Source organism: Gavia stellata, chromosome 13 (assembly GCF_030936135.1).
Source record: "Gavia stellata isolate bGavSte3 chromosome 13, bGavSte3.hap2, whole genome shotgun sequence".
NCBI lineage: Eukaryota > Metazoa > Chordata > Aves > Gaviiformes > Gaviidae > Gavia > Gavia stellata.
Genome location: NC_082606.1, coordinates 22,699,432 through 22,821,327, shown reverse-complemented (window position 1 = coordinate 22,821,327; position 121,896 = coordinate 22,699,432). Strand labels below are relative to the sequence as shown.

The 121,896-nt window shown below is 44.6% G+C and overlaps 1 protein-coding gene across 4 annotated transcripts; it reads right to left on the bottom strand.

Annotated features, from left to right (window-relative positions):
• Window positions 1–417: 417 nt before the first annotated feature.
• Window positions 418–75,650, bottom strand: SMAD3 (SMAD family member 3). Of its 4 annotated transcripts, none has more exons than XM_059823611.1 (9): window positions 75,445–75,650; window positions 18,212–18,405; window positions 17,191–17,330; window positions 16,419–16,491; window positions 14,904–14,954; window positions 8,115–8,327; window positions 6,620–6,757; window positions 4,090–4,234; window positions 418–626 (listed from the first exon to the last, which is right to left on the bottom strand). In XM_059823611.1, exons 1-9 carry the CDS (start codon window positions 75,648–75,650, stop codon window positions 503–505), a joined length of 1,284 nt encoding a protein of 427 aa, XP_059679594.1. In that variant the 3' UTR covers window positions 418–502. The 4 variants fall into 4 exon arrangements, with proteins under 4 accessions (XP_059679594.1, XP_059679593.1, XP_059679596.1 ...); XM_059823610.1 differs by having other exon boundaries at window positions 16,419–16,493; window positions 17,196–17,330; XM_059823613.1 differs by lacking the exon at window positions 6,620–6,757 and having other exon boundaries at window positions 16,419–16,493; window positions 17,196–17,330.
• Window positions 75,651–121,896: the final 46,246 nt, after the last annotated feature.

The window sequence follows — 121,896 nt, the reverse complement described above, 5'->3', positions numbered from 1 at the left end:
AGAGTCATCCCAAAGTCCCACGATACCTGGCTTTTCAGAGATGCTGCATGACACGAGCCTGGAGTTGTGCGAGGCAACTGGAAGGTTTCCTCCGAGCCATCAGCAGCTCCTGCGTGCTCACAACAGCACGGAGCGAGCGGCCAGACAGGCACGGCACGGCTGGAGGCAGAGCACTGGCTTCTCTCCGCTGACACAAAGTCCAGTTTTTTTATCATTATAAACTTCAGCTTCAAATTCTAACTGCAATGGCCCATAGCATTGTAACCAAAGTGCTATCAGTTTCAGTGGAAGTGGCTTAAATGGGTATTTAGTTTAAAAAAATCAAAACAAAACAAAGAAAACCCACCTTTTTTTTTTTTTTTTTTTTTTTTAAAGATTTTCCCCCCCCGATACTTCAATAACTGGGGATTTGTTTACTATGCACTACGCATTTTGCTCAGGGTTCAGCCAATTCCATTTCCCAGAGTCTTTCTTCCCCCCACCCACCCCGGGAGATGTTTCCTTAGGAGACACTGGAACAACGAATACTCGGGGAGCCCATTTGTGTGAGGACCTTGTCTAGCCACTGCAAAGGACCATTAAGATGCAGTTCAATCCAGCAGGGAGTACTGGTCACAGTCTGCCGCCTACAAGAAAGAAGGGGTTGGGGGGGGAGAAAAGAAAAAAAAAAAACACACCATGAATGTGACTTACAAAACTTTACAAATGTGAAAAGGTTTTACAGCTACTGAAGCATTCTTTCCTGCTTAGACAATAGTCTTGTATGTGGGGCGAAAGGAATGTCTCTCTCCTCTATAACATGCTTTTGGCCTGTGCTACCAACTTCTTTTAAAAACCCTACCTTTCCTCTTTCTATTGCTTATGATCCCAAAGGAGCAACTCGCTATATTACCTATTTACTACTCAGGTCCCTGAAAACAGGCAGCATCTGATTCCCTGAAGAGAAAGGAAGGTGTTTATGTAAGCAAAATCCTTCAGTTTTATTTTGCAGACCTTGCCTCTCCTAATTAGATAGCAAGGTAAGCAGTTTACCAAGTATGTTAAATTTCTTTGTGTATAAGACCAGGATATTATCTTTTCACCGTACCCTTAGGTGTTAGCAGGATGTGGAATTGATGGAGAGAGATCACCACTCAGCCATTCAGACTCCCTCCTGCAGCCCCGCGGAGCCCTCTCCCCTTGTGCGGCCCGAGCTGCCGCTGAGCATCCTTTTCGCACAGCTTGGGAGGATGCGCTGGAGGTTTGAACCCTATGCTACGCATGCTGTGCACGGGGCACTCCAACCGACTGGTGTTTGATCAGCTGCCTCAAAAGAAGCAGAAATGCCGCAGAGTGTAAAAAGTTGCAAAACCTATCAGAAAAGCAGAAACATGGTATTAAACCATGTGTTTTAAAATCCCTCAAGAGTTGGCGGCTGTGGCCAGAGAGCAGAGGGGGATGCCTTGCTGGGTCAGCGCACACCATGCTTCTACTTTCTCCTGCCACAAAGCACCTTCCCCCTCTCCTATCTGCCTCTCTGTTCTCCTCCCTGAGGCCAGACCCACGGAGTGTCTCCGGATCATAAAGCAGGAAGAGATGGGGCGGAAAGGATGGGAAGGGAGGCCAGGGGACAGGGCAAGGGGCTCCCCCTCCTGTGCTGAGGGATGGTCTAAGTCTTGTTCCAGGCAGAGAGGCAGGGACAGCTGCTGTGGAGGATTACGAAAAGAGAGAAATAGCCTGGAAACAGCCTTGTTTTACACCCTCATTTCCCACAGAAGCTGTCCTTGGAATGTGTTTGTGGGAAGGAGAAGCCAAAGTCCGTGGGGCCCAGGGAGAAACTGCTTCTGAAAAGGGGACCCTCTGCTCTGTGGGGCTGCCCTGCGCTCCCACTGCCGTCCCTGCCCCTTCACGGCAGGGTAGAGGAGCGGGGCTCTGGGGTATGGCTCTGCAAAGCTTTGGCCAAGGGCTGTAACACCTTCTGTTGATGAATCTGTATCTCTCATCCTCTGAACTGAAAATGGAAGCAGCTCCCTGAAGGCACCCCACCCATTCCCAGCTCAGGCGCGGCTGACCGGAGCTGGCAGGCCAGGCGATGCCCCAGGAGTGGGTGTAGGGGCAGGGCTTGTCCTACACAGAGACTCAATGGTGTCTGGCATTAAAGGGTGTTCCGTGAGCTGTTTGGGCAGGAGGACTGCAGCACAGGGTGAGCAAAGCACCTCTCTCGCTCTGTCAGCTTCAGTGATGCATACTAACCTCTCAGGTCCCAGGAAAAAATAGTCTGCCTTAACTTAAGACAGAGCATTCCCCTTTGCTGCCTGAAACCAGCCTAACACTGAGCAACAACTGTCCTGGCAACACTGTACAGAAACCCACTAGCCGTGGGGCTGCCGCACTTCTGCCCTCTGCAAGTCTATCACAGCAAACTTCATTCTACCTTCCACACAGATGACCAACACATTGGCTCCAGCCTTTCAGAAAGGCAAACCCTCAAAGCTCCCCATGCCTTCACAGCTTGCTCCACCGGGCTCTTGCTCAACAGAGGAGAACCTCTGTATCACAGGCTGCTTATGCAATTGGCTTCTCCCCCCTTCCCTCCACCAAATCCCTGGCACACAAGAGCACTAAACACCCCACCAATGAGACTGTTCAGCTGGATAAGAAGATGAACCAGAAATCACTGGAACAGTACTCTGGATGCAGCTCCCACAGTAACGTTTTCATATATGAATCAGTTCAACAAATAAACGTGCTCTGACAAAGGCAATCAGATGTAGTATTTTGTGGCAAGGAAATGAAGGAGCAAGAGAGCAGCTTCGGCATGGTCAGCGTGAGCGTAGGGTTTCACTGACTACAATACTCTAATGAGATAGTTGACTTTCCGTAAGTCATGCTCATCTGGATTTCATTACGAGCCGTGGCTGCGAGCCAGGGCTGAAATGCTCTGGCCTGGGTGCAGGACAATTTCAAAACAAAATGGACTCCAAACATCTGGAGAAACGAAGAAAGTGGGAGAGTAACGTGCAGGGCCCCGGCTCCAGCTGATACAACGGCATCTCCCCCGTCTGCTGCAGGCAGCTGTGCAAGGGGAGCATCGGCAGACAGCCTTGCTGCTCCGGGAGGCAGGGACTGCCCCCGGGTTTTCAAATAAGGCCACAGATTTAAAGGGTACACAGTCAAGTAAGTATTTCAAAATCACATTTGGCTTAAATCCTTGCCAGTTTTCTCTCTCATAAAATGACATTCATTTTCCGACGAATTTCGGCTCTCCTACTTGTACTATTAAACACTGATTTCACTCCCTTTGCTACTTAGGGACGTTTGCTTGGTAGTGCAGCGGAGCGACAGCAACGCAAGCTGTGGAGTGCTCCGTCCCTCGCACTGTCTCCACCGTCCCCATGTTGTCAGAATAACCACATCATCGATCCCAGACATCAGACCCTACTGCATCTCCTTTTTTACCTTCAATATTCAATGGGAAAAATAGTAACCCTGTTTCTCCCACTGCCTCCGGTCACTTTTAAGGAACTGCCCTATGACAAGCACTAAGAAGAGGATGAGGAAATTTAACGATAATTTTGCAGCAACTCTAACAGTTCTTCCAAATGTAAATTTTCAAGCCGACCTGCTTTTATTTCAATCCTGTTAGTCCCTGATAAAAGAAGCATCAAACCCAACCCATATCTATTAGGAAGCACTCGCACTGATCCTGTCCTGATAACAGCGTAGTCATAAAACACTCAAACTATCAAATATGCATCTAACTTCAAGAAAAAAAAATGTAATAGTTCCTACACAGGCCATCTGGATTTATCTAATGTGCTTCAGGCAAAGCTTTTGGTTTGTACAACGCTGTGACCAAATGCACTTGGTCTTCCACGTATATCCCATGACGTATGTTTTACACAAATAGGATGGAAAAAACAAGAGACAAGATCAACACGTTCTCAACAACTACAACCTATCCACCTTAGTGGAGATACACTGTGCTAATTCCCCCCATCTTAAAAGCTGAGTAAAGAAGCTTTGCAGAACACTATCCTAGGCTGTGAAACAGGGGAGTGGCAATGGCAAGTACAAGCGTACCGCAAAGTTTCACTCAAAGGGCCTGACCTGTATTCTGCTCCCCATCCCTTGACAAAGCTCATTCGAATTGTGCACATTCTGGTCAGCTGATACACAGCTTCGAAGCCCTGATTTACAGACTGAGCCAAGAGAGCGGCGAATTCCTGGTTGTTAAAAATCTTCAAGTTACATCCTGTGAAAAAAGAACATGACAAGAACAAGGCATTAGCTTAACTAGATTAAGAAATCCGTTTCTTCCTGAGGATGGAAAGAAACTTAACGCTGCTTTCCCATGTCCTCAGACCATGTGATACTATACACAGATTGTTTAAACACAGCATTTCAGAAAAGGAATCAAGGTTGCCACATTTCCACAGCTCATATGCTGAAAAGGAAGAAACGCATGTTATGATGAATGCTGCTGCCCACAGAGCAGATTGTGATCTACAAGAACAGACTCGAGATCCTCATGTGGAACCTCCTTCTATCTCCTTCACAATCATTTCCCTCATATTGTAATTTAAAAGCCTAACTATGACCATAACACTTAACGATGGCAATCACTATGGGGCCTGAAAGAAAGGAATGCACAGGCTAAAAATAGGAACTCATTGGTGTTGGATTTACATGGTGTCTATCAGCAGAAGTAATGGAGAAGTCGTGAAGTGAAACCGCTCTGGCAAGCCAGAAACCAGTTATCAGGGTTAAAAAGGCTGGTAGCAGAGCTGCTGCTGCTGTAATTGTCTCTTAAATGTAACTGTCACGCACCAAAGGATCTTCCTTTAAAACTGAAGCTTTTCCCCAATAGTTAGTCCCGGCTAAAAGACTGAGAACAACTTGTTCAACTGGTTTTAGGTGACGAAGGTGAAATATAACAACATCCTTCATAGTTTAAACAAATAAACAAACAAATACACAACTCTTAAAAAAAAGTGTTGCTATGCTTGCTTTCTCCCAGATAACCATAAACAAGTTAAACTCTGAAACCTGGCACACAACTAATGCTCACTTGGGATTACATATGGGCCAAGTGAAAAACAACCATTTGGACTGTGATGAATTGTATTTTTCTAAAATCACTTCTGAGCCTACTCTCTTGGGCTGGACTCGTACTGTCATCTGTTTTGGGTCGAACTGCATATAGCAAAGCGCAACCGCATGCAACAGCTCAGCAGCTGCAGAAACAACTACCCATTTTTGTGACCGTAAAAGAGCGCAGCCCAAGAGCCATGTATCCTGCAGAGAGTTTGAAGGGAAGCTGTGTCAGGCATATTGCAGTCTAAGTGCAGTCTAAGGGGGGAAAATAAGAAGGGTGAGAGCATCAGGGCCAGGCTGAGCACAGAGGAAGAGCTACGGTAAAGAAAGCCAAAAAACTTCATCAGGATCAGACTGCCAAGCTGTTCAGGCTTTAGGACTGGATGGGAACAGGTCTCTCAAGAACTGTGCCTGGGAGGAGCGGGTATGACTTGATCCTGGCAGCAAGGGAATGAAGAAACTGCTTCAAACCCAGCAAAGATTTGAAGACGAGTCTGAGAAAGCGGCCAAAGACTGTGGCAAAAGTGGGGAGAGCTGGAGTCCAAAAACTGTGCCTTAGATGAATCTACAGCGGAAATGTGGGTTGTTTATGTCTTCAGTTGTTGACTCGAGCCGGGGTGGACTCTTGTGATGTGGCTAGAGAATTAAGTCATGTTTGCAACACTGGCAGCTGCTTCCTAAGCATCTGAGAAAGGAAACCCGTTAAGATGGGCCACAGCTTGCGGTGTATGGATCTCTTCTCAAAAGAAAGACAAGCTTTATTCAAATATTTCTAAACAAAAAAGTTCGGTTTTTAAATATATACATACTTTTAACTGTAAAAAAATTAGCTTTTGTAAGCCTAGCTAAATAGCTAAATTCCCTTTTGAATGGCATCCTTTCATCCTAGCTCTTTTGCATGTTACCTAACAAAAAAGTGCTTTCTTCCTAGATAGATGCAATAAATTCTCTTGTACTCTTTCAGCATACTTTAGACATACATTTGCTGTAACCAGACCAAGAAGGTGCCTGCAAATGCGATTTCCCTAGAATAAAACTAATTCACAAAGGGCGGAGGAAGTTTTAATACAGAACAGAAAGAAGTAATTTAAATCTATTAGGGGTGAATCTAAATTAAGAAAAATGTCTTACGGTATATTCTTTTACTTAGAGGTACAAACACAATTATAAACATGACTATCAGATAATTACAATACAATAATGGACTGATAAAACTCTGCACGGAACAAGTGGCAGATTCTGCTCTTAGTTCTGCTTAGATCCTGAAGTACTGTTTCTTCCTACTTGTATGAGTGTAGCACAAACAATTATTGGAGCATACGTAGTAGCCTCCTTTATCAGTCCCTTCGTCCTATAGGCTATTAAAAAAGCCCTGCTCAAGTTGTCAAGTTGCTTATAATAGGGTTCAAGTTCCTGATTATTGTCAAGAACGGAGGTCAGCAAATCCACGCCTACCTTGACGAAGAGCTGGCTTTCCATAGCAAGTCCCCGTTCACGAAAGGTGAAGGCTGTGTAGGGTCACAGATAGGGCACACTTCCTTACCTGGTGGAATCTTGCAAACTGTTGCTGGGTGCCAGCCGTAGCGTTGGTTGCAGTTGGGAGACTGGACAAAAATGGCACTGTCGCTAAGGCACTCGGCAAACACCTCGCCGCCAATGTAGTAGAGTCTCACTCCTCTTCCTAGGAAACACATGGCAAAGTTTTGGTTTAGCTTAGAACATTCATCTGCAAAATCTGCAAGAAGAGCCGGTAGAGATGTAGACAACCTCTGCATGAGACAGCTCTCAGAAAGCAGCTAAACTATGAATGATGGAAAATGAAAACCACCTCTTTTGGCCCCCTGGGTAATCCCACTAGGGAGCAATAAATTTGCTCTGTGAGCGAGCTAAGCCGAGGAAGGCAGGAGGACCAATTTCTAAAGTCAGAATTGCACTCTCCAGCCCCATTGTCAATCACAGCCTGGACTGCATAAATTTACCACCTCACAGCCTGCTTACTCCAAATAATACAGGTCTCTGATATTTTCCATATGAATGTTCTATCAGTTAACATATGGTTTTCAACCTTTTCTGAAAGTCATCACAGCTGGATACAACCGTTTTTTTACTTAGTGATTTGGAATTAAATTATACAATGTTTTCAAATCATAGCCTTTTGCTTGAGATTATATTGTATACAAAGACAAACATACATTTCCCATAGGAGTTTACACAAATTATTAAAATCTCAGTTAATAAAGAAACAAATTTCAGGAATACATCTTTTTTGCTCATTTGCTGTGGTCTTACATTTCTATTTACTTGCATTCTTCCACTGAGCGTAAGGAACCTGCTGAATTTAAAGACTGCTTTCTGAATCTTGGTGTGGTTTTTGGGTTGGGTTTTTTTGGTGCTAGAAATCATATTAGAAACAAGTAAGGAAAGATCCTCCTGTATGAAAGTTTACTGCTCAGGAAAGGGCATAAAGGGCAGCAAAATCAGGACAAAAAGCAGGTTCATTTTTGATAGAAGTCAGGAGAAAACATAGCAAAGCATAAGCAATTTTGCCTTTTATTAAAATTGCATAAATCTGGGACATTCTATTTAGCTCAAGTTTAACTGAAAAGAAAATTGAATGTTACCTTGCAGTATAAGCAGGAAAAGTGGAATTGAGATGAAAATCAAGGAACTAAGTTTCCATTCATAAAAGAAGTCAGTTAGAAAATAAAATAAAATCGTCCAGGAAGGAAAAGGAATACACAAGATTATCACTAACATCCATCCAAATACAGAAGAGCGCATGTAAAAGTTTAAATTCTGTCTCTGTTACATGCAGCAATTTTAGTGTTCCTCAGGGCATTTTTTTATTATACGTCCATGAAAAAGTACAATTAGTATTCCTTTATGGAAGATTAGCCTGCTAAAACACCATGGATATTCAAACACGGCAGTGTCCTAAAACTGACCAAGCTGCATGCCGACTAGCTAAATAAAAAACTTTACATGCAGGTCTCCACCTTCCACCTTGAAAGACGCTAAAACAAGGAAATCGAAATTACCAATGTGTCGTCTTGTGAGTTCCACTGCCGCATTTCTGTTCACGTTAGACAGTAAACCAAGGCAGAAGCGTTCGGAATTAGATGGGTCAGTGAAACCATCCACGGTCATAGAGGGCTGAGAGGCATGGAAAGTCTCTCCCACTCGCTGGTTGAGTTCATAGTAGGATATCGAGCACCAGAAAGCTGGCTCGCAGTAGGTAACAGGCTGCAGATCTGCACAAAATAAAAAGCAAAATGAATCACAGGCCCTCAGGAGGGGAAGGAGGGGGATGAAAAAAAGCGACCGTTCTGAAATATTGTTCTGCTTCATTCCTTGGGCTCACTTTAACCACCAAACTTTAATTACTTGACAGATTTTAATGGACCACAGCTAGAAAGTTACATCACCCCTGAAGCTTTTGGCACACGGAACAATCACAAATAGTCAAAGATATTAGTCACTTAGCCAGTGGGGTATCACTGAACTACCTTCATACTTGGAGAAAATTTAAAAAATAAACTTTACTATGAAATGTGGGATCACCTTTAGGTAGCCAGTACCCGAAAAAGAGAAAAGGAGAAAAAAAGGAAGAAACAGAAAACCTTAGAAAGATCAGACCACAAACCTGCTTTCAATAACACAGGTCTCCAGAACCCTCATTCTGTGCACTTACACCGAGTAGCCAGCAAGTCCAACTTTCGTCCTTGCTGACTCTGTTATGATCCCTCTGGCACTGATGAAACCAGTAGAGTTGCCTGCAATATGCACCGAATTGTACGTAATACTGGCATCAAAGTGATTTAAAAATTAGATCCTTTCCATTTGATCTCAAATTTTCAAAAGAAAATCCCCAGTAGATGATGACACATCTCTTTTATTGGGGTTATGGTTTGACTCAGCCTGTGGACCGAATCGGAAGGACCCAAGTTCATGAGCAGACTGAGCCTGAGGCAGGCTCAGGAAGACAATACTTCATACGCATGAAAGGTGGGACATGGAAATGACATGAATGATTTAATTGCTCCCACTGAAGCCAATGAGATTTCAGCAGAGGAAGGCTCAAGTCAGATATTCTTGGAAATACTGCACTAGATGGTGCCCAGTCCTGCTGTAAGCCAACAATCTGCTGAGCAGAGGAAGTGGAAAGCAGACTAAGCTAATTGATAAGTGCTCTATTCTCCCCATTCAATGCAAGAAATAAAAGCAAGTGAAGAATTCCCTCCAGTCCTCCCCCCCCAATTTATCACTTCATCCCCGTTCTAATGGTGCTTAAAAGCGGAACAGAACAGCTTCCCATCTGGCCAAAGAGTTAACATCAAGCAGCAAAAACCAGCTTTTTCCATAGGTTTTCCCATCTGTTGCTCCTGGGGCTTAAGAGATCAGCTCCAAAAAATCAAAGACAGGTTTTTACCATCCCAGCCTCCTCTCACACTGAAGATTGTCTCTACAGAGGTTTGAGAGTCATTTATCATCTGGTACCTGCTGTTACTCTGTAACTTCTAAAAACAGGTTGAAGCAGCCTGGCTTCAGCCAAAAGATGTGCTGGTTTCCTCTCCATTACTGTACGAGTTCCCAAAGTAGCTAATAATCAGAAAAAAACTTTGGTTTCTGCTTTGTTACAGGTTTTGCTGACAGCAAATAAGGAATTGAATAGAAGTGCATCTGGGGAACTCTAATCCTTAGCAGATCTTCAAAGTCTGTGAATTTTGGAGCTCATACCTATTCCCAGCTTCTTTCACAGTCTCTCTCTTCCCTTAATTATATCATCTGAAAGAAAAATGCTCTAATCACAAGCAAAGCCCAATGTTCCCACTCTCCTCCACGCATTACACCCACAAAAGAAAAAGCATACCTTCATCTTATGGAAAAGGACATAATGCTCAAAGCGAAAGCTCACCGAAGGCAGCGCAGTAGAACAGGGGTTGCTACATCAATTGAAGAGATCTGGTAAGCACACCTGCCATTTCTTCACATTTTAAACAATTTTATAGCTTAAAGCAAGGCCCTCTCCTGACATGCACAGATGATACTGAAGACATCCAGGAGTCACACAAGTTTACTGTCTCTGCTTTTTTCTCTTATATGACATATTTGGTTGGGAAACTGCCACATCAGGCATATTTCTCCAATACCAGCCTTGTTTCATCAATTAACAGTTGTGGCCTACAGCAATAATCTGTACAAATCCTAACTGACTCTGGGCTTCACATGACTCCAGTGCAATTTGTACAGAGGTACAGTAAATACCCGCACTAATCAGTCTCTTAAGGTGTGTCCACCCACTTAAGAAAACAGATTGTGTTCCACATGACTGTGCTCTCATTCCACAGCAAGTACCTTTCTAATTGAAAGGCTGCTCAGCTCCAGAAAAAACAAATCAACTTTTGTTGATCCTTAAGTCATGTCCTCACATTGGTACTATTCAAGTTATAAAAACACCGAAGCCTGTATTGCTCCTATGGTTTTGTGGTCCTTTTCTTCAGAAACCACCTCCGCTTGGTTGTGACTCAAGGGAACTGTGGATTCCCCACTGAAGAATGCATGGAAATTTTATTTCCAGCTTATTCGCAACTTGAGGAAAGACACAAACCAACAAATCCCATTTTGGAGAAAAACCTGTCTCTAAAAAATGCAACCAAGCTTTTAATGATGCTGCCTTCTCCTGTGATTTGTGGTCTCAGGCTTCGGCGTACGCCGTCGTGGGATGGGCGAGTTACCTCTTGTGTTAGAGCTGTCCTGAATATTAATTTTAAATTTATAGATTTACTGTTTGGGGAAAAGTAAGAGAATGTAGCTCTGCTAAAGCCAAGGAATCCTGAGGGAGAACACAATCAACTAAAACACGATGCATTAAAACCAAGCAAATCCCGCCTAAATCGTTGCTGTACAATTTCAATCCTGACTCACTACAGCTTTGCTTTCACAGGTGTCCACTGAGTATTGGGATGCTACCCATATTGCATCCTTCCTACGAGATGAAAGTACTATCTGTTCAGCTGCGGAGGAAAAAAATCTACTGGCTGCTTTGCACACTCTACAATGTGTGCTCTAAGCATAAAAGCGGTTGTTATCCTAGTTTCAGTTAATGCGTCTGATACACAATGTATATCGGAAGTTACTGATACACGTTATTCAACTGTATTAGTTGCAGCCACATTAATTCTAACTCCCTCCTCAGAAACGGAACGATAAGGAGGTGTGCGCACTCCCTTCCCCTCTGTACTTTGAGAAGGGCTGTCTTTTCACCGCTTTGGGAAACAGCGTTTCAAGACGGAGAGTAACAGAGGCTTATGTTACTGATGGATTTGACCACATTTCGCTCACAGCTTTTGCGTCAAGTCTTTTGCGGAGCAAACACTGACAATGGATTTCCTGTACACCAAGGGACTGCCTCACTCCAAAACAACAATACACATGCAACCTCAGGCCTGGCCCTCGGCCAGCGTAAACTCCCTGACTTCATTCCGAATGTCCACATAATGCTGGCAACTCTGCTTTCATTTGGTTGTTTTCTGTAGTTTCTCCAGTTCATTCTTCAGTAATGCAGAAGAGATCATTAGATATCTATAACTTCCATTTAAAGCTTATGTTTGACAACTGAAAATTTGACAACTGAGAGTTTGGACCCAAACTAGAGTGCTACCAAATCAAACGCACAAGCTGAAAGGAGAAAAAAAAAAAATCCCAGTATGTTACCTTGCAACATGTTTGTGCCTCTAAATGGAAAGAAGAAACTCCCTAAGTTCCTTCAACCCCATATTACAGTATCACAGCTTTATGCCGAAATACATACATTGCACCTCAAACAAACCTTGCTTCTATTGTCCTAGTTAGTTTGCCTCATGCTAGTTTATTGCCTTTGTAATTCTCTGGAATATGGCCACAGGATTTAAGTCCAAAGTTCAGCTTACACAAAGTAAACTGTCTTAAAAGCTTCAGGTAGTTCTGGTCAAATAAACGGACATCAATACCGTGACATTATTTTCTTAATGGCAAAACTGCAAAACCCCACCTCACTCTGCTGCCGAGAGCTTGCTGCTAATTTTCCTCATTGCACACTGTTGTGTTTTTTAAATTTCTATTCAATTTTCTGAACAAACACACAGAGAAAGCCTGATTAAACTTCCGCAGATCAAAGTACAGCTCTAGACACTGGTGTGTTCTGCTTATCCACAGAATTACATAGCACAGCAAAAGCAGGAGCACTGCAGGCCACCAGCCACCAACTAACTTCTGTCTAACCGGAGAGAGAACCTGCAAAGCCGAGAAAAAGTTCGGCTCTCACAGACTGTGCAATCCCCTTCCAAGCTGCAGAGACGGTCAGGCTGAAGGTCTGATGGGCTGCAGGTGTTTTCACCTACACTGCTGCTATAAGCAGCTCCTTACTTTAGATGTGCCATCTACAAGGTACAGATGATGACAATTTTGTCATTTGACAGTTGTTAGAGGAGTTGCTCATCTACATGCCATTTCATTTATTATTTTGTAGCTTCTTCACATGCAAAAATTTACGGTAAAATTTTTAAAAGAGACAAGAAGTTCTTAATTTGTGGAAGCTCTTGCCTAAGAGCAATAAATACTTGGTTCGCAAAACTTAAAGGTATCTTTTAATGGTAAGTTAAAATGCTTTGCTAATGTCTGCTCCTTAAGACTACAAAGGGATTCCTTGCGGTTAACCAGCTTCACCTGCTCCTACTTAGTTTTTGTCACCAGGCAGGACATTAGACATCTGACAGGCCCATTGGCTGAGCAGCATGTGTTAATAACCAGTGTCCTTGTTAGAAAGGATATGCGCTGGGGCCTCTTTCCTAGAAACTCCTTTCTTTCTTATGTAAGGCAGATGCCACAGTCAACTTGCCAGGTTGGTTTTGTTACATGTAATTGGCTTTTTATTTTTAGGTTGAAAAAAAATGCTAGAAATTCTCATCAACTCCGAGGCAGCACACCGGAGCATAATGGATTCAAACAAAAAAAGAAACTAAAAATAAGTGAGCCATGTATTATCTTCTTAGGCTTTAACAGTTAAAGCAAATAAAAATTTAGTGGCACCGTGGCAATATATTCCATGCTTTGGAAAAGAAAAAAAAAAGGCAAAAAAAAGAAGAGAAAAGAAATCCCCCCTTCAACAGCCCCAAGATATCCACAAGTCAGCCAATGACTAACAAATTTTGGAGCAGCGTCAAAGTACCCTGTGCCAGGATTAAAAGCATATGTAAACTTTACGGCTATGATTATTCAAGAGTAATCTCAAGTGGCCTCTGTCTGCTGGCTTAATGAACATTTAGAGAACCGATCCTGCAGCTAGCCAGAGCTATGAGTGCTTTTTATGACAGACCGTTGAGAGCAATTTCAAATAGGGTAAGAGCTCAAACTGATGAAGATCAGACCTTTTATGTCTGTAGGTATGAAAATAAAGGACAGAGCCATTTGAGAAGATAACAGAGGTTCAGAGATAGCCACAAAACCTCTAATAGTATCTCAAAGGTAAAGGCCCTGTTCAACTGCTATTCCTTCTTCAGCTTTCCTCCTATTTACTGTCTACAGGTTATGGATTGAGTCAGTGACATCAGTGGTCTAGCACAGCACTTAGGGCTCGACTATCTTCCTGGTGCCCAGGATGGAATTAGGTGGGGGAAGCTAACGCAAGATCGCAGCGTAACTTGAGCTTGCTTGAAGAAAACCAACTGGCTGGTCAGTCAGAAAAATCCCACAGGGCATCTGTGGTTTGTGCATCTCGCCTACAACATTCCTCCAGGCTTGTTTGAGCACAAGTCCCCACAAACACCCCTGATGCTCTGTGACATCTGCACCTCTCCATACGCTAGCATTCCTGCCCTCTTTCCACTTATTTGGACTCTCCAACTGCACACCAACCAGTTAGCCTCCTCCACTTGGCTCAGCTCAGACCATGCTCAATGTCATACTATAACTTACACATCTGGGCCATCAGTTGTTCCAGTGGTTTAGGGCACTGGGACATGAGGACTCTGGGCTGCTTTACCCCTATGCGGTCTAAGGATGCCCCTCAGGTAGGCTTACCCTGTGGTGTGACACCATCCCAGCACTCGCAGTTTTGTTACGAGTCCCCAGCCACTGCCACCCAAACCCTCAAGGTCATCCCTATCTGTGCTGTGTAACTGCACGCTTGCGCTGCTGGGGACCCGGGTTTGCTCCTGAGCTGGGTTCACCTGAGGATGTAATGCGTTTGCTGCCCTTCAATCAAGCAGATGATTGCCTGAGCTGACAAAGCAGTGCAAGCAAATCTGTTGCTCTGAACCTCAGCCCCCTGTCCACAATATGTGGAGAGCAGTGTTTGCCCAATAATGAATGTAACACCAAGTTAATAAACATAAAAAAAATGCAAGGCACTCTGGTATATTGTAAAAGAGACGAGTAAGCGCTACAAATTTACAAAGTAACTCTCCAGGAGACAAAATTTAACCTCAGTCTGTGTCCTTTAAAAGTGTAAGAACACAAAACCACCAGCAAAACAGACGGACATACTCCTTGCAAACTCATGTCATCAAACAAGTGTATTTTTGCTGCAGTCCTTCACTCATTCTTTCTGGTATTTGTCTGCCAACATTTCTTGGTTTTTTTATTTAACTCTCTGATGTAAGTTCAGATTTCTCTATTTCATATAGAGTTACTATGAACCACTGTTATCACGGTAAAGAGGATTCGCGGAAAGGAACTTCAACAGTGCTCACAACCTCATTAAAAGTGCACAACTTCAAGAAATAACATAATCATTAAAATGCCAGTATCTCGACTGTAATTCCACACCGTTCTCAAGATCACATGCTTACCCAGATTATTGTGTGCTGGAGACATAGGGTTTGGTGATAAGTTTGGAGAACCTGAAAATCAAGACATTATTATTAGTAGCATGGCATCCACACAAGGAAAAACGCTTGCACAAAATCTTCAGTGCTGCCCAGGCTTGTTGGAAGGATAACCCACTTCTCACTTAAGTCTCGTTTTGTGACACCAGCAGCTTCTCTGATGTTGTTTACTCTTTACATGAGCTTCCAAATGCTATTACTTATGATATCAACTTGCTACATCTGCAATACTGCTAAGCATCTTCATAATGCATTCACTTAAGCATAACCCATTAATTTTCAAAACTCATAATGCAGCTGTCTGCTTTACCTTCACTTGCAGTTATCAAAACTCCAGGTACCATCATGATAGCTACAGTCGAACCCAGTTAGCTGGGCATTTGAGAGCTCGATTTTACGTTGCTAGGCACAAAACGTACTCAACTCCTAAGAGCTGAAAACATACCACTTTATATCAACAAATCTTACTGGGTTTGGGACAATGGAGTATTGGAACAAGCTATATAGATCTGACCAAACAACTGTCAGATTTTTATCCCCAATCATTTCAATTTGGTCCAAAATTTCTGTGCATGTATTTCAAATATCTGCACTTGGATATCCAGAGCAATTTCCACAGTCTCTGGATGCCACATGGATGCAGACAGGTGGTACAGCCCATTTTTTCTTTTCCTCTTACACTGAGTTCGGCTGGTTTCTTTAAAATGTGTGGGTTTTTTCTATAAAGAGGGAAGTCCATGACATCTGAAGGAAGGGATATAGCATTTGAACATAAATTGGGTATTTATAGCACCTTCCAGACCAATCCTATTCCAGTCCACTTTCCCAAAAAGCCATACATACATTCCACCTGTCAACCACATTACCAATAATTGTATGCACTAAAATGGTTTGTGTCAATAGGCTTATGTTTGATGCAGACAGACAAACCCACACTGTCTTCCTCCATCTGTATAACTGCAGTGAAAGACTGCAAATCAGTCATGCCTCTTTTAGAATCCCACGTATGCTCTTCGGCTGAAGACATGCACAGAAACAGAGATATCTGTGTGCAGTATTTGCATTAATTAGGTTCTGCATGTCTGTCTTTAGGTAAGTGCCATGTATTTGCATATCCGTCTTGTAAAGCATCCGCCCTTCTAACCAAGGACGTGTTTTTGCTTTTCAAGCAAAAGTTTTACGAATTTGGAATCTGATTCAGTGGTTCTTACTCACAAGCAGTGACTCCACCTTTTCAGTCTCCTGCTTAGTACTGTCTAATGATGGATGTCGGGGAGAACAGGAGCATGCTGTACCCTTCACCAGCAGCTCTAAAACATACAGCCCTGTACTTTACATAGGATGTCAGGCTACATTTGCACTCCTACAGGGATAAAATACCTTAAGCCACCATCTGATCTTCAGTGCCCCAAAGAAAAACTTTAAAAGAGCCTCTGATATGACCTAGAAAGCTGCAGCAAATGGCAAAAGATGGCTTACCTGCATCCATGCTGGGGTTCATCTGGTGGTCACTAGTTTCTCCATCCTCACTCAAATAGCCTGGAGGAGGTGTCTCTAGAAGCATAAAATGATCACACTGTCATTGCAACTGGATGCAAAGTCTGTATTTTTGACACCAAAACCATTTACTTTGTCATTCACAAGGAGCTAAATTTCTCTCTTAGTACTTTTCTTCCTCAAGCTGCTGAAAGGAGGAGCTGGCACAACCAGGATGATAGTCACAGCATATTTGTGAATTACAGAGGACGGGGAAACAAAAAAAATCCGGATTTTCAGTCCCATAAAACTTTAAGCCGTGTAGACAGTTTTCTGTCCACATATTTTTCCTCTCCTGGTGTGCAGCTGCATAGCTTGTCCATGCAAATAAGGTGTAAATTGCTTGTAAAAGAGATACATAAATAGAAGAGCTCAATCCCATCAGAAATTTAAAGAGTTTTACTCAAATTAAAATGGCTGATTTTCATTGAAATCTAAACTTGCTAAGGGAACATTCAGCTTCAGATTTCACAATAAACTGAGTACCTACTACTGAAGGGAAGAGGTGAGTTTAAAGAAAACAAAACAAAACTATAAACAGCACTGTTGTGTGTCTACATTTACAGCTTTCATCTATTTTTGTATAGGTTCCCACTCCTTAGCTTCATATAACGATGGAAAGAAAGACTTCCCAATCATCCAGCTTGGCAAACATAGACACGATTCACTGTGCAATACGACCCTTTTCCCTCCGCTCGCTGTATGGAAGATATACAGTACCTGGAATGTAGTTGCTCTGTGGCTCGATACCTGCTGGGAAGTTAGTGTTCTCTGGAATAGAATGACTATAATCGTCTAACGGCGGGAACTCAGCTGGGATCTCTGTGTGCCGAGGCACCAGCACTGGAGGTAACACTGCACAAATGGAAAGGGAAAAAAAAATAGAACAGCAACGTTAACAGCTTTAAAATAAAATGACTGAAACCCTAGAAAATGAAGAGAAACCAGTTTGGAGTAACACCCTTAAATACATGCAACACCAAAGTCGCTAATTAAGGGACACAATTTGATACTTGCTTCTGAAATAACAGCAGCAGTTAAAGATGCTATTCTTAACATATCTCAGCTGGGGACGGGATACGTGCTTATCTGAACACACCTAGTCTGTCTGCCCCTTCTAAGGCAAAAGAAACAGGTCTTCTTGAAAGACCATTTAAGAGAAGTTACACCACATTATTCAAAAGGAATACATTTCACATAAAATGGAACAGCAAGGTAGGATTAGCATAAACATCCAGACTGGTTCTGCAGATTTGTACTGACACGCAGCAGAACTATCTGCAGTTCCAGATGAAAGTCTCTTTCAGAGGCAGGAGGAGACTTCAGAACAGGAAGTTCAGTTGTGTTGGGAGCTATTCTTAGATCCACTTCAACTTAACAGTAAGTTTATCCTTAATTTAAATACCGACAATTAGGGATGCACAGAACACTGCCGTAGCTCATACTTGTATCTACGATGTGTACGAGTTATTTACGTGCACACAATGCTGCATTAGGAACCTGGCAACAATACAACCTCCTCGACTTGGATTTTATCGATTTAAAATGGTATTTCCCCCCTGAGCGCAGATTCATAAATTATTCTGCTGTGTACAGTAAGAGATTACCATCAATAATAGATACACTTTAGTTTTAAAACCCTACGCCTGCTGCTTTATTCAATTTTCAAATGCATTTATAAAACCCTTATGCTGGTACCGAGAAGCTGAGGTATCCGCACATAGGGCCAGCAGTACCTGGGGTTTCCACTCTTTGGTAATGATAAGGATTCACACAGACTTCATCCTTCTTCATGTTAAAGGCATACTCGCACATCTCCATGGCACGCAGCTCATGGTGGCTATGAAGGTCTGGCCACCGCCACAGCCGGCAGTAGATCACATGGGGAAGACCCTTCCGGTGAGATACCTGCAGCCGGCCATCTAATGATCTGCAGTCAGAACGTAAAGATGATAGCAATTTAGACCAGCATTAATACACGTGTGATACTGACCACATCCCATCAAACGTTACACAGGGGAACCTCACGCGAAGACTGCAGACTTCAGCAGGAGGCTCAAAGCATAGGCTGCCAACTCAGTATCTTGACACAATCCCAAAAGGTGCTAGTCACCAAAACCCGCTGAGACAGTGCTGCAAGGAGGCATTGCAGTCCCAGTCTTCAGGCCAAGAAGTTATCTCTGAAAACTGTAAAATGTTTCGTTTATATAACAGCCCTGCTCTGGATTTATTAGTTTTCTGAAAAGAGGTCAATTTGGAGGCAGAGACAAGAGCTACAGCAAGTAGGAATACATCAATTTAGTGGCACCTCTTAAGCATTTATGTGTGTCCTAACGAACAGGCCATTTGCACAGCTCTCAACGATGTGCATGTAAAGGTATTACATCTTAAAATATGTGCTAATAAAACTGGACTTTTAAAATACAGAGAGACATGAATTTCCATTGTAACAAAATCATCCAAAATTGATATAGATACCTTTTCTTTAAACAGTGTTCACGAACATTACAAACAAGCAAGGCTTCCAGTTTCATTTTTCAAATTGCAGCTTAAAAGCAAAAAATACTTTTTTTCAGCATTGCTTACTTTTGTTTTTACATCTAGCCTGTGTCTCCTCCAACTCATTTTTCACCTAATCCTATCCTTACCCCAGAATAGCCTGTTCCTAGCAAACCTTCCCGGGAAGCAAGACAAGCGTGTTCAAATCGTCTCCAGCAGAAGAAAGAGTTGGAGCAGGGTCTCCTCCATCCTGAATGAGGGCTCCACTCCCTGAGCCACTAAATGGGAACTGCCCCCAAGCACTTTCTTTGAAGTCTAACCCTTCATTTCCCTTGCTTTTCTTAATGACTGAAACGAAACACTTCAAGGGTTTGGTGAAATGAAATATTTCTATTTTTTAATTTGTCAAGGAAAGGGAAGAAAAAAAAAATTGAAATTTTACTCGTAATTATTTCCCTTGGTTCTTTGTGTTGGCAGCCAATCTAGAAAAACAAAACAAAACCAAACCAAAACACACAAACAATTATTCAAACAGTGGTTGTGCTAGTCTTGGCTGCCCTAAGAGAGTTTTCCCAAAAGCTTCTCTGGCAGAGCTTGGTAGCACGCACACCTCTTGTAAACTCTGCTACAACAACGAGGAAGGCAAAACAACTAATTCAAGATATTACTGACAAGCACTTGATTTAAGGGAGCAGGAAAACAAGTCATAACTGTTACGTATGAAGTATATAAGGAGTCTATGCCATCACTAAGGGACTTGCTGGTACAGGTTACAAAACATCTAAAACCTGCAAGTATATTACAGCCCTGAAAAATGCACAACGCCTACAGTTATTATTTATAGTACGTATTTATAGCATGTATTTCTTCATATTGTGCCTGTTATTTATGGTTCACACATTCTCTTCAGACTTCACTCTTCAGACTGCTCTGTGACGGGGTGACCAACCAGCTGAGCAGCTGGCACATTTTCCAAGTGTGTTCTTACGCCAAGCTCCTTCTGAGAAACTGGTCTTCCCGGGTGGAAGACTCACAAGGAGGGCGCCAGTGTCTAGAACTGATCTTCTGTGGAAGGTGGGAATCTTGGTATTGATTTCAATGGGGCCAACACTTAACTTATGTGACCCCAAAACTTGTCAGTTTGGAAAAATTAAAAAAAATAAAAGTACCAAAAGTGTGAAAATATTTGTTAAATTTAACAAAAAAGAAAGTAGGCTGAAACAAGGAACAAAACAGGACTGCTTTTCTCTTCCCCCTTCAAACATCTTTGCCCGCTTGGAAGGATATCTTACATCTAAGCGAGGGTAAAGGAGAAAAAAGAAGACTCAGAGAGATTATTCCAAGTATCCCACAAGAGACACGACTGTGGCAAGCATTTTTACTGTTCCCAGTCACCATCAGCAGCTGGACATCGCAGCAACACTGACAGATTTGGGTTGAGGTTAGCAGCTGAGATGGGGGGACTAACACAAAGTGTGCATGACTTTGGGATTACTTGCAAGGATGAGTCCCTCCCTGCATTTCCCAGGACAGAAAAAACTCTTTATACCTACAACAAACTTCCCACTCAGCTGGAGGGTAAAGTGCACTTCTAGCCATCACCCCAGGGGTCTTGGTAAAAGCTATGAAGTCTTTACAAAAGATGACCCAGTACATCCACATGCCTGACTCGCTCTCTGGATGCAGTGGCCCTCGCCGCCCAGGTTAATGGAGCCCTTCCGCCGACAAAGTTCTTGCAGGAGACAGTGGACAGAGACACCAAGTCACTGTTGTCTGAGCAGTCCCCAAACCCTGAACAGCTTCAGCGGTTATCTAAAACAAAGCCAGCCTAAATGCATAACATAGCTCTCAACCACTAGTATCACAGCTACTCAGTTTTCTCAGCAGAGACTGCACGCTGCGGAAAACGTGTTGTGCTGGCTATCCACCACTGCTCATGGCACGAGGGCTGTCTATAAGGCAGGAGAGATGGACTTCTCTACAATCTTATCTAAAAAGACTTTTTAAAATGACAGAGCCATATGTTTTATTTTCAAATATAATAACCTCCCCTTCTCCCCTCTCCCCCCAATAAGAAGATAAGGTAAAAGAAATTATATTTTCCCAAAGCCCTGGGGACTAATTACATTTTTATGATTGTGAAATCTCTCCTCAGGCTCTCTGTTAAGGGACTTGGGACAAAACAACATCGTCTGCACGTTCTTGGGAAGAACGTGGCTAAGTAACAGGGCAGCTTTATTTCTTTCTGCTGTCCTGCCTCAAGCCTCAAGGAGTATCTTCTCCAAAGCAACAAGTAACTGGTATGGCTGAGATGGGACACAAGATTAGATGGGCAAACACTGTGCTCTACTAAAGGCAGCTTTTTGTGTAGATACAGCACTCCAATTACCGCAGTCAATTGCCACATCTTTATTAGCTAACTGAATGCTCATTCGTAGATGCAAACACTGATTGAGCACGAGAACTGTCCTGAGCACCCAGTCATCTCACTTATAAATGATCCACGCTGCAGCCTTAAGGGCAGCTGTGCCAAGCTACGGGACTAGCACTGCCTTGGTGAGACAGTCTTCCTGCTGTCCAACACATTCCCATCCCCACAGTCCTGCCCTACCTCATCTCCTCCTTTCTTTCGTTGGCTCCTGTCCCCTCAGCATCATACCACAAGCTGGCTCAGGTCTCTAATTTGGCTGAAGACTATCCACTTTTTCATGGGTTAGCAGGCTGTAACATTTCTTGGAGGAAGCTGATGAAAGCCAAAAGCTGGTGCGAGATGAGCTAGTACATACTTTTGTTAGCATGCGTCACAGTTGAGGATGCATTTGACTGGCTCACCATCTCTGGAGTCCACAGCCCTCAGAGGTGACCCAAGCAGGTGTGTCTCTCACAGCCATGTGCAGAGCAATCTGATAATAAACTCCACAGTACACACAGCTTGTACCCTTTCTTGGTCCTGTTCTGAAGCACAGTCTGATCTTCAAGGCTGAAGTATTCCCCAAACCTCCTGAGAGCTCAGCACATCCAGGCTTCATTAAAATTCACAGAATCTAAGCACCAAAATTTCCATTGGGTTACTGAATTGTTCCTCCCTCTTATCTTTTAACCAGCCTGTGTTGAGCAGATCACCCCGTACAACCAACTTGATACATTTATTATCCCATACGACCTAACAGGATTTCTTCTAAAATTACCAAAGTTTTTTTGGCCAACAATTCAGTATTGAATGGTTCTCTTCAAAAGCAGCACCATTTATTTTGGTGGCACACTATGTCTTCAAAGTGTTTCTATACTGCATAGTGGGATTAAATAGCAAAAGCTGTAAAGAGCTCTTCTTTTCACAGCGTTGATGTTTAGACCGAGCAGGCGATGCAGACTCTCACTGCCGGAGGGTGTTCTAGTGCATCTTTCGTAACTAGCACGTATCCTGAACTTGCAAGATAAGAACGAGAAAATACTGCGATCCACAAGCCTGTTTTACTAAGGGAAATATGACGAGATGTAGTTATGACTGCCTGCGAGTGTGAGCGCATGTAGGCTATGAGAGCCTGCAAGATAAAGTAAAAACAAAGCCAGAACACAGCAAGATTGCTGAGCTGATACCAGTTAGCAGCTGTTTATAACAAAGAAATGAATTCAACAATGATTCAGAAAAACAAAGTCCTGATATGACAAGATAAAGAAGAAGCAGAGAGGAAGACGACAGCGGCTCAGCAATGTCACTGAGCCCACTGAGAAGAACGGCAGAGACCAGCACTGCCCCACCTGAACGACGACTGTGTGGCCAGCAGACCTGCGGGGTGGGAGAGCAGAGCGATGCCTCGTCGCGTGTTCGTCCCAGCCCGCGTTGGGGGTGTTAGCAATGAAGATAATGACTGTGCGCCCACATTCTGCATGTAGGACACAGCTCAGAAGACCCAGTGCTTGGTAAAAAATGCCCAAGGAGAAGTTAGCCAAAGGCTTGAGGGTGACAATTCAAGCGTGATCAAGAGGTATCCAGTGGAGAGGTTACTCCACACCTAGGGCAGTTATAACCAGAGATGAAAAAATACTGAATGAAGAAAGAGAGACCAAGACTCCAGGAATGCAGTCAGGTAATTTAATCCCTTGCACAACAGCATAAGGCATGGTCAGGACAACATTGCAGTGTCCATAAGAAACAAACAAAAAACCCCTCAGGCTGAACACCTTTAGGATTGATCCATCATTATATGTTGTTACAAGCCATTTACTAGGAAAGTTTAACACATGAAACTGCTACTCCAAACTGTCCAGACTACTGCTGCTCAAAGGACAAAGGGCAAGAGTGACTCTTAATAGCAAAAACAGAGAAGGGAGGAAAAGAGAATGACAGAAACACTGAAGCTTTTTTTTTATTTTTTTTTTTAAAAACAATCGTCTGTAGCTGTCTGAAAACGAGTGAGGAGTAAATAGGAGAACATTGCATTGCGTAACAGGAATTTGATTTCCAGGCCTGATTGGGGTTTTTTTTGGTCGTTTGGGGCTTTTGTTGTTGTCGTCGTCGTTTTTTGTTGGGTTTTGTTGGGTTTGTTTTGTGGGTTTAACCTGATTTAATCTGCAAGAAAAAAAGAAACCCACCCCACGCTTTTAAAAGTTGTACTTGTTATTTTATATTTTCCTCTTTGAGCATTTTGCAGCTATCTTTCCTCTGTGTGGATAATAAAACTCTTCCTTGCAGCCATTCTCCTTCTTTAAAAGTAAAATTGAAATCAGTGGAATGCAGTAGCGCAAATGAAGCAAAGTGACATAAGCAACACGTTATTCCAGATATTTTTGTCAAGGTTGGAGATCTTCAGATTTACTCCATCAGAGATCCATTCCCTCCCCTTACCATTCAGAAACATACACTCCTGTTGGCCAAGCCCATCAGTTTTATAACCCTGTCATTAATCTTCCAAGATAGCAAAACGCCTGAAAGCTCAAGTATCCAGTAACATCAGCATGTGCAAAAAGGGGTAAGGAAAAGAAAAAAACAATCAGGAAGAAAATGTTTCAGTTACACATTTCCAAGGGGTTCTTATTAAAAACCACGAGCAGAAGCTGTTTTTTAAAACCATGACAAATAAGTTGCCAGTATGCTCTAAAATGCACCAAGAACTTTGGCCACAGGCTGCGATTTTTTTCTTAGGCACAAAACATGATAAGCAGTTCCTTACTGGCCCTACATCTTGTCTACACCAGGAAAATAAGCAATTTATTCTTGTAGCAGAATCTGGCTTTTGTGTGCAGAGCACTGCAATATCCACAGGGCTTCACTGAAAAGTTGGATAAAATCTCAACTTTCCCTGAATACTGGCCAAATGAACAACACTGAATAAAAAAAATGACCCATGCAGCATATTCGTACTTCAAAAGCTGATCCCTTGCCATCTCTTTCCCCTCAATTTGCTCAGTATCACTAAATTTTCCAATTTCTGGTGCAGTTTTAACAGTACTGTCATTCAAGTTCTAGAAATAGAAGCAACTGCGTCGAACTGAGGTTTGCAACGCACATTATCACACTACCACAGAGGAAACCAATAATTAATACGTCTACTTAGCACTTAAATTTATAGAAGATTAAAAGAATTAACAAACATCTAATTTGCAACACATCTCTGTGGAAAGGGTAAGTTTTTACTACCCCAAAGCAATGAAGTTAAATGATTCTCCCAAAGCAAAGTTTGTATCAGAGCCAACACAAGGATTACGGAGTTCATCACCCCCTCAATGCTATCAAAGATCAGCACTATTTCACAGAATCACTACGGTTGGAAAAGACCTGTAAGACCATCAAGTCCAACCATCACCCCAACCCCCCCATGCCCACTAAACCATGTCCCGCAGTGCCACGGCCACACGTTCCTTGAACACCTCCAGTGATGGTGACTCCACCACCTCCCTGGGCAGCCTCTTCCAGTGCTCCACTGCTCTCTCAGGAAAGACATTGTTCCTAATATCCAGCCTGAACCTCCCCTGGCGCAACTTGAGGCCATTCCCTCTTGTCCTGTCACTTGTCACTTGGGAGAAGAGACCAACACCCCCCTCCCCACAACCCCCTTTCAGGTAGTTGCAGAGAGCGATGAGGTCTCCCCTCATCCTCCTCTTCTCCAGACTGAACACCCCCAGCTCCCTCAGCCGCTCCTCATCAGACTTGTGCTCCAGACCCCTCACCAGCTCCGTGGCCTTCTCTGGACACGCTCCAGCACCTCAGTGTCCTTCTTGTAGTGAGGGGCCCAAAACTGAACACAGTATTCGAGGTAACTCTCTCATCTGGACTGCTTTTTCTTCCCACTAAAGTCCTTCTTTGGATTTAGAATTAAAACGCATCTCCTCTACGTTTGCAGATGGTAGCTGACTTCACATGCTTCTGACCTTCGCAAGGAGTTCCTAACAGGAGCAGAAGCACTGTTGGCAAAGGCACGAAGAGGAAGCGATGGGCAAAGCATGGGAAGCCGTGCAAAGGTTATCGCACCCTTTGGGCGGATCGCTGCGCGCATACTTACAGGTAAGCACAGGATCACAGCCAGTGAGTAGGTGGCACAGCTCCACGCATCTGCAGGCCATGAAGTCTTGAACAGAGACTAATACAGTCTACAGCCTGCAGTATCAGGTAAAGATTTTAAAGGTAAAGAGCAATTCCCATTTCTTCTGATGCTGCATAATTCTTCTACTCAAGTCTCGTTTGTTCTGGGTTTGAGAAGTAGCTGACAATACAGAAACTACCAATATACCTTGTGTGGGCTTCCTACTGCCTATTTACGTCTCTCAGTCTTTACTAAGGCTTTGCAGACTTCCCCTTCCCCCACTCGAAAGCTGAAGAAATACAGCACGGAGAGTTGATGTCAGGATCAGATTATGACAGCATGAGTCATTTATTAAGATTCCAGTAATGCTAAGCTCTTTAGCAGGTGCCTTGAGACCATATTTTTCAGAGTCTAATTTCAGATTCAGACATAAGTACGTTTTATTGGTTTACCATAAACTGTCTGTCCATTGTTGCTTCTCTAAAGCCGCCTTCTGCTTGTCCTGTACTCCACAGCGCTCGTCTCTGAGCTGTGCTCACTTCTACTCGCTGCTGGCATGCAAATAACAGCTTAGTTTAATTTAGATTTCTTTAGAGCTACAGATAGATCTTGTTTTGTCATGTAGTACCACGATCTAACTATTTTTTCCTCTGTACTTTTTACTAATCTCTGTTATTTACACCACTTCTGCTCATGCCACAGCTACAGGATACTGGCTGCTGGCTATCAAACCCAGCTCCCTTTCCTCTATTTTACCCATTTTGTAATTATATGCCCCTACATCTCTTTCACCTCCTTTTTTCTGACAGCCAGTAGCACAGAAGATAGGTACTTCAGAGGCCCAACCATGCATGTCCTTCATCCTCCTACCCCAGAAAGGACATAACATATCCTAATGCTTAATTAAGGCTTAATTAAAAACCCAGTTCTAAACTTCCTAATATACATCGCAATATTTCTGCCATCTACACTTGTCCAATTGCACTTGGACCTGCAAGGCAGATGGCAGTTCTCAGACAGGGTACACTCTTCTACTACTGACATTTCAAAGGAAAGCAATGAATTCCCCAGCAAGGCACAAAACTGAAGACACACCGTTTCGCATAACTGCAGCAGAAATTATGCAGTTAAAACGTCTCTGATGGTACCCCTCTACCCTGGGGAAGCCCCCAGCTGTCAGCAAAGCAAGGTAAAAAGCCCCTAAATATCCTGGTTATTACTGCAAGAGGCAGACAGGGCAAGCTTTATTTTCCTAAGAATGTGGTAATTCACTACTACTAATTTACCATGAATAGAAATCAGCAGAGGATAAGGGATGTAGTGGATCTGAGGCCAGAAATGTTTCTGAAGGTATTGCATCCAAGCCCTTTCCCAGTTACCTTTTGTGGAGCAAATGTGACTTCTTGTATGATTTTTATAACTCCTCTAAATTTTAAATCAAGTTTTTCTAAGCAGTTCCATTCCTTTTATTTATTTCAGCAAAGTTTAGTTGCCCAAATCTGTGTCAGACTCATCTAAATTTATTTGTGCCTGAGCCTTAAGGGGACTGGGGGTGGAGGAAAGAGACACAGTACAAAGCTCAGCCTCTCAAAGGGAGTGTGCCTTTTTGAAAAGTCATTTATCATATGAGCTCGTCATTTCTTCCCAGAATCCCAGGTTTAACTTCAATCACAAAATCCAAAACCCAACACTTTCATCCAACCGAACCAGCAACTTCCTCTCTCCGAGGAGATTCCAGGCATCCCGATGGGTCTCTGTGTGTGTGTGTGTGTGTGTGTGTGTGTTCAGAGGAGTTTCCTAAGGAGAAAATGGATGGATGAAAATGCCAAAGAGGTTCAGATAATCTTCCATAAAACAGTGCATTCAAAACACCAGTATTTCAAGAAAAACTGCATAAACGGAGTACATGGTCCTGCTAGCAAGCAAAAAAGAAAAAAAAAAAAAGCTGCTGTATAACTCAGTTATTCTGTTAGCTTCCATGGTACTCACACTGCTTTACATTTAATATCTAGCTTCCACATGCATCTTCTTGATACTGTAGGGAAAAAGTCTTCCTAATTTCACTGATGTCAGGAGAGCTTTGCAAATTAGCATCAGCTGTTGATATAGCCCAAATAAAACCAGAGCAAAAGAAGCAAGGGAAGAATATGCTTCTTAATTGCTGAAAGAGAAAAGAAACTAACGTACTGCACAATGTTTAGATAGAGGTCTCACACCAAGAACTGTTGCCCCAAATATATATGTCTGCTAACAAAAGCAAAAGTGATTATCATAGCGAGTGTTGAAAAAATGACAGTTTTAAGACCTTGGACTCTCCTTCACTATATATACAATTGCCAGTGCCTTCAACAGAAACTCCATATAAATACCAGGAGTCGGAACTGACTTCTCAGACAAATGTTTGTGCATTCTATCAAGCTGGGACAAAGCCAACATTTCTTATGGAAACATTTTTGGTGGTCCTGGGCAAAGAACATGTTTACTTTACAGCAGATATAACTAAAAATACACTGTGCTACAGCCTCCAATTATCTTGTTTGGAATAGTTTGAGGCTACTCGAGGTTCGTTGCTGTTATTTTCTTTATTATATAGTGAAAATGTTGCTGCTTTTCCCGTAATTTGAAAAGCAGCTATTTCAAGATTTGACATCTGTGTTTGTACCTCCTCCGCACGGATAACAAGATCCAGGGTGAAATTTTCCAGAGTGCCCATCTCCCATTTTCAAAAGCAACTCAGGTACTTAAGACACAGATCAATACTTTCCTTGAATTACATAGGCCTTTTAAGTCATCCACTAATTCCACTGGCTCTACATTATATATTGCTTTTCAAGCTGGTTTAACAGCAACTCAGATATATAATTATTTGCATAACCAGTACTAATTAACAGCATACCACAAACAAGGGGACCGGGTCCCACAAACGCTCACACTTCCGTCCAACATCCTCCCCCACCCCGAGCCCCTCCGCAGGGACGTCCTTTGGGATCCATTCAACAGCAGAGCTACACATGCGCTCAGATGGCGCCGTGATGAGGACCTGTTCTTCATTAAGGCTGATCAACTTTAAACGAAATGCAGCTTGCTTACAAAAACTTTAGTCTGGGTTCCTCAGCCTTCAGACTCTCCCATTCTCCCAAACAATTAACCACCTCTCTTTTCCAATCGAGCTTTCCCAGCCTCCGACCCGCTCTGGCATCCTGCGAGCTATTAATGAATCAGTTCTGCGTGAATCATTTCCCATGTGCAGACTGCGTATTTCATCGCAGAGCAGATTCTCACAGACTTCCCTCCTTGGTCCGGATGACAAAGAACTACCTCCGCTACCAAAACAAGCCTTGAAGTTTCCACAAGGAGTTAACAGAAGGTGTGTGAGAGAGGTGAAAAGGGTAGTGGAAGAAGGCTGTGTTAATTTTACAACTCTGACTTCCTTAATTATGAGTCACCAGCAATGCAGCAGAAATACAGCTTAAAAAGTAAACCTAAAAGAGTGTGATGTCTTAGGGGAATGCTGCAGATTTAAGATGAAACGCCTCATTAAAAGCCCACAGAAGTTAATATTTTACAGTCTCTTATGTCTGTAATTACGAGTGAAATCAGAGACTCAAGACTCTGCAAGAGTTCATGTGTATTTGGAGGAACAACTTTGTAAACTTCTCTGTCTCATAATCAGGTTTTACAACACATCTGAGGAGGGTGAGGGAAGAGAGGAGGTGGTGTTACAGGCTTTTGGTTTGTTAGTTTTATTTTGGGGGACTGTTTGTACACAATAAGAAAAGAGGGTTATTTGCACCAGAGAGGTGGAAAATGCTTCAGCTGAAATATTTTTTTTTCCCCCCAACAAAAATTCTTAACAGCAAAAAAGGAAGCTGTGTATGTGGCCTACCTGAAAGCTTCCTTTCTTCTAGTAAATCTACAGATCAGTTGAAAGAGTTTTTTTCAGGCTACCACTCGCAGCCTAATAGCACAGCAGATGTGCCATGCAGCAAGAGAAAGTCACTCTCTCAGCCATCCCCTCCGGCCAAGATAATTATCTTATTCATGGAAGCCCAATTCTGCTTTCCTAAATTACATATTATGTAAAAAAAAAAAAAAAAAACAAAAACCACCCAACCCAAAAGCACACTGAAAAACTTTGAGAAAAGGAGGGGGGAAGAGTATTTTCCCCATGCTGCAAGGCACGAGGAATTCCCTTGCTCACCAAAAGTCAGACTTTTACACGATGTTTCTCCCTCTATCAGGATGCACCATTTTCCCATCAAGACCTGCAGCACTCACTGTTTATTCGAAGGAAAGCAGCGCTAACACAAGCACAGATGTTTTCCCTCTATCCTTCACTCTGCCCTGCCCTACACTGCACCAGCTCTGCGCTGGTGATATGGCTGGGAGCAAGGATGTATAATTTCAATGCTTAACTCTGACTAATGCAGGATGTGTGGGAGAGCAGCACAGCGGCATGAATAACAGCTCTATAAAGCACGTATCAGTATCACGCTAAGTCATTCTTATCATCCAAACAGGATCTCAAGCATGTGCGTGCACAGTACCTTTCCTGTAAAGGTTTTATCATTACTATTGCTTGCATGGAAATCCAGCTGGTACGACATAAAAAGTAGCAGGAAAAAACATGTAGCGGAAATCAACATAAACAAATACCTTATTTTCATGTAAATGTCAGTAGTAATAAAAACTTCAGGCAAGAAGTGATTAAAGAACAGTTCAGAAAAAAACAACACGAAAACAAGTCACCCTTCAACCACCACAGGAGACAAAACTGTTCCCAAATGAGATGTTTTTCAAAAGTTTTCCATGAGGTGTCCGTAACGAACAGCTGAAAATATCAGCTGCATCTAAACTCACATTTAAGTAACAGAGAGACATTTCAAGTAGCTTTCCTGTTGTCATCTCCCCCTTCCCTCTCTCCAAACTAAAAAGAGTATTTAATATTCACATCCTGGGAACCTCATTGCATAAATTCTTAAACATTAAGCTTAAGCTAGAAGCAGATCTAGAGCTTGCCAAGGAGAGGGGAACAAGGAGGGAAGCAGACTCGCAGGTAAATATTAGTTTGTACTTGAAAAAGTCAGAGCACATTTTAAAGCTGCTTTTGATTTTCATGCCAACTGCACACCGTCCTCCGTCAAACGTTGGCAGGGCAGTGTGATGCAGGGGGAACGAGCGCCTGGTGAATTTGGCAGCTGGTCCACGGTGACAGCGACACTGCCAGCCATTATGAGCCAAATTATGGAAAATGATCAGCAGAATTCCAGAAACAAGGGATGTTTTTCTTCCTCATTTTCTTTTTGGCCCCTCTTGACCGGTGCCTTTAATGCCAGCCACACAGGAGTCTCGCTGGACTGTTGCGTGTGGTTTTGGCACTCGCAAAAGGGGCAAGGAATGCTGTTTGGGAGCACAACTCTCCTCCTCTTTGCTCCCATCCTGTAACCACACAGGCCTCTCTTTCCCAGGCCTCGTATCACGTTGCCATCTGGCAACCTTCATGAGTACTGGCCTGAGCAATAACGCTAGACAAAGACTGGAAGCTCTTTAAAGCCACGGGAGAGATCCCTCCTGGCCTGCAGCAGGAGACCAGCGTCCCTCTGCCATGACCCAAAAGGGGAATCCACAGAAGACAAAACAATTTTCAGTTCTTCAAATCCTAAAGTGTTTTCAAAACTATACGAGTGTACAAATAGATCTGTCCATCTTTGTAGTATAGCCAAGATGAGAGTAACACTAAAACGCTGCTTAACAGCTCACAGCAACACTGCAGCACTTTCATGGTCAACATGAAGACCACCACCACTCACACCAAATCAAAGCTTGAGGGAAACTTTAGAAGCAAACCATAATAACTACTCAAGATGAAATGCAGACAGGAGACCCAGGAACACCACCCAGCTTCTCTAAAACAACACGATGAGGCATATAGAGGTAACAGTCAATTATGGCCTTCTTTTTATGTCTCCTCTTTAGCAGCATAATGCACTTGCTAGGTCCCTGGGTCAGCAGTGACTCAGAGAACAGAGGGCCTTCCAGTGAATCATTCACACATTTTTAAGCACCCTCCAAGTTTTGTTGATTGGGAGATGTCTCACTACCTACACCTTCCCTAAATACTTACTGGGCTGTCCAAGGCATGAGTGAGAGAAAGCACGCGATCAAGGGTGCGAAAGAGCAGGCAATCCTCTCTGAACACCTGAACGCTACAAAAAGGGAATACAAGCCACGCACAGATCTAGAAGCACTGGTTGCTCTTCCAGCAAGCTAATATGGGCATAAGCTATATGAAGATAGGGAAACAATGGGGTAAGTCACAAATATTCGATTTCACAAGTCAAGACAGTTTTCTTTCCCCTCCCCTCGTGACTAAGCCTTTGGTCCACACACCCACTCCATCCTCAAAAAACAACTCCATGAAACAAATTTGATTGCTCTAAAATACACACAGGCAATGACCAATCACACCTCCTCCTCACAGCACTAAGTCTATTTACTAAGAGTCTGCACCAACTGTCTGCTTTGTATGTAACAGGATCCAACTCCCTCTCTCAATGAGACATTAAACACTAGCAAATCGAACTCCTCTCCATATTCCTTATCCCATTCCCAAACCTCCAGGTCTGCAAACAACATCATTCACCCAGATACACTTTATGAAATCACTCCTAACTGCTTCCAGGGAAAGGACACTGCAGTGCCCAGTGTGCCATGGAGCAGAATTGATCCCAAACCAGCGCCCAAAAGTATGGCAAGGAAGCGAGCGCAGTGGGCTGTGCCACAGAGGTTCCTGCCTTTCGGTAAGAGAGAACACTGGCAGGAGGCCATGCCTCACTGCCTCCTAACATCCCTCTGAGCTTATTAACTTAGGTTTTGTGCCACGCCTTACCTTTTACGTGCTGCTGCTGCACTGGCTCAGCACTGCTGGTGTAATGGCAAGGATGCTGCCTGCAACTGGGAGGCAGAAGACCCAGATTTCATCCCCATTCTGGCACAGACCCGCTGCGTAATGACGATGTTAAACCTTACTCTAGGAATCTACCCACCATCTGCAACCACTGCTCCACGCCACATCTAGTAGCCTCCCCAGTCGTTTTCTGTTTGGTTCACTGCTTGCACCTTGACACATTTTCCTGCACAAAATTTAAAGAAAAAACAAACAACAAAAAACCCCAACCCAAAAAAACAAATTAAGATCTACCCCTTCTTTTTCCTCTTAGCAGCCAAAACAACTTGCCTGTCCTTACGTCATCCCATCTAACCTCTTATCTCCTCTCTGGCACATCAGATAAATATCTTGTTCCTCCAATCCATCAAAAAACACAGCTGCTAAAACTATCACTCTGACCCATCAATCACACTCCTCCCTTAATCTGTCCGGTATCTTCTACGAGGTATTAAGTTCAAACAGCCTAGAGCCTTGTCCTCAAGGCACTCCAGCCCTCTTTATATCCCAAATCCAAGAGCTCATCCCAACTGCAGCTTCTTCCCCCTCCTCCCAAATTCCTTGCTCAGACTAGACATCCACCACATGCTTCCCCTTGGCTTCTCCTTCCCTCCCCACCTCACCCCCTCTCCCACCTTGTGCAGCTTTCAGCATTAGGTTGGGGCACGGAAAAACCTTCCAGCCCTGATGAGATGCAGGGATGATCCTTCACTGTCTCCTTTCTTTGGAAAGGCCAGCTAAACTGAGTGGACCATACACTATCAACATGATGCAAGCAGACAAAAAGGTTTACAGAGTGGAGATGGCGCAAAAATATTAAAATAATTAATATAGCCCACTGTTACAGTTTTCTCTGGATATTCCCATGAGTACTGTCTTGCATCTTTTAGACTGCCAGCTATTCAGTACAGGGACAGTCTGTATTTTCCCCCCCGTCTAAAGCAATAAGCACATTCTTGGCAGCTAAATTATTAATAAGGAACAAATGGTAATTGATTTATAGATGAGCCTGAAAGAGAGGATTTGTCTTCTTCAGTCATCTAAGTCATCGTGCCCACATGGCTTTGTCCTGGTTCTGTCCCCGCCAAAATTTCAGTCTCTCACCCAGACCCGTAACTTAGCATATCCAGCTCCAAATTATCTGTGTTTACGCGACCTCTTTACCTCTGTTGTATCTGACCACTGACCAGATATTGCAAAAGAGAAACAAAGTGTTTATTGTTCTTTCTGTCTCTCTTTCTTCTCAGCCGGCAAGAAAAAAAACTTAACTGGATTAGTTCTTAAGATTTTATTTTTATCCATTGTGAGCTTGTGAAAAAAAAAATACTCAAGGAAAAGATGAGTTTTGCATTCAGGCTTTGAATATGCTGAGCTTGGGGAATTAGCTCTCTCTCTGCTGGTGGAAAGTTCCACAGTTCTGGCCCAGCTCTTCACACCAGAAGTGTCTGTCCTCCTCTTCGAGCCCTACTTTCTCACATTTCAGCTCCAATACTTGCAACAACAATCTTTGCTCCTGCTTTGCTGAATGAACTGAGGATTGCCGGGTAGGTCTTCCCCCTGCTATGAAACGGGCTTACTTGTAAGACAAGCTTGAGGAGCGGCCCCTGAGAGCAGCTACAGGCTGTTATAATTAACAGCACCACACACACATCCTATTGCTTTCGTAACACTCGCCACAGTTTGCTTGGCATGAAGAACCGATCAGCAGTCAGCTTGCCACAAACTCAACCTTTATAAGGCGGGACCCGTGGCTTTATTGAAAGAAACACAAAGTTTGTTTCTAGAAACATTACGGAGATGACATGTAAAATGTAGCGTTGCTGCTTAAATGCTGGCTGAATCCCAAACAATGGGAACTCTTACACGAGGCAAAAACAGACCTTCAAAGGCTTCTAGGCAAATATACTGTCACTGAATATTTTGTCAGGGAAGCAAGAGCCTAAAAATATAACACAAGCAGATAATGCACTGAGACAGGCCGGCGCACATCCTGTCTTTACTCTGTAAACACCACAATGTGAATTGGCGCTATTGTACAAATCAGGCCACCCATACAAAAAGTAGGACAGCAGTTTGTAATAAACTGCAGCCTTCATCCCAGAGCCGCTACGCTCCTCGTCCCAGATATCTTGCTCTACTCTGGAAGAACAAGAAACCTGGTGGAAGCACGGCTGGGCTGCCTCAGCCTCCGGCACAGGCAGGCTGCCTGTCCCTCCGGCAGCCAAGCGGCACATGCCTGCCGGGGAGGAGGTGTGGAAGGAGGAAATGGTGTTACCATCCATTTTCTGATAAGCCAGCACCTGTAGGAGCCCTGTGCCCTGCCCGCAGCCGGAAACCCAGCCTTGAGATGCACTGACTCACTGCAGGCGGCAGTGGTCTTTAAGTCTTCTTCCCTGCAAGTGAAGGGGCGTTGCTATCTCCTTTCTCTATCCAGAAATCAAAGAAAAGAACAGAAATGCCCTGGGTAACTAGAAGACACTATATTCTGCATTCCTTGTTCCCATTTGCAAAATTTGGGCTTAAAGGGGAAAATATTTTGTTTCTCATAAATGGGAGAATGGTAAAAGCCATACCAGTTTGAAAAAAAGTGAAGCACTGGGGGCACGGTTCTCCACCAGAGGAAAGTAAGATTCATTTCTTGTTCTAGTAGCTGTAGTTTAGCTAGATTTGGGAGAATTAGACCCAAGTTCTCAGAACCTTCAGATTCCTTTTAGGTCTTTCATTCTTATCAAAATCATCCCCATTGGTCTCAATGCTTTTCTATAAAATACATGGGATAGGTCCCTCTTGTGAAAGTATGTAAGGACACTGGAAACACTCCAGAGTTTCGATACCACAAGAATGGATGTCAAACTTTAAAAGCATTCAGTGCAGTTATGCGTAACAGTCCCTAAACCAAAAAGCCGTAAACAATCCTTGGGTATAACAATACACATGATCATTCAGACAGTCTAATCTTTTCTCAGAACCTCCAGTGTGCCCAGAGCTATGTAAAGTAACGTTCTAAGGCGTAAAAGGGTATTCAGAAAGGCAAACAAAAACAGGTTCCCAAAACCTGAATGGTTAGTTACCTTCCAGGAAGGGAATGAGCAGAGCCCTCCAGCTGAACGGTGTGCGCTTATTTGCACATGCAGTGAATTCAGTGAATTCCATTGCAGACCTCTAGATCGCTGGCTTTTGAGGACACTAATTGTTTTATGGTAGTACCCACTAATCCCCACTAAACCCCAATCAAATATCAAGGCTAATACACAACCAGCATAAAAGAGAAAGTCCCTGACCCAAGGAGAACGTGATTTCCATTTACAACAGGATGCAACAGGTAAATGAAACGGACAAACAGGAAGGAGCGGTTATCACAGGAGCAGTTATTATGCACCAGAAGTGTGAAGTGGTTTCATGGGGAAAAGAAATTAAAAACATCACCACCACATTCTTCTTCCAGCAATTAATCAGATTTTACTTTCAAAACATCTGTGCTTAAGTCCAGGTGGGCAAATCTGGGAGGCATTTTGTTTCTTTTTACATGCAGGGGAAGAAAAGAGGGGAAAAGACATGCACAAAACTAAAAATATACATTTTTCTGAAAATCACAGAGGGGCATCAGGAAGAGGAGGCTGTGGGGAAATATGTATATCAGTAAAGCAAAGAGCACCAACCCTTGTTGCTTTCCTCTGCAGATCACCCTTGATAAATTATCATGACTCTCTTAGGGATTTTTTAAATCTGTTTTTTATTATCACTCCTATTTTTAAGGAAGATAAGGTTGTCTCTGGTTTTGAAACTTCAACAAGGGCCACACACTCCCACAGAGAAGAATTTCACAGCTGTAAAAGCTCTGGCTGCTCAGCCAGCTACTACTTAGTAGCTCTGGTGCAATAAAAAAAGCAGCACCGACCGCTACAAGAGGCACTAAGACCCTGTAACATTCCTGGATGCACACTGCAGAGAAGACAAAAACATAACTTACAGATGACTTGCCCCCAGAAGCCGTGGAGGGCTGAGCAGTATGCCTGCATACCACACAGCACACATTTGCTTTTACAAAACCTCTGTAACTTTGCCACGGGTGGGAGGAGCGGGAGGCACTGCATGTGGCTGTGTGGGCAGGACCAGCACCTGAGACTCAGCAGAACTGCAAATAAACACAGTTTATGCATGAATAATTGTATAGTTTTAAGGCATTTATTTCTCAACAAACAGCAATAATACAGAAACTGTGCAAAAAGGTGGCATTGGATTTTCTTGAGCCAAATCCTTCAGATGTTAAAAAAAAAAAAAAACAACACCCACTCAAATCGTCACAGACAAGAGAAGGGCTGGAGAAGGGCCAGGGTGCGTACCAGCAGCGGGGGAATCCTTACGTGACCAAGGCTGTGGCTGGCGCATTCCTGACTCGTAAGCTAAGGTGAGTGCAGTAGCTGTGCCAGGTGCCGGATTGGCAAAAGCATTCCCTCATAATGGCTTCTTAATTGTTTTCTGACAGCCATGACACATTCTCCAGAGGGCTGTGAAGCCAGAAATTTGGAAGACAGTGTGCCATTTGTCATGAGCGGGCATAGAGCAAACCAACCACCTGCTTCCCGTCTGCGTCTCTGCCATTCTCACCTGCTGACATGTTTAGAAAGCTCTAAGCAAGGTCTCCAGCGAACAATTCCCCACTACCCAAGCAGGCACTCCAGAAACGCCCCGTCGATGTTACGTTTAAGGATTTACTAGACTTTGTGCACCAGCTCCATTAATTTAACTGTTTAAATCTAAGCATATACTTAGAGGGCTCTGCAGAAAGGAGATGGATTGAGGAAGCCCTTGCTTTGCTCAGTTAGGATGAAAGAGACTTTGAAATCTTAAATCGCTGCTGTTGTCTTAGATAATGAAGTGTTTAATAAACATAAAAATAAAGGCCTTCAATATTGTCTTTTGTGAGCACCTATTATTTCAACCCCAGCAGGCAATACTGTCTAACGTACCTTAAGGCAACAGCTATGCATGCTTATTTAAAGACAGTATTCGCCCCTCCTCTGTTCTAAACTCCTATCTGAATAAAAGCCAACATGTTTAGTATTTTGCTTCCTGCTGTAAAGATTCGACAACTGTAGGCCTTGTCTGTGAGATGAGGAAAACCAACATGGAATATCATGTGTCACTTCCTCTTCATCACATGCAAACCCGGGATAAGCAACGGGGGTGGGTAAAGGCACTCACCTTTTACCTAAGCTTTCATGCACAATAAATTAAGAAGGGTGGGCCTTTACTCAAAGCGACTTTTCTTTAAAGCTCTGTATTAATCAAACCCCTGCAGAACAAGTTCATTTGAATGTATTTAATTTTACTTTGAGACTGATAATAGCACAAGTGTATTGCATCATCTTCACTAGAACAGTAATGCCTTTTAAGTTTCTTTTTAGTAGCTGCCTCAGACATGCCTTAGATAATTTTGTTGGCCAACTGAGGATTAATGCAAGACATATTCTGTGAATAAATGCATTTCCAGAGCCTCAGTCTCAGAAGGTGATTTCGCAAATGGCCAATGAGAAGTGCTTGCTTTGAAGTCTTCCTGGAATCAGTTACAGTTGCTTAAACCACTGATCAAATTCTACCAAAAAAGGCTTAGAGAAATGTTACTTCAGACTAGGTTTATCTTTCCTATAAATGCAAACTACTGCATTAAAAACAGAACTTTCCCCTATGAAATATGCACTTTCACAGCTTCGGAGTATTTAACTGAGGTGCTTAAAGTCAACATTTCATTTTCCTTCTTGGAACAGTTGAAAAAATTGAAAGCCAAACTTCACAGAATGGAAAAGGTAACTTCAAAAGTCTTTCCCCTAAAAACAAAACGATGAAGCTACACCAGCCTGCGTGAAGGACCAGTTGTGCTACTCGTAGTGATACAGGGTTAACATCACTTAGGTCTACTGTGCTCTATAAAGGATTTCTTAGCCAGTAGGTCTCCCATTTTTTCCTTCGTCCAAAAGGCTCATTCTCTTTGGGCCAAATCCAAAAACCTTGAGTCAGTGAGAGCTCCCTTGGCTTTGCATGGCCCTGCACCATGTGCAGCCACCATGCAAAGCAGACGAGATGCTCAGCCCCATCCTGCACTTTCATACAGCTCAGCCAACAGAAGACACAAAGCAAGCTTAGGAAGGTATAGCTAATGATTCCTCCACCTGGCATTTCCCAAGGAAGGACGCCAATCCCCTCCTAAGAGCGCAAGGGACACACCTGAGTGCTTGGGCAGCTGGAAGAGGCCTGTCCCCAGGCTGGAGCAGCTCTGGAACACTCCTGGCAGTCAGCTCCAGCCCGTGTAGGGATTACAGCGCTGCTCTGAGGACTACGGCTTCTTGATGTTTACTCCACAGCTGAGGATCTGGGCCAGTGAGTTCAAGAGTGGGTGTGAAACACCGCTGCTGGGTGAGTGCAGATTTCTGCCTTGATAGTGGAAATCATTACAAAAAGTCTATGGTAAGAGAAAATGAGACTTGTTGTGCTCTGTGGGAGTTGCTGGGTGCTCAACAAACCCCCTTCAGGCCACTTATTCTCATGCTTCAACAGACTTAATTTGATTGTACCTATTTAAGCAATCCTGGCCCAAGCTTCCCAAACCCATCAGGATTCGTACTTCAGCTTCACTAGTGAAGTCCCAAAGCGTGCTCTGCCCAAAATGCAGCACAGCAGACTGCAGGAAATGCACAAGGTTATTTCCATCATATCATTCTAAAAATGGTCTGCCTGGTATTTTGGGGAGGGGAGAAAAGAACGGAGACTGCTACATAGAAGGATTCATTACATTTCTTCTTTAAGATTATTTTGTTATACTTTGTATTTGTCACAACATTAAACGACTTTGACTTACATTTTACACAGAATGTTTACAAGATATGTGGGCAAATTCAGCGATATGTATTTTTTAAACTTGATTACTTTCCCCCCCACACACACAGAGTCTGAGTTACTCTATACATAAGGTTCCTTTCACAGTAAAAATGCCAGGACTTTCCATATGCATTACTGCTTAAGAACAGCATTCCTGGCAGGTCTTAATGCATCTGAAGTGATTGCATTAAGCTCCAGCATTGCTTCAAGTCCTATCTGAGGAGAACACATGCCTGAAAAAAACACCAAGGGAAGCCACTAAAGAAAATACACCGAAGGAGCTCACAGACAAGACAAATCAGAAGTGCCTTACTTTAAGTCAGTAGACATTTCAAAGAAGGCACACAATGGTGCTGCCAACTTGCTCTCGATGGAACATTTTGTTTTAAAAGGCTGTTTTACAACAAGGCTGTTTTCTTCTTGTCAGGATCACAGGAATCCTCAAGACGCCCTTCCTGAAAAGTGTCAGCATTGCACAAACGGGCTTCAAGAAGGAAGGGAGATTTTCAAACATCTCCTTAGTGAAATGCTGCCTGAGCCCTTTCCAGTCGGTGCTGCAAGAGTGGTGCTGTTACTCGGCCTTTGATGGCATTATTCCTTGGGCACATGCCTTTGCTTCTCTCATTTTGCTGTGGTTTTCCTAACATTATGCTTTTATAGGAGAATTTTGCAGCAAATTTGAGGGAAATGACATCACCAGCCCTCAGCTCAATCAGCTTAATACAGAAAGCTGCCTTCAAAGAAGCTTTTAAAAATACATTTTCAGTGGCTTTTTAGCATTTAAAAAAACACTTGTGCAACCAAGCCTATAAAGTCATATAAAGAACTTCCAATTCAAACATCTGAACACTGATACATATTCATTCTCTCTGCTGCTAATTAACCACAAGCTGATTTCCTTCAGCAGTGTGTTTATTTTAGCGGTATGGTTGTCCAGAATCCACCTTCCAGAACATAGCAATAATCAGGCTTCATAAAACAAACAGCTACGTTCACTGCTATACTGAAAAAAATGCCCACTGAATCAGTGTTTTGGCTTCTATCGAGAGCACAAAAGGTAAAAGGCTCTGATCAGACCTGGAAGTCTCCACTTACAAAGAAAGAAATATTTCTCAAGAAGCCGTAACAACCATTTTTGCCGCTTGGCAGACAAATTAAGCCAAGAGTGACATGATATGGCAGAGGCAAAGTTAAAACCCAAAATACTCTGTTGCCCAGCCACAGATTCCCACCTCCAGCATGCTCCTGTTCTTCAATACAGAGCAGTAACAAGTGAGACTAATCAATACTGAGGAACGAGGAGAGAGCAAGGGTGCAGCGGCACAGGGCACCCCAGAGGCGTTGGAGGGAGGGAGGCTGCTGCTTTTCCATGCCATCGGTGGCAGCGGCTTGAGAAAAAATGGCAGCACGTCACAATTTGTCCCCAGAAAAAGAAACTAAACCCCCAGGGAGTATGCAGTTCCCTGAAATGAACCAAAAGAGCCCTCCAGTGTGAAATCTAGAAACGGAAAAAGGCACAAAGAAACAGAGACAGGAAGGCGAGAGGCACAATGGGCTCTTTTTAAAGGCGGCGATAAAGCACTTGTGCCGGCACAAAAGGAGTGAGGAGGAACGAACCCATCCATCAGCGCTGGGGAAGCAGGTTCTAGTGAAGATAGAAGTTTTAGAGACGATCAAATCGGAGCGATCTTGAGAGCAAGCTGCCCAGCACAGAGCTCTGGCCTGGCTGCTCACCCCTGGCTGCGCGATGGGAAGGAAGGCTCAGCCACCTTGCTGCTGGCGTCCTGTGTGTACCCAGGCTGTGCGGTAAATGAATTTTATCTTCGAACCACTGCTTGGCACCCTCCTCACTTGTGTGATTTATAGCTTGAACCTCAAATTTTTTGGAATAATTCATCCTCAAAACAAAAAACTCTACGCCATGTTTAGTGAGGTACTTTTAAAGCCAGTAATAAACAACGGGCACCTACTTCATAGGCCTGTATTCCGAGTGTTGACCGTCAGCTTTACGTAGGTGCCTTAATAACGTAGTGGATGTGGGCTTCAGAAAACCAAGGCTGCAGAACAGAGCCTTCTCGGCACAGTGACCAAAGTGCCTAATGGGAAATTAGCCTCCATCTGGCTGTGCCACTTCAGGAGATACCTTAATACTTCGTATTCTTTATTCCTGCAGCAAACAGACACTCGCGGTGACCCAGGGCCCTCCTGAACATAGTCCCCTTAATGAAAGGCTGGTTTGCTGAGGCACATACCCATCTACTATAGTATGAACAACCCCGCAGCACAAATTCAAAAGCACTAATGGGTGTGCTATAGAGAATCTATGTTGCCATTACATATGAGCTCTTCCTTCTTTACTCTTTAGGCTTCTAAATAGATTATCAATTCTGTCCCTAATCATGAAATTAAATATGCAACTGTGGGGTCATGACAAAATTTTCACTCACTTAAAGAAAAGCAGAATTAAAACTCACAGGCTAAATTCTGACTTTATAACCCTTTATCAACAAATTGTTCCATTAACTTGAGAAAGACTAACCGGAGAAGGTGCAGCTACCGGTGGAAGCCACATATTAGGCACAGGGAAAGCTACCTTGGCACTGACCATGTGTGAAAGGACTGGTCTGCAAATGCAGGAGGCAGCCGGGTCCAACTCGACTCTGCTGTCATCCCACTCCATGTTTTCTGTCTGTAGGTTCTCTTCAATACTTGTCTTCATTTTTTCAGGTAATGCCTAACGTTCTTTCATGGGAAGGTCTTCCCCACACTATGCAGAAATATAGCACACTTTTTAAATAACCATTGCTGGGCTTTGTTTGTTTCATTTACATTACAAAATGATTTTTGATGGCATTTCAGGATAGATTGCCAGATAATGAAATCTTAATGACTGAGTATGAAGGAGGATAAAAATGAAGGTCAGTATCTCCATTAGCTGAACTGGTACTAATAGGTGGCACAATACCAAAAATATCCAAGTGTAAGTTCTTCATTGATCAAAAATGCACACTTCCCAGTAATGATGCCCAAAGGTCACCCCAAAGATCACAAAGTAAAAGCAACTTGCATTGCCAAAAAACCAAAAAAAACCAAAAACCCCCAAGCCCCCAAAACAACAACAAAAGAATAAGCCTTGCTATAAATGGATGCTTTGACCGTGTCAAACTTGTGAGCTGCATGTATTCACCACTCCTTGTGGGACTGCATTCCCAAAGAACAAGCCCTCCTTCATGTGGGGGGTTACTGGTTAAAACAATTTAGGAAGACGGTTTTTATTCTCCTTGTTCTTTCTACCACCAATTGTTACTCATGTTTTGTTTCTGTTTATGCAATCAAGTCCTTTCACTCTTCACCATGATCTAACTACAGTTCCAACCAACATATGGACTTCATGTTATGTGCAAGCAAGCAGAAGACCGTATTTCAAATTGGCAGTAATCCCATACAGAACTTTGTGACTTTCTTCTTCCCCCAGCAAGGTATTTCTGCTGACAAGGCACACATACACAGACACATTTCAGCCCTGTATGTGGTAGAACATCTCGTCGTTGTGCGGTTCTGTTTTGCTCCGGCCTGGTTTTACACAGCTCTGACTGTTGGATGAAAACTCAGAATCAGAAATCTCAGCTCCTTTATCTTCTGTTTTCACCAAGCCAGGCCAGAAATCTTCATTGGCACAGCAATGTGAATTAAAGTGTGATTCTTGCAATCATTTTTTCACCAAAAGCCCTACTGTTGATGCAGCGGTATTGGTAAGAGACGTCTTTTTTTACCATTATAAATTATTTAACATTTATAACTGATAGAAAATTCTACTGTCAGACTGTTTAGCTACCTTGGAGAATATTACTAAGGCACAATACTCCACAGAAAAACTTAACTTCTTTTGTGAAATGCATGGTTTCCAACCTTGGTTAAAATCTTAAGGCTGGTTGGATGGCTCTGTTGCCCACAAGCAAGAGTAATACAGGACGTAAGTACCAGCTTTGTAGGGAACATCCTTGCTTCCATTAACCTCCTTTTCAGTAGGGACTGAGACCTAGAGCTAACAGCAACGCAATCAAGGCCGGATACCCAACTTCTCTCTCCCAGGTTGCTGCGCAAGAGCCTCTCCTCTCCTGTCAGCTGATCCCTAAGGATCTTTCTTCTCTCATTCGCCCTTCTGATAGAGGGAAAAGGGATCAAGAGCAAGGCTTTTGCTGGAGCCTCTGGCTCTGCAAGGAGCAAGCACTGTCCACAGTTTCTTCACCAGCCCAGCACCAAGTATGGCTGCATATTATCTTAGCGGTAACCAGCTGTCAGAGACATTGTGAGTGTCCATCACCGTCGCTGTCAACTCGAGGAAGAACATACTCCAGGAGGGGATGCAAAATGCTCACATTTAGCAGGGTCCTCCTTTTTAAGCGCTACCATCTTCCATTGCCTTTGGCTGTCACAATGTGGTCCTATCCACAAGTGCGAGACAAAAAGCCATCTGAAATGCCAGATCTTCACTAGCAGGAGATGTACAGTCAAAATGTCTTCGCTGCACACGCCTCTGTTGAAGCAGTGGCAAGTCAGGATACATACTGATACAAGATCCTCTGTACTATGAGGGCACCCTCCCATGAGACAGAGTTATACAAAATAATTGAGCAAAATCAACTGAGTGAAGTCATTGAGAGACCAAATGTTTCACCAATAGAATTTTAAAAATATTCACGATTCCAAACTATAATTCATTGCCTGTACTTATTTGCCTTAAAAATGACTTACCCAATGAACATGTTTACTCACTACTCTTTTCCTCCTCCTAATCTGCTCATGACTCTTGGCAAGTCAAGTTTTGATTCCATTTCTCTTGAAAATTGGCGTTAGTTTATTTTTTTAAAAAAATCTAAGTAAGATTAAAGAAGCTCAAGTTGAAAATTCTGCTTCGTTGTCCTCATGCGACCTCCAAGGTATCTAATGCTTTTCCGACTGCCAGCATCCCTCCTGGCACATACCGGCCCATTATGACTCTGTATGGCATCAGGAGATACTTTGCACCAGAACAATCCTAACCTAGTCACGTCAGGAACCAGTTTAGGTTTTATGTCAGCATTCTCTATGAACTATGCAGTCCGCTCCCTCCCATGCCTAACTGAGGCAGGGATCCACCATAATTCCCCAAGAGAAGGCAGGAAAGGAGAGGGGGGATATATGAGGCAACTTTCAAGAGTGCCTTACCTCATCACAGAGATCCAGTTCAAGCAGATCTACTGTTGAATAAGAAGTTAGGCCTCTGCCCATGACTACGTTTTCTCTCACCCTAAAAAAAGCAAAGCTATGAGAAAGGACAAGCAGGGAAGATGACTGTGCCTACTGCCCTGCAGAGCTCAGAAGTCCCCAGAAAGGGTATTTGAGGGCTACGTCAGCTGCATTTCATGCACAGCAGTGTTGGTAGGCAACCTGATTTCCCTTCCTGGCTGCGGTCACGTAACGGGCAAGGGTGACAAAGAGTCACACTTTGTTGCTTGCCAGCTACCATGGCATCTGTCTTCCCTTGCAGCACTGGGGCAAAACCTGAGGGCACAGATTATCTTTATTCATTAATAAAAGGATGCTGCAATGCAGCCTTTACACCATACTCTATCCCCAAGTAGAAACGTTACTCATGATGCTGAAATTCTGCATGATGTTTGCAAGAGCATTAAGTTTTCCCTCCTTACATCATTACACAACAAAGCGTTTATGATAACCTGAAAAAGAAAACTGCATTTTATATGTAATTATGCAATTGTATGGTCCCCATTACCATAGCATCCAAGTGCCTGACACACTTTTGCATACTTGTTTCAGTGGCCCAAAGAATTATTTGTTCCATTTCAAAGAAAGGAAGCTGAGGCAAAGGGAGACTAACCAATCTGAAGTTGTGATGTGAACAGGAGTGCAAGTCCACCAGTTCTCTCTTAGGCCTAACATTTAATGCTGTTTCCATATCATGTATGTGTGTAAATATTCTTCGCAGAAAGTAACTGCAACAAGAAATAATAAACTTTATCTTACATCTCACAGTGGCAAGATGGGAAGTTCTTTATAATAATTTACAACAGTAAAGAGTAACATTTACTATATGTATGCTATTCTAACATAGACATTTCGAATAGCTTCCCTGCTTGTTACAGTCCTCCTGCCTAAAAACTTCTAAAAGCGTGCGTGTGTAGAGGGGGAAAGCGACTGTGCTATCCTCCTTGCTATCATGCATGCCCTCCTTGCTATCTTCTTCTTTACAGAACAGTCACCTTGCTGTATCAGGCAGAGCCCGGGAAAGACAGACGCACACAATCCCAATAAGCAACTCCCTCGTTCCTCTTCGGAGACTTAGGACTTAATCCAAAAGTCAGGAAGAGTTTGTGAAATGCACATGGGCTTTGGATCAGGCCAGTCATGTCTGTGTATATATTTGCTTAGTATAACTTAAAAAAGAAAAAAAAAAAAAAAAAAAAAATCTTCTCACAGTGTCCAGGGCTTACACGTCATTCCCATGTTGCTTCAGCAGTGAATTCTGTGGATTGCCCTTTACCAGTCAGACTCTCCGGGTCTCTCACAGGTCACTGCAAAAAATGAAACACTGACCACCACCACCCCCTTGCAAATTATAATGCCTTTGTCCCATCTACACTATGTGGTTTGGTATAATCAAATACATTTTGAATGAGTATGGAGTGAGTATATACAGCGCCAGTCTTTTATTAATTGGCTGTTATTTTAAAAAAACTTTTTTGGAGCGTCTCTTGTGAGAATTCCATTTGCTCAGTCTGTGCAGGAGGCCTCTGGAGTTACTCAGAGGAGAAGAGCTTCACTGGAGCTTCTCCAAAAAAGTAAATACAAAACCAAATTCAAGTACCCACGTTGCAGACTTCACACTTCACCAAAAAACCCTCCCCCTCACACTGACAAACAGCAAAATTTATCCTCTAAGGAATCAATAAAATACACATGTGAAGTACACACACAGTAAAACCACAGGGGTTTGAAAACCCACTCCAAATGACATTACTAAAACCGAGGAGTTCATCGATTTGCACAGCCAACATTAATGCAGACAGACTCAGGAAAAACCTCTACACACCAACCTTTTCACCCCACCAGAGCAGACTCCCTTACACAAAGGCCATATGCATGATGATGCACCAAGCAGGACCAGCTACTCGCTGCAGCCCTCAGTCTTCGAATGCACCCACGGCAGGCACCCAGCTGGCAGGCGGTGAAGCTCTGTGCTGCGCTTTCTCTCACATGGTTTCCCCAGTGAAAGCGGGGATCTTCTGGGGACTTCCCTCCTCTCATATTCAGTTACTCTAAACTACCCAACCATGACGTCAGGGGTCCGTAAAGGCAGCTTCACGCTACTTCTGTACACCACATTACTCATTTGCAAATTCCAACCTAGGCCACAAACACCTCTACATCTTTTGGGCTACTCTGGTTTTTGGTTTTTTTTGGTCAGCCAAGCACACAAGGCTGTATGCACAACTTGCTGGCCTTTCTCTAAACAAGCGTTTGCTGTAATACAGTAACTTTAAAGAGCATTAGCGAGAAACCCACCTATCAATTCTGGTGAAAACCAAAATACCCACTGTAAGTGACAGGAGATACTAAAAGCAGAAGGCATCTTGCCAACGGCTTAAACAAGATCTGTAACAATCTGCAGATCACAGCGCAAGCTAACAGCATGCCACCACATTACAGTGAATCAAACATCTACACATGTTGACTCTGTCTGTGGGTCCAACACATGGAACCCTCCAAGTGAAGTGGAAAGGAAAAAGTGTAAGATAATGAGGCAGAAGGAAATGGAAACATATAGACTGTCCCTGTAATGGGCAAGGGAGAACGTCACACTGAGTGTCTGGCACATTGCAGTAAGAAACGGAGGTCAGAGATGGACTCACTGGTGAGGGACAAAACTAGCCGAGAGAGAAAAAATGATGGACATGAGCATCCAGGGGAAATGGGCAAGTGGTGACAGAGAATTGCAGAGAGCTCCAGAGGCAGATGGAGTGGAAACCATTACAGTAGGGAAGGCGACATGAGGCTTTTGGCCTGATGGGCAGAACAAAGGATACATTGAGCCCCATCAAGCCCCCCCAGTGTCAGGCTCCTGGGCTCTGGTGGGGATGCACTGCCTCACTCAGCGCTCAAGGGTGAATACAACAAAGAATGGCGATCAAGCTCCTATCGTTAGTTCAAACAGCCTCATCTCATCAGACTGGTATAAAACTGAAGTTACGGCATAAAGTTAATCTCTCCTTTGCAATAACAGTTTTTACCAGCACGTTGTGAAGAAGGTAGCTGGCATACATCCCTTCTGTAGGTTGCCAAGGCACAAGCAAACACTCGAACCTCTGATTAAAAACTCCTCTTGAAGCCAAAAGTGAAACAGTTGTAACACCTGTGAGAAAGGCAGCACTAATTAACTCAAGAATTTCCCAGCTTGTTAAGCGTTACATTTCTTGACAGTATTTCAAGTGCAGGGCCAAAAAATACCAACATCTGTAACAAAACTCCAAACTAGTAAAAAACCACTGAAGAAGCTCCCCACACACATACGCGTACCAAAACCAATATATCTGTAGCACAACAAGGAAAAAAAAAACATCAGTCAGGGACACAGAGCAGAAAAGCTTAATGGTTTTTAATAAGCAGCATATATCAAGTGAAGTGATTTACAACCGAAAAGTCTAAAAATTTAGAGGAACAACAGAGTATTAATCCCAAGGGGAAGACACTTTCCTCCTATACCTTCTCTGGGAAAAAACAAAACAGAAAACTAGTATGTTTAAGGAGATTTCTACTTTTCTGATAGGTATCATATAAATGGGCACACATATATAATCATTTGATAGCTTGAATGTATTAAGTTGCAATTTTAAAGTCTTTCTTTTTGGTGTTGTACGTACTACACAGGGAACAACTTCAAGTTTAAATAGGGTGCCATCGACCTTCCTCTTCCTGCTCTGGTAAAGACTCTAAAAATCGGATAATATTACAGAGAAACTGTGTTGCAATTCCTAGGCACATCAGGGTCAGATAAAGTTCAGTCTTCCCTTTGAACTTTCTTTCCTCTGTGGGCTGTAGTCAAATCCTCAGTGTTATTTTAACATGGTTTTTAAAGTTTAATTTCCTTTTTGTGGCTTTGCATTATTAACATTATTGACGTTAAAAGTGATATGCAGTCCCCTTTTCATCTTTCAGAAAGCATGGAAATATTTGCAGATTCCTCCCCCCCTCCATTAATTAAAAACTTGCCTCAGCAACCCTCTTCAGCTGCTGCACAAGGCCGTTGCTGCACAGAAGTCAATAGGCGAAATCCTTTTTCCTTCAGTGGAACCAGGATTTCTATAATCCACTCTTCCCAGGAAGGGCTTTGCAGTTTAGCAGAGCAAGAAGCCAGCATTCAACTTCATCAAGAGCGTTTTGAATTGGTTCCTTTTGGGTCCGAGTCTCAGTGCTTGACACACAGTAATGTGAAATAAGCAAAGCGAAGAAGAGTTTTAAACAAGTCTCAATGTTAACCCCAGGAGCAGAGCAGTGACAAACTAGACTAGCAAAGCTTTCCAGCATTTTGCTTTAAATCAACATCATCTGTACCCACCTAAACCACTTCATAGCCTTCTGGGAGTTGCTATAATGATGTAGTTTGTTTTGAGCCTACTTTTTTCCTAAAGGCAAAGTCCGTTATTGGATTCTACATCCTAGGATCTGCCGTCTGGTATCTCTTTTGGGGATCTGACACCAAGTTAAGACAGGCACTACAGCTGGAAAATCTGGGTGCCTGGCTGAGAACAGGACCAATACAGAGGAGTGCAAAAATATGGGATCCAGAAGGCCATTTCCCAGGAAGTATCGCAGTGGCCCATGAACTATTAACCTCAGCCAAATGTGAGGCACTGAGCTTTGCTTTTGCAAAATAAGCAATAATTGCAATTAAGGCATTAGTGAATAAAGTGTTGAAAAACCAAAGTCATCTGGAAAATAAAATTCCATTCTCAAATGAGTTTTATGCCTAAGCTGTTCTTTTTTCATGTAGAACTCCATCCTCATTGCATATTAATGCACTAACATAACCTGAAAAATCAGGTCAGCAAAGTGTGACTTAAAGAGGGGCTGGTGAGCCTCCAGCACTTGGGGGAAAAACCAAATAAATATCAAGGTGCTCAGTCAGAGATACCTCTAAAAATCTAAAAATACAGCTTCAGCCATCTAATTTTGCAGAATCTTTGATTCTAGAATAAAAAAAAACCAAACAAAACCACCACCACATAAATCCAGTTAAGATCCTATAAGCTTTTCTGTAACAGCCACTACTTGCCATTGGAAAGCAGAAGTGATTCATCTAACTCTGAAGCACTGAAAAAAAGGCGTTTAGCAGAAACAAGTTAGCAAGGACAGTTTGATGACAGTTTTTCTGTGATGACAGGCTTCTAAAAGATATGCCAGTTACAATAAATACTTCCCAATTAGATATCTGGCATTAAGTTGAGAGAGCCAAAGGCTTAAAGATGTCACAAAACATAAATGCAGCTCTGTTTAACTTTGCAGTTTCTGAAGCAGTGAAACCCTAGGCTTGCTCTCTTTTTTTCTCCCCCCCCCTCCCTTTTTTGATATGCCAAATCCATGACCAACACAAGAAACTTCTTTTGCTCTGCTGTGACTAACATTTATCATTTGTATATAAAGTAGCCATTATTCAACCAAATGCGAATTCAGCAAGTGCTTTTAAAAATCACCCACCCCCTAGCAAGAACCGCAAACCAAACAGCCGCCCACACCCCGGCTGGAGCATGCCTCTGCATTCCTGAGCACTGAATAACAGGACTCTCTTTGAGTCCATGCTGAGCTTTCTTACTGCTCCTCAAAGCCTTAAGAGAGACCTTCCTCTATTGCAGAATCAATGCTGGAATGGCAGCTTGTATCACACCTCTCGTATTTCTTTTAACTCCTTTCTAAGTGTAACTTAAAAACAAGATGCCCCTGACTTCTTTTTCTTACTTAAAAAAAAGGATGGGGAAAAAAGTGTCAGATTTAAAAAAAAAAAAAAAAAAAAGGAAAAGAAGAAATAAAGTATAAAAGAACAAGTCCCTTGGCTGTGTCCTGGCTCTGTCTTGGGATCGCTGGAAGTAAAAGAGGTCTGAGATGCATCTCCTGGGTGATTCTGTTCCAAAATGATGCCAAAGATGATGCCACACGCATCCTCACTGATTCAGGCATGAAAGCCAAACATGAAACCAGCCTGGTCAAAGAGCGAGAGACCTACCCAGAACTCGTTTCTTCACTCCGGAGGAAAAAGGCACCTTATACTAGAGGGTATGCAAACCCCAGACAGGCTGGCTTTGGGCTGCCATACAGGGAGAAACCTCAGCCTGCCATGCCAGGCTTGGGTCCTCTGCTTGTGCAGAGGGCGACGGGACCTGCCCTCCAGGTCCGCAGCAGGTTTTCTTGCAGTACTGATCCCATTTCTCACTGCTTTGCCCATCTACCCCAGTGAGGCCTCCTTGCGCTGCCAGATATAATATGGCTCTAGGGAATGGGGGCAGCACACACAGCTGCTCCGGGCTAAAACTGGAGAAATATCCTGAGAAAGGAATAGCCTCTCTGGCTGGAGAGCGTGGAAGGCTCACACAGCCTCCGGCAGCTGCAGAAGCAATTTTGGACAGTGGAACCACAGAAAGCAAAGGTCCCCCCAGGAACCAGTCCCCTTGGAGTAAAACCAGAAATATTTCCAAACTATGAAATCAGGCCACAAATAAATTCTCAACAACATGCAGATAAAGTGCTTATGTTTAAAATCATTTCCTTACCTAACATGAAGTTCAGAGTCAGTTCTCAACTTCCACTTGCTCCATTTGGCTGCAGGCCAGCCAAGTGACAGTTGAACCCCTGACACAGGACGGGGATGCTAACAAAAGCCTCACCTCAGAGTCTTGTAGGTGTTGATATTCTGCACAATGCTTACCCTCCTCAATTCCTAGGGCTGAAGAGGGAGCGCCTGGTAGAGAAGTATCACACAACAGTAATTCCCAGATTGGTCACCTATCCGTCAGCAGCTGGATTTGAAGATCATTAACAGGAAGCCAGATAACTTTGTAGAAGTTCAGTCCTGTATTCTCCTTTTGTCCAGTGTTAACGTAACATTTCCAGGCTATGGAACAGTCATGGAGTAAAGCATCACCATCCAAACACTGTTGTACCACAAGCTGCATGTCTATTTATTTATTAGGCCGGGGAAAGAGTCCAATGCTTTGGGTTTCACAGAATCACTACGGTTGGAAAAGACCTGTAAGATCATCAAGTCCAACCATCAACCAACACCACCATGCTGCTCTACTCACTTCGTTCATGTTATGCCTTACCTTGATTGGACTTTCATAATTCTTTGAGGCAAAAAAAACCCCAACAAATCAAATAGTAAAGACAGATTTTAAAATGGTATTGCCATTTTGAGTTATTGAATAAAACTGAGTAAAAAATAAGTAATTTTTTTGCTGTAAAAGGCAGTCAATCATCCTATGCCTTCTGCTGCATCAAGGCACAGAGACTTTATTTTCTTTTGCTGCTAGCTTTGCCAAGATCTTTACGGGAAAGACTGGAAACTCCTATGATGCATCACACGCCAGCTATGATCCAAGGCAGGTACCCAAGCTGGTGAACCAATATGATAATCCTGTATTGCTAAATCCATTGTTTCCCTGAAAAAACTTGAATCGCATTCAGTACTCTGTTGGCCAAGGACACCGGATGTTACTTTCTGCAAAACCTGTCACCACCACTCCCAAGTCAGTGAGAAATTGCTCGAGAGAAACAAAGATTCCCCCAGGCTCTTCCGATGGGAACGTTTGGCCCACTCTCCTTCCTCCCCTCACCTTTGTGCGCCTGAATGTGAACAGTCCAGGAAAAAGGACAAAATATTTAAAAATAAAAATCTTTGCTATTGTAAAGCCTAGGAATTTTTGTCCATAAAGAATTAGAGTCCAGGTTTCAAAGCAACAAGTTATTTTTGGGGAAAAAAGAAAAAAAAAACCACAAACAAACAAACAAACAGAAAAAAGTTTCGCTGTGTAACTAGACAGAAGAACTCTTGATGGTTTAAGGTAATGAAATGATTCCAAGTAAGTTCTATTCTCCCTTTATTGATTGACTGAGTATCTAGCACTTATCCTCGTATAATGGTATCAACACAACGGATAGCTCTCCAAGTAATGTCAGCTGCTAGCTAATTTACACTTCCATAGTTGCCATCTGCTCTTCAACCTATTGTAACGCAAGCCATCAGCCTAGGATCTTTAACTAGCACAGTCAAAACAAAACTATTGAAAGACAGAAATTTTATCCATATTCCCAATGGGTAAAGGAATACATTTAATCCAATTATGGTTTTATAACTTAGTTTTTCGAGTTTTGTTCACACAGCCAGGAAATTGTGTTATAGTATCTATTTAAATTCAGCGATCAGCCCTGCATTTCAGAAAGCAATGAAAGATACTTATTGATATCTTAGGTAAATTAATTAAGACCTGAGAATTCCAAATAAAAAAGCTAAATGATCCTCATCTTCGTGATCTCCTGAATGCTTCCTATCATTTTCAAAGTACATTTTATCTAGCCTCATGGAAGAAAAAGATGCCTAGCTTACATTAAAAGCAAGTGTCACTCAGGAGGATTTCTTGATTCTTTTTTAACAGAGTATTCAGAATATTATTTTTAAATGCATGCTGTTGGTATGCCGTTAGAAATATTTTTTTAAAAATCTGCATATTATTTCCCCTTGAAACCACTGCTGGTAAAATACAGGGCCGTGAAAAACCATGACAGAAATATGCAGAACTAGCTAAATGCTTATACCTAACAGTTCAAGCCTAGTAGCTGTGCAGTGATGGAATTTACTCCTTCAGAACTGCCTCACAAAACCATGCAGTTACTACAGCACAGGATGCAAATTCCAGATTTGATCGGAAAGAAGCGATCAAAGATTCAACAAAATGGATGACAAATGTTCAACTGTATGAGTCACTACAAACAGAATCAGCATGATAATGCTGAACTCTGTAGCCAGGATTATACCCATGATGGAAACAATGGGACATATGGGCACAAGTAATGGTCCTCTTTCTTTAAAACTGTCTATTGTTTAAGAACAAAGCAAACCACATCCAAATACATCTGGCATCAACAGCTCATGTTTTGCAAGCTGATGCTGCTTTCAAAAACCAAAAAACCTGTACATGTGAGTATCCCATAAATTTTGCTACAGCACATGATGAGTCTGGACTTTTTCTCGAGGAGGAAGTTAACACACACATTGTGCTGCTCAACCAAGACCCAACGGCCCCATCCTCACCACCCTCCTTCCCTTTCATGCGGTGGAGGGCAAACTTTCTCTAGGAAAGATGGTGGCTGGAAACGGCCTGTTGCTACCACAAAGGCAATTCATCCAGTTTGCATCCTATCCCCTGCTTAGATCTGAAGAGTGTCTGGGAAGCAGGGCAGCTGGGAGCTGGCTGAATATTGCCCTGGAATGCAACGGTAGGCTGCTTTTAAAGCACATCTTTTCCCTGCGGGGAACAGGCTGCTGACAGGAAACGGGCTCATGTGCTGTACAGAGAATTAACAGTAAGGAATATGCTCCCACAAAGCACTGGAGCTACCACAAGCTACTGCATGCGTATACCCAGGAAATTCAGAGCTTCAGAAAACGCTTGAGCACTTACTCGTTGTCCATGTATTATTCCCTGGCTGGCTCTCATTTCTGTCTGAGGGACCCTGAACAGAAACAAGACAACCCTAAAATTCCCCCAGAGAAATGAAAGATGACTAAACGCACATCACGCTACAGGTTTACCCAGGAACTGGCCTTAACAGTCCCCCCACCACCCAGAGAAAGTACAGGGCCCACTTAGCAGAAGTTGGGCCCCAATTTCCATTTGTATGTGCTATTTTGAGCAGAAACAAGCCAAAAGGTATGCAAGCAATCTCCTTTCTTCTCAGCCTACATTTGTATGCTTGGTTCCCAGGGTGCAACTCTTGCCCATGTATTGGCTGTAGCTGAAGAAATGAAGTGGAAATTAATCACATTGCCATTTTAAACAGCTTACATGTTTCCAGGTTTCTCCAGGCACATCAGCTCTTTTTCACCCAAAAAAAGAGGTGTTCAGGCAGAGCCTGAAGATTGTCTACATTTCTTCATGCTTTCCAGACCTACTGAAGCCTGGTCAAAGCCCCAGGTTGCGGTAGGTCCAGAAAGTCCAGATACGTTCATTGCATGTGCACAAACAAACTGCAAACGTGTGCAGCAAGTCTGACACTTTGAAGAGGCGTCTCGGCTACCACGCGTTTTGTAGAGACAATTCACACGCTGCGAGACCATCCGGGCAGCCCAATACAATGGGTCTAACACCTTACCAAAACTGCAGACTTACTGCGTGTGTGTAATACTACAGATGCACACATGTTTCTGCCTGAGAAATCCTGACTAGAAATGTAACAGCCTTAAGCTTTGCCTACAGAGTTTGCATCACAAAAAAATTAATAATGCAGCTCTATGTCGGAGACTGGCCACGCAACTAAAAAAAAAAGAAAAAGAGAGCTTCTAGTATTAATCACCTTTTGACAATTTTCCTCACAACAGTTTATAATCCTATCTACTTTAATTCCCACAGACACAGACAGAAGTTCAAAGTTTGTCAAAGTGTCAAAGTTCATTCTGCAGTGGAGTAAAACCAAGAATGAAGCAAAGAAAAAATTCCACAAAATGGCAATCATCCTTCATTGCACAGCTCAGTAGTAAGAGCCCTTTTTCTCTAACCAAGCTGGTAACACTGGAGAGGGGCCCTTTAACTTTTATAACAGCTAAAGAAATAACAGGCACAGGAAGCTTCTTTTGGACCACAGAACCCCTCAGGTGAATGCTAAATTACTCATCCTTTTGCTCACAGCCAAACAGCCCCCCATCGCCCCACCAGGTCTCTAAGCTCTGCAAGAGCATCGGCCTATCAATCAGTCAAAATGCATCTTCCTGATTATTCCCTGGAACTGCAGTTTTCAGGTGCAGGAAGCTCAGGGCACCAGTCTCAGCGCAGCAGCATTCTGGTGAATTAATGCTCAACTGGTCTTCAGCAACTTTGGATTCCTAAGCCACCTGAATCAGTCTGCCATCACAAGTGCCAGTTCAGGCAAGTATTTAAATACATCTTCCAGTCTTTCTGCAACGAGCACCACACAGCCCTTGCAAAGTAGCTGACTGCCAGAAGAGAGGCAGATGTCTTCTGCTGGTTTAAACCACATGGGGTGAATGAAAATTCCTTGCATCTCCTTAGAGCGTGTGCTCCTGACTGAGACTACAAACTAGTTTGCTTTGCTAAGCACTTGTAAAGCATATTTCAAATAATTATAATCTTGAGGTCTTCTCTAACATTACCACAATGTATATTTATTAAGCTAAAAGCACGTGCGCTGCTACCAAACAGTTATTTAACATTCATTACAACTTGTCCAAGCAAGCCTTATATGCTGTGTAATCATATTCTTCTCCTCAGGGCAGAAATGCTAAGTGTAGCTTAAAACAACAAGATACTGTTTTGTCCTGAGTTTACCCATAAAATAAATACTTGAAGTATTCTTAATATATTCCCACACCCCTCTTGAAACTGTAAAAATCATACTAGCATCTTAAATATAAACAAATAGAAACTGGAAAGAATGTAGGAGATCCTAAATTTCCGTTTTTCATAAAATTATGGAAATCACACTCAAATCTAAACTCCGACTTGCCTCACTGGTGCTTGTAAGCAGAGCACATGTGAGTTTGTTCAGGACCTGGCATTGTTCTACTCCAACACAGGTGATGTATACAGTGGATTTTTATTTTTTTTTAAATGAAACCTTTTCAGACACCTTCCCGGACAATTTGCCCACGTTCCTACAATAGTCCATACTATTCAAAACTATTTCTAAGCAGAATCAGAAGTACTAAAAATAATCACAGGACTTCTCCAGGTGGAAAGAATCAAGCCTCGAGTCAGATGTCAAGTCCGTGGCAAGCTGCCTCACCTCCCACTGCCTCTACAGAGGAATTTCTGAAGTTTCGTTTCCACAGAGTCAGAAGTGTCAGACCATGGGGACATCCATGTTCCAACACGCTCTCTCCCATCCCTCTCAGATCATGAGGCAAACCACAGACTTTAATTCAGAATAAGTCAGCAATATATTACGCTGCTTAAGCGCCTTTACCCTCTTGAAGCCAAGTAAACCCAAAAGCTGTGCTTCTGGGGACAACTGCTCTTCAGAAAGCTCCCTCGAAGGACTGCAAAAGCTATAAGGGCACACAAAACAAAACATAAAACCAACCCATCATGAGACAACATTTAACGTCACCTGAAGGGTGGGGGACTTCTAGAGCTAGGCACAGGGTAAATCTTATCTCCAGTCAAAAAAATTAGAAGACCACAGAAGAATTAAAGACCACCACAACTTTGGGCCATCTAGTTTTAAGGTCGTCTCAAATCTAGTTTCTTTCTATTATTAGAGGAGAAATTTGGTTGATAAAAGGTAATTTTCTAAACATACTATGTTTAGACTGCTGTAAGCAATTGGCTGTGTACAGCTTGGTAAAATATACCCATAAAAACAGTTTAGGGCTAAAGAAAATGTGTTAAAACAACGGATTGAAATTCTTCTATCTTTTGTTTTTATTAAGACAATGACCAAATGATGACTGAATCACAGCAGTGTAACAGTATGTTTATTGCAGGGGAAAGAGTGAATACTGAAGGACTCTTCAATCTAGCAAGAGAGGTATAATGAAGCAATGCTGTAAGCTGGGACCAGGCCAATTGCAGCTGAAATATGGTACTTTTTTTTTTAAAATCTAAGAAGATTATTAGCTGTTGAAAAAAAAAAAAGGAGAACATAGTGGAATCTGTCTTGGTATCTTTAAATGAAGACAGGATGCATTTCTAGAAGACACACTTGTACAGGTTACTGATTTCAATACAGAGGTCAAAACTCTACCCACAAGTCTGATTTAAAAGTGCACGATTTACAAGATATCAGGCTGGGTGATCTTGTTGCCATAAAGATAAAAAGACACTCTGAGAACTACAGTAAACTCTGCACAAGCAGGCAGCAGACACACATGAACGGAAATGGGATTATGCCTTTTAATGGCAATCTACTATTAGACTAAATCAGAAGTGTAACATGAAGCCGCATCCTTAGTCCCAGAATGCTTCCTTTTTTTTATATTTGCTTGCCAGTAGAGATGTGATTTCTAGAAACAAGGAGCTAAACTAATTATCTGATGTTCCATTTTCTTTAAAAACCCGAAGAATAATATTAAATATATATTTAGTAAGCAGACTGCAGTCACTGCAAGCTGAAAAATCATTTTACAAGCAGTCCTCTCTAAAATGCTTTTAAAGTCCAAAGTAGCAGCAACCCCGCTGTTAAACAGATCTGCTATGAAAAGTAAAAATTAAATTAGAGAAATATTACTGCCGGCAAAGCAGCTCCCTCAGAAACACATGCATCTGACAACACCTCAAGCAATACCATAGCCATGCACGAGCAGCTGCAGATTTTAGGAAGGGAATCGTACGGTTAGACTTGGATGTGTGATTAGTTCCACTGCCTTATATGAGACTCAATCTGGCAAGACTCTTCAGAACATGTCTGACTTCAAGCGCGTGTGAATTTGGTGGGACCGCTATTACTCATCCTAAGTGTTCACAGGGCAAAAGGGCTTCCTCCAGCTCTGCGTGGACACAGGGCTGGCCATGGGAAGCTCACTGCAGGACTGAGATCATGGAAATCTTAATTTCAAGAAAGCAGTTCTTAAAGGAGGGGAAGGTGATTAAAAAACCCCAACAAACTGTGCACAAACCCCAACAAAATTTCAGTGTGCATGCTTAGAGATAACTCTTCCCCACTCACACCCCTCCCCCGTATCAAAATCAAAGACAAAAATAAACTATGAAGGGAAGGAAGGAAAAACCTCACCAAATTTTATATTTGTTTTAGGCCTACTGCAGCAACTGCTTTACTTAGCTTTTATCTGCTTTTGTGGTGTTTCCTAGCCCTGTGAAAGCAAAGTACTCTATAGGCAAACAGCAAAGGGTTTTCTACAGCAGGCAGAGTCCTTTGTTACTAATGGAAATCAGAGACAGGTGTTGATTGCAGAATGGACAGTAATTGCTATGCACAGGGAACCTGGGAAGCAGAAATACCAGAGTCCCTGAGACCTTATTACAAAGATAGCTGTAAGCTTCTTCCCCCAGGCGGTTACTAGACCAGTCCGTGAGAAAACAAGTTCTGGTGATGACTATGGTTCACACACATATTGTAATAAACACTTCCAGATTTCATGTCTCGCAGCATACTATTACTGTTATTCATTATTTGCTAAGAGATGACAGAAAGCAAAGTATAATAAACAAAAGAATAGAAAACTCCACAGCTCCCGCCCCAGAAACCTTAGACTGGTTTTGCATAGCGTCCCTCCAGGGTGCAAGTCAAGGCTGTTTTTCCCCTCTGCCTTTCCAACAGAATAAATGAACAAGTTGAACAGCTTGTGACATTTGCATGACTGGGGAGAGATCATCTGAACAGTTTGAACAGCCAAAGTCTAAATAGTTTGCAAGTAGTAAAAAACAGTTAGTGATAAAGTCCTCTGAAGACCCTCACTTTGCTGATTATCGCACTGAAAGTTACTACAAGTATGACGAAATGAATCAGTAATGACAAGCAAACCCTGTAATTTCCACAGTAGGCTCCTTCAACTTATTTTCAGCTTAGAGATAATCCCACTTTTATTAAGTGCTGATCTATCACTTAAAGTATTGCTAGTGCAATGCAGAGGAAGAGACCAAATGCTAGAGAATAAGAGGTTTTAGCTGAAATAATCTCATGAAGGGCTTCAACTAAGGCAAAAAGACGAGGAAAGTAATGCTACATTGATTAGAGATGCATATGACCACCACCACCTGATGGTAACAATATGTTAAAATTATACAAGATTCTGTTGACGCAACTTAAAGCAAAAAGATTTTAAGAAGCATATTTTCATTCAGTACACTCCAGGCACAATTCCTGTCAATGACAGTTACACATCCATGTTCTGAAATACTCTCATCTCTGACAAAACGCACTGTGGTGAGCTAGCTAATTTTCAGTGAAGAGAAGAGCCCCATAAAGTTACAACGCTTCACATCTGCATTATCCCACGTATCTGGGGAGCAGATTATTGCACATGGGAAGATTAGGCAATTGCCAGTTAATGTTGCCTCTTCTACAATTAGCTTATCTGTGTGCTAACAAATGCTCGAATTGCAGAGAGCCAGACTCGGTTAAAAAGATGGAGGAATATTTCAAAGGCTGCTCATTCACTTGTTGCACAAGGGTCACACAGCTATTCACGTTCCACATGAAGAATGCCAGATCCCTGCAGAGCCCAGCAAAGCCCAGGCAGTTTTGCATCCACCTTGCTCCAGCATGCAAAATGCTTTCAACTCTCACGAAAAGTGCTAGACTAAGGGTATCTCAAGAGCTCAAGGTCTTCATTAGAGGACATGATCACTAACAGGCTACTTACCTTACACAATGAGACATCATTTAGTTTTTTCTTTGAAGGGGACATCAAAAGGCATAAGGGAGTCTGCATCTTCAGTGCTAGTCACTTCAGAGGCACCTTGTAAGGACAGTTACCAAATGGCCAACTGTAATGGCTTTGCACGCGGTTAGATGCCTGTTCACCAAGGAATCACGATGCACTCATTTGCTAGTAAAGCCACAAACTTGTATTGAACAGTCCCTGGTAGCAACAGTGAGAAGAAACTACCAGTCACTGGCGTAGGATGTGAGAGAACAAAACACTTCATCATAGTCACATTCTTCAAAGTCAAGCGGTTTGCCCAGTGAGTAATATTCCTGCAGTGGTTTGTAGGTAACAAGAACTATGCTTGTAGAAGCGGAAACCATAAATAAAATTATGTTACTGATGTATCATTATCATAATATGCAGTGATATGACAGCACAAAACTACATGGAAATGAGATAATTCGGAGTTGTAATTTCTGTTAAAATGAACTTTGCTTCCAAACAACATTAATGAGACAGAATCATAGGATGATAGAGTATCTATGGGAAGGGACCCATAAGGGTCATCGAGTCCAACTCCCAGAATCGCAGCCGAAGATGCCTACTCTGTCCAAATCCACTCTGCCATTTATTGGCGTATTAAAATTTTTGGGGTTAAAGTACAAGACAAAAAATTATTGACAAGTAAAAGTGGGGGTTATTGCTATCACAACTTCCACCAACATAATGCCGCTTGCTACGGCAAGCTGGCTTGGATGCATCTGCCAGCCAACTGCGTGCATTCACAGTGGCTTTCAACTTCTTCAGCCTGTGGAAAAATTTTTAAAAATTTCCCAAAAGATAAGACCGCATGAGCAGTTTCATCCATGTTGACTGCTGCATAACACACACAGACATAGTTTTCTTAGACACCTCTTCTTCAGTCCGTGAAAACCACTGCAGTAGATATAAATGTATGCAAATTTGAAACACTTCACTTGCTTACTCCTCCTCCAGTCTTTTGTGCCAGGAGATAGCACCAGAAAACAAAACTGGAGAAAGGTTACCCTATGAGCAAGCCTGTACACTGCATTCCCAAAGGATTGCCAACTTCAGATTAAGCAGCAGAGCTTGGTCCCCATGACAGCTACAAAACAAACCACGCATATCGGGTTTTGTGAACCAAGAGACATGTTTGTCTCCTGTTCATTCTAAAGATATGTTTACGCTAAAAAGGCTAAGTACCTTTGAGTAACAACCTCACTTGCTGTAAAAAACTAAAAATTAAAAAAAAACCCTGCAAGCTAGCATTGGATCCAACTCAACGTGAGGTACAATTTTTAACTGACAGGAATAAGTTACTGAATCACTGTTAGAAAAGTTATGGCCTGTGTTTTGAAATAATCCTTGTCTTCTAAAAATAATTCTTCAGTGATTTAGTTTATAGCAATACATTACATATGCTGTTACACTGGACCAACTTTCAGCCAGCTTTTGACAACACTCAACCCTCAAATGAACCTAGAAAAATATTCTGCATAGCTCCAAGTAGCACAGTGAGTGCAAACCAAAACGAAGGATGGAATAGGGTATGATTTGTAAAATCAAGTTGCGATTCTAAAGCAAAAGTGCAACAAAGTCTTTTACGCTTCCCCAGTTATTCTCTCATAGTGATGTAAATTCAGAGCTGCTCTGCACGTGCAAAAATGGCAGCCCCGAAGTCACACAGATGAAAAAATACGTAACTTACTGAACTAATAACAAAAATCAAATTCCACTCAGGCTTCGAAACCAAGAACACCTATGCCTGGATTGTTTTACACATTGTCACACTAAGTAATGCCTTTTGCTTTCATAGCAAAGAACATTTTTGTCCATTTTCTTGCCCTCCAAGTAACCATCTTTCCCTGTTGCTTAAGGTTCTCAGACACAGCACAAGGAAGAAAAATAATATTTAAACAAAAAACCCACCCCAACCCCTAAACAAACACAGAAAAACACACACACACAGAGGAGAATGCAAGTCACAAAGGCACAAATTAGCAAAGAGACTATGGTCAGCTGCATCTCACGGAACAGTTTTAGCAGGGCCACACAGCATCACGGCCCCTTCGCTAGGAGGGATGGAGGAATTTTGCACCCATATGCACTAACTACTCCATCCCTGTGGAATTCCCTCTCTCTGCTCTATGCCCTTGAAGCAACTCAGATCTCTCATCAGCATTAGAGCTGACTGGAAAACCATTACCCCATTATTTCATTTACGTAGGCACATGTAGCTACTAAACAAGGGCTATTCATATTTTGTTCAAAGGTTAATAGACCACTAACATTTTTTTAAATGAAGTTACAATACTTTCTTTTTTTTTCTCTCCATAGAATGGTTAATTAAAATAGCAGTTTCTACTTGAAGCTAATTCTAGTGGACACAAGTTTTTATTTATATGCACATATTTAAAAAAAATACATATATATACACACACATATAAAAAAATATAAAATGCACAAAGAATTGTCCTAAAACTTCTAGTGGCCTCTCGCCAGTCCTAAACTTCCTACTTTTCCTCTCTTCTGTTGAAGTGCACAAAGACTGTCAAAATGCATGTAATCAATGGCTTCAAGTGCAAGCAGATCTTTCATCGACTATCAGATGAATTGGAAATGTATAAAATTTGAATGTAAGCACTCAAAAGCCAAATTAATAACAGGCTATTAGTGCTCATTAGCTCTACCTCCCACCTTTCCTCTTTCTTTTTCTTCTGGAATAGCTGGCCTGCCAGTACAGCAGAAATTCTGAAATGCCATCTAAAAATAGAAAGCAAGAAAAGGAAAAAAAAAAAAAAAACCACAACAAGGGGGGGAGAATGGGAACTGAGAGAATAAGCAGAGTGAGAAGCTCTGTAATATAAAACTGTCTCCAGCTTCAAAGTCATCAGCCAATCATAATCCAATAAATGCCTTTTTTTTTTCTAAAATCAGAACACTCAAATGTCTATTTTTACTCCCGTTTAGAAGCAGCTATCTCAACAGGGCTTTCAAACCAGTAGAGCCTGGCATGCAAAGCAGTGACTTACAAAACTCAATTTCAAGCCATAATTTCCAAGGCCTTCACTTGCTTCTACAGGTTCATTTGTGTCTGGCACACCAATATTTTACAGCACAACCACCATTAGCAAAAAAATGGAGAACTAAAGGGAGGAAACTGAGGGGATGTTTACATGAAACTATTCTTTTAATCCAGAACACTATTTAAGGGTTCTCCCTTCATGACCATACACCATTCCATGTATCTAAATTGCTATACAGTTCTTCCGGTATCCTAAGATACATATTCTCCAAGTGCAATCATCAGGAACTGCAATACGTACAGATAGGTTTTAATCAAAGCTTGTTCTTCTGGCCCTCGAACATATCAATAAGAATTGCTAGGTATGCTTAAGGTACTGAAAACTCAAGACAATAGGGAGCTGTACCCATCTTAAGTCTGGAAAACATGCACGCATAACAAAAGACCATCTCTCTAGTATCCAAGGAGGTGTATCCTCAGCACTTTCACATTTTCTTTGTGTGTAGGTTGCCCAGAGAAGTTGTGAATGCCCCATCATTGGAAGTGTTCAAAGTCAGGTTGGACAGAGCTTTGAGTAACTGGTCTAGCAAAAGATGTCCTTGGCCATGGTAGGCAGCTGGAAGAGATGATCTTTGAAGGTCCCTTCCAATCCAAACCATTCTATGATTCCGCGATTCTAAAATGCCAGAGACCTCTTCCTGTATTTAACTGAAAATTAGTTTTATGAATATAATTATCAATGCTACATTACAAATATCTTATGAACTATCAGTATAACACAGAAAGAGCAGCTTTCAAACTGTTTTCCATCCAGAGCACTGGAAGATGCACTCTCAAGAGTAATGTCACTTCTGTCTTGGAAGATTGAACACTGTAGCAGGCCTTAGGATGTCTGCACCCTAAATGTTGCTTTGCCTCTGTCCCCCATGAACCTCAGGTAAGTGAACCAAGTTCTCAGGACTTTACTCTCCCCATCAGCAAAAGGAGGTAAAAATCCTTTTGCTATAAAGGACTTTAAAATCTATGGTATAAAATGAGAAGTCACAAACACTCCCCCTTCAATAGGGCATGGGCAATTCCACAGGTTGTGGAATGACCATAATGAAAAGGTCTTTAAAAGGACTCGATGAATATTGCATAGTAAAGATTTTTTTATTTTTAAATGGGCGTAGCTGACAGCATCTGAGATTAATTGTTGTCCTTCATAGAATGTAATAATTTAAAACACTCAAGAACTAAACCAGAGGTTGTTTCGCTCTTAGGAAATCTAAGCAACCATGATCTCAAGCGTTACTTCTCGATCCTTAATTTTAGTGAAGAGATACATTAAATACACTGCTTTCCACAGCAAGAATTCAAATTCAGCTTGCTTCAATACCTTCGAAAAGAGCATTTATTTCAAACTTCTAAATGATTTAAAAGAGAAAGCTTAATTAATAATGTTGTTTCCAGCCAGATGGCCAGCTATTAGTTTTCAGTCATCTCTTTCGGAACAATTCACCAGAAGTCTTCAGATGCAAAGGAGTTATAAAGCAAATAGATGTGACTGCCCAGCACTCTCAGCGGCTGCCAAAACGTTCAGTAAAAGACACAACTATAGGTATAGAAATGTTTATTTTTTCCAACTTGTGTTGCTGTGGGTCATGGTCGTAAAAGTCCACTAACAACCACACAATTGCTTGACAGACACAACATTGATTTCATTTAACATTTTGTATTTGGATGGCATTAAATTCACATATGGTTATATAACATTACTTAAATGAAAACATGAGGCTACATGTATAGTGTTTCCCCTGAACTTGTGCTAACAGACTTCAAACTTAAGCTCAGTGGCAGACCACTGTGGTATGATGTGTATCAACCAGTCAAAATATTCCCTGTGTACAGGAGGCACCAGCACAGAGATGAATAGATAAATATTATGCAAGCCCAGTGAAGGTTTACCACTAAACATCTATGGAATTCTAATATTCTCACTGACGTAGCACCTACATATTTTCAGAGAAAGCTTCCAACAAAAATTAAAACTCCTTTCTTAGTACGAATGAGATGCTGAACAGCCACAGAAAGCTTTTTAGAGTGGCAAGGTATTGGGTTTTGCAACAGAGTCTACCTCTCGAGATTTTCAGAGCTTTTCACAACTGCTATTAAATTCTCTGACATACTTGTGAGGCAAGTACTATATTTGCTAGGTAGTTAAGGGTGAGGTACAAGCAGGTTAAACATTTTGCTTAATGTTACACAGTGGTATGGTACAAAACCTGATGTTTTCAATCTTCCCTAACCACAATGTACATTCATTATGCAGTAATCCACAACTGAAAACCTATCTTAATTCAGTTATGACTGGGAAAAACAAATATGCAATTGCAACTCTATACATGAACTTTCAGCCTATAGGTCTACCAAACAAGCAAAACCAGATTTGGGAAAAAGCTTCAATGATCAGATGTCTACCTACACACAAGTTATTTATGGCATCTAATTCAGAGCAAAGCTCGAAACAGTTTGCAGACTGCCAGCAGACTTTTACTGGCGACAGAAATCAGCTATAAAGTAGTATTAGCTTTGATAATCAGACAGTGATTATCTACTTTTTAAAAAAATTTACATTTAGTTATTTTGTAAAGCTTGTTTATAATGCAGTGGTTTCAAACAAGCTGGTTTCCACTTTCCACCATTCTAAGTCATCTTCCGCAAAAACTCCACTGCCCATAAAAGAAGAAAAGCCACAGAACTTTGAAAAGAAAACAATAACATCAAACAGGCCAAAAAGATAGTTTTGACTTACGGTGAAGCTTATCTTCAGTAAGTCAGGTAAATTTAGGCCCAGGAAGCAGATATGGAGAAAGATTAGCCAAATCGTATACACGTTTCACCATTCCAAGCCCGTGAAACTCTAACAAAGTAATTAATCTGGGGTCTCCAGAGTTCACTGGAGTTTCATTTGAAGGTTCCAGGCCAACATCAATAACTATTCTAGACCTTTCCTCCAACACACTGCTGACCGTGGGAGAAGAAAGAAAGGATAGCTGCTATTAGCAGACCTTGTGCTCTTCTGAGTTCAAGGCCTATAGTTGTGGGTGGGCTTTATCTAGGCCATGCAAGAGGAAACCCTACTGCTTCCCGTATTTGTATAGCTGTGTAACAGGGAAGGTGGGAAGGGGGCCTAGGGAGAAGCACATTATAAGGGCTTTACCGCTGGTATGCAAGCTGGTTAAAATTGGTTAAAAAAAAAAAAATTAAAAAACCCCACAGTGAGAACAGCCAAATGCCACCTTCTGCACAGACACAGGATCAGGAGCCACTGCCAACGCCAAACCCACTGCCAGTGGTATCTCAGCTACAAAATGTGGAGGGCCTCTGCCAAGCCACACTAGCGCCCATCAGAAAACCCTCAATGAAACACGAGCGAGAACTCCTCCGAAAATTAAATCCTTCGCAGAGAAGTATCATTTTCAACAAACTTCCAGCTAAATCCTGCCTGGCTTCCTGCCAGATTTCCAGCCCAGGGCTAACAAGTCCAGTCTTCGTGGGACTGGAGCCCTCAAGTCTCGCAGCCTCTGCTGGGCAGGCTTCAAGTCCTGCAAAGAAGAACCCACAGAAGCCCCAAAAGCCCTGAATTTGAAAGAGAGAACTGGATAATATTCAACCTACGAACACCTCTATCCTCTGTTTTCAGTCCGCTGCTTTCTTGTGCTGGCCTGATTCTCCTTTCACTTGCATGTAAATCAGAAATAAATTTACTGAAATCCATGTAATTAAACAAATGCAAAAAGAGTGGGAAAAGACTCAGACTCCAGCTGCTTATTAGCCTTTCTTTTACGCAAAGAGTGCTTTTTAAACACTGATGTAATTTTTCAGATACTGTTATACGTGTGCTACAAATTGGCTATGCATCTGACTCAAGGGGAACAACAATTTGTTCAACAAATAATAAGAAGAAAAGTACCTTTCTGTACAGTTCCACATTTATGGAAACCACAGACTTTGTATCTCTATGAAAAAAACCACATCTGGTCTTTCTGAGTATAACAAAATTAAAAGTGTTTGTAGTTGGGTCTTCCCACACAGCAACACTTAAAATCCAGTTATGAAGGGAAACGAAATTTGAGGAAAAAAAGTGTTCTCTAGTTGTTATGTAGATAAAGCAACAACAGTTGCACATTCAACTCAAAAACAAAGAGGCATGCTCATGTTCTACAGCTGTCTTCTACTACGCTCAATATTTTTGTGAACTTTAACTGTTCTACATCTGTGAAGAGTAAGTGAATTTCTCTTTTCATGTTCAAGCAACTAGAACAAGAAGGACAAAGTTTTTCCTCTTTTATTGTGAAAAAGGAGAGTCAGTATCAGCATCCATCATTCAACCACTGCTGGCTGCAACTTCACCACAAAGGAGGAAATTTCTGTATTGACTTCCTTTTTAAAAAAGATTGTGTTATGGCTAATGAATGTCACCAATTCAAAGATAATCTCTGACCTTTCCTATGGCACAATTTGTAAGCAAAAGTTTAATGACGTTTTCAGATTAAATAACTACAAATTATGAAGTGAGCTAAAGATGGTCCACCTAATACCTTGACCCCAAGACTTGCCTTCCTGAGGACCCCGAAGCACGGAGGAAGCGAGGGCCCCAGGCAGACAGACTGACTCTCCTGACATCCTGTCCCGTGCAATCTTCTCTCCATGATTCACAGACCTCACCTTTTGTAAACTGATGCACATTCCTCTGGAGATCGAAAAGCAGATGCTCCCTCACAGGGTTAGGCACATGGCCAGTCTGTGGTGAGTGTGCAGGTGCCCTAGGACAAGGTAGGCACGCACAGATCCCAGTCACACGACTACCTGAAACGTTCAACTTCTTTGCCCTCATAATCTCAGTGCTGAACAGCAAGTGAGCTGTAAAGGTACTTCTAGTGACAAACAAAAGTTATCAAGATCACCTATTCACCTTTCCTAGACTTACACAGGTTACATTTCTAACAGGTAGGTTTTACTGGATTTTTAAGTATGTTCTTTCATGAGGCTCACCAATGAGATTTGTTATTTTGTCATGTCTTCCACATCAACAGCAGCTCCTAATACTTTAAAAATGCAATCAAATTGACTCCTCATGGAATAGCACGATTCTAAACACAAGCAGGATGAAGAATCAAACTCACAAGGAACAACTACCATTTTCTCCCCATGCTTCCTGGTGTCCTTTCCCCAGCGCTGCTCCTATCCACTGACATCTGCTACTTCAGAAGTGCGCTCTTGATGTAAGCAAGGCCAGTATCTGCAATCATTGCTCACGCCGAGTAATGCCTGTTCACGTTCACGTGGAGAGTCTCCACTGTAGAGAAAGGAATGACGGTTCAATACTTGGAGCAATTGCTGGGCCACACAATCCCACAGAGTTCCTGATCTACTCATTTTGAATAGCCTGAAGTCTGTCTGCACCACAAACAGCCATGCAGGATAAAGAAACCTACCTCGTCGCTAAATGAGTGAACTTGGATACCCGAAACAGTGTAGCTACAGCAGCTTAGGTTTAACGGCCTTCTGAGTTGACAATCAAGATTTCCTATTCTGGAGCTCACACAAATCCTGGGTGACCCTCTAAATAACAGGGCATTATTATTTCTTACCTGGCTGGGCTCTTCTGAAGATAAGGGTTACCCTTTTTTTTTTTAATAGGGTTCCTATGACTACGCACAAGTAGTTTATTCCGGCTCACATTTGTGACATATGCTTCTGAAGGATCGAGCCTTTAACACAGAAAGAGCGAGCTCTGGCTTTTTGTTCTGTTTCTACAGAGCCACAGTACCAGTAGCGATCAAACTTTCCTCCTTGCCTAAGGGCAAGTCCCACCACTCTGACAGTGATGGCAAAAGAGATGCCTGAGCAAATGAGGATCAGGTCTAAAAGGCTTCAAAACATCTTTAAAAGCAGTATTAACTGCAACAATTGACACATTATTGTCTCTTCAGTTACAACAGAAAGTTGTGCTACCAGTGAAAAGTACAAGAACCCAATTATTAACAACTTCCTTGTCTTTATGTTTGGACTCCAGTTGCATGTAACAAAATGTAATTAGCAAACATTTGCTGAGCTTGGTGGAGTCAGCCTACTAGAACTACAGTGTCTGGACAAGAACCTCTGCCCCGTCTTTATTCCCCTCACTCCTGTCTGCTCTCTTCACTGCCAATCAACACAATCAGCTTTGGACTGGAAAAAGCTTTTTACACAGCACATCAAGGCAGACAAGGACAAAAGTTAATTAGGACTATTCATAAGCCTTACTGGAAGAGAGTGCTGCATCCCATCCCTGAAAATTTAATTGCACTCAATAGAGGAAAGCTAGAAAAAATAACAATAATAAAAAAATAAAACGCAGAAAAAGATAATTTGGGAATAAAATCTGATTTCAATTTAATTCAAGCACCGTTTGGCCCTATTTATTTCATAAAGTAGTTCATGCAGGATAATGGCATTGTTGTGCATCTAACAGCATTAGAAGCTCCTAATAAATTAACAAGTGAAAATTAATGGCTGCTCAGTCCATTAAATCTTGTTAATTTTATTTTTGTTGCAATAATATAGCGATCACAAGTTTACATTATTAAACCAATATTTATTAGAAGAGCTCATTTTAATTGGATCCCTGATGTGATAATCCTGTACAGTGTGTATTTCTTGATTTCATCAATTTTTTGCATTTATTTCTCATTATATTTAAATGACTGCAATGTTCAGGGTCTTTTCCTAATACTATAAAAGTTAAGCAACCATTTTAAACATTTTATTTCACAAAGATTCAACACTTACTACACAATATAATGAGAATCTTATGAGTCCTTTCAGAAGCTATTTTAAATATTTTAGTCTCCTGAGAAAGGGGGGAAGAAAAAAAGTCAGAGATATGAATATTTGAAAACATCTCAACAAATAGTAAAACACATTTTTTCCCCCTTATCCTATCAATGTTCTATATAAACATTGCTGTCTTGTCTTTCAAGTCAAGAGGAGTTTTACCACCGGTTTTAATGCAAAAATGTTAGCTGGCCTGCACATCTCAGGAAAAAAAACAGAGAGAGAGAGAGACAAAAGGTTTTGAATTGTACTGGCTGCTGACAGAGAGATTGCAAATTTAAGAGATCTTACTAAGGGCTGGTTCTGACATGCTATTCCAGCAGCAACTACTTTGAGGGAAGGGGCTACAACGCTGGACAATGCTTTCTCCCCTGACCTCCCTCCTTTCCCCAGTTCCTTCGTCTCTGCCAACATAACTGAACGCGTAGTCGCTCCCTAACTGATTGTATCAACATTACTGCTTCAGCTTAACAGTAGTGTTTTGGTTTTTAAAATGGCATAGGGTGGACTAGAAGTCAACTATACCTGCCGTTATCCAGGCTAATATAAGAGGCAGTAACTCTGATGCAAGGGTGAGGAGAAGAAGTTGGAGGGGCTGTGGGGAGCAGAAACCTCTGCGCTCAGAGAGGGGGGTTTGACCTTTGGGGAGATGTCAAGGAGGAAGATGAGAAAGGTACTGATGGACAAGTGGGACTGCGGGCAGAAAGTACACCTGACTAAAGGCCTATGTCCACTTACCTTATTTTCACCTTTAGACCTGATCTGCAAAGTCACACTAATGCCACAAAAGCTAGTTACAAACAGATTTGTAATGCGGTGTCTACCCTGCAGCTATCACTGCTACAGCTAAACTAGCTGGCGCGGGTACTGCTAGCAGCACAGCTGTGGCAGCACAAAGGTTAGGACAGGGCTGTAAAAACCTGCCCATAAAGGTAGGTCAGTACATAGGTTAGTGCACACAGTTTTGTAGCAGTAAAATTACCGGCAGCAGGGAGCTAACAAGTATAATGGCAGCTAGACTGTTTGCACACAGGGACTGTACCGTAATCATCTCCAGTGCACCGCCGTTATGCCAATCTAATCTTAAGCACGGACACTCTTAAACAAGTCTGTGCGATATTAAAGCTCCTCACATACAGGGACAGGCCAAACTGAAAACAAGGTAGTTTAAAAATGGCACTAAAAAAATATACAAATTCGTGCGTGGACACATAAAACTATGACTGGCCCTTTGCTTATTACTGAAACCAGATGGGCACCAGTCTCAAAAGAAGAACATACTTCAGTCTTGCAGACAGCCTCTGCCACTTGCTTTATTTACAGTTTTCATGTTTTCCTCGTATCAAGGCAATCCTAAGAACATGGTCAATTCTTGTAAATATTGTGTGGTCAACTACCAACACAACAGAAGGTACACTCACACCCAAGACGTTCCTAAAATGACTTACGTATTATCCCTGGTTTTCCCCACCAAAATGTAAATCATTTAAGGAACACCTCGTTCAGCTGCTTTTAAGAAGTAAATGTGCCATGTTTCCATTTCAGCTGGTACATTCTATCCTTATCAGATGATTTCCACAAGAAATAACACCCACCTCTCCTCAAAACTATTTTCTAAATTAAAAAAACCCACCACTTAAAAGAAGGTGTTCCTTACATACAAGAACCCTGGCTCCCCTAAAACTACTGGTGATACAAAAAATAAATAAATACAGTAATAGGTTCAAAAGAAAAATATGCATATGAAAATATTACAAAATGTTGTGAGAATTATGTCTTAATATATGTAGTATCACCAAAGCTCTTGAAACAAAGCATTTACTATCTCACCCCATATCAGCAAGACTTTTACTAAGTGCTGATCACACGTTCCCGGCTTCTGCAGTTCAGACCCCTCTATAGGTTAAGAATGAAACACTCACCACAGTTCAGCATAACACACTTTAATTCTAGGGCAAAATGCTGACAGTTTGTCAGGTGCACAGTACGGCCCCTCTCCAGATCAGGAACAGTATTAGAAACTCATTGCTCTTCTCCCAAGGATGAAACCCATGAGGTTCTGCAGGTATGTAGTAATGTCAGCTGTAGACTTTGCTGCCATCAGATTCCATGCTTACTGTACTCTGGTCTCAGAAGCAAACACAGCCATCAAAAATTCAAAAAATCTGACAGCAGCTGGAGTAGACCTAAGCTTGCTCACAGAGCAAAGCAGAGAGGCCGCAAACTGAAACATCTGGCTGTGCTGGGGTATGTGCTAATGACACACTATCCTCGAGCTTGTCCGAAAAGTGATAAAAATGCCCACCCTGAAAGCTGGGCTTTCAAGATCAGTGCAACTACTACAAAGGACATATTCGAATGTGCAAAAGAACGTGTGCTTTCAACTTGATTGCCCAATACAGTATGAAAAAATGTCTTACTGCCATGCAGACCCAGCTTGCTACAACTCACTAGGTCAGCTCCTGACACCAAAGGCCACCAGCTCAGTGCATAGAGGTTTGAAGGCAGCTCCCTTCGGGAGAAGGATGGGCTTTGGCGGCAGCGTGCCAGACGAGGGAGGGAGGAAGGTCCTCTAAAGACCCATTCTGTCGAGCACCAGTAACCCTGGTGCAAGAAACAATCAGATGTTCTGAGACTAGTAGGTTTTTCAGGTGGAAATTACTTCCTGCTCCAGCAGAAAAAAACAAGAAGGATAAAATCCTGCTCGCAGAGCATTACACGGAAAACCTTGAAAGTCTCTCCAGCCTTTTGCTGCCTGCCACAGGTCCTTCCAACAGAAAACCTGGGGCCTGAGGTGCCTGTCACGTCATCTTACAAATGGAGCACTTGGAAAAGCAAAACACGCTGAACAAATACACAAGCAAATAAACTAGTCGTTGTTTAATAATCCATCAGGAGATAGAATGTAGTGTGGATATTTCCAGTTCCAAGTAGATAAAAATGACAGCAGGAATAAATTCGTTATTCTAATTCCTTAGCCCTACAACAAAAATTAATTTTTTCTTGTTCTTTCTTAAAACAATCCCACCTGATCACTACAAGAATTTGCTGTGTAGCCTTTATTCCCATGAGCAATGTTTCTGCAAAGCTCAAGCACTTTTACATCTGAAACTTGCTTCGTCTCATGGATACAATAGCTAATTTTGGACTTACCCTACTCCTGCTGGGCCAGAGTCATCACTGGCATAGCTCCACTGTAATTCAGTCTACTGGTGCATTACAGACAATGCACAACATGATCTAGTTCTCAGTGATGTTTTTTTCCCCCCCTTTTCCCCCCAACATACTTATTTGACTAAATAGTAAAATGACATGTAGAATTATTTTAAAAACCCCAAACCTAAAACCATACTAAATTTTCTTGCAAGCGCTAATTTCAAGTGACATGATAATCAGATTCACAGATGCATTAGGACAAACAGCACAATCCAGAGGAGAAGACACAGCTCTTAAAGTCACAAGGCCTGGTTACAGTTCCAGCTCTGCCACTGACTTCCAGACAAGCTGTTTCACATTTCCATGCCATTCCCGAATCTCTGATATATAGATACTAACCTCTCAGTACACTGTTGCAGAGCGTCCAGCACAGACTAACCTGACCACACTCATTTGGATCTCTGTAATATACATACTAAACAATAATAAAAGTACATATGAAGTGTCATGTTTAAAAACCAGTGCCAAGGCATAAGGAGCTACCATCAAAATATGCTGACACTTCCCGCATACCAAGGTTTAAGATCTGCAGGACCCAGGCTCTGTGTCATAAGTGAACATGAAATGTTTTAATTTCTGTACAGCTTTCCTTTGATAGAACAAGGTCTAGGAGAAACATTCACTTCTGCACAGTCGGAACAGCCAGGACAATCTCTGGAGGTAATAATATTTATGATTTGTGATACCTGCTTGTGTTGTTACTTATTTTCAAGCTTTAAAATTATTCTTCTAAATTAAAGCATCGTACTCCACCCATCTCTTTGCTTCCTTTGAATCATAAAATACCAAAACCTTCCTCCATTACCTAAACCACCTTGTTTACTAGTAAAAGAAGTACCAAGAGGCTTCACACCCTGCTCCCTAACAGGTCAGCATCAGCTAGACACAATACCCAGGTCAGGTCAGCAGGGCTGCTCAAGTCTTTTTCTTCTTTTGAAATGGTAAGTATTTCAGGAAAGTGGCTTAAAAAGGGTATTATCTATGTGGAAAACACATTGCTTACCAAGAACTTAAAAATATAGGTTTTCAGGCATTTGTATCAGGTGGTAGCTCTACAGGTTTTGATTTCTGCTTCAACTAGGCGAAGCCAGAGTAACTCTAACAAAGGCTGAGAGGTCTGTTTGCATTACTGGCCAAAATCTTAGCCACAGTCACTCACCACCAAAAAGATAAGGAAACTTTATTTTTTCTTTAAAAAACCACTATGCTGTTGGAAGAAAATTTCAGGAGTTCCAGATATGCACATTTCTAAGCTACTTGCTTCACTTTTTCATGCAACAGATGCTGCTTTGTATTAGCTACTGCATATTAAATCATTCTGACAACCAAGAAAGCATACATTTGTTTGCGGAGAGAGAAGCATGAATACACACACACAGAGATATCTTCTCACGCAGAAGGATACAATTATGCAGCATTCAAATATTTGGGATGAACTTTGGCCTTTGTTTAAGAAAAAAAAAGTACCCTCAAACAACAATCAGTAACAGAATCAGCAGTCATCTGGCTGAGCTCACAGAAATCAACAAATCTTCAGCAGTGAAACACTGCTTGTGGCCAGTTATTTGAAAGTTACTTGGAAAATTTTTCTTAGATGGGATACTTATGTGCATGTCCTTTATGATTTATAATGGTCTTATGGATCAATCTTGGAATGGAGGCTAAAAATAAAATCTATGTTAATTCAAAAAATGAAAAAACCAAACAACCCAGTTCTATTCACCCTCACATGCTCTTTTGCACTCCGAACAATCCCCTTCAGCCATGCCATTTGCATTCCCGATCTAAAAAGTAATTCGAAAACATATGCACAGCAGGGCTCTAAATCACCTCTTCAGAGTAATATCTGTCTAGCTAACATGGAAGAAACCAAGCAACCCAAACCAAACCATTTTCCTGATACATTAATCAAAAGAAAATCTTAATGTAACAGTACTAGAGAACACGCTGAAACTTTTGACAATGGGATTATCCGCAATAACTGTAATCCAGAGCGCTTCCAACTTTTTTTTTTTTTTTAATCTCGGCTGGAGACGTATTTTCTCCCCTACATTCCCCTCTTACTTTCTTCCTCTCTTGTTACTAGACAGTAATCCAATTCTGTAGCCAGTTATTTTTTTTTTTTTAAACTATATATAGGGCCAGGATAGAGCATGCAGGAGAGGACTAACACCGCACCGAAGTGCAGCGGGGCTGGAAAGCAAAACAAGCCCTCCACCAGCCTGTGCCTGAGCATGCCGAGTCCCTCGGGGCCAAGCTGCTACCGGAGGCCCTCCGAGCACCCCCGTGCCCGCCCCGGGGGGACCCGCGGCTGCCCCCGCCCCCTCCCGCAGGGCTAACCGGGGCGGGGGGGTGCCCCTCGTTTTGCGTGCTCCCCCCCACCGCCCCCCTACCTGGGGATGGTGATGCACTTGGTGTTGATGTTCTGCGTGGTGATCGCCTTCTCCAGCTCGTCCAGCTGCCCCGTCTTCTTCAGCTTCTTCACCAGGCTCTTCACCGCCTTCTCGCACCATTTCTCCTCCTGCCCGTTCTGCTCCCCTTTCTTCCAGCCCAGGAGCCGCTTGACGATGGGAGGAGTGAAAGGCAGGATGGAGGACATGCTGGCTCGCCCGGGCAGGGCCGGCAGCGCCCCGCCGCTGGCTCCGCGCTCGCCCCGCCGCCCCCCGCGCCGCTCCGCTCCGCGCAGGCCCCGCCGCGCCGCGGGCAGCACAAAGCCCGGCCCCGGGCGGCGGTGGCCTGGCCTGGCCCGGCGCCGCTCCGCTCCGCTCGCCCGCCCGCCCTGCCGGTGCCTCAGCGCCTCGGGCCCGCGGCACCAAACTTTGCCCGGAGTTCGCCGCCTCTCCCCGGCGGCGGCGGCGGCAGCTCCCTCCTCCCCCTCCTGCCCCGCTCTGTGTGCGCGGAGAGGCGCCCACTCCAGCTCATTCCCAGTCTGTCTCTCATGCAAATTGCCTGCTGGCCGCCCCGGCCCGGCTTCCACCCCCTCCTTCCCTCCCAAACACGCTCACTCACGCCGCCGAGGGAGGGCGGGGAGGCGGCCGGCCCGCCGGGAACTCCGCTCCCCCCCCCTCCCCGCCGCCGCCGGCGGCAGCCCCCGCGCTCCCGGCAGAGGCCCCCGCTCCCCGGGCGGGACGGGGCGCTCCCTCCCTCAGCCCCGCTCCAGCGCGGCGCCCCCGCGGCCTTCGCGCCGCGAGCCCCCTGGGAGCGCAGGGCGGGAAGCTCCCCTCAGGGCCGCCGCGGCGGGAAGGAGCGTCCTCGCCCCGCGCCGGGAGACCCGCGGGGGCTCTGCCCGCCCGAGCCGCGTCCCCTCGGCCTCCCCGCGTCCCCTCGGCCTCCCCACAGCGCGCAGTCCCGCCGAGGCAGCGGGTCCCCGGGGGGAGGCCCGCCGGGCGAGTTCGTCCTCCCCGGGGCCGTGGGCTCACAGGGAGGGTCGGCGCGTAGAAGCACAGAAGCGAGCTAAGGAGCCGTGCCTGGGAGAAAGCCCATCGAGGGGAGGCAGCAAAAATAAACACAAGCCACAAAGTCCCCCTCGGTGAGGGGAAGGGTTGGAGGGTCCTCGGGCGGGGTGGGATGGATGCGGCCCCCACCGCGGCTGATTGTGGAAAGGTGGGTTTCCACACAGAGGTGGCCGAGCGCAACTTGGTCAGTCGTGCTCAGACCATCAGCAAGATTTGTTTCAACCCCTTTAATTTACTATTCCATTCCCTCATCTTTCCACCCCGGGCACCAGGTACCCAAATAATTTTTACCCTCTATCAGGCACAGATGACAGTCTGGAGATGTTTACTACCAGACCTGGTCAGACGGAATATTTTTGTCAGAGGAGAGCAGTTTGTTCAGATCTAGGTGTTTTGTAGAGATGCTTCGGTTTTGGCTGACTCAGGGTGGCATCCAGGTAAATTTCCAGTTTCGCACTTTCCATCGCTGGACAGACCGGGCTGCCACACTCCCCAGTCTCTACCATCGCCCCCTCCATGCTGACCGGGAGCCCAGGCCCTAAAAGCCATGTGAATACAAAACATAGCTGCTCAGGGCTCCGGTTCTCTGATAAACCAGCCTGAAATGGTGCCCAGCAGCACGCATGACAGCCTGGCAAGCAGCAAGGAGGCTGGGGGCCACCTGCAGAGTCACCAGGTGCCTCCGCCGGGGCTGGTTCGTGTTTCTGAACTCCAGCTGCTTCACAGCTCCTTGCAACAGCTGCCCAGGAACAAAGGGGTAAAAGCTTTGGGGGATCCGGCTCCCAAATGCTGAGGTTTTGAGCTGAGAGACACTTCCCAGTTTTCTCCATCCTAATAGAAGGGATGATAGCGAGACTGAATTTGGGAAGCCTCCGGGGCTGCTCAGCAGCTCCCAGACACACAGGTTCCTGCCAACTCACATTCTCATATTCCAGGTTCTAGTGCAACCCAGTGGGGAGACTCCTCGAAAGCCGGCATCCAAAAACTTCCCGTGCCTGCGGATTTGGAGGAGCCAGCTGTACAGATTGCCTTGTGGCAAGTTAGGAACCTATGGGTTCAGACAGTGTCTGAGGCTCAGAGGCAACTGGCTTGGCTTTCACAGGGGTTTAAAACAAACAGCGTGTTTTATTCCAAATTGACAGTACCAAATTTTGAAATATCAATATTGGGTACAAAGTAAATACTCCCTTCTTTTTATTTTTTTGTTTCTCCGGCTTTCTCATATTATTCCCCAACATGCATTCCCTGAGTGTCTTGAATTTTGGAGGCTCACCACTAAAATTTGGGAACTTTGCCCTGACCCGGTTTTTGGCTGCCTCCGTTGAGATGCCTGAAGTACAGAGATGTGGAACCCCTGTAGATGATCCCAACATCATTTGAGCAAATAGTTCCTCAATACCTCTAAAACAATGCAAAAAAATTTTGACACTAATTACTCTAAAAGCAGGATGCCCAAATTACTGACTGTTCCTAGTGCCATTGACTTGCTGCATATTTGTGTTTTTCTGGAAAGGCCTAGTTCCTGATAGCTGGTGATTAGTTAAGAATCTGAACTTTCATTTTAAATTATTTTTTTTTTCACAACTTCAGAGAATAACCTGAATACGTGAACCAAGTGAAACTCAGATGGAGAAGTTAAATGCATTTTTTACATAGAAATAAGACCTTATTACAATTTTAAACGTGGTGAAGTTTAAAGTAATCTTTTTCTATTTTCCTAGTTTTTGCCCCAGCACATTTTGCAACTAAAAGAAGCCCAGAAGAAGGCTGAGCCTGAAGGACCTGTCTCAGACCTGGCAAGTCAATGCTGTATCAGGGTGATCTCAGTGGGGACCGTATCCATTTCTTTATAGCTGTTCTGGCTAGAAAATTGTGGGGACTGTTCCATACTTTCTTCGTCCAGAAAGTTTGCAATAATACTCAAATTTCATCTTTACACTCAGAATTCACACTATGACCTTGGTTCAGCAGGGCTTCCAGAATTTTCTGTACATATTCATGGGCTAATCTTCACTCTGTTACAGTCATATCGCAAGTGATCAACTGGGTAAATTTGAATAAGGGGAAGGAGAAGAGCAGCTAAGTGGTTTGCTCGCACTTATACAGTGATTTAGTGGCAAAAGGGTGACTAGAATTTGCTAAACACTAAACCGAACTGAGTCTTGCTTACAATCTCATAAATGAGACATAGGCAGGTAAATCACTGATCTAAACTCTGGGCCACAGCAGCACTGTGAACACTACTAAAAACAAATAAACATTTGGTTTTGGGATGTAGAATAAATTTTTGAGATTAGGGACATTACATGTTATGGAATAGCTTGTGTGCCTGCTGGGGTTACCTGTCAGAATGAACTATTCTATGAAAATATGACTTTCTGAACCCCTAGACAGTAATCCTTTATTTCAGAGAGTTTTGGACAGTCTCATAGTGGAAAAATTAACAGACAGGAAAAGACAGGACCGTCCCAATTTTGCATGGTCTGGATCCGTTCGCTGGTTTACAAAATGTCTGACGTCTTGGAAGCCACCTCTAGGCAGGATAAGTTTATGCATTTATTTGTGATACATTTTTTTCTCTGCGTTTTAAAAATCGTTACCTTTGTATGTTTGTGGCATAGTACAGGTTCAGGGGCTTCACTTACTGCAGTTTGCTCTTACTGAAAAATAAAGAGAGAGATATATATAGTCTGCAGTAATGTGAGAAAACCATATACTTGGTTCATATACTTGAAGAAAAAAACCCATACCCTTTATGGCTATCTTGCATTTCTTAACCTTTTACTTATACACTAGCACCTTAACAATTACTAAAAACCAATCTCTATGTACCTTGTTTATTAATAGGATCAATCAATGAATAGGAACAGAATTTAAACGTTCCTTTCACAAAGAGAAAAATTGGGCTTTGATTCAGGAACAATATAAAATTAGCATGAGAAACAAGAAGGTCTCCTCTGAAGCTCACACACACGCACATGTACCTTTATTAGAAATACTTTTAACAACTTCAGAGACTGGAGAACAGCTTCTGTGCTTTGTGTTATGTTCCCTTTATATCCTTCGAGTAGTGAGAAGGGAGCGAGGGATTTGCGGGCAGACACGAAGCCAGTTCCATCAGCTCCCGCCGCTCTCCCCGACACCCCTTGTGCAGGGGCGTGCTGGAACAGGCGGGCTGGAGGAAGCGTGGCCAGAGCACACTGTTCTCTGGCTACACTCAGCCGACAGTTCTTAGGGGAGCCCGGTGCCTGCTGAAGCAGCTCCCAGGCTGTCTTAACATGCATTTGTGGCTAGTTTGAAAATCAGGGAGTGGTTGAGAACCAGCTTCTAATGTACTGCCCCCATCTCTCACTCACTCACTCACTGAAATATTAAGTATAATTTCCTATGTGGGCACTGCCTGTCTGTGGAAGGGAATTTTACAATGGCACTGACCAAGACAGCTGAGAAGCAGGTAGACAACCTGCGAAGTTCACAGCAGAGAGGGATTTACTAGAGCAGCTAAGAGGGCTGTGACCTCCTCAACCCCATTTGCTCCATGTTACGTTAAAGCAGGAGCCACACTGAAGGGTGAGAGAGGCAGCAGTGAAAATGAGGAGATAGTTTTAAATTGAGTCATATTCATATGTTGTAAATAAGTGCTATGACATTTAACTTTGAATCTATGTCACATACAATATGCATAAATAAGGGAAAGTGTGGGAGCTTTCCTTGGTTAAGGTAATATATATATATGTAGAACAGCATTTATATGCGAGCAAACCTATCTTAATCACTCAGAACAAACCTACAGGAAAATAACTTTTGGGGTGAGTCATGAAAAAAGCAAGGTCATTCTAAGTTAATGTCTTCAGAGTTAACTTCAACACTGTGAAACACACAGCTCAGATAAAGCCTTTCAGGATACAGCAATTATTCTTCTCTACGTATCAGAAAACATACGTATACAATAAAAAGTTGCTTTGTTGAAAAGTCATAATACTTAATACACACAAGCTGATTCACCTGCATGTTCCAAGAGGTTCAGTAGTGTAAAAATCACACAACCACCTCTGACGAAAGGTCTAGTTAAGCCAGAATCCTGTCTGTGACCGTGGCAGTACCTCTTGCCTAAGGAAAAAATACAAGGCAGCAGCATGTCCAGAATGATTCTTCTTCTAATATACTCTCCCAATTTTTGGTGATTGTTTGTGTAGGCACTCCTGAACTGGAGTTGATCTCCCCGGAGAGCCACAGATAGGCCATTCCTACCAAGACCTCTCTGCTTCTGACTTACACATAGGAGTGGCCTCCACTAGACCCCCGCATGCCATCTGGGACACAGAATAGAGGTACTCTAAAGATGAACTGAAATTGTCCAACGAAAATATATTGCCTGTAAGATTCCCTCACTATTTGTTTTACAAACTGGACAGTACCTGGTCCAGGTACCCATACAGGAAGAGAAAGGGCAGTGTTTTGGTTAGGGCAGGTGAGTGCTCTCCTGGGAAACTGGAGTTTTCCCCTCTCTGTCACTGCTCCCACGTGATACGAGGCAACTTCAGCCAAAACGGTGCGTGTTTATCGTGTGCACCTCGCTCTCGGGTGGTCTGGCTGTTCCCCTGGGGTCAGGCCTGCAGCAGGGCACACACAGCTGCACGGGAAGCTGCTGAGAGCTCTGCTTCAGTAAAGCGGGACGTCCTGGTGGTTAGGGTCCTGAAGGACCTCCTTAAAAACACACATCTAGCAGAGTTTTGAAAATGGCAATCCTAATTCTGGTTTTCCCTGGTCATTGAAGGCTTGGCTTTGAAATCTTAATATACCTTATATGGTAACTCTTAACACAGTTTACATGTGTCCAGTAAGTGACGGGAGATGGCAGTCAATAATATGTCAATAATAATGATAGTTCCTTGGTTCATTTTTTTTGTTTCATGAGAGACAATAAAGCATCTTGCTGGGGACACCACAGCATCTTCCCCTGTGCAGCTCTCGGAGGACAGGAGAGGTGTGTGCAGGGACACAAAAGCCTCCAGGGCCTGAGCCCTCAGTTGAACCACAATCACTTGGATGAGGCCTGATCTAATCTTTATAAATGTGTTAACAGCCTGAAATTAATATGCTTTCAATTAACCTGGAGATAAAACTGTCTCCTAGTATAGACATCCACTAGGCTGTGCAGATATCCTGATGGCGTGGAGTGGAGTATTTTCAACACCCGGCTCTGTGAGGCGGCAGCACCTGCAAACGCTCAGCACTGTCCAGACTTTGCATACAAGTAGCTGCTGTCAGGCCGTTCCTCTGTGCAATTGCATACACACACACTTGCCTGTTCCGAGTCTTGCAACCTGAAATTTCGTGTTTTTTCAAGTATGCCATGTGGTTCAAATAAGGTCCAAATTCTCAGTTATAGGGAAGTTTCTCCTTATAAGACATTTCCCTTCTCCGATTGCTAGAGTGACTGGGGTCCATGTAAAATTACACAGATAGTCTCTTGTGGACAAAAAGTACCAGTAAAAAAGCTGCAGCCAGAAAAAAGAAAGGAATAGGCCAGGCCCCAAAGCCCCAAACACAGAGGCTCGTTGCAGGTAACACAAAAACTCCAGCTCCCAGCCACAAGCATTTTATTTGAGACTCTTTTCCTATGTCCATATACGACTGTCTGTCCCTTCTGAATTCCTTGCTGTGTCTACACCCTTTTCTTTGCCAGGGCACATCTGTTAAAGTCTTCATTTTGGCTTTTGAAGTGGGCATTTTATATCCAGCTGAACTTTAAAAAAGATCCTGAGCAAAGGCCTTTAACAAGTAAATATAAATATATTATTTTTATGAATAGGCCCCTGTTTTCACATGTTCCACTTGCAATGGCCTCTTGTCCACAACTGCTGGCATGTCAAACCCTCTATGGGAAGAATACACTTCTGGGGGAATACACTTCTCCTTGTTGTGCACAGGGGAGATTCTCAAAGAACATTTTAACAAAAAAATCTACCCCTGCTGCAGGGGGAAATCTCACCATTGTGCTGCTGCCTTGGGTAGCAGAAATCACCCTGGCCAACGTGCTGGAACTGACCCCCCCAGCACTACAGGGAGATCCTGATGCAGATTCAAACTGCATCTGCTTGCTGTAACATTTGTGCTGAACCTGGGCAGAGCTTGAGGCTGCTTGTAATATACATCCATGCACACACACCCACACCAGAGAACAAATGCTTCGGATCTCAGCCCTGCCTCACCGAAGTCAAGTGGGAGTTCACTAGTTTCAATTACTATAGAGTTTAGCCGGTAATTTTTATGCGGTGACTCCTCTACATTAAAACCAACAGTTAAAGGCTGCTTACTTTTTCATTTTTGAGGTTTACTTAATTAAGAAGTGCCATTACCCTCATTTTTGCTTTAATTCTTCTAACCTGAAATGCAGTTGAGGCCCCACAAAGGGACTGTCATTCTCATCTGAATCAAGAATGCTCTTTAAGGCAGCAGCAGTAAGGAGTGGCGTGGAACTATTTGCCCATGAATAATATGTTAATATTTATACATAGCCTGCTTAGATAAGAAAAACAACTTGAAGATTTATGGGAGAAGCTCTGTATGGCCATGCTTTATGGAGCAACTTTTCAAGCTCCATGTAGAATCCCAAGTGTTGATTTTGCCTCCTGACAGTTTAATGTGTAACCCAAGAAAGTGCATTCTTCAGGAACCAAAAAAAAAAAAGTGTAAAAAAAAAAAAGGAAACCCAAACCACTACACTCTGCCTGCTCGTCTCTTCTGCTGGGGATTTCACTATATTTTGAAGAGAGCACAGTCACATTAATATAGGGATCCTAAAACACAGCTGAACTGGAGAGAGCCCACAAGCTGTGCATGTACATATACGAAAACCTTGGGTTTACTTTTTTCTTTAGTGTTCTTCTGGGTGCTTACTATTGAAAAAAATGGAGCTTTGCTTTTTCATAGAATTTTCATAAAGCTCAAGTCCTACTTAGGCTATAGGAACAGCACAGAAGGGGAAGAGAATCACTAAGAAATGCTCCTGCTCCGTGTGCGTGAGAGGAGGGATGTTTACTCCTTGTTTATTTGTTCTGGGGGGGAAATAAAGTGCTTTGTGTGAGGGCTCTTTGCTAGTGAGGCTGAAACACTCTCAGGGCCCTGCTAAAGCATTGCCAAGTCTGTCAGGAGAGGGGAAAGCAATCTGGGCAGACTGCCCTAAATTAAAACTAAACTCAAATCAAATTCAGTTTAAGCACATAGCATAGTACTTGACATAGAGGCTAAAGGCAGAATTACCAACTAAAGCATTCAAAACTCCTGAGTCAAGACCCCAGCGTATCATCAAACAGGCTTAAAATTTTAGCAATTAAATTAAAATAATAATGCTGTTTCCTTTTTTTCTGCTCTTTTTGCATCTCAAAGGGTTCATGTTTCCTACCTTGTCTTGGCTCACGTAAGAGATGAAATGAAATCAAATGAAGGCTGGGGTTCTGATGCAATTATATGTTTCCGGGAGCTAAGGGCTTTAAGGAATATCACCTGTGTGAGGCTTGCAGTAAACTTGTGAGAGGTAGGAACAGTGCAAAAGAAACCAGAGCTGTGGAGAAAATGCAATTAATTATAAATTTACCTGAGATACCGAACAAATTAAGGAAACCTCAAACGCTGCTTTATTGTAACACATTGGGATCCTACACTGTTTATGCTTTCTTTTAGGATGAGCTAACCAGCAAAATTTGGACCTGTATCAAGATTTCAAACCAAAGCTCAAAGCTGCCTGTGTAAGGCTGCTTGTTGGTTTTGAGATGAGGTTTGGGGAATTTTTTTTATGATAATACCACATCACTGGTTATAAGGCTTTTTGTAATGTATCAAAGAGCAATATTTTCAATATTGATGGTCTTCCCGCCCCACCGGAGTTGGAAGTAGAACTGAAAATCACATGCTTCAGCACTCAGAGAGTGCCTGTGAAGTTAATGGAAGCTAATATAGGCACCTGGGTACAGCTGTGATAGAGATTTTCAAAGGCACATGTGATTTTTATGACCTTACTACCATTTTTTGCCTTTAGAAGTCTCTTTCATAGCTTAACTTCAGACATCTCTTCATGAAAACTCTGTCCTCTGTTTACTTATTAGCACTTATAGATGTCCTTTATAGATTTACCTATTTTAAAGCCACAAATGCTGTGGGTACTGGATAGGGGAGTAAAAAGTAAGGTGGCTAGATATAATTTCAGTTACCTAACATTTATTTGACTTAGTCATGCAGAACTGGATCAGTGCAGCTGATACGGAACGATGATTAAACTAAACCCTGAATCTGTATTCCCATGTGATCACCCTCATTATCTCTGCTATCAAGGTTGATCTGACAAGTAACTTTTATTTAGAATCAGCCATACTTCTTTTCCCCGCCTACCCCAAAGGCACCAGAGTTGTTTGCAGCTCCCCACTTAAAGAAAGTAAAATGTGATTTACGCCTACAGTGCAAAGAAGGAGCTGGGTAAAAGAGAACTGTCGTCTTTATCTTGGGGGCCCTGATCCAAAACCCATCACAGGCAAGAAATCAGGGTTTGTAAAGAGTTTGAAGATCCCTGTGTTAAAAAAGACAGAATGCTATGACTCAGTTATTAAATGTCCATTGATTCCTTGCTTTCTCATATACATTCACATAAAAAAAAATACATGTACGTTTCAGTATTGCTTGTAATATTGCATAAATTGTTATGGCCTAAGCCCAGAACACTTGACCTTTAGTCATGTAGATGAACTGCTAAACATAAGAATATTTTTATAACATGAAGGTACAGAAAATATTAGTAACAATCACTTTAGGCAGAAATTTCACTATGCTATATACTTACAGGATATTGAATGTGCTGCTAGATAAAGCATATGTTAGTGAATGGTCCCGTATCTCTGCTCTGGTCTATAGGGGCTGACCTCCTGGCTGACCTTTCTTTTAGGGAAGCTGACTCAGTAAACGAGAAACGGTTAACTCGTCTCCTGTACCATCACTCTTTCTGACCAGATGCAGTAATGGCTAACCAGAGGTACAAAGGTTCACAGAACTGACAGTTTCCAGAGATGCACTATTCCTAAAAGAAAGGAAGCCAGGCTAGAAACTAAATTTGCAGAGAAAGGGTACAAAGATGGACTTTTTCAACTCTGATTTCTGGTTTTGGTTTTGCTTGTGGTTTCTGGCTTGTTTTTTAAAAACTTAACCAAGCTTGCTGAGGTGGAGATTGAGGCACATTTGAAATTAGGCAGCTCATTTTTTATTTCTTCTGACAATTCTGAAAGTTATGAGTTTTCCTCAAAGATTATTGAGTTGTAACCTGAGGATCTCTTGGGTCTGGAGCCTGGCATCGTGTGGAGGGTGGCTTTTACACACTGCCCAGTTATCAATAGTTCCCACTGGCTATTAAATTGGGGGCTGGGGAGCAAGGGGGAGGAGGCTATAAGGGTGCTGTGAGCAGGGAAGGAGAAGGCCCAGTATCGATGTAATTTCTTCATCATCGGTTTGTGCTTCTATGGGAGGAGAATCCTGAAAAGGGCCGTTGCTGCTGCGGTTATGAGAGCTCTGCAAGGCAGGATGAACAAAAAGCTGCCGCAGTGCAAGGCAGGATTTGAGTGGATTGAGGTAAGCTGAGAATTTGGCCTTTGCTCTGCATTTGGTTGGTACTCGGTAACCTAAGTGACTGTGCTACGTAGCAATTTGTTTTGATATTCTGGGCCCTTTATTTTATGACATATTGGCTTCATTTTATAAAATACCACTGAGGCAAGAAGGGAAACCAGGCAAGTTGCAAAATAATTCTCTGATCAGCCACTCAAAGCCCCATGAGAGCTATTATTCTGACAGCAAATCTCCCCATGATGCATGCAAACCCAATTCCCACTTCTGCACTGTCATGTCAAAACTTGCATCCATCACGCTCTCACAGCCTGCTTCAGGCCTTGGCCGATTTTGGTACTACCTGAGGTATGTGAAACAATGTTCTTTCTCCTGCTATTTGAACACAAAGGGGCCTCAAGTAAGGGGAGAAGTTTGAAGGCAGCCACCCAGATGTTGCTGCCGCGATGTGGGAGACAGAGCCTTTTGTCTCTGCTGTCACTAAAGCTAGAGAACAATTTATCTGATTTGTGCATGGAGCAACATTATGTGTCTTTCCATTGTGTGCGAACATTTCTCTTGCTTAAAATGTTGCACTTAATGGAGCAGCTAGTCCTTAAAGCTACATGTTTTGTTTCTCTTCAATGCAATTAAATCTGGAAGAGACCAAGTCAACAGTTTGTCAGTATGGAGGATTAGACTTCCTGTTGCTACTTGTACAGCTCAATAGATTATGTGCAGTGCTTTGCACAAATACAGTAAGACCTAAATACCTTACCATCTATTCATCTATATCAGATATAACTCCCTTCTCACCCTAAATAATTAATATATGTTGCCTGAGTCATTAACGCACCAGAACTGATGAACACTGGACAGTTAAGAGATAAGCTTAAGGAGTAGAAAGTTGACAGTGAACTGCCTCATTCCTATCCACCCATTCTCACCCCCTCAAAAAAAAAAAAAAAAGAGAAGAAAAAAGAAAAAAAGAAAAAAAGAAAAAAGCAATTGTTCAAATGACAATGGAGTGAGGATGAAGGCATAAAGCCATTTGAGAGAGAAGAAATGGCATTATGAATAGACTGGAAAACTTTAAATTCTGAAAAGGGAGAATGGCAGGGCTGAGATGCAGCTGAGTGCTGAGCTACGTGAAGAGTCAGAGGTGAGGAGAAAGGGAAGGACAAGGGAAGTCAGGGCCCAACCATGCAGGGCCAGTGGTGAGGCATGGGGAGGGGTAAACAATGCTCTTCCCCACCCAGAGGACGGGCAAGCCCTGGGCAGGAGTGGAGGAGAAAATCACCATGGTGGAGGAGAAAACCAAAGTCAACAGAGTGACCTGGTAGCAGTTCTGGTGGAGCAGGGCAGGAGAGGCTTCTCAGGGGAAAAACCCACCAGAGCAGTATGTAGATACAAAAGGAAAAGAGTTGCTGAGTGAAGAGGCCTTGAGGTTTTTCCAGGGCTAACATGTATAAGGGATATTCACTGGGTTGGGGAAAGGGGAGGATGGATTGACAGAAGAGTTGGAAAATAGGAGTTCAACAAAACAGACAGAGCAACCTCAGGGTCCTCTTACATAAAAAGAAAGGTTGCAGGGCTGAAAAGAAGAGGACACTGAAATGCAAAAGTGAAGCTGAGGAGGGACTGGATTTCTTTGTCCTTAAGAGATTTTATAGCCAATGCTATGTTAATTTTGTGTAGTGCCAAAGACAATATAAACTGTAGAGAAAATCAGATCTGTAGTGGTCGAGGATGTAGAGAAACAGACGATTGTATATTTAACAGGAAGTCAGGGAGATCAAAGAGTTTTCGAAATGGTTTTGTTTTTAAATGATACCCTGGCTTTATTTTGTTTAGATTGAGCTGGGGGCCTCTCTGAAGAGGATAAAAGGAGAACAGAAATGTGTAACAAAGACATTTCCCCTCTCCTTAATAGCCAAGGGAACTTGACATCCCCATCAAGCAATAGCACCATTATATGTACCGCTGCAAAAAAGGAAGCTATTTTATCCTTGGAAGGAAAGAGAGATGTTATCTTCCAGAGAAGAGGTAAAGTTCTGCAGAAATTCAGTGCTGTTAATAGACTGTTATGACAGTGTGCAATTTCATTTCCAGCGAACAATGCATGTCAAAGGCCTGAATGCTACAGCAGTTAACACAGATAAAATAGAAAACAAGCACTGCAGAACCTACACTCTCTGGTAACATATCCTTCCAAACATTCTTTTCATTTTAAGAGTTAAATTAGATATTTACTTTTAGCTGTTTTCATCTCAGTGTGAAGGGATGGTTTTACATTAATGGAAATGGCAAAGTCTAGCTTGTAATGAATTAAGATAGACTAATAACAGTAGGCTCTGGAAAGAGAATTCTCTAAAAGATCTTCCGTAAAAGGGAACATCTCGTAACACTTCTAGAGCAGGCCCTGGGCCCAAATTTTGCAAATAAATTAGAAGTTTATGCTTAAATCTGCCTTTGCTCATCAAAACACTGAAACATCTTTATATTTTTTTCCTGATTTAGAATGGATTTGAGTGAATACTGACACACGTATTTGTTTTGCAGGACTTTGAACTTAATGTGCAGTTAATGCCGTGCTTCAGTTTCATATTCCTAGTACAAGGGCAGCATTATGAAGCTAAAATCTTAACTTCCATTTAAAATGGTATATTAAAGATTACAAATTAGAGGATACAAGAGGAAGAAGGGGTTCTCCACGGGAGGCACATATGCCCTCCCTGCTTCAGAATGAGGAACAAACAAGAGGCTGTTTCCTATTTCTGCAGCCACGGCTGATGTTAGTATCAGAGTCATAGCAGCCCCTGCCAGAGTTACTACAGTTAAGGTGGTGGCAGCCTTTCCATTAGATATATTATAGACACAATCTAATAACTTGGCCATAAATACTTGCTTCAAGCTGAGACTTGGCATTGAAAATTATCAGTCCTTCAGCAATTCTGAAGACATTTCCCTCCTCCCAGGTCTTGAATATTCCACAAGCATTTTAGTGCAGGATATCTATGATTTATAAAGTTTCTTTTTGGGCAGGTTTTCCCATCATTTCAAATCAACGTCATCTCTCTGAGTGAACTGTGACACCACCTTGCTCATCAGTGCAAGGGAAAGCTGCACTTAGTTGAAATGCTCAGTGTACAGAACATAACATACAAATCGTTCATGAGATGAATTATGGCCTCTCAGGCAGCTTCTAAATACATGCTTATTTGTATTTTCCCTTTTGCTGTATCATGCAGTTGAGGACCTCAGTGTGATCTGTAAGCCCTGTGTGCTCTCTTAGCATCATCTTTACCAACACAGGCCCGGCTTTTTGCCTCTCTTGTTCAGGCTACCAACTAAGACCGTTTCATCAGCGCACCCAGTTTGTTCTTTTTCTGCTTACTACTCATGAATGACTTTCCCTTTAACGTAACAGTTTTATGGATGCAGAAGGCACCCATACCTTGATGTCTTTACCTGCTGGCAGGGCTCTTCATCCCCATCCTCGTCCAAATGACACAACTGTTTGGCTACATTGCTGCTGAGGGCAGTGATTGTAGCGGGATGGGGGAATCGTGCTGCAAGACTCTCTTTCCCAGCCACAGAGAGGTGATGCCTGAGTGGGAGCGATGTGGCTTACCCCTCCTTCCCTATGGCATGCAGTCCTGATGTGAGAGGAGAGAGGGTGTGAAACCCCGTCTTCCCTTCTCTAGCCACAGCTGTGGTTGAGTTGATGAGTTTTTGTTCCCTTTTTGGCATATGCTCCTACTTCAGCTTCACCCTAGCTTGTAGGGATAAAGCTCTACTTCAGCTCTCCGGTCTCATCCCATGGTGGCACGAAGAAGTGTTCAGAGGCGGTGAGTCAGGCAGCCCTTTCTCACCCACAGGCAGCTGCCTGTTGGGTTTGTGGTCTCCGCCAGCAAAATGCGAGGAACCTTCATTCCACTAACCTTAACACAAGGCTTACAGTGTTCTCCATTTGACTGAGGTTGCCCTCAGTCCGTCCTTTTGTTTTCAAACCCTAAAGCCTCTTTAGTTTTGGGATTCCCCCTTGCTTTTGACAGCAGCTGTTGCTGATCACCTGGGGATCACCCACTTTCCTCCTCGAGGCTGGGCCCATGGATGCTTTAGATACAGTCTCAGATGCAGACAGCACATCCAGACCTGGCGAGAGGGCAGAGCATGGGGCAGAAAGCCAGCAGAAGAATTTCCCTGCTGCAGGAAAGAGACAGCTCTGCCTCGTGAGTCAGGGCCACGCACCTGTGGAGCCAAGGCTGCGCTGAAGAGCACCCGTCCCTACCAAAAAGGGCATTTGTTTGGGACAAGTGCTCAGCAAATGTCTTATTTGCCCTGCAAATTGGCAAGTGGCAGCTCATTTAAACCATGCTGCATATCAGCTGGAAGGAGGGGATGTGAAATACAGCAACACTGGAAATCCCACAGAAACAGAGACACTGAGAAAAACAAAGCCACCCTCAGAACAGTTAGCTTTTTTTTTCCTTCTCTGAATAAAGGAAATTTTTTCTACTCTCAACAGAGAGGGGAAGAAATGACATTGCCTGTAGTAATCCTGCCCTGAAGGAGGAACTAACCTGGTTCACTCTGGTGTAACAGAGAGCAGAAAGTTGCTGAGGTGTGGAGGACTTGTGTGCTGCTCATACTGGCTCTTCTAAAACAGTATTCACCAAATCAGCACAGAAAAATGCCTGGCACCCAGTCACTAACCCAAGATAACTTAGCCTAACAAGAATGTGGAGTCTTCAGCCTGACATTCCTTTGAAGATGTGCAGTATTCACTAATTCACTTGACTTGTTTTTAAGGAATAAAATAGTAGATTGGGCCCCTAGAACACACAGTTGTATATATATATGACACCTCCCAGAGGCTCTGAAGTAGTGATCCTTGCTGCCTGCTCCGTTCTTACTCCTTTCTCCCTGCTCTCTCTGCCAAGCGGCTGCCTGGGTGGAATTTCCCCGGTGACTACACAGGCAGTTTGGCAGCTGTGCTTGTGCCTGGGGCTCCCTGAAAGCCTGGGAGATCCTGCCGGTGTGCAGCAAACCTGGTGCTTTTGGAAAGCGTTGGACCTACCGTGTGCACAATGCTCAGGCAGAGCAAACATGTGCCTGGAGTTTCCAGACCTCCTGCTGCTGCTGCAAGGTCTGGGGTGGGGAAGCCCCCACAGTACCTTCCACCCCCAAAAACCAGACCTTGGGGGACCCTGGCGTGGTTTATCTGGAGGGGATTTATGGCTCTCAGGGTCCAGCTGTGATCTCCCAGGGACCAGGCAGGCTGAATGGGCTGGATTGTCATTGCCACAGGACCTGTGTGAAAGTCAGGAAGGGCAAACGAAGCCTGTGGTCAGGCTCGGGGTTTACGCTGGGCCAAGGGAGATGACAATCTGGTAGACTCAGTAGTTTATCATTTCTGAAACAACACCTTACTATATCAGTTCCCCCTCCTTTGTCATCAGAGAAAAACTCACACTTTCCTAACTGAAAGTTCAGTCTAAACATAAATGTCACTGAAAGCCCAGTGAGACCTTTGGTTTTCTAGTTTCACTCTCCTGAGCTGTGGGGAAGATTATGCAACAGGAACACTGGGGTGAATCATCTTCTGGCATTGCAGTAAATTAGGAAATGTTTGCTGCGATGTTGTATGGGTTTCTGCCGTCTATTTGTGGTCTGCTTTTTTCTTTTCCAGTGGATCTTAGTGTCTTCAAATATCAAGCGGTTGCCTGTTGTCCTCGTCTGAGCTAGGAAAAGGCTCATCAGTAGGTACTGTAGCTCAGCTTTGGAGAGGAGGGTAATGGCAGCAGCCATTGTAAGGAAATGATGCTAAAGAAATTCTGAATGTCCTTGCTCAGCATTTTTTTCCTGTGAATATTTCTAGCAAGTCTTTGAATGGCTCACTTTGTTTCTCTACTGTAACTCTTAACAACATACCAACCCATTAGGCACCACAGCACTAAGGGGGTCAGGGAGATTTTCCTCAAATGTTTGTTCTTGAAGCACAAAGCTTGGCAAGATCACAGAGACTATTCTAAGAGAGTCTATTGGAGGAAGGACAAATTGAATGTAAGAAAAATCATGAGTCAGGCTCATCCCTCCTTCCTTGCAGCTTCTTTTTATTTATGGTTCAAAAAAATGTGTACTTGACTTGAAGCATGAAAATTCACAAGTTCAGTCTTTCCTTTCCAAATTCAAGGATAGAAATAATTTTTGGAAGGAAATTGAAAGGTTAAGAGAAATATTAATATTGTGAGATTCAAAGTAAAACCGTGAGAACTGGAACCACTACAAAGGACATTTACCAGACATTTGGTTAAGATGTGTGATGCCATAAATAACCTCTACGTAAAGACGTGAGCCTTAGTCACAATTTCATTTCTGGTTACTCCTTGTACCACTACATATTTTTAAAGTAAAGGATTAGAAGGTGGAAAGTCCTGCAAACATCTAAAGCTAGATCAGAAATTACACAAATGAACCCCCTAGTCGTTAAAAAGTACAGTCCTGAGTTAGGACATTTCTGAGCTAAGCAATTTGTTATGCTTGATATAAACTTAAATTCCAGGCAAACAAAAAGGAGCACTAGCTTATTAGCTTGCTCTGTATAGCACTTCATGTTCATTTCTTACAAATAAGAAAATATGAACTTATTTTACCATGGAAATCAAATAAGGCATCAAAGCCCAATTTCCTAAAGACAGTATCTATCAGTTTCTTTGAAGCAGACATTTTTATGACTAGCTATGTTAACAAATCCAAACTAAGTATCCAATCTGTCACGGAGAAAAATAAGTTTAGAATGAAAGTAAGTATTGCTCGTTAAACTTTAATGGCAAGGCATTTAAAAGAAGAAAACCATCCATTATAATGTTGGTGGAATAGTGTGTTGTCAGATTCTCCAGAGAGGATTTTTATCATGATGTTTAAATATATTATGTTAAGGGATGGTTGTTACTCTGTTCTCTAAACAGAAGACTTTTTAGAGGAAAAGTTTATGAGCAATATATATCCTCTTGTGAAAACTTCCTTAACTGCACAGCAATTAAAAACAACTGCTGGGCACTAATGCTACCTGTCCCAAAGCACGTGCATGGGGGAAGAACTGTGCTGATGCAAAGCTGGTCTAAGCAGCATGGATTAACATCAAGAGGAGAGTACCGAATAACCTTGAAAGGTTTATTCCATTTTTTGGAACCTGCGGGATCAAGGACTTCCGTGATTACTATCTGCCACTAGAAGGAGAACCATTGCTTTAGGCCTTGGTAATTAATTTAGACCCATACCGATAAATCTTGAAGCTAGAGACTGTTTGACTGCTTATCACATCTGAATTTTGTGTCCCGATTGATCTCTGGTTTATGCAGGTTCACACAGCCAAAGTGCGTCGCAAGCAGTCTGTTAAACAGTGAGTAGGTCACTATGAGAGTTTAAAGGAAGGTAAGCAGCCCTCCCCTCCTGATGTCTGAGACCGGTTTCAGAAAGGGTCTCCTGGATAAGCCAGATAGATCCTGCTTTATTGGAATGCTCCCCTTGCCACGGCTCCATCCACCAGCTTAAAACTTCAGATAAAATGTACCCTCTTCCCTGACTTCTGTTGCCTTTTTCAAGACAGAAGTTGTTCTACACTTCCTTTACTAACCCCTCGCTTGGGCGATCACATCACATGGGTCCCTTACTCAAGTCAGCCCTGCTTTTGCAAAATAAGAGCTTTCCCCTTTAAAACCTGTTTATTTTTAAAAGATACATGGGAGTGATTCAGGTTTTGTTATAAACTACTTCCACATCCAGAAATCCATAAGAAATGAAAGAGCTACAAAGACTTGGCCTAGCTTTCTCTCTGGGAATCTCAGCACAGCCACTGTATGGGACAGAGCTCCAGGCATGGTGGTGTCCCTGCCGAGGGATGCAGCGCTCAGCCCTATCTTCAGCCATCTCTACCTGGCAGCACAAGAGTGTGCAAACTCTTTGAACCACCTCTGCAATCTTTAATGATTTAATACCTTTAATATCACTGTCTCGTCTCACTTTCTTTAGTTGCAAAACAGTATGAGATCACTACAGTCGTCTTGAGTAAAACACAGCTATTACAGTTGGTGCTATAGCTCTGCCTCGATGCTAAGGCTTGCTGAAATCCTTGCCAAGCTTTCATCACTTGGGTTGAAACTTTTCATGTCAAAGGCCTGCTGTGGTCTGGTTTGCCTTGAGGTTGTATTTGCTCTTTTGATTTAAATTAAATCAAGTGAAGCCATTCAGCCATTTCTGAAATGAGGACAGAGTAAAATAAGTTATTTTGCCTTTTTTACAGTAACTCTGTTGGTTTTTCCTCTGAGAAACATCCTTACTGTCCAGAAGAGAAACCTGAAATTTGGCAAGGGAAGGGGAGTATTTTTGTCAAAAAAGAATCACTCAGGTTTGCCCAAGTTACAAACCTATGAAGAACTGCAGTTTGGAAGTGCTCAGAAGGGATCTGCTGGATGCTCACTTGTCCTCCGTGGATGGCCTGGTCTGACAGAGCAGGCATCAGCTCAGCACCCAGGGAGGCCAAGCAGAGCTGGCTTTGTCACCACAGCTTACGGGTGCTGCAGGCAGCGTGGGTCTGACAGCCTCATGTACTACGCATGGAGAGGAGCTGGAAGCTGTGGCAATCTTGCAGAATAAAGTTTGTGCAATGAAACTGGAAATGGATGCCAGCGCAGGAGAGAAGAGAGGGCAGAAATCTTGGCTGTGCGTTAGAGGATGGAACAGGAGATATATGCAGAAGGGGGGTGGGGAGAAAGGCTAGAACTGGAAATGAGTAGGAGTTGTGGAAGGAACCAGAGAAGACACAGACCTGATGGTCTGTCTGTGTCATCCTACTGTGGCCCCCACAAACCCTTTTATTACAAATTATATAACCACGTCCTTGTTTTCTCATCAGTTTCTATCAGCATGTAGGCAAGAGCCTATTAAGGGGTGAATTAGGACTGCAAGGTCATGGAGGCTATAGCCTGATGGGCCCCTACTCCATTTGTTGCAGAAGGTGGCAAGCATGTGGTGAATTAAGGAGGAAATTAGAAAGAGAACCAGTTAATGCAGCTGAAAACCGACCTGGAAAAATGTCTGTAAAATCCTTGTCTCTGCCACAGAATTGTCGAGCAGAATTAGGCAAATCACTTAAATAAAATATTCCCAGATGGTCACTAAATATACATTCTTCATTCGCCGAGTACTTGACTCCCGACTGGATCTGAAGACAGATGGGCTTTGAGAAGTTGCAACGCTGCATGGGACTATAATTGCAGATGCATCGTGTCCAAAACCAGAATTGGTGAATACTTTTGAACTTGATTTCTCTCTGCCTCAAATGTAATCTATAAATCAAGCATAATACCACCACCACCCACCCGCCCCGCCCCCCATCTCACAGGGGAACGGTGAAAAATAAATTCACTAATGCTTGTCATCAGTGCCCTAAGAGAGCTCATAAGGAAATGAATAATTCTGTCTTCATAGCAGGATTTGAATAGTGTGCAGTAAATAAGGCATGGGGCCACACATTGCACAACAAGGAAGAACAAGAGGTTGAATAATGGTTCACTAAGCAAGTTCGTACACGGAAAGAGACAGGAGCCCTACGAGGAAAATTGTGTGTAGTCATATAGTAGAAGATAACATCGTAACACAAGGGCACATATATGTTCAAATAGACGCAGTAAGCATCCTTCTTTCTTAGTGGCAATTCCTACCTTTTGAGTACTTGACTTCACCACCATTTGACTACTTGATTTTGACACCTGAGTACCAAAATAAGTCTTCCTGTGAAAAAGAAGCATAGTTCAAGTCAGATAGAAGGTAGATACCTTGTGCGCAATGAAAGGGATTAGGGGTCACTTTGGGCTCGAAAAGATTTCTTTCTTCTTGGTCTCTGCCCACAAATGGTTCCCTGCCCACACCTCTCCGAACAATTGTCTAGAGAGTTTCCTGTTTTCAGAGCTGCCACAAACCTGGGCAGAAGCTGCTGTTTTTGTCTGCACTCATGTCACCTTTCCTGGGACACCAGCAGGTAGATCCCCATGGCGCTTTGGGGAAGGCTGTGGGGAACAGCTCTGTCTCAGCCCCTGCTAGAACATGCCTGTAAGTCTTAGGAGAGCATCTGCCAGACGATGCAGCTCTCCCAGCGACCTGCTAAATACCATTCACTGATCTCTTCCATCACAGACCCCACAGCTGTGGCTCAGGCTTTGCAGTGTGGTGCCGGGGTTTTCCTTCTGTGCCATAGTCCCGTATGCTGGGGAGAGCTGGTGGTGGGTTGGTTGTGTCTAGCACAAGGTTCACAAGCAGAAGATGAATAGCAGCCCTGCATCGACAGTGGGACTGTGCATCCACACTCAGCGTAACCCTAGGATGGTCTTTGGCCACAGGCTAAGGCTGGAGCCCTTGCTCTACCATGCCAGCCAGCCCCAAGTAGCCCAACGCTGCCCACCGGACGTGTGCCAGACATATGAATGAGAGAAAAGACCCAAGGCTTCTCGGTCAGCAACGTAGCAACACAGGTTGGAGTTCACTAGCAGCACATTTGATTTTTTCTGCTTGAGATTTGAGTAGCTCTGTTCCACCTCCATCAACAACAGCCTTGATCATGCCCATGGCAAATGGCAAAACTCCCACGAGTTGCAGAGGGAGCAGTGTTGGAGCACTAGCTTTTTTTTCAGCTGGGTTGTGCAGAGACTTTTTGTCAGGCTCAGCAAGAGCATTGGGAATATATAATCTTACGTGTCAGTCCATGAGCAGACTGCATGTGGGTATGCAAGGTATCTCCTACTATGACCCACTGTAAGGTTTTGGACCTTGCCTTTGAAGCAGAAGGTGATGCCTCCCTTAGAGCACCGTCCACTGCAACTCTGTGATGCTAAGTTTCTTCTGCAGCTCCCGTAATTTCAAATGGATTTCAAAGTGCTCATCACCTGCCAGACTTGGACTTCTGGTACTAGTCAGGTGAATAAAATAAAAGGATGAAAAATGGCATAAATCGGAACTATCATTTGTCACATATCTGGCAGCCCAAGGGCTGTCTTTCGGGATTCGGGTCCCTGGAGAATATGCTTTCCTGCCCCACTTTCCGTGGAGACGTACGCAGTGACTCCCAGCCACTTAGATAGAAAATGTTGAATGTGGAAATAAATAAATTTTAAAACACGTGACCTTAATCCAGGGAGACCTGTCAACCTTGTATCTATCTCAAGTTTCCCTTCTGAGGCTGCTGTAGTAATCCCCAGCTTATAAAGCTGAAGGCTGAGGGAATCAGAGAGACTTGTGATCCTTCTGCATGGCCTCTGCACAGCTGCATAGTTAGCTTTTCCCTCCTGGGTCAGTCTTTAAAAGGACTTAATCAAGGCTGATAAACCTAAAATTAGATTTACCAGCTCCAGGAGGAGTGTGAGTAGATCTCCCCACCCCTCCTGTGTCTCGAGGCTGCATCTTTATTCAGCCAGTGGTGGCTGGAAACCAGAATTCTTGCATATTTAGGAGCTGTGTGGACAGAAATGCAGGAAGGGAGCATAATAAATGTGTTGGTTTGTGCTGTGCTCAAATCCATGTTTCCACTGACTCCACCAGGTTTTGGGTCAGGCCCTAGATAGGAATGAGGGTAGTGGGAGACAGTGTCATTAGCACAGAAGTGCCTGTTATACTTACAATGAATGCCAGTAAATGATAATTTCCTGTCCTCTGCAGCCCTCTCTGTGTGTCTTCTCTGCCAGCAAATCCCATGGGGAAGGGAGTGTCTCTTATTCTGTGTTTATTTAGTGCCTAGTACAATAAGGCTCTCTTCCAGTCGTGGCCACTTGATGCTACCACAATACAAATAATAATGATTCTAATAATAAAATGCAGACTTCAATGGGATGTGGGTCAAGGTGCTCAGAAGCGTTGGCCTTTCTTGCTGACTTGCTTCCTCCCACTTCCTCGCTTCCTCCTCCGGTAGAAGAGCACTTCTACATCATCAATTCCCAAAGGTGGTTGTCCTCACTGTTGTTTGGCTCTGCAGGAAGCACCATTGCTTAAGACATTTGGCCTTCATTTTTTTTGGTTTTTTTCCCACTGACGTGCTGCAGAAATTGTCTTTCCACACCCTTCACTTCCCAGGAACATCTGCCTACTCGGATCATCCTCCCAAGCATGGCACCGCTTGCACACTGTGCACAGGCACTGCCTTTGCAGCAGCTACGACTTTCTCCAGCCCTGAAGACAGGGAAGAAGTGGAGATACCACCCAGGAGCACAAGCTGGCAGGAGGCTGGCAGAGCCTGCACCACCTCCAGCTGTGCGGTGGGGTTTCTCGGCCCTGGGTATAGGATTTGGGAGCAGCGGGTGGGTGAGTGCTGGGGTAACTTCTTCCCACAGCACTTTGTGGATGCGGTGGCAGTCAGTTTAGCTTTGTGACCAGGGCTGGTTTCAATTTTGTTTTTCACAGAGCGCTTCATTGACAAAAATGGCTCTTGGCTAAAATACTTCTTTGTTTTGGTTGGAATTTTCCAGGTTTTTGGACAAAAATGCACATGAGGGTTTTGATTTTCTGTCACTTAATCTGCTCCTCTATTGGAAAAAACAGAATCTAAGTGAAAAAATGGACAACTACATATATGTGAGGCCTCAGTAAAAAGATACAGTAATCAAGGAATGAAATCTGTAAAAATTTCTGAATGGAACAACCATTTTTGCAGAGAATATATATATAACATTTTCCAACCAGCTTTACCAGTGACCTGTAATTAAAGAGGAGTCCAAGCCACAGAGTTCAGAACCAGACTTTCCCAGAATTTATGGGTGTCCCTGTCTGGGTTTGGTTCAGCCCAGTATGAAGCATGCCAAGTGCTGAGATCCAACTCCCACCTCTCCTGAGGCCAGACGGAGATGGTTTGGAGGCACCTCTTCATATAGAGCATCAGCCCCGGCAGGCGAGGTGAGCATCCCGCTCTGGCTCAGAGAGGCTGGCTTGCTTCCACCTTCCTCAAGCCCTGGGTATGGAAAGCAGGACAGAAGGAGGTATCTGTACAGCTCCCAACACCATGCTGGGAATGCTCCCGCTATAACACAATTAATGAATCACAATTGCAAATCATAATTCTTTGGAAATTCAAGCCAACTACAGAAAAAATCAAGAGTGAAAGAAAAGAGGTAAGGAGAAAAAGCAAAAGGAAGGGAATTGCACAGATTTTATTCAAGAAACAACAGTAGTTGCTTTCAAGCCACAAGCTGCTAGATAACCCAAAGGGATTCCTCGTTCACCTCTGAATGGCAGTAGGAGAGGTAGTTAGCACTACTGCCAGGCTGTGTCCAGGGGTCTGGAGAAGGGTCTTAGTTCTCCTGTGTTTGGTGCAGTGGAGAAACATTTGTGACACCCTCAAGGTATGTATTTCTCTGCTAGATATTATGGGACAGGTTTTCAAGCAAGCTCCACATCTTGGATGCTGACCTCCTTAGAAAATCTGGCCCTGCCAGTTGCTGCCAAGTTCCTGAAACACTGGCCCTGGGCGATTTTGAAAATATGGCCACACCTGTCCTCGTTTCGCATCGCTATCAACTTCAGAAAATCTTTAGATTGGCATGATTTCAGCATTGTTTTTAATTCCTTCTGCCAGGTGTTGTTTGTGGAAACATGCTGTCCTCGCCACAGCGCATTATGTCTTAGAACAACTTAATCTCGTGTTTTGGACCCAAACCAACGTGCTATTCCTACAGGCTAATAAAAGGGGCTATTTTATTTTCTTGGTGTGAATATGCTGGGGTGGTTTGAAAGGGATTCCAGGGTCTGATGAAAGCAGGCTACCTGTCTTGCTCCTTGTTGAGACTGGTCGGGGCGGACTGCCAGCAACAGCTGTTTCTTAATTGCATAGACACTTATCTTGTTCCGACACCACATGCAAACATTAATGTTTTCCTGCAAATATGAATTTGGAGGTTGACTCTATGGGCTTTCAAAAGCCGTAGGTATTTTTTGGTGCATCAGAAGAGACAGATGGAGAGGCAAAGTCTTGGGGACACATCTGAACAGAGCGACACGCCAGAGCCTGGTGTTACCTATTAAGCTGGTGGCACAAAATGGTCTTGTAGCACCAGACATTTTCAAGCATAGGTGACAAAGGCCAGAAGCCAAAGCCAAAACAGTATGTATCAATATCAATAATGGGGAAACTGTCTTTGAAGAAAAGAGGTTGGCCCTAGTTGGGCTGCACACTGTACATGTCTACCTGAGGCTATGGGAGATGTTTGGCCCAGAAGGCAGAACGGGGCTTTGCAGTTGCCAGAAGATCACCTCTAGGAAAGACCTCAAAATGTTAAAAAGCAGATCAGCCAACACAGTGGTGGTGGCCCTGGGATCCGTACCTGCCTGGAGACACAGTAGTTGTTCAGTACGTGGTACACCCGTCCTTGTCACAGGCGTGTAACCGAATCAAGGGTGGAAGAACCACTGCCTGGCTGTGCTGGAGCTGCCCCGACCACAGGAATGGCCATGCTGCTCGTGCATGGTTAATGTAAGCGATTCACTGATTTTAGAGAAGTAGTTTTGCAAGATCAGGAGATTTTTAGATCTGTGGGCCTTAGAGTTTCTGGCAAAAGGGTTCCAGCACCAGCAGACAGCTGCCTGCCTGTTGGTCCTAGCTGAGAAGCCTTTCTTCCATGGTTTCAATCTTAATCTATACAAACACACCTCTAGTTTACTCCTTGATCTCCCACTCAGTCCTCTAAAACTCCAGCTGCATTTTGTACAGGAACAGGTCACTGAACTAGGATTCATGATTAGGGTTAAAGAATTAATTGATGTATTCAGCAGTATGGAATGAAATTGGATTAATTTTATGCAAAAAAATCCAGACAGGATGTTTTAAGTCACATGGTGAGAGGGAATAAAGAGATAACTGCCCGGAATTGATTCCTTTCTTGCTTTTACCAAACCCCAATTACTGTCAGCTGAACCTCCTTCGACTTAGACCAGACCTGTTAAACACACGTGCTCTGGGCGGTAAGAAGTGGCACTGCTGAAGGGCTGTTGTGTCAGAGGTTTTGTCGTGATGGTGCCAGGCTGAAGTTGTCACTACCCAGGTTGGTTAGTGACATCTGTGCTTGGCAGCAACCTGGCATTTTAAGCCTTTTCACACAATTGGCCCTTTGCTGAGGTGGGGGCTGTGGCTCGGGGCTTATCTTGGAAATGGTAAGTGCACCAAGTAGGACCACCAAGGAGGCATGATCTGCACCAGCTAATCATTAACTTCAGAGGACTCCTTCTTTTCTTAGACCAGTTCAAGAAAGAGCAGAATCAAACCTTTTGCTTTGAAGACGTCTGAACTAACTTAATTTGAAAATCAAATGCCGGTGGGCATCTTAAACGGAGCAGCACTGGCCCAGCTTCCTCACCCACACGGTTATCCTTGGTGACTTCAGGGCTTCCATCTGAGCTACCTGGGCTTGGACAGCCCATCAGGATCTACTCCCGCTTACACCAGTGTAAGTCACTGCTTATTTCAGCCCTGGAGATGTCTATGTCAAGGCAGCATCGGTTTCTGCAAATTCTATATAAGCGACCTGCCGCCCACGCCTGCTCCAATACCCATCTCTAATTTTCCAACCAAGGAAGCCCGTCTGTGTGTTTGGGCGGGAACGTTTCTCAAGATTCCCAGTGCTGCGTGGCTTTCAGCAGAGAGTTTTATTTTTGGTCCTAATCCCTAAAGCCAAAACCCCGCTCCTCCCTTTGCTCCGACCGCCAGTGCTGGGAGGCTGCTGTAAACAGTGTCTGAGGAGGGAGCAGATAGGGAGGACGAGCTGGGAACAGAGCTCCTGCTGCAAGGAGGGGCTGCAGGGATGGGTATGATACATCCCCGTTGGTGTTACTATGATTTATAATTAAGGTTTCCCTGGTGAAGACGTGAGATCACCAGGAAAGGGGACCTTGAAATATCTCTGTTTCTTGTTCGAGGCATGACATTTAAGGTTGCCCCCACTAAAGAGAGTCCTTGAACAGAAAACAGCAGCTGGAATAGTCAGTGTTGGTCATCAGCTGTCTGTCTACCTCTCGCTCATCCTCAATCCCATGAGAAACCCTATGGAATTTAACAGGCTTAAACAATAGCTTCCAGAAAGATTAAATTGAGTCATTGCTCTAAAAAAACCCCTACAATGTATGAGCATGACCTTTCTAAAGCTTCCTTTCAAAAATCTGTAGTGGGTTAATCCTTCTGCATTACACTAAATGGATGCTTCAAATGATTCATAAACAAAGGCCAGGTCTGCTCTGGAAACTTTCCCTTGCACCGCTTCCCTGCTTAGGAGTGTGGGTTTTCACCACATTTATGGACCAGCCAAAGCCCCACACATAGTCTTGCCACCAGGCCAAGAAAGACTTTTGCTGCCATACCTTATGGTATTCCTATACAAGGAAACATTTCCTTCACCAGCACAAACTCTTTCCATCACAGGACAGTTTGTTGGTACTGGAAGCCACTGCGAGTGAGGACAAGACCTCAGTGAGTTTGAAGCTTAGTTTGAGACCAGAAGTATAATATCAGGAGTGGAAAAAGGTGCTACTAGCCAGTGTAGTGAGTTCCCTTGTGAACACACGCCACTGCAACTCGGGGAGATAAAAGAAAAGTAAAGGAGCTGTTAAACCCATTCCCCTTCCAGACCCTGACACATGGTATGTGATGCTGGTGGGCCTGAAATGCATCTTCACTCAAATCATTTCCCCCTTCTGTTTTCTGAGTTGCACTGGGCTCTTTTGCTTTTTCTTTCTTTTAAACGAACGAACCTCTCATACCACACATGCACACTCCATTTGCAGAATTTACAACTTCCTAAATTTTCTGAAAAGCAAGAGTAAAACTTGCAGACAGAGCAGACTGGCGATGAACAAACACTTGCTGCTCAAACGATACAGAAAGGAAAGCAGTCCGGAAGGGGAATAAGCACACACAGCAAACGTATCTGGTACCTGAGCCACATCTAGGCGCTAAAATCAGTAAATGTGCTTAAGTGAATCTTGAATGGGCTTGACATTAAGCATACGCTGAAGGACTTCGCTGACTCAGTGCCCTGGATGACACGGAGAAGCAGCAATTGGCCTTATTCCTGTCCAAAATGGCATTTGGTGGGTGCCTGGGAGCTTGCTGCCTGCTGGTGATGCTGCTGTCCGTACGCCGAAGGTGACCTCCTCAGGAATGCGCTTTTCCGTTGCAGCGGGACTGCGTGCCGGGAGCTGGGGGGACAGGAGCAGATCCGAGCCCCCTGTCTCCCAAGGCATGGGGCTTTGCCGTGGGCGTTTCTGAACGGCTCCATTGCCCGGCTGCAGTGAGCATCAAAATCTAACAACTTGCCCAAAAGCATGTTTTTTTTTTTTCTTAGACCCAAATTTCCGACACTGGTAAAAGCTGGGATGTAAAGTTCAGGTGGTTTTAACCGCCCCCCAGGCACACTGTGATGGAAAAATACCCGGGCATCGGCTGCAGCGCGGTTTCAGCAAGGCACTGTCATCCTGCTCACTCCTTCCAGTCTGGGCAAGGTGTAAATCTCCAGGTGCAACCCCATTGCTAAGGGCTCGCGTTGGAAAGCATCATGCTGTGCTTCGACGCCCTTAGTCGGGGCCAGGAGTCAGCGCATCCCTGGCGATGCCAGCAAAACCGCTATTTACCTGGCTGCCTGACACCCTTAAAGGGAATATTATTGTTTTGTCAGTCAAATACTGGGGCTCCACTGAGGAATATTTTCCGTCTGCAAGGGAAAAAAAGTCTCTGTGAGTTCCAGCCAGCCTGCTCAGACGGAGGGGAGTGATCCAAGGTGCCAGGTTTCCACATGCGCAGACTTCCCTCCGCAATACCCTGGAAGCGACATTAATAATCCCAGGTGCTGGAACTGCCCTCCGCCACGTGTGTGCCGGGCGAGTGAGGATAGCACGGGCAGGGCACGGAGGGGATGCGAAACAAATCTTCTGTTGTATTCACCCTTTCCTATACAGCACTTTTTTTTTTTTCACTCTGAACGAGCAGTAAATCTGTCCCTCTTTCTCATGCATTCCCAGCATTGCACAGACACGGGCTGTATGGCTTACTGGAACCGGCTTGCCCAAAAGTTTTTCATTAACATTTTACCGTGAAAAAATATACACACCAGCCACACAAGCATGTGGTTTCAATCCATTAAAACACTGATTCATAACGTGTTTAGCAAACATTTTCTCCTGCATCTGCAAACAATAGCTACTTCCAGACTTTCACTGGCCCGTGATCGCTGCCGCTAAATGCGTTAGCCTCCCCAAAACTAAAAAGGTGAAGTTTCTTTCTGAGTGACAGCCACCCCTCCGAACGGCTCTGCCTTTCTCCTGCTTCCCGGCTGGGAGTGCAGCCATCCCCACCAGATCGGAGGGGCTAAGGTTTAACCCTCTGTCCTGATGACCTCAGAAAATGGGAAAGTCACCAATGACTTTGGGACATCCTTTGGCAGCGCATCCTGGGGCTGCAGCTGATGAGAGGCTCCAAGAGCTCTGAAAAGGGCCTTGGTCCATCTGAGATCCTTTAAAAATGAAGTAGAGGAAAATACAAGGGAGCCTATGGCCAGGGTCAGGCACACACCTTTGCCTATTTGGGGTAACTGAGCACTGCCAGCATCCCCGAGCAGGTCAGCCTTTCTTCCTTGGCATCCCCGAGCAGGTCTGTGTTTTGTCCTTGGCAGCGGAGGTGACTCACCGGCAGTGCCTCAGTACCGGCTGAAATACCAGCTCCTAACTGAACCGCTCGTGACAGCTGTTAAAATAACCGGAGATGAACAGACCCATCAATTGCCTGAAAACCAACAACAGCCTCTTGTTTGGGGCTGGTTTCCTGCAGAAGTGAGGCGGCTGAGGTGGCACGGCTGATGGCACGGGGACCGGGGTAACCCCTGAGCTGCAAAAGGGAGGACCCAAAGACAGCGATATTCCTACAAATTCGGTGAAAGCCTGAAGCCCCGCTTCTCTGCGAGGCACACGCACATCGAAGCAGATTTTACTCACTACTCTGAGGAGGCAGAATTACTCACAGGTGGTTCTTTTCAAAAATACATATGGGCTGAGGCTGAGAACATATGGTCCGATGGCATATTAATAACAGAGAGCCGAGGTTCCCTGTTACTCACACAGCGACAAAGCAGATTGAGGGAAAGACACCTTTAAAAAGGAATGCCTTCTGCCCCAGCGTGCATGAATCACCCCTAACCAGGTCACCCTGTTCCGGCAGCCCTGCCTGATAAAATTAGCCATTTATGGGTATGTGGAGATAGAAGGGTTTTTATCCCTTGCTTAGGTGCCACAGTTGAAATCACAGACTTTCTCCCCTGTTACTCCAGGATTAAGGCACATTTCTTGCGGGATACATATAACGAAGCCCGTGTAATGTCTAGAGAAGGAGTTTTGGTCACTCTTTTCCTATAGCTGTCCCAGCGCTGATGCTTGTGCATGAGGAGGATGCTCCACCGCATCCCCTACGGGGCTCACAGCAGTGCCAACCTGGTCATTCCTTACTCCAGATCAACCGACCTCCTTCCCCCCCCTTAGTCACCTCTTCCTCCTCTTTCTTCTCCCTTTCTACCCAGCTGTATTTCTTCTGGGTGAAGGCATGATGACTTTCTAGGCATATTTTTCCTTGACATTCTCTGTTCTTAATTGCCAATTATAAATGAAAGCACACGGCAGAGCGGCCCAGCTCCCACGCTGGCACACACAGCCCCAGACCTGGCTCGTGCTCTGCCTCTCCAGTGCACACTCACGGCTCTCGGAGGAGATCCAGGATTAAAACCTGCTCCGCTGACCCTCCCCTGCTTTGCACCGGTGACAGAGCAGCCTGTCGCCCTGATTCACGGGACTGTAAAAAAGCCATCCGGTCCTTCAGGGGGTCACAGCCCCGCGCCCCGTGCTCGCCTCACCCCCAGCTCCAGCCAGCAGCGAGGATTTCCTAACTCGGTGATGATCTCGCTCTTATCTCCTCAAGTCCTGGGAAAAGATCAAACACGCTGCAGCTGGGAGCGGCGCTGCTTAATCCAAACAAAGCAGCGCTGGATGGAGACGCTGCAGCCAGCTCGAGCTTCATGACTTGCAAGCTGGAGCTGCACTAATTCAGTGGGGTAAATACCCAGCAAATCCGAGGGTGGCCCATAGCTCTCCTGCAGAAGGAGCGGGTCCCTCTGCAAGGACAAGTAAGGCTTTTACCCGGGGACAGGACCCAGCTCACGCCAGCAGCACCCACCTTTGGACTTGCAGCTTTCAATGCTGAGAGATGCTTCTTGCAAAACGTGCCCAGGTTCGCACCAGTGCCAATAAAACCATCTTGTTTTTGAGGTTAGAAGTGCCCTGAAGCTGCATTTGCCAAATTTATAAGCTGGATTTAGCTGCTTTGGAGTGGAGAAAGAGGATGGGGACCGGAGGGGATGCAGGAAACAAGACAGACTTTATTTTGTCCTGTGTTAAGGGCAATGACTTGTTTCAGGTTGCAGCATATGGTAGGAAGAAAGGGTAAACTAGCTGTAAGCCAGTGTTTGCAGAGGAGAGCCCCAGGGATGCTCAGATCAAACCGAACCAGAAAGGAAAGGGGCCACAGCTCCGGAAACAGCACCAGAAATGGGGGGGAAGGTGACCCCCTCATTGCTGCAACATTGGACCAATATCACCCACTTCAGCAAAATGTGCCTACACGGCTAATTAGACTTTCCTAAAATTGAAGTCCATTGGAAATCACAGCTGCTTGGAATTCACCTAAAAAGAAATATCACACACACACCCCCCAACACACACACACCCCCAGCATCCTTTTACAAGGGTCTGTATTTTCAGGTAACTGGAGTGCTCTCGGGAAGCTGCCGGCTGCGCTGGGCTCTCGGGAGAGCAAAGCACAGCAACCTCCCTCCCGCTTCATCCATAGCAAGGAAAGCTCGGCGTGCCCAGGGTGAAAATCCAGCTGGATAAAATAAATGTCTAATCCCTTACAACAGTAAAACAAAGGTGCATGGAAGATTGACTTTTATCGCGAATTTGCCACAGTTGATTTTTCCAGCTAAGGATGTTCCTTCTCTGCTGGGCCTTAAATTTGTCTGCGTGAAAGCACTACGGAAAGCTGAGGCAAATGAGTAAAGGTGTGAAATCAATATACATAAAGTCAACGGCCGTGAGCCCCAAGGCTGAGGCTTTACTTTGCTGCGCTTCATGCAAAATGAGCTGAGACCCCTCTATTTGACTCCGGGCGAGCCTGCAGACAGACCTTTCACCTTCCACCTTTGCTAATTCATCTTCGCTCTGTGTTAATGGGACAACAAATTCAGCTTTGGGTCTCGAGAATAGATCTAATCACTGCAGGCATGGCACCACGCCACGCTCTACAGTCAGCCCGGGAGGGCAATCTCGATCCCAAAAGCTCAGGAGGTTTAGGCAGGATATTTCACTTTGATACTGAATTTCCTTCCGGCTCAAAAGATACCACAGGATGTCCACACGTGTGCTCTGAGCCAGGCCTTTAACTGGAATAAATCAGTGTGACTCCAGTGACTTCTAAAGGACAATTGTACTCATTAATTCTTAACTAATTCATGTATTTCACTTTTACGCGTGGCCCAGGTTTAGGTAACTTACGTTCGTTACAAGGAACCGTGAGCAGGAAGACGGTTAGAGAGGAGCCAAGATAACAGGCCAGCTTTTGCATGAGCCCAGCCTCTGCACCAGAGCACGGGAAGTCAGAAACTCCGCGAACCCCATGAAGTGACAACGCAAACTCACACCCAAATGCTTTCAAACCGCCGCATCGCTCCATATACTCAGATCACCCTTAGTACAGAACCACAGAATCACTACGGTTGGAAAAGACCTGTAAGACCATCAAGTCCAACCATTATGGTAACAGCAAAAAAAAAAACCAAGCCAGAAACCCGGGAGCCCCCAAGACAGCCAGACCGGCGGAGCAACCGCAGCCGGCCGCGCTGCCCCTTCTGCCGCAGGCGGGGGGCTCTGCCCCGCAGCCCCGTGCCGCCGCCGTTCCCGGTGTTCGGGCTCTCTCTGGTGGCTGCCTGCACGCAGCGCACGGGGCTCGCTCCACAGCACCCCCTGCACAGCACCCGCTCCACAGCACCCGCTGCACAGCACCCCCTGAACAGCACCCGCTGCACAGCACCCTCTGCACAGCACCCCCCACACAGCACCCTCTGCACAGCACCCTCTGCACAGCACCCCCCGCACAGCACCCCCCGCACAGCACCCCCCACACAGCACCCCCTGCACAGCACCCTCTGCACAGCACCCCCCACACAGCACCCGCTGCACAGCACCCTCTGCACAGCACCCCCCACACAGCACCCCCCACACAGCACCCGCTGCACAGCACCCTCTGCACAGCACCCCCCGCACAGCACCCGCTGCACAGCACCCTCTGCACAGCACCCGCTGCACAGCACCCCCTGAACAGCACCCGCTGCACAGCACCCTCTGCACAGCACCCCCCACACAGCACCCGCTGCACAGCACCCTCTGCACAGCACCCCCCGCACAGCACCCCCCACACAGCACCCGCTGCACAGCACCCGCTGCACAGCACCCTCTGCACAGCACCCCCCGCACAGCACCCGCTGCACAGCACCCTCTGCACAGCACCCCCCACACAGCACCCGCTGCACAGCACCCGCTGCACGGCACCCCCCACACAGCACCCGCTCCACAGCACCCGCTGCACAGCACCCCCTGCACAGCACCCTCTGCACAGCACCCCCTCAACAGCACCCCCTCAACAGCACCCCCCCCACAGCACCCTCTGCACAGCACCCCCTCAGCAGCACCCTCTGCAAAGTACCCCCTGCACAGCACCCCCTCAGCAGCACCCCCCACACAGCACCTGCTGCACAGCACCCCCTCAACAGCACCCTCTGCACAGCACCCCCCCCACAGCACCCGCTGCACAGCACCCTCTGAACAGCACCCGCTGCACAGCACCCCCTCAACAGCACCTCCTCAACAGCACTCCCCCCACAGCACCCTCTGCACAGCACCCCCTCAGCAGCACCCTCTGCACAGCACCCTCTGCACAGCACTCCCCCCCCAGCACCCCCTGCACAGCACCCCCCCAGCACCCTCTGCACAGCACCCCCTCAGCAGCACCCGCTGCACAGCACCCTCTGCACAGCACTCCCCCCCCAGCACCCCCTGCACAGCACCCCCCCAGCACCCTCTGCACAGCACCCCCTCAGCAGCACCCGCTGCACAGCAGCCCTGCACAGCACTCCCCCCACAGCACCCCCTCAACAGCACCTGCTGCACAGCACCCGCTGCACAGCACCCCCCGCATAGCAACCCCTGAACAGCACCCCCTGCACAGCACCCCCCAGCACCCTCTGCACAGCACCCCCTCAACAGCACCCTTTGCACAGCACCCCCTGCACAGCACCCCCTGCACAGCACCCGCTGCACCGGGGATGCCCCTGACCCCAAGACCATGATGTGGGGTCTCTGGCGGGTCTGCGCGTGCTTCAACACCCTGGTGTTCCACTGGTGTTCCGCTGGTGTTCCGCTGCTTTCCCCCTGCAGCTGCCTGGGGATGAAAGGCAGCTTCTCCTGCTCCCCGCTTTCTGGGGGGCTCCCATCCCTCCCGGCTGTGGGTCAAGTTGGGTGCTCCTCCAGCACCCACAGCTGGTGCTGCTCACGGACCCTGCACAGAGCTGCGGGGCAGGACGATCGGGAGCACTGCTCGGTGGCCTGGGGAGGGGTGGGTGAAGGGGGCCCCTGGGCTGCACCCACAGCCCCACCTGCCCTGAAAGCAAGAGGGACCCAGGGGATGCAGCCCTCGGGCAGGGCAGAGGAGTGGGGCTTCTGGCCCTGGTGCGGATGAACGCTTGCTTACAGCACTTCCCAGCGTCTGCTGCAGTTTCTTTCCAGATTAGTGCCCTTCTAGGCAGCCGGGGCCATTAACTGCACAAAATGATGTCGTGGACTGACGTGCTGTGGCTGTAGTCTCTGCTATTTTCATCGCCTTGGATGTTTTTCTGTTCTGCTGCGCTGCCAAGTCCGACCACAGGCAGATTCTGGTATCGGAAAGACTTTGGAGCACACTGCCCCCTCAAAAGACAGCACCATCCTGCTGCCTCCTGGCACCGGGACGGCAGGAAAGCATCCCATCTAATTGCCGCACACAGCTGGTATCTCCAGGTATCTGTGTCAATCTCTACTTCTCACAGCCCGGCAAATGAAAGAGGCCTAATAACACAGTGTGAGTGGCTGGTGGGGACAACGACCTATTGTCTACAGCTGCTGTTACCGTTTTGCGGGCAAATCTCTGGAAAACCCTGCAGAGCAACTCAGCCTCGCCCTCCTGCAGCTGCCTAGGGCCCGGCTCCCGAAGCAAGCGGGCGCCGTTTAGTACGTACTTGTGGCTGGGTCACTCTCTGCATGCGTGGCGGGGAAACCACCCCGTGCCAGGCAGCAGCAAGCAGCGCCCGAGAGCTCTCTGACCTCAGCCACCCCTCTGGGTTTTGGGGCCAGGCTGGTTACAGATGCAAGCTGTGGCTGTGACCGGGAGAAGAGCCGGTGGCTGTTCCCTGCAAGTGCTCAGACAGCACATTAATAATCCTGAGTGACAGCGCTCGCAGGAACTGATACGCCAAGCTAATAGATATGTTTAGACACGGGAAGGTGTCCATATGCTTTGGTGATTGCATCGCTCTCCCTTATTGCACCACATATGCTGTGCTTTTTGCACCTAATAGATTTCTAAATTGGCTCTTTCTATCTGAGTGGTCGCCTTAAGTGTTTCCATATCACATCTTTTATGACTAATAAGGCTTCCATTTACTTAACCTGCGCTGCAATCAGCGTGGGACGTGTTTTTATACCAGTGTCAGCCATGTCCTGCTCAGTCCCCCTCCCTGATGCTCTACGTTGGTGGTGCTGCGCCGTACGGTGGGGTTTGGGTGTGGGGTGGGAGCAGTTCCGCCCCAGGGATGGGGTGTCCTGTGGGGTGTCCCTGGGGCCCTCTCAGCATCATGCTTGAGGCTCTTTCATACATCCCCCGTTCAGAAGGAGCGCAGAGGTTTGCTCTTTCCTTTCAAGGCAACACCAAAGGAAGAAGCAAGGAGACTAGCTGCTCTTTTTGTCACTCTTCAGCCCTATAAACATGCCCCCATTAGAGAGGAGGACAGCCCAGAGGGACCCCTCTCAGGGGGGGTTTAGCGCGCAGAGCCGAGGGGATGAAAGAGGCTGTTGAGAAATGAATAGCAACAAACCAGCAATGGCAGCACCTTTCAGGGCTGGGACCTGCTGACCCCTGAGCTGCGGGCTGGAGCTGAGCTAATTAAATAGAAAATAAACAGTCCTGAAGTGCCACTTGCCTGGGCAGGCTGGCTGCCCTCGCAGAGAATGGCCCACACCGCCTCACGTGCTGAAAAATAGGACCGGACAGCAGGAGACACAGGGTCGGTGCCGATGCCATGCGCGGCTGGATGTGGGGAGGATAACCCCCCCGGGCTGCGGCTTCACGGCTCATATGTTCTCGGCGTATGCTCATTGATTGAATTTGGGTGCAAACCACCGCCGTGGCAGAGCTAAGCGGAGCAGGCGTGAGCCAAGAAGCCTAACGCAGGCAGCCGGGGCGATGGCTTTGCTCTGCCCCCACAGCACCTCGCGCGGTGCAGCGGGGCTGGGGTGATGCCGACAGTGAGACAGTACCAGTCTCACGCTGTGCGTAGATCCCTGCCTCCCTCCAGATTTGCAGAGCGCAGTCTTGCACCGCTGCTCTTACCTGCACCGGCTCAGACAGGACAAGCTGCCTCTCAGGAGATGAACTTTGCAGCTGCCCAGGTGTCCACGCTGCCCTTCCATGCTGGTTTCACTGGTCTTGGGCACGAGCAACCAGAATTGCACTGGGTATGCCAGGTCTCCCCAGCACCACGTGCAATGCCAGGCATGTTCCCCTGTCTCCACGGAAAAGACCTCTCTCGGTGTGTCCTTGCTTCACGTTTTCCCAGCCCCAGGCAGGCTCAGAGCCACGCTGGAGCTGATGCATGCAGGGATGGACTTTCTGTCCCACTCTTACTCCCAGCAGATCCTTGCAGCAACTCTTGTATGTCCCTAAGTGCTGCAGTCCCAGCACTAGCGATAGTCCATAATAGGCACCGCTCAAGTGCCCTGCCAGCTCCCGAGAGCCCCAGTCCTCCCTCCTGGCATCCCCGCAAGGGTTAAGGGCAGGGTTCATGCCCCAGCAAGGTGGAAGGTGCCCGGAGCAAAACAAGTGATGTTCCAAGATCGTTTTGTTTGATCAATGCTATTAAACTGATAGATTGTTTGGGGAAGCTTTTTATCTCAGCCCTCACATCTGGTCCGCATTTGGAGGCAGCGGTACGAGGCTGGGGGTGAAGAGCAGGTGCTGCGAGTGTCTGGTGAACATTAGGGAACGTTCACTCGGAGGCTCCGGAGCTGCCAAAAAGTGCACTGATCGGACAGATGTTACTTCATTACTGTCAACTCGTCATCCTGGATGTTTTAAGGGAACATTTGTTTGTTAAGGAAACACAGCTGTTACCAAGAAATTTGTTTTTCCTTTCCTTTTTTTCGGCTGCAGGGCAGAGAAAAAGCCCAAGGCACCCGGGCGCTCGCAAAGCCCCTTTCTGGGCAGCACCCTGCAGCGGAGGGAGGGCACAGGCCCTGCTCACCTACCACCTCCTTGCCTTGGGACTCAGCTCCATCTAAACGCTCCCGGACATTATTTTCCTGACCTGGTCTTCAAAATTTCCAGCGGTGGAAGCCGGCTGGCACCGACGCTCTGGTTGTGGGGTCACCGCTGGAGCCACGCAGCAGAGATGGGTTTTCCACGGGCTTCTGGGTGCCAGAACCTTCCTCCCATTCAGGTTAAGGGCAGATCTTCCAGAAATTATCCCCAGAACATACTTTGTTTCATGGAACTGCATGGATGGTGTCATCCAACAGCAGAGTTACCTGGAAGGGAATCAGAGCACAGTTTGGCCCACAGCCCTGCCACGAAATTCCGCCCCGGAGGGTACACGCAGGTGGTATGTATCTGGTTTATCTTACTGCACGCCTTCCAAAAAAATGGGTCTACAGGCTTCCCTCCTGTGTTCAAGCTAAGTTTCGTACAGAAATCCTTATTGGGAATGCCAAATCCGTGCCTTCGAGGGCAGCCTTGGGCAGGAAGACTCCTGTCTCGTCCCACAACAGCAGCGCCTCATGCCTGGGACCACCCTGCAAAAAATGTGCAACCTACAGGGAGCAGCTACGGTGCACATTCCTCCCATGGTGGGTCTCAAGACCAAACAGGTCTTCTCCATCCTCTGAGTGAGCCTGAGATGGTTCACTTTCCCCGTGCCTCAGTTTCCCCACCGGGACTTTTGGACAGAGGCAGTTCCAGCCCACAAGGTTTCGGGAGGATTAATTAATCCCCCGATGTCCTGTGAAGCTTCGGTGGAAGGCAAAGCTTGCTGTAAGCTGGTCATGCAGGTTTCAGAGGAGGAGCAGGCTGCCGGTCACGTGCGGGTGCAGTGAAGCCTCTGAATCCATACCGTGCAAGATAGAGTGGGCAATGAATATCTACTGGAGTAGTGAGAGCACTTATTAGGCAAGTCCTGCTTTATTAGGTATTTAACCCAGAGCAAGTCTCATTTTGCTTTTCCCCTGTGCTATAAATATACCTGCCAATACCTGCAGCTAAGTGGGTTGGGAACTGCGCAGCTAACCCAAGTATCCCTTTGCAAGATCTTCCAGGCCAGGACTTCTGGAGCTGCTGAATCGCATCAGCTTAGGCAGCACCTGATCAATTCTGAATTATCACCTTCCCATCTATTAGCACACTAAATGATTGCCCTACACCTACACATCTGTATCTATATGTCTTACCGTGCCTTGCACAGACTTGTTTTCCCTCATCGATTTTTATCCTCAAGCTTTTCCGCTTTGATTGATTCTGAGAGAAACGTGCAAATGAGGAGTCAAACATCTTTATGACTTGAGAACTTATCGAAGGACTTCACTGTTCTTAATAACCTCCCTCCCACTCTTGGGTAAGCATTTAACAGCCGAAATGCTTTGTCAGGAGGAGCCGGCCGGTCACCCAGAAGGATGAAATACTTTCTTCTTTCATTTCATCCCACTGGCTGTAGGCAGTGAAAGAAGGTGGCTCGGTTTTATGCCTCTTTTTTTATTTTTTTATTTCTGGTTGTTTCCCCCCCGGCCCCAGCTCAGGTGCTGCTCTGTGGGGTTACTCGGCAATAAGTCCAAAAGAACAAGCTCATTTCGAGGGGGTGTCCTGCGGAGCTGCCTGGAACAGGTAGGCTCCTTCTGCTGCCTGAAAAGAGCTCTCTGGTATTGTATGAGGTTGGAAGATGATATTGTGTATCAGCATCGGTGCTTCAAGCACAGCAGAAATCAGACTCTGGGATAAGATGCTGGAAGAAGAGAGAAAACATCTACAGAAGTATCATGCGGTGTGTGCTAGTCCTCTAGCATCTACGCGGAGAGCGATTACTGAGTGCTTCGGTAGGTTTCCAGCTAGGCAAAAATTCCCCTTGTCAAGAAAATCATAGAATCACGGAATCATTTAGGTTGGAAAAGACCTTTAAGGTCATCAAGTCCAACTGTAAACCTACCCTGCTAAGTCCACCACTAAACCATGTCCCTGAGCGCCTCATGGTTTTAAAGGCTGTTGAAACCACCTTTGCTAAAAATACCCACTTAACTAGAGATGGTTGCATCAAAATACCAGAATTTGGATGGAGGCGGAAATCTATTGATTAAATCCATTGATTAAATCTCTTCAAAACCCAGATACAACCAACCAAACCAGCCGTGGGAGCAGCTCCTGTCTCTACATTGAGCCAAGCCACCTTTCAAACGCGGACCTCGCCCCGTTTATGGCACAGGGAACCCTTCTACCAACCAAACACACAACAGCAACAACCCGAACCAGCCGGCGAGTTCACAAACCTCCTCGAACTGCTCGAGATTTACCCAGCTTTAACTGACATTACGGTTTGTACAACCATGCTGGTATTAGGCCGTTGGGCACTGTTGGTTTTTAGGAAGGTGTCTCCAGTGGTTCCCTGTTTAAAATAAATGGGACGCTATGACCCAGAGTTCCCCCCAGTCCTAAAAACTGGGAATTACCAGCCTGATGTCCCCTCGCACCCACGTCCCTTTTAAAGGCTGCTGGAACTGCAGACAAGGTGCTGGTAGTACTGTAACCGCCAGGCTTTTCCTTGGCTTATTAATGTTAAATAAAAGTTGAATGCTCTTTGCAGTTACAGCTGGAGCCGGAGACTTTCAGAACGAATCTGCTGAAAATGAGTTTTATATACTGACTGGCTGAATGGATAATTAAACAAATAACAAAAGTGAAATGCAATTTTGTTTTACCTCCTGGGAACATTATTGTTAGTTTATTCTTTTTATCAAAAGACTTAAGAAAAAAACCCAACTATGCAATTTAACAATATTGCTTTTGTAAACAATTTGAAAATCCAATAACTGTAAAACTTATGACATGTTATTAAAATGTCTTACTTTTTTCCCCCTACAAGTGAAAAAGCAATTCCAATCTCCGATGCTATAATTTAATTATACACTTTAGGTTCTAAAGATACCATAATTCTTAGCACTGAATACATTCAATTTAATGTCCTTCTGGCACGTTTAAGACGCTCAGACACCGCTGAGCACATCGGTCCGGTTTCACAAAAGCTTTGCTCGCTGGGTGCCTCTCTCTTCCCTGCTGGGGGAGGTTCGGGGAGAGCAGGAGGTCACCGCATGTCCCCAGTGTCCCCTCGCCCGGCCGGGGTGGCGCACAGCCCTGGTTGGCCGTAGGAGGACGTTTTTTGCTTTTCTTTCTAAAGCATCGAACAGGCACGATGCTGGAGGTGGCAGGAGGCAGCAGCCACAAACCAAATTCAGCGTTGACTTGGGAAAGGGGAGCGGAGGTGGTGATGAGTCCAGCTCATAGGGTCTTTGGTGGGGATATGGTGGTGTGGGGAGATGGGACGCTTGCTTTTCTCCCCATAACCCCGAGCAGCGATGAGAAATATTGCCGGGCACTAGGGTCAGGGCGCCTAGCAAGTCTCTGCTCTAAGCCCTGAGCTGCAGTGCTGCGGATGCTGCTCCAGCAGCGCGACTCCACGGGGCAACCCCACCCAGAAGCAGGGACCCGCTCACCCACGCCCACCCAAATGCCACAACCCCGGGTCCACGCAAGTGCTGTCACGATCCCCGACCCGCCTGTGCCCAGCGTCCGCCACCCCTCTCCCTTTCCACCCCTCTCCCTTTCCACCCCGCTCCCTTTCCACCCGCTCTTGCAGTGACTTGAGCAAATACAGGCTCGAGGGTCTTCAGCCGTGGCCTTCAGCAGAGCAAGAGCAGGACCTCCCCTGGCAGCAAGAGTGTTGCCAACACAAGAACTAATTTGAACAAAATTTAAATGCTAACAAATAAATAAAGGCAAGCTACAGTGAACTAGTAATAAGATACCTTTGGATGTTCATTATGCTGGATTTCCAGGCAGTTAAATAGTTTAATGCATTTCCCTTTGGCTTGCATATCAATCTCTCAGCCTGTCTGAAAATAGCGTCTAATATCCTCCCCCGTTATACATCACTGGCGAAATGCCTCAGTGGCACCAGCAGCGACTCTCCCACCAGGTAGAGGCTGTGATTCATTGACAGCAGCGGCGTGTGGATAACTGATGGCAAGTGATTGTCAGCATGTGATGATTATCTCTTCGGGTTGTCTGCAAAACAATTAATGGCAATGAGAAGGATTTATTTAATTAATCATTTCCTGTAAATAAATGCATCAGAATAAAATAAATCACTGCGTGGTTTCTAAAAATGGTTCGCTGTAAAAGGCTGCCACACGTTAGCGCGGTGGAGCTGATGGTCTGGAAGAGGCACCAGAGAGGCTGAAACATTAAGTTCATGCCAGTCATCCTTCCTCCAAACTTTGGAAATGTGGGAAGTTTCTTAGGGAATGGGCTTGCTTTAGCTACCGAGGGGCTCCGAAGTGAGCGGGACGCTGGGGACTGGGTGGCTGAGCCACGTAGCAAGAGCTCCTCTCCTTGGGTATGAGCTCTCCCCGCCGCTCTCCTGGGGGAGGCAGGTTTAGTTGAGAAGCGGTGCGATGGTCCTCACTGGGCTCGTCTCCATCCCAGCAGAGCCCCAGGGCTCCCACGGGGACGGGAGCACAGGTTGGTGCTCGGCCGCTGGACCCCCCGGGTTATCTCTGCTCTAACCCACCGCAGTACAGTCTCTCTTTTGTTCCTGTTCAAGCTCCGGGTTCCCCTGAGGACCCAAATTTCCACCAGACAGTGGATCTCGGTCCAGAGCCACCTGCAGCAGAGCCCCGTTAGCTGCTCCCTGTGTTGGTGATGCTCAGCCTTCAACCCACGCAGACCTAACTGCAACCCCCCTCCCTAGAGGCATAAACCCTGCTGCACACAGATGTTGCTCCCTTCGAACGCTGCATGTCCGTGCCGGAAAGCTGCCGATGCCGACTGGGATGAGTAACCGTGGAGCCCCATCCAGACGGGATGGCATGATCCTGCATCCCGGCATGGCATTCGGGTGTTTGAGATGCTTGAAAGGCTCCTGCCTCCCAAAAAAGCCTGTGATAAAGCTTCTCATAGGGACGAGCCTACCTTTAGCTGCTGCCAGCTGCTACGGGGTGTAAATCAGGGCAGAATTTGGCCTTCAGAGAAAAAAATGGGCAACAGAAAAAGAAAACAGGTAGGTGTTAAAAATAATACTGAGGGTAGATTTCCATACCACCCATAAATAATCCCAACCAGAAAAATACACAAGATGTGTCATAAGCCAACAGCATTTTAAGAATGCTGAAAGTTTCTAAAATTAATTTTCTTCATTTTACTTTATTAAAATTGCTTTCATTTATCTCCTGTGTTAAATATTTTATTTTTCCTTATTAATGGCTGCAATTTCTACTGCAGCTTGTTTCTGTCATTAACACTGTACAAACTTAATATCATTAGTAGTTTTTTCCCTTAATTATGTGAGTGGAGAAGAAAAACATCAAAGTTTCCGTGAAATTGGAATAGTATATCTAAATTGCCTCATGTTTATTTTAACATTAACAGTAAATGAAGCTAATGGGCTTTTATATTATTAAAAGCAGCCATTTGTGTCCTGCCTGCTGTAATATATAGCAAAGCTTTAAAAGATGTTAAATAATTAGTTATTTAATAGGGATGTGCAAAATAGATCAAACAAAAGGCAAACTTCCTGGTAGCAGAAGCTTCGGTTCAAACCGGGGCCCCTTTGTGATGCCTTAAAATTGGGTTTTTCCTACGCACATCTTATGTCCCACTGTTAATCTGATTGCTTTAATTTACAGCGGGCCCAGAGGGTTCCTGCCTTGCCAGCCTGAGGGACAGCGGAGTCGCATGCCCAGAAGTGATGGTGATGATGGCATTGGGAGGATGCACGGCTCCGCGTCGCCCAGGGGGGCTCGGAAACAGCTCCTGCCCTGCGCGAGGTCTTCCACGGTGAGCAGCGACCTTCCCTGTCCCCGGCCAAAGGCTCCTGCGCTCCAGGAGGTGAAGGGGATGATGCTGACGGAGAAAATCCCGCTGGTTTTCACTGCTGCGGTGTAAGGGCAGGAGCCCCAAGGGCAGCCGCGGGCTTTGCGGGTGCACGTTGTCCCCACACAAGCCAGCACTTGCCAAGCATACGTCAGGAGTTCTTTACTCCAAAATTCACACCAACAAATGCCTTCTCCTTTCCTGGGAAAATCCTCTGCATTGTAGCAGCAACAAAAACTTAGCGGCAAGATAAGAGATGTAGCGATGAGGAATGGTAACGCTCTCTCCATCACTCCTCCGTTGGATGAAGCCTATGGCACAAGGGCAAATTCGAGAGCACGTTGCTAACTTGTGGCCAAATTACAACGCTTTCCTTTCGGGCAATATTGCAAAAGCCTGCCCATCTAACGGGGAGTAGTTGCAGGATTAGCGCAGTTTTCCTGTGTTCCCATACAGCAGCACAAGCACAATTCTTTTTAACACCTTGTGCTCATTCGGGATGACACTTAAACACCTCCCGGTATTGCCTCTCGCTCCCTCACACTCATACTTCAGCACTTTAAAAACACCGTTAACAGCATCTATCTTCCTTTCCCATTTGTTTCTGTGCTGGGGAGATGCATGCGCCTAAATCAGCTACAGCCAGCCTAAAGAAAGGGTGTGCAAATGAGAGCATCGCGCTCTGTCAACCTATTAGTGGTATTAATAATGTGCCTGGAATTAATAAAAATCACAAACTGCTGAGGCTTAAATAAAATCCATGACAAATGGCAGATTCGCAGAAGGCCTTGGGAAGAGGCTGGGAGAGGGAAGGGAGGACATGGGGAGGGACATGCGGGGAGCACACCCGGGAATGAGAGGAAGCGCCGGCACTCCCCAGCTTAACTTAAGCAGGGCTTAACTCCCAGGGGTTATTTTTTGTTTGCTGCTCATCTCACAGCGCCTTCGCAAGGGTTTTTTGAGCAGCGGGCTCCCCCGACACCAGCCTCTAGCGTAACTGTAAGTCTTGGCCGGCGAAGCGATGCTATTTCCTGTGCCTCAGAGAAATGGAAAGCCGTCGGGATAGGGATCGCTCTGCCTCTCTGCAACATGGGCTGCACATGTAGGACTGGAAAAAATAAATAAACTGGCCCCATATTGCAAGCCACAGGAATTTGTCATCTGAGGAGCACTGGAGAGGGGAGAAATCACCGCGTGGTTGTCACTCCCATCTAGGAAAACTAGTTCACACCAGCAGACTGTGAGTTTACACCAGGCTATAACGTCCTGGTTGTTCTTTCATCACCCACGTGCATATGGCTGAACTTTATGAAGTAGCCCCCCAGAAGTCAGATGCAGCTTGAACAAATGGGTACGGCAGAGGAGTGTGCTGGGGATATCAGTGTAGATGAAGATGAGGGATTATGTCAAGTATTTTTGCTTTAGCTTCCATCTGGGTCAGGGAAAGTAGGAGGTAGAGTGGAAGAAGGGAGGAATTTCTTGGGGAGATACGAGGTTTCTATAGAACATCCGGATCTTAGACCTTGGGATGACACTAGGCTCGGAGCTTGCAAGCCAGAGAGTTATCTGATCCAGAGCACCGGCTTTACACCCTGCTTGGACCACGGGGGTTCAGAAACGCCACGGTCTCCCTTGGCGCAAGCCAAGGTTGCGCTCGCTGAGGTCCAAACTTCAACCCAACGGACCTCCAGCAGCGAAGGACACACCCAGGACCAAAAGTGCAAACCATCACCCATGGGTGTGAAGTAACGCCAGGCGTCCGCTCCCATCCCCGGCTGCAATTTCGGAGAGCTTCTGCACCTCCGGCTGCATCCATGCTCTTCACCCTCCCCGATCCATGGTGGGTACCGCTGTTCCTTCATCCGAGGCGACAGCGGCCAACGAGGTTTGTCCCCTCTCCATCCCGCACCTCCGGGCAGGAGGGACGGGAGGAACGTGCTCCGTTGGCCGAGGGAGAATAATTACAGGGAAGTGGCAGCTTTCCTTCTGCTTAACTTGCTTTGGAAGGAACAGTTGGGGGTACTACAGAAACTAATGTAAGGTAATGTAATCATTTACAGAAGATTTGTGGTAAATGAATGTTTGGCCTCTGTCCAAGCGCGCAGCCAGGGCTCATTACGCCGGAGGAGATGGCAGTGAAAGCTTTCCACGGCCACTGTTTGTCTTTCATTTCATCTCATGTCTGACCCGCCTGACCTCGGCGAAGCCGGCGAAGACTTTGCTTTTCGCTGGCCGGATTTCAGCTGCGGTAAATGCTATTTCTAAATGACAACGCTGTAAATGCTCGGTGTGCTGGACCTTTCGCGCAGTAATGAGCCACGGCTTTTTCAAACTCCAGTACTTTAGTGAAGAACAGATTTTTTTATTTTTATTTTTTTTTTTTCCACATGAAAACAGCAGCGAGGGCCCTGGGATAGGGTAACTTAGCAACTCCACCGCAGGGATTAGGAAAATTGACTCCAGACCAAACTAAAACAGCAGAGTTTCCTGTTTTGAGCCACTCTGTACTATATTAAAATTATTTATGAAAAGGGTAAGAAGGAGGGGAAGGATGGGGAGCAGGGGCTGCTGGTGGGGGAGATGAGCCTGGGGGGATTTTTTCATCCTGCTACTGAGCTCGCAGCGGAGACCGGCGGCGTGTCGGGGGCCGGGGTGCTGAGCCGGGTCTCAGCAACAGGACCACGGGTCACCTGCCCATGCAAAGGTTGGGTCAGCAGCTCTGTCCCTCCGACCCAGTCAGCGAGGCACCGGGAAGCATCCCAAAACCTTCCGGCACTATTGTACAGGGCAGATCCACCGTCATGGTGAAGGAGGGAGAATCGGATGGATATGAGCTTCTGCGACAAAATGGATGGGGCCCACGAGCACGCGGCAGTCAATGAGCAAACACTGTCCCTTCAACGTATTTGCTGATCTCTCGACTCCAGGCAAAGTTTGCAATGCCTGCAATTAAAGTGTGTGTGTATATATATATATATATGTTTATTTTTCTATTTAAAGGAGAAAAACTGCAAGACAAACAGCGGGTGCAAACAAGCACCGCTGTCCTGCATTGCCCAGGTCTCCCTTGGCCGGGGCAGAAACGCCGGCATAGTTTCAACGCCGCACTGGGGGTCTGCTTTGTGCGGCAGCGTTGAACCAGGGACCGCAGGGACGCGAGTATGAAGGTTTTCAGGGAGATCTTGCTCCTACGCTTCCTTTGGCTGTTTCCATTCTGGAGCCCCGGAGCTATGCAGGGGAGAGCT

Bases quoted from the DNA above. Each gene is read 5' to 3' on its own strand.
- SMAD3 (XM_059823611.1), bottom strand. From the start codon at position 75,650: ATGTCCTCCATCCTGCCTTTCACTCCTCCCATCGTCAAGCGGCTCCTG. The intron at 14,955-16,418 runs GTAAGCCATCTT...CTTGATTTTCAG, and splicing joins GAACCCCAGCATGGATGCAG to GTTCTCCAAACTTATCACCA. The intron at 8,328-14,903 runs GTAAGCATGTGA...TATTTTGTGCAG, and splicing joins TCCAGCACACAATAATCTGG to ATCTGCAGCCTGTTACCTAC.